The 131,711-nt window shown below is 44.9% G+C and overlaps 1 protein-coding gene across 3 annotated transcripts; it reads left to right on the top strand.

The window, feature by feature from the left end:
• The first annotated feature begins 53,881 nt into the window (after positions 1 to 53,881).
• Positions 53,882 to 121,584, top strand: fat1a (FAT atypical cadherin 1a). 3 transcript variants are annotated; one of them, XM_061244577.1, is made up of 29 exons: positions 53,882 to 54,013; positions 55,972 to 59,269; positions 68,976 to 69,290; positions 79,807 to 79,868; positions 84,912 to 85,241; positions 85,602 to 85,812; positions 86,756 to 86,895; positions 92,027 to 92,302; positions 92,670 to 92,880; positions 93,991 to 98,064; positions 98,787 to 98,983; positions 99,844 to 99,997; positions 101,782 to 102,015; positions 104,388 to 104,777; positions 105,304 to 105,518; positions 106,208 to 106,345; positions 106,962 to 107,105; positions 107,406 to 107,603; positions 108,554 to 109,358; positions 109,761 to 109,886; positions 110,436 to 110,593; positions 112,075 to 112,543; positions 112,850 to 113,003; positions 114,472 to 114,582; positions 115,344 to 115,981; positions 116,407 to 116,544; positions 118,234 to 118,293; positions 118,910 to 118,945; positions 120,011 to 121,584. In XM_061244577.1, exons 2-29 carry the CDS (start codon positions 56,002 to 56,004, stop codon positions 120,631 to 120,633), a joined length of 13,875 nt encoding a protein of 4,624 aa, XP_061100561.1. In that variant the 5' UTR covers positions 53,882 to 54,013; positions 55,972 to 56,001; the 3' UTR covers positions 120,634 to 121,584. The 3 variants fall into 3 exon arrangements, with proteins under 3 accessions (XP_061100561.1, XP_061100562.1, XP_061100563.1); XM_061244578.1 differs by lacking the exon at positions 118,234 to 118,293; XM_061244579.1 differs by lacking the exons at positions 118,234 to 118,293; positions 118,910 to 118,945.
• Positions 121,585 to 131,711: the final 10,127 nt, after the last annotated feature.

A 131,711-nucleotide genomic window follows, 5' to 3' on the forward strand; every position in this document is an offset into this window, starting at 1 on the left:
ATCTGTGGCCTAGGTAACTCCAATAACATCAAAGGCTATACTAGGTGTGCCCATACGTAGCAGTTGAGCAGACATAGCACAGACCAAGCACTAGCTCTCCTCTCCGGGGTTCTAGTAATATGTGAAAGCCAACCATAGAGATGAGATCTATCAGCAACCATGTAATGGGCTAGAGCTGCTATTCTCTTGATAAGTTCACATCACAGCCAGGACAGCTACACCAGTTCTAGGGTTCAGGAAGTCCATCACTATATGTCCCCTCTGCCCCCAATCTTTAAAAAAACTGAAATTAAATAAAACATGTCACACAAACCAGAAGTACAGAAATGATTTCACTAGATAGTGCGATAGTGGCGGCTGTGGTAAATCTTCTCTCCCCTTCCCCTGTCTGAGAGATAAGAAGTGTTAGCATGGGGGAAGATCACCCTCACGTGTCAGTCACTTGGGGGAGGGGGGGAGTAGCAGCAAAAACAGATAAAAGAAAGAGCGTCTAGATAAAAGTAGGCAGAAAAACTCACAGCCAACAACATGTGTAGATGGAACAGATTGTAAAATGTAAGATTTAGCACAGATTCACTAACTTTTTTCCGGGAAAATCTGGGGGAAATAAAAAGTAAGGGTCCCTTTTTGTTGTTGCTGTTGTTTTTGTTTCTTACCTGAAACCTGAAATTTGATGGAAAAGCTTAGCCTGCAGATATAAAGAAAAAAAAACAAAAAAAACATTGAGGACAAAGTGCGTTCTGGTTGTCACAAAGAAGCTTTAGTGGTGCATTTTTTTGAGGAGTGCACAGTTGGTAGTCTAACCTGTCCAGCAATGATCAAGTCTATTTTACAGTTGTGTGCATAGCAGTAAGGGCTCTAGCAAACCATTTTATGAAAATATGAATTTCTAAAACAGAACATATTCAGTAGATACCGCAACTGAACTTGTATTCAGTTTATCCTTCTCATATGACAGGTCCATCTGTCTGTCTTCCATTAATAATTAGCTTACTTCTCACTTAGCATTCCATTTTTAAACAATAGGCCTTTTCAAGCACTTTATGGGCCAAATAAAAACTTCTCTCAGGAGTATCACTGATCAGTGACCTTGGTGTTTATTATCCTTATTTTCTTTCTTTCAAAGCTTCCTCATCCTCCTTTAACATTGATTCAAAACAAAAGTACCTGCATAGGTCCATATGTACAATGCAGTCATTGAGCATTGAGCACACCTACTTATTCATGCGATTATCTAATCAGCCAATCATGTGGCAGCAGTGCAATGCATACAATCATGTAGATACGGGTCAGGAGCTTCATTTAATGTTCACATCAACCATCAGAATGGGGAAAAAAATGTGATCTAAGTGACTTTGACTGTGGAATGATTGTTGGTGCCAGACAGAATGATGTAAGTATCTGCTGATCTCCTGGGACAACAGTTTCTAGACCTTACAAAGACTGGTGCGAAAAACAAAAAAAACATCCAGTGAGCAGCAGTTCTGCGGGCAGAAATGCCTTATTAATGAGAGAGGTCAGAGGAGAAGGGCAAGACTGGTCAAAGCTGACAGGAAGGTGACAGTAACATATAACAACGCATGCAGAAGAGCATCTCTGAACACACAATGCGTCAAACTTCTAAGTAGATAGGCTACAGCAGCAGAAGAATTAAGTATAAAAAATCTGTCTAATAAATACCTAATAAAGTGCTCACTGTGTGTATGTCTGTTTCATACAAGTTTCATTCAGTGCTTTTTACATTTAGCATGTAGGACTTGCCTATCATGAAGGCCATATTTACTTAAACAATCTATTGTCCCTTGAAAATCACACAAACACCTGCTTTGTACTAAAACTTCACCATATTTGTTCACTGTTAGTTGTTATTTGTTACTCTGTGTGTCTAGCGTATCTATGCTTTTTAAAGTTCATTCGATTCAAGAGTGCATTATTGACATAAAAGCGGTCATGTCAACTTTTAGCATAATAGGACGGTTAAAGCTTCAGAAAGCATATAAAAACAATACTTATATTCATACAGTATAGAGTGCTCAGGCATCTTTTGTTCTTGATTGAATAAAACCCCTGTAGGTCTGTGGAATGTGTCAAGTGGTAACATCCTTTCATGCAGTTATCTTTCATCAATGTTTAATGCATTTAAAAATACTGATATATTTATAATAAAAGGAAAAATGCCAGCCCGCTGTTTGATTTTATTCATTCACACTGCTGTTTTGCTCTTCTCATGGTGAATACACACACTGCCTCTCAGAGTGCAGCTCAGTCTCTCTTAGGTAACCAAAATCATCCCAGTAGTGGGATGAAACAGGAGTTCCACTGGGGGGGCGGGGGGGGGGGCGTGTAAGGAAAAAGTCCAATCACTGTATGATGGGGGGTGAGTTGTCAAACCAATTAAAAAGCTTCTTTCGTTCAATAATAGGTTAGATTTTTTGCTACCAAATCCCCTTCTGTAAAAGTTTGCCCATTCGGGAACACTTTTTGGAAAAGAAACCTGAAAATATGGAGCATGACAAAATCCACTGAGAGTAAATGGCTAAACTATGTTCTCTCCTGATATACAAGCCTAACTGTAGAGAAAGCCATTCATCAAGAAAACAAATGAAATGTCGGTTTGTGATTCATATTGATTCCGTGGTGTCATCAAAACAGTTCGGGAAACTAGACAATTACCCACCACAGGTCAGGCGCATTGATGGAGATCCACCCCCGCCCCCCCCCCTCCCGCCCCTCCACTGCAAGTCCTCACCTCTCACAGTTCATTAAATCATGTCCCCTTTTGTGTGAAGCAAATTGCTGTCCTATCCATGGGGCTGAGCTTTGATTGCGGGAGATACTGGCAAATGTAATTTCATTTTTCAATGTTGTAATAACCTATTATGCTGCTAAGCGAAATCCTCACAAAATGGGTTACTTCTTGTATGGTGCGAGCACTCATGCTGTTATTAAAGGTGTTATCACCAAACGTGGTGACGCATACAGTTCTCCGCCCACGGTAGGGGAGCAAAGATGCCCATACATAACTGTGATTGACTGCTTCAGGACACTGACAGGTAAACAAGCTGAACAATGCTACAGATTTAATAATGATTTAGGGCATCTGGTCATGTGATATTGCATGGAGCCTATACAATGTGAGTGCTGACAGCATACCCAGAACAAAATGGCTCTCTGATGCCTTTGGCAGGCAGTGTAGGGAGGCTATTGTGCACGACAATTGTGAAATCAGAATAGGTGTCTCTTTATTATGCATTTATGGCTGGTAATCTCTGTCCATACAATGTTATCTGACAGACCCCTAGAGCAAATTCTATGTGGAATACACGTGTAGCTATCTTTAATCTCCCATATAAAATGTGAAAATGACTGTGTATTCTCATAAATACAAGACAAATAAATATAGAGACTGATGTGTACCCAAGGCAGATATATCTGTATTTTCCCTCTGAAATAGCTAGTCAGATGTAAACTGAAAGAGCTAAGGTTTTCACAGCCCAAAATAAGAACGACAGAGTATTCAGCTGAGAAAAAAACAAGGGGAATGGCAGCCAGAGAGAACTGTTCACTTTCTTCTACGAAAATCACATCAGCATTCTGCCAAAATAGCTAAACGGGTCTTTGTACAATTGCCTCTAAATCGATTGAAACGTTACACTACCCCTTAACAAAAAAAAGGAAAGAAAAGAGAATGCCAGCATTCTTTCTTTAAAAATGGACAACTGCCAGATTCTGTCTGTTTCCAGAACCAAAGGAACACCCAAAATGCCATTTTAGTGTGTGGGCTATTTAAATTAAATTCCCAAAATAGGATTTTGTGTTCCCCCTAGTTGATAATAGTCCCAGGGTTGGTTGACATTAATTAGCACAGTCTGTTTTTTCTGAGTGTGCTGGCAGTATAACTCTCTAGTTTTATTACTTTGGTGCTTGAGAGGGAAGGGTGCTGTAGGGTAATGCAAATAGTCTGAATTTTGGGCAGTTATGACAATATAGTGCATCGATCACAGGGCTGAGCATGGAGCTGGCCAGCAGGGTATTTGTGAAGTCTGTGACAGTGTAGAAAATAATTGAATGTGCGTTTCACACCTCTCTTCTGCCCGCAGTGCTTATCTAAGCGTGGGACTGTTCTTTATTTACAAACACCAAGGTCGCTCTCCCCCTTTGATGTCGTTTGGCAAATGATAGCTCTCGCCAGCACAGGGAAAATATTCTCCTGACAGCTCGGAACACTTCAAATCTTCACCCCCGGTAAACCGCTTACGACAAAAAAAAAAAAGAAAAAAGAAAAAAAACACTTGTGTAATGGGCCTGTCCTCCTAATATCTCAACCGTCAGCTCTTATCTGTCCGTTCCTTTTGATGAGAAAAACAGGGGGCGATAACGTCTGAAGGTCACCTCTCTAAATGTTACAGGTCCTGATAAGGAAGCCGAAGCCTCAAAATCGCTGCGGAGTGGAATGGAGCCCCATCGCCACGCCTACAGCTCGCCCCCCTCGCACTGGAAAAAACGCCCCAGCATTATCAGTGCTAAAAAGGGATAAATTCTCAAATATAACCTGGACAGAAAACGGACCCTCCACTTGGTTAGCTGCTGCGGCCGTCGCTCCTCATACCGAGAGGCAATTAGAGTGAGTGGAGCAGAACGTCCATTATTTTATGCTTCCTCGCACTCTAAGGGCCTCAATCAAGAGCCTGTGGATATCGTGGTGCCAATGACTGGATCAGCTACCCCACACTCCACTGCCGTTGCTAACCCTCCACCCGCCCTCCGACACCTTTCCCCTCCCTAGGGCCTTCTGAGTTAGAATGAGTTTTCATGTTACAGCAGGGCAGCCCGTGTCGCAGGGAACTGAGAGCGGGCCCCACAGAGACCGACGGGCATACCGCAAGGCCAGACTCAGCTGTAGGCCCATATCTTCAGTGCAGCGCCCTCCAAGGTTTGGGAGTGCTCTCCTCAGAAGCCAAAACCCACCACTTACACTCACGCCTCCGCCTGCCTGTTGAGTTGCGCGTACATGCTCAGAGGAATGAACTTTGTGTGCAGTTGCAGCTGGTGCAGCCAAATTACAAAGTTGCACTAGTGGGACTAGAGGAGGACAGCCCACCCAGACAGCTGTGTCCCACCCAGTAGAACTGCTGTCTATCCGGTAGGCATGTCCACACACTGGAATGTAGAAGCCAGCCAGCAGTCATCGTTATTCTGATTTTTCATTGGTGTTGTAAATGACATAAAACTTTCATGTGGTTGACCACAGCACCGTGTATGATCTAAGCCACAATATAACCACATGACTATTTCAGAGCTAATCATCACGGTCACTGGATCTTTGCAAGGAAAGAACCCTATCTTAAGATTTGCAAAGTTGTACTTAAAGTATTTTATCTAATTATTTATTCATTCGTTTTCAAAAGGGAGGCTTTGACACAATCCAATCTGATTTGAGATCAGTAACAGGGTCCAGTAGTGGCCACAACCTGATTGAGTGAAAATTCCACAAAGCCTTGAGAAAAGATGCACACTATCTAATCTGAAATGAAGTTAACAGTCATTTCAGTTTGTTGTATCAGAACTGACACGCGGGCCCAATCGACAAACTTTTCATCTTTTTGGCGGAGGATGCTTTTGTGTTTCTTTCCCAGCCCTGTTATCGAGATGTTTCATATCGGATCACTGAGTCTGCTGACGATACAAAACCACATTTAGCAGATCCCTCAGAACTGCAAGTCTATTGCTGAAAGAAAAACAATAATATCAAACACATAACACTCAGATCATTTTGTCCTTGGATGCCACAAACCAGTTTTGGTTTTTCTATACACTATATAAAACCACCACTCCTTCTCCTCTCTGAAGAAAGATTTTTTTTTTTAATTAGCATCTTATTTCCAAAATCTCCATATTTTCTTAATTCCTGAATAATAAAAATAACACCTATAAAAACCTGTTTTCTTTTCAAGCATGAAGCATGGTGTAAGGAACAGGGCTGGTAGTCTGGTGGAGCTGGTTTGATTCTCAGCTGGGGCAGTTCTGGTGCACCCACAGTATCCAACTTACCTATGCTCAGCTCAATAGAGGTGGTGGTCATTAAGTGGCTGATATGTAAATCTACGTGCACTGCTTCAGCAGGATACAGGTGCTTGACTACCAAATGAGCCTGGTGTCATCCAAATATTTTCCACAAATGTGTTATTGGAATAAACATGCCCTTTCTTTAGAATATGTTTGAAAATAATTGACCCAATTAAAATGTGAGTAATTTTCCTAGGGTGGTTTATGTTATTTGTCTTCTGGTGGCTGACTCTCTGTGGCAAAGGTCTAATTTGTGCTGCTCGACTCCCTCATTAGTATTGGAAAAAAGTTGGAAATGCTCTTTTGCTCCTGTTGCAATCTGCCCTCTTTTTGAAAGCACGAAGGCCAAACTCCCTTTGTATTCACAGCGCCAAGGACATCAAGGTTAGACTCTTCCCCTTTGGCTAATCAGCAACAGATTGTTTCTTAAGGCTCACGTTACTTTGGGCTGTCTCAGTCGTTTTGATCTGTGACACACTGTGCACTTTTAGATAAGTGCAACATGAATTCTGTCTCAATTATTTCTCATACGTCATATCCTGTAATGATCCAATGATGATTTGAGCTGAAGCGGCTTTGTCAGACACTTATTGTTATATTACCGGCATGATAAGATACTCATAACAGTTCATTCCTTATCTTTATTTTCTTTTTGTGTGTCATTATTGTACTGTAAACAAAGGAGCTAGTGTTTTGTGTTAGTATTCTGCAAAATGGCACTATTTCCATATCAATGTGTCCTCACGTTGTCCTCCCAAGTTTACTATTTTAATAGGCAAGATAAGGTACTATTCAAACTCAGTAACAAATTTCAAATAAGTAATTTACGCTTGGTCAGTGTCTGTGATACAGCCACCAAACAGAAAGAAGTGATTTTCATTTTTTTCTTCTCTCTGATGCTAATGTGTCAGTTTCAGCCATAAAACTGAATAACACAAGACTTGCTTACACTCCTCAAATAATTGGAAAAGTTACCCATGGTTTAATATTCATTTTTAGCTGCACTGAAAGATATTTTTTAAACAGCTGTACAATGCAGATAAGAAATAATGTAATATTTGGGAAGAGGCTGGCGCAATTGTAATTTTACTTATCTGGCTTGAAATGCACAATTGGAAAAATTGCCTATTGTAATTTGAAGGTCTACAAAGTCAGTCATTCACACAGTGCTGTTTCTGCCAGCCCTGGCTATCAGCTGGAATGGTTTTGTTGCCACATTGAAATTCAGCTGCAATGCCGTCTCCATTCCCAGTTACAACGATGTGCCTTTTCTGCATCCTGTCATTTGTTATGCCCCAGATAATGCCAGAAAAGAAAAACGCTGTGCTGTTGACTATGGTCATGGGGGGTCTTGCATGTGGGTATGGGTTTAGACCTACCCTTAATAGTCATGTACTGATTTAAATTTAGGACTGAATAGGAATTATTCAATCTTTTCTCTGACAATTATTTTTCATTGAATAGCATACTTATAAGCATGCTTATATATTCACATGTACATACACACGCACACATACTCTTCAATAGGGCCTAAGATGTTTAGTCTTTTTCCAAAATACTGAAAGGGAAATGTCTGTAGTATCATTTAGCAATAATGCAAACATTTATGGCTGTGTGACACTGGAAACTTACTCTGGCCCTGACATTCTTACCAAATAAGGAAGGAATTTTGACAAAAAACAAGAAAAACATTTAGGAGGAATTTTCTTTTTATAGAAAATTCTTTTTATATTCTTTTTATTATGGTTTCTGATTCTTGAACTGATCCAATTTAGAATCAATTACTTAAATGTCATTTCGCATTTTCAACCAGCATTCCTTGGTGCTGAAAACTATTTCAGTCAGGTTGACTAATTGTATTTTTGTGCTTTATTTTTAAAATATTTATATTTGAATAATTGGGGATCCGGGGACAAGAATGCTGTTAAAATTAGAAGACACTTTTTTAACCAGAACTTTTTAAGGAAGCACTTTTTTTATTTAAAAAAGCTGCACACAACCTCTCTCAAATTCCCTTTCAACCGTGTGAACTGAGCAACAGCAAACATTTTTGTCTGTCGGCATATCAGTGGATCGAAGGTCAGCAAAGTGTATCATATTGCAAAGAAATACAACTGTGTCCAAAATGATGATGTTGTCTCCTGTTTGTGAAGGCTGAAGCTTAGTGTGGGCTCTATGGATTCTATTTGGTCTTACAGATACTTACAGGATTATTAAATCAGGGATGAGACATACTGGCACCGATTGACTTATTAGTGTTAAACTGGAAATAAAACCTTAAATCATTCAATTTATAAAGAGCTTTAACCTTAATAATTAAATGCAAGCAGTAGTGTTTTTCTCTTCACAAGAACAGTTGAGTTCAGCTTTGAGAAAACTATGTTGCAGATGAAAAAACTTTTATTCAACATTAAGGCCAAATGTTAATTGAATCTAAGTCTAAGCACAGAAATTTGACATTACTTGAAACAACTTCAGCTCCAATAACTGGATATAGGATTGTTTATACCGGCTACAATTGATTTAAAGGAGGAACATAATTAACAGTTATGTTTCGAACATTCCATTATGTGTTCAGAAGTGTTTCTATAATCACCACAGACAGACATCAATAGTAGTCAGGACTACTTTTCATTTTCAAGAGAATTTTCTCAGTTTTATGAGTTTGAAAAAGTGGATATGCCAGAATAATAATTTTTAAAAAAACTTTGACTGAACTTTTAACTTGAACTGAAGTGTACAGGCTACTGCGAGTCTACTGAACTGAAGAAGGTTGCATCACAGGTACTGATGATTTAGGTATAATCAGCTGTATGTATAACATTGGAACTGTCATAATGTGAAATAACCCCAGATGTGCCAGTGAAAAAAATGAATAATCTGTGAAAGACACAGCCAGTGCATATCCTGTACGTTTGCGTTTTTGTGGCATATGTGACCAGTTTGGCTAGCAGATCAGATCCCACCCACTATTTCAGATCCTTCAGAGTCTACAGAGAAAGACAAAATCTTAGAGGCCATTCTCTATGTCGAGCACAGAGGCTTGCTATGGGATTGTACATTACGCTGGAAAAAAGCTTTGAAACTAAATTATAGTCTGTGCTTTTGAAAGGCCTTTTGAAATTTCTAGTCACCAACTTTGATTGTTTGTCCTTAGAACACTAAGTGTATGCATTAAGTACTAAGAACACAAAAATGCATACAGTACATAAGTAAAAACTGTGGAATGACGGGGAGATGGGTTGATGTGCCTGCCATTTTGCCTGCCATTTTAATAACAGAGGTATTTCAACATTAATGCCAAAACTGGTTTTCTGCACATGAACGGTGTAATCATTGGTTATATTATATGTATAATTGTACAGACTGTAATAATTTAAACATCTCATAATACATCTTGATTTTTTTACTGAAAGAGTTTCAGGTGTAATTATATTGATCACAGTCGCAGATCGCAGTCTCATACAGGATGCAGGTTTAAGCCCATGGTGTGGTACACTGGTGTAACTTTCTCAAGCTTGAGTTGAATTGCTTGACTTGAATGGTAAATGGCTGGCATTTATATAGCACCTTTATCCAAAGCGCTGCACAATTGATGCTTCTCATTCACCCATTCATACACACACCACTGTCAGGAGCATTTGTGGGCTAAGTGTCTTGCAGGGACACTTCAACACACCCAGGGCAGGACCGAAACGGCAACCCTCTGACTGCCAGACATCTGCTCTTACCGCCTGAGCCAGTATCGCCCCATTACCTTGACTCATCCTATAACACTGCAAGCTGGATAATGTAGTGTATGACACTGCTTCTATATTCTCTCTTTTATTCTCTCTTATTCTTATTGTTTATCAAAACTTTTTTTTCATTATTTCTTAATGATAATATAAAAGCAGCAGTCTACAGGTGAGGAGATGCTTCCGTTTGATTCTCACCTTTAATTATAATTATCTCTCTTTAATTCACACAGTCCAGGAGGACAGCCTGTGGTTCTCATTCCGCACTGTGCTATGCACCACATTCACTAAGTAGAGGGAAGATGGATTATTCATTTAAACTCAGTTTGTGTCTCATGATGTGTTTCATTTTCAGCCCCCCTCCCCATGAGGGTTTTGGTGTGGGGATGGGGGGAAAGAAGGGGAGGGAGGCACATATTTCCGTTTCTTGTTTTCAGTGAGTGTGAAGGCTTGCAGAGAGGGTGTCGAGGATGTTTTCACAGCCTGAAAGGGAAACCAGGGAGTAGTATTCCTTGATTGAATTATCAAGGTAATATAGCAGCAGTGGCGAAAGGTGTTTAAAAGTGTGTAAGCAGAACATATGCCGTACATTCAGTTGAGTAAGGATCGTCACAGCAGGCAAAGCCTGTAATATAAAACTAACCTAAAACATGTGATGAAAACCTAAATGGAACTAAGGTCAGTGCTCCGATGTGCAAATGTATCTACTACAGAATGCACCAGAAGGCCCTCTAATTGTGCCTGGTAAGCAGCTATTATGTATGTATTTCAAGAGGACTAGGGAGGATTTCAGGTAGCTGGCCATTTTGTAGGCATTGATCAGAACATTCCCCAAATAGTCTTAGAACAGAACAAACATATTCATTGTGCAAAACAAAAAGAAACATTCCACACAGGTCACATGTGTACTTTACAGCTAATTTCCTTTTCTGGTTTTCAGTTAGCGTAGTAATTACATCATGGATGGCATGCGTGAAGTTATCTAGGATGTTCTGAAGGTTACTGATGAAATTATTATGAACAACTATGTGCAATTCAAATTCCTTTTTTAACTTGAATACAAAAACAAAATAACAGTCTTATACATTCCTACAATGTTAATTGTAACTAAAAAATAATCTTATGAAGGGAAAGACAACTTCACTACTGTGAGGCATGCTTGTGTGCAGCTGGGCTATAGAATTTGATTACAATAGCACAGCAATACTCATACCTTTCAGCTCAGTTCTTTTTTCTTTGTGGGAGTAAGTCTTGTGGTCCTCTATAAACAATACTGGTAGCTTGCTTTACAAGCATCATTTAAAATGTCATTGCAATGATAGGCTGAAATTATGTATAATGTTTTGGAGGAAATAAATGTGAATGTCAAAGAGAGTTTTTAGCTGAGCATTCCTCACCAGCTCTCATTGATGTATGAGGAATGCTTGTCCAAACTGATTCTCAGCATGTATTTTCACATTGTTGAAGGGTCATATCACCAAAGCGAAAAGTTATTTGTTCAGCTAAAATCCCCCCCATCCATACTGACTAATGAACAACATCAATTGTGTATGAAATGTAATTAATCAGAATAAATAATCTCCCCCTCACGATGAGACACTGAGGACAAAGACTATTTAAAATACTGCCCAGAGCAGAATGGCCCACCTCCACTCCCATCACAGACTCTCTGCTTTGTGATTTTCGTAGGGGGTTTGTCAATATTCACTGCAGATAGCTCCCCGCATCTAATTATTCATCACAATGCGCAGTATTTCCTACGTGTCATTGTAGGCTGTAAAACCTGTCTTAAATCAAAGAGAGCTGAGAAGAAGCACCACGGGATGAGGAAGCTAAAGCGAACAGCCGAGTTGATGCTGTAATGATGTTAGCCGCACGCTAACACATACTATGAGCTGAGGGTCACTTGTACATGCTACAAAGGGAAGACCAGCAGCTGTATGGCATGTAGATGCCTCCTTTAACAATCTTACCATAAATTTCATCCTGACCTGAAGAGGAAGTTGAGTTTTCAGTCATAAATATGACATAGTATCATCACTGATAGATGGGCAATTTGTCTGCCCTTGTGTGTTGGTGACCACACCGCCACTGTATTGTATTATAAATATATCATATTATATATTATAGGCACAGTCTCACGATAGTTTCAGGAAATAACAAAAAGGGTTTACAAGACACACAGACATGGACACAAACACACACAAACACACACATATACACACACACACAAATTTCCAAATATAGATGTGTCAGCTCAAAAAAAATGTGTAAAGTCACATGTCGCATGCACTGGAGGTTTCACAGTATTAAGCAGTGCAGTATACTGTGAAGCCCTGTTAGTTCTCTATGCTGACACAAGATCAAGCCAATACAATAAAGCAAACAAGACATATTTTATCTTAATAACAATATTGATTCTAACATGGAATCTATATAAATAACACTGTGAAAGTTTAATTGCTAGCTGAGAAATCTAACCAAATCAATACCATAGATAGGAAAATATGGATATCCTTTCATTCATTTTCACATTCTCAAATGAGAACATTTATCGAACATCATCTTCCATAGGAATCATCTTGCAGAATAGTAGAATGCTTCTAAACCCAAATAGCTTGATATTTCATCCCTAGCTTACATTTCCATGGAAATGTTTCTCAGTGGTACCAAATCTTGTTTCAACAAAATTCTGAACATGAATCTCTGACGGAGCTTTCACACAGGATGAGTAAATACAGGCAGGCCCGTGAAGCATTTTACTTTTTGCATGAAGCTTTCAGCAAAGCCTTTAGCAAATGCACGATCAGAAATATTTTATCATTCACTAGACAGTGGGCATTCCCTGCTTGTATACCGAGAGACTTGTGTACCATGACAAGAATCAAACGCTACATTCAACGCCAAGTAAGGCAGTGACTACACATGGGAACAATCGAGCGGCACCAGTAGTTGACATTTGTCGTCATCCATCCATAAAGCCGTTGGTTTGTTAAACTGTAACAAGCTGCAACAATATGTGATAGTAGTAGATTGTCTGCGATTATAAAAGGCTAAATTGAGTACTTACTTTGTGAAACCATAAATTTTGGGTTTATTCTAAAACATCAAGAAACAAACTAGGCTAACTCAGTTAGCCATGTAGTCTATGTGAAACAGCTCTGCGCCGCTAATAGCTGTAGGCTACATCTGCCTGCATCATACAAAGCTGTGATGTGATTGGACACACTAGGAAAGGTCAGCTTCAAACAAGGTCAAAGTTTAAATGATTTGAAGATCTCAACTTGACTTTATTTTGAGCGGTGCTCTGCGGCAGAATTAGCAGTGCTGCCAAGGCGGGATTTCAATGCTTCCTCCATAGGAATTTAATGGCTTAACACCATGTTGAGCATTTTGACGCTGATTATGTGAAAGCTGCTTGAGTCAACAATAAGGAAAGCTTTAAATAATTTTAATACTGGTGGGCTGCATGAATGTAGCCATAGCTCTTACACGTATATGCGTGTGTGTATGAATGGGTGAATGAGAAGCATCAATTGTACAGCGCTTTGGATGAAGGCGCTATATAAATGCCAGCCATTTAATAACGTGCTTTATTTAGTTATTTATTTATTTTCAGAACACCCATTCTCGTTCTCATTCTCCTTCCAGCTCAAAGCAACAGCTCATAAGAGGAACTGAAAGGGCACAGTTATGGGGTCTTCACTTCAGGGGCCGCCGTTTGTCTTGTCCTGCCGAGACGCTGCGCTTTGTGGGACCGGATCCTGGTCCAGCCGGGCTGACTGCGCTGTGACCCACACGGGGTGGTGCAGAGCTGGCCGCAGTGTCTCAGGGAGGGGGGTTCCCAATCAGCACCGCCTGATCACAACTCTTCTGCTAAATGAAACATTTTCTGTCTGCCTGTGCTAACTGTTCAGAAGTGTTCTTCTCCAGCGTGATGAAACTGAGCTCAAGTGGTGGAGGGCAGACTGAATACGAAGCAGCAGCTGGCAGCATAAGCACTTGAGAGACGGTATCGGCAGAGAATGTCGCCACAACGAGAAAGGATTAGCAGTACAACCGGGCTTTTCTAATTGTGAGAGTCTCAAATTTGAATGACGAAGGCGAATGCTTTTTCATTGATTTTCACGATCAGGAAACAGGAACGATCTTAAAACGGTAGTACAAGCAGGTACTATAATCTCTCGGCCTAAGTGCTTACCGCTTCTGGTCAACTGGGTTAAACGAGACATGAATTGTGGCTTGGAAAAAGATCTTTGAGGTTATACATGATTTGTTCACAGTACGAGGAGTCAGTGACTGTCAATTGAATACCATTAGCATTTCACAGAACACGTATTTCTCTTGAGAAAGATATCATACTCGGACACACATGCAGCCACCGGCTTCAGAGAGAGAGAGAGAGAGGGAGAGGGATGGGGGGAGACATACAGTTACGTAGGGTCTTTACCTGGCTGGGTGGACTCTCCCTGGAGCCTCATTACATGGCCGTCAGACAGCGACGGTTTTAAATGACTCAGACTCATGAGGGTTGGAGGAGGATCAAAGAGACCTTATTGATTTTCCCCACTGGAGTGGTCGAAATGTTAGCATCTTGTGACAAAATTAAATTATTGTTGATTGAAGGTAACATGAGAGAGGGAGTAAACCCATCCCGGGTGTGCTCAAGAGCCCTGGTCTAAATCTGGTTCTGTAAGCGAATGCGTGGCACTGAGAGAGCCAGGACACTGGGCAATGCTTTATTTTAAAAATATATTTAGCCTTTGTTTAACCCTTGTGTAATCTTAACATTGTGTATACTCCGCTTGTCCTAATGGTAAAAAAAAAGACCCACCTTCACTAAACCCCTAAAATAAAGCAGCTTAATTGAATTTCTATTTTTTTAAACTATTTTGCATGAAGAAATAACCTGTCACTCATCACAAACTTTGACATCAAATTTCAAGTTGAAAAATGATAATTTGGGGAGCTTTCTCTGCTGTTAGACATAGTGGCATGAGACAACACAAGGGTTAATAAGAAGCATTCAAATAAGAGCTCAAATGAGCTTTTGCAGTGAAAACCTCAGGAATCAAGGTGGAGAGGAATTACATCATCAAACAACTTTGGGGTTGGACGGGGGCAGGGTAACAGAGTGAGTGCAGTCTGGCATCAGACATTCAGCCTAGCACATACTCTCAGAAATAAAGTGACAGTGGAGGTACATTTTTTCTCTTCAAGGATCAAATTTCCAAAATGTACCCTGCATGTACAGTAAGGTTCTCTTTGGGTACAAATGAGTATGTTCACCGTGAAAAAAAGGTACAAATTAATGATATATTGCTGGCTCGAGGTACAATTTTATGTAACAACCTTCCATAGATTTATTTCTGAGAGTAACAGTGTTCAAGGCTGACAATAGGCTATTCTGTGTGGTTAGAGGCGACTGGTCTGGTTCCTGGGCTTAGTGCTGGTGTTCTGTCTTGGGGGCGACATGGCTCAGGCAGTACGAGCTGTCGTCTGGCAGTCGGAGGGTTGCCGGTTCGATCCCCCGCCTGGGCGGTGTCGAAGTGTCCCTGAGCAAGACACCAAACCCCCAAATGCTCCTGACAAGCAGGTCGGGGCCTTGCATGGCAGCCTATTGCCGTCGGTGTGTGAGTGTGTGTATGAATGGGTGAATGGAGAAGCATCAATTGCACAGCGCTTTGGATGAAGGCACTATATACATGCTTGCCATTTACCATTTATTGGTTGCATGATTTTGAGTAGGTGCAGTTGGCTACAGGTTTTAGGTGTGGCTACAAGCTGTGCTGTTTCCAAGTAAAGACCTTTAGCAAGTGCAAAACCTGTTTTGCACCAATCAGTGGGTGAGTTATTAGTTTTACATGCTAAGAGGTCTTAGTAAACATGCTAATGGTCTTGGTAAACCAGGCCCCAGGTTGACATATCTGGCTACAGGGTTGCCATTCTTGGCTGCCTTCCTCCTTCGCCAGAAAATTGGGGCTGTCAGGATTTGGCATAGAGTGATGCTGGTTGATTAACACATTTCTGGGTACTGTCCAAGCTTTTCTCCAGCATGTCACTCTGGCATAGGCCAGTGGGGTGGCAACAGTCTAACAGTCTATTTTCACCCTCACAAGTAAATGGGCTTCCTGTCAGCTCCCCCTCCTCTCCTCCATTGTGACCACCCTTAGCTGTGTCTGTTGTTTGGCATGTACCACTGGTGGTAATTAATTTTCTATTTTTGTGAAAGCTGAACACAGCACTGTTTTTTTTTCTTCCCAGATAAGGACCCAGTGGGTTTTCATTATGTAAAAAGATGAGACTTGATGTTGTGCCAGAAATGTTACAATATATTTGCTCAGGAATCTTTAATTCAAGCACTCATCAAGCACTTTTCAGTCTTAATCAAAATTAAATGTACCCAATTGATTGCAGAGTAAGACTGAGTGTTGACTGGATGCTGATTTTTAGACGCATTTCATAAAAACAAATATCATCGCATGCAAAGTTTGTGTGTTGAATAACAATTGTAAATTTCACCAGAAGACAGGAAATGTTTGTTTTGTTCCACCAGGGATCATGAAATCACTGTCCTCGATGTCCAATAACTGTTGATCTTCCTTTACCTGGGTGTGAAAGTGTGAAGACAATATGGCCAATCAGTAGCATTAATTGTTCAACTAATTGCCTGGGAGAAAAGAAAACCAGGGCTGGGTTTGGATTTGAGGTCCAGATTTGATGATGACTGTTATAGACTATGAATTATTGTGTGCCATGGTGATTACATTCTCTTTTTATTTATTTATTTATTTATTACTGCATTGTTGTTTTCTTGATGTGGAATCCAGAGCTTGACAAAGAGTCATTGTATATATGTTTGTCTGAACAGTTTTGTTTCCATGGGCAGTCATAATTGCAGACCCCTTGCATCATTGAAATTTCCTTCGGAGAGTCACACACGAGCACCCACACACACTAGCACACAAAATTCTTGCATCAAGCTCCTGCAACTTTTTCACTATGCAGTCCACCAGTTAAATTGACTACAATTTCCACCATTTTGAGGCATCAGAGAACTGTAAGGTACTCCAAGGTACCACCAACACACCTTACAAATGAATGTCATTTTATAGAGAAGTGCAAATGAATAAAAACTGCTCCTGATACGGTCCACCAGAGGAACAATATACCTGTAAACATGCCGCTGTCTCTCACAGTGTCAGGAGGGCAGTCAGATAGAAATAGGGCTGAGAAACAATTGTTGTGAGTGTGTGTGTGTGTGTGTGTGTGTCTTTGAGCATAATTTTTTTTTTTGGTGTTGTTGTTGTTGTTGTTATCTGAGGACACATCTTTTAAATCATAAGGTCAATGTGCCATCTACAGACCGTGGAGTACTTTTAAGTCACTCACCAGAGTGTGTGCTCTGGACACACCTCATTACAGTATCATGGAGGGGTGGGGGGAGGTGGGGGGTGGCAGTGGAGGAAATGGAATGACTGCAGTTTCTTTCTTTTCATTAAGGCCTGCCCTCCTGGGAAAACCAGTGGGATCGACGGGGTTGTTACTGCCCGAGACAGACCCTACTCACAACAGAGAGGCTCCAGGCACCCTGCACTAACGAACAGTTCATCATGAAGTATTGGTGTGCAGAGAACTAACGGTACTCTCCAACAACTTAACATCAAATCAACCATTCTTTCTTCTTTATAGGCATCCTTACATGCTGGCTATATCTCTCCATTCTGCTGCCAAGCGGGGATTAAACACACTAAAACACACATGCACCTACACACATGCGTGCACACACACACATACACACATGTACAAACACACATTGTTCATTTTCGGCTGTTTTAGGCTTTCATCTTAATTTTGTACAACAATATCTTGTCTTAAATAAGCTGCATGCCTTAATGCCAAATTCAGAGTAAAGATATTGTTTTTAAGCTTTTAAATGCAAGATGTCAAAGTGTCGGTACACAATATGCAATGGGACACAACTCCCTTGATATCTGGAGTAGAGAGATGACTTCATTAGAAAGCTTACATTCTCCTCTTTTGAATAGTTTCTAAAATGTTTGGGGTCAATACGACTGATTTTAATAGAGCAGGACACATATATAATACATTTCATAGAAACTTTTGCTGCATTGGCTGATAGAACCCCCTTTTTTTAGAATGGCAGTCCAAAAGGGGGAGTCACTCTATCATAACAGTCTTGTGAAGCGGCAGATGAAAGCACACTAAACATGCAGAAAAGAGAAAATGGTTAATGCACAAGACTCCTGCCAGTCTGCTGTGCCCGCCTGGAAGACAGCCCGTGATGTCCATCCCACACTGATACTGCTTTGATGTGAATTTTTCTCTGCATTTCAAACAGCCATAAGGGAAGCTTTGTGGCCCTGTGGTTTTAGAATATTACATAGCAGGAAATGGATAATCCTGGAAAAAAACATTTCCAGGACTAATTAAAAAAGAACTATGATGGATTAAACCCTCGGCTGAACTTGGTTTGATCATTGTATGTCTTCATGCACTGTTAGACAGAACTCTCCTGGGCTGTCTCCTGAATTAAGGGTATCCATGGGAACACAACGGTAGTGCTTCTTACACAAAGCATGTTTTCAATTTTTAAAAATATAATAAAATGTTGTGCTTTGTCAGGCTATCATTCATTTCATCAAACTGTATGGTTTTAACACCATGTTTGTTTTAGATTGTATCTTATATATGGGGTGGGGGTTACAGGTTTGCAAGGTTTTGAGGGACAACTGAGGGACTACTACTGGGAGAATGTCTCCCTCATTTGAACCAAAGTTATTTTCTTATTGGTGCAGCTTTTTTATACCCCCTGATCCAAGAAAAAATGGCCCATACCCCGTAATGATTTCTCAAGCCATTCTCTGTTCCAAGACACAGTAAAGATAGGCTGGCACTTCTACACTGAATCATACATTCCGCTCCCTCTCGTCAGTGTCCCCACGTCACTGGAGTAGTTTGTTTTGGACCTGTGTCCTTGCTGAATCTCTCAATTCTGGGAGCTGTCTATGTTTAGTTTATTTTCTTTATAAAGCTTGATTATTTTTAGCTACTATGTGATGTGACATTTAAGAAACAGCATTCTTTCAATGTGAACTTAAATTGGGAAATCATTTGGGAAAATATTTCTTTATCCTCTAAACATTTGTTAATCAACTAAGGGATTACACAGTTGTAAGCAGAGGCCTCTTTGTACATAATTACCTCCTTATTATTCCTTTGAAATTAACATTTCACATTCTACATACAGAAGGATCCTTATCCAGAGAACTTTGCAGGGACTAACCTGCACTGCTCTCTGGATAATTAATTGACAATTTTACGATTCCAGTTCAAACGCAATCCACTTAATCAGTTCTGATTCCATTCATTGCTAAAATGTTCGTTCTAATTTGTAATCTACCCCCCACTCCATGAATAACAATTTGAGCGTTTTCCCTTTTTTTGTTGTCGTATGTGAGTAGAAATGTACTTTTATTAAGGGATAACTATTTTTCCAGCATAGTCCCACTGAGATATGAAATCACTTTTTTTACAGGGGTCCTGGCCTTGAAAGCAGCATCGGATAAACCATATTCCACTGAGGTTTTTGACAGACACTAAATTAAAATACAATGACAACAGCCAGTGTGTACTTACATAGCATTCATGATTCCAATAGTTACATTTCTTAGTCACAGGGGAATGTATTCAGTTGTTAAATTCAGCTAGTATAACAAGTGCATCCATTTAAACTGTTTTTGCTACATGTTCCAAAGCCAGAGTGCATTGTAATTACGAGCAGTCTTTCCAAATTGAGAGTGTGGTTGGGATATATAAATAAAAGGACAGAAAGAAAGAAACTCCTTTAGGAAAAGACAACCAAATTCTCCATCTGTGTTCTTGGAATTCTTTTTTATATAAATGTACTTTGACTGACCAATGTCTTGTGTGTATAAGAAGGTCTCATAAGGATATATTTACAGGCACTGTACTATATTTCCCTGAACCTCTGACTCATCACCAAGCTAATTAACACCTTACAGAGAACACTGACAGCTGCACTGCCTCTCCATTGGCAAGACAAGCAGCTGATGTCAGTCAAACCTTGCCAGGAAAACCAATGGCTATCCGGCATGATGCTCCATGCACAGTCAGCCTACTCAATTTAAAATACAAGGAGAATCCTCATCATTATCAACATCCCTCACAATTAAAGAGCACAAGCATTTAGTGTTTATCAGGCAGGAAATTCATTTGCTGTTTAATTGCGCGTAATGCTACCGCATCTGTCAGAATGGAGAAAGAGACGTGCATTCATGGGGGACACGTCCCGTGTGCAGCGCTAAGCTCACAACAATGAGCTCCTTGTAGAAATCAGATTGTGCTGAACAAAAATGATTATTATAAAGAGACAGGAGAGCTTTGCGGGGGCTTACTTTTCTCCTATGATTGAAAAGCGATGGAGAGAAAAAAAAGCATTTCAGGTAAAGAGATCTGTCTGTGCTTTTGGCTTATAATGGCATGTCAATGGCCAAGGAGAAGCTGACAGAGAGCTAAATCCTATCCTGTGTGATTTGGGGGAAGGTTTAAGATTTGGAGAGGAAGTAAACTTGCCCTTTGTTTGTCCCTGTTATTAGGGGCGAATGAAGTGTGAAGGCAGTGGTGAAATTGGAGAAAGTGCAAACGCCCCTTTCCTGCCTCCATATGTCTTATGCCAATCCTTCTTACATAACACTACCGCTTCACAAAACCAAAGAACAAAAATAAAAAAGATCTCTCCCTCTGAGGAAATCCATTATCTTTTGACGGTAGAAAAGGTTCCTTTGTGATAAATTAAAAAAATGAAAAATAAAATACACAGAGCCCTGTTTTTTTTTTTTCTGCTTTTCTAGCCAGCCGGACTCTGAGCTGAGCTGATTGCGTTACAAAAAGGGTCTTACTGAGGTAACCAGCTTGAACCAATGAACAACATTACAACCTTCACGCTCCCCAAGCGCTATCCACAGGGTTGTGGCATGATATACCATCCACACTTTACAACCAAGTTAATTTACAGCAACAAAAGATAAATAGATAAATGCAAGCAGGCAGTCATTATGGCTATAAAACTAGAAGCCCAGTTTGGTACTCACCATGACACACACATACCAGAGAGGGCATCCGATTTACTCTGCATTCATCAATCCTCTGTGCCCTGAATGACTGTGTCATCATGTCCTGCCAGTAGCATGGACTGAATATGTGGCAGGAATGAATAATGCATGATTACGCCACCATTGCAAGGTGCAGAGCATGAAGTAACAGTCTGCAAAATCGCTGCTGGAATACATGCTTTGCACCTGCATTCTGCTGGTTTAATAGTAATATTACTCTTTTTAAAAAACGTGTTTCTGAAAAATGGGAGTTTTTCTAACATATCTATAGTGGTGAAGCCAGAATTTTAGTGTGGGTACTCATTAGTGTCTATCACACATAAACATTTTATTTGTGAAAAATGGTATGATACCAGCTAGACATTTCCCAATAAAACCATGCTATGTGGGTAGCAACAGCAAATCTGCGCTTAAAAAATAATCATAAAAAAATGAACTGCTAAATAACGTGTGACCACATATTGGGCCTGGATCACTACCTAGAGTCCTGCTGCAAGTCCAAAGTTCACTTATTGTATCCTCAGCTGCTGTTCATTTTAACATTATCATTCATTTGCTTTGCTTTACACAGCCCCGACAGTTTACTTATCTTATGTTTGCTTGACCACTGGAACAGCTTTTCCTTACGATTCTGCTCAGGGTGTGAACCTGCATCCTCCATTGGATATCTGTTTTAATGCAGGTCCATTCTTATACACACTACTGTGAGTTTGTGCCTGTCTCTGCACATAATGTATGAATATGTGTGAGTGTATGTGTGTAAGTATGTGTAGGTCTAAATATGTACTTGTAAGTGTCTAAGTGTGTGTGTGTGTGTGTAGAATTGTGTGTTTTCCTGTATGCGTATGTGCATGAGTGTGTGTGAGAGAAAGAGAGAATGTGAATGTGTGTGTGTGTGATTCTCTCTCCCACGTCTGGCAGCAGTGCTGATAGTGTTTGGCGATGGGCACTGCCAGGCTGGTCTGGGATGACGTTCAGGTGTTATTAGCTGCAAATCTGTCCTCTAGGGTGGAAAAAAACAGTGTGGAAATAGATTCTGCCTGTAGTCTTGGCTGACAGGGCTGAACCCTCGGGCACAATTCCCACCGAAATCCACCCTCCCTCGTGGACACTTGCTGTTTCTCCTGCAACCTACAGTACCTCTAGGGTGTGATGGGTCTGGTGATTAACTGGCAACCCAGGGTAGAATGAGTGTGGTCTGGGCCACTACATTAAAATGTTCTGTATATCCAGTGCAGTTTATGTGAATTATTATTATTATTATTATTATGATACATTAACTGTAGTCATACATGATCAGATGTCTTTAGAGGGGAAAGAAACACTCCATTGGTCAATGGAGCTGAAGCATCATCCATAACTTTAATTACACAAAGCAATCAATTCTAACTCCCCAAGCCGGCCGTTCCAGAGTTTCAAACTCAGAACATTGAACTCTATTCCTGCTCAGTCAAAATGGCAAAATGGCATTCCAAATGGTCCTTTCGTGCAATGAATGCTGATTTCAGTCTTCGTCTTCCTGAACATCGATGGCCATCTGATGCAGGAACAGCCAAAGAGCAGGGGCCTGTTCCCGAAGCACGGTTTCTGAGTTAGCTGGATGCACTGAGTAAAACCCAGAACCCTCCAAAATCTGGAATATGGCCTGAAGTAAAAATAATTTTATCCAGCTGACTCTGCAATTTTGCTTGGTGATACTGGCCCCCAGGTCTTTTAAGAAGCGCTGTCACAGGGCCGTGAGAACTGAACGAGGAGGCAGCAGGAGTGTGGGAGGAGCGCAATCTCCGGGCCAAACGGAGTTTGTTTTTGTTTCTCCAGGAGAGCGGAGCTGTGTGGATTTCCCTTGGGCTGGAGGGAGGCCGTGGAATGGCCTCTGCTTTGCTCTGGCATGCAGACTTGACGGCCTACTCTGACATGGCCCCCTTTCTCACAGACAACAGACAGCCAGTCTCCTCACCCGACCACCACGGGGGGTCCAGGGCCACAGGCTTGTTCAGTTGTCAGGCATCGTCTTGTGCTATTTAAACCCATCAGATATGTCTGGATCAGTGCTGAGTCTAAAACTGGCTCCCAGCTCTTTTTATTCACCACTCAATAGTGGACATGGGCCCTAATGCTGCTGCTGGAATTTCCCACAGCCCAGCGAGCAAAGCAATCATATCAGGATAGTTAATGATAATTTCACCACAGTGCTGAGGAGGGTCAAGGGGAACATTGTTCAATTCCATAAAGTTAAACACACATTTACTATCGTTTACTCCATTATTTATTGATGCGTGTCATTTTGCATTAAGGACAGCACAATAAATTCAGTGCTGAGAAGAAATCCTGAATTGGCTATCAGCGATGCGGAAAGCAAAGCCTCTTCTTTAGTCTATTGTTGCTACACTGAACCGGCAGAACGAGCTAGCAGTATAATGAAGGATTGATGCATTACCCTTTTATGTGGTATATTTCAAGCACGCAGAACAAACTCTTCAGCAGGACAAAAGCAGTCCCCTGCCTCCCCACACACCCCCTGCTTCCCCCTACACTTTTCACACTCGGCCTCACGGACCCCAGAGGGGCGTTTCCACACTTTTTTTCAGGCCTCTGCTGCACTCTCACGTCATCCATTTAGCTTTTTTTCTGTTGGTTATTTTTTCCTTGCTTCTGTTTCAGTCACAGATCTCTTTTCACTGTAACAGGGATGTCAGGAAAGCAGGCGACCTCTGACCCAGCTTTGGAGTGACACCTGATTCTGACTTTGAACAGTACCTGACGAATGACCCAAAAAAATGTCTGACACTGAAGGGGAGAGACTGAAGCATTCGATCCCCTGGGTGTGAGAGACCTGATATCCTGAGCGACACCAGTGCATGTCCTGATAAAAGCGCCATACAACACCCTTAATATTACAATTTGTGTGTGTGTGCGTGAGTGTGTGTGCGTGTGTGTGCTTGTGCTTGTGTGTGTGTGTGTGTGTGTGCTGTTTGAGCTAAAAGCAGTTAGTCGGTGGGGAAAATACAAGCAAAACAAAAGATTTCAGTTGGACTTCAAACCTTTTTTGCTGTCGTGGTTTTCAGCCTGGCATTGCTGTTAACCTGAATTGACCATAGTGAGAACTCGACTGCAAATATGGTGTATCCTGACTTATTATACTGTACCTGTGAACAAAATAAATTTGTGAGAATGTACTTCATACTTTAGGTGGCATTTATTTCAATTTATATTTTTCAGTTTCAATACAAAGCCATTCCTCTTGTTTCTAAGGTCCGGCACATTCCGGAAAAGAGTGGGGAGGGGAGCGGGCTTATGATATAAAGTCCAATTTCAAACATGCTCACAGTCACACTAAATCTGCATTACCCAGAGGACCTTGTGTCACAGGGCTATTAATCAGTGACTTATTGCTGCTATAAAAATGACCAGGGGAATAAAGAGGTAATAGCATATGCATCAATGGGTCACAGTGGGGTTTTTGAACTGTGAGGGAATTGATACAACCGGTCACACCAGCGACAGTTGGTGGCCGGACTGCCAAAACAGGGTGTGGCACCTTCCGGGTAACCTCAGGAGAGAGATTGATGTGGGTGCTTGCTTGTGATTGGCTGGTTGGTGCCACCCACACCAGCAAATCAGAGGGAGGGAATGAGCATTGTGTAAAACATTGTATCAGCGCGGATGTGTGGCTGTGGGCCTCCAATCCCCTGAGGATGATGCGCAACTGGTCCCCCGTTAAAAAAAAAAATCATAATAAATTTACAAAATGCCACTGATTGGTTTTTGCATGCAGCCTCCAGTGATTTGCAGCCTATGCAGCTGGGGAATCTGATTTATGATAATCCTTTTTGCAATAGCAAGCACTTTCGCATGACATCAATTACACTTGTTTATTGACAGTAACTTTCCCAGATTCAATGGGGCGGCTTCGTCTCGACACGAGTCTGGATGTCAGTTGATAAAGAAAATCAAAGCCTAAGTGGCACGCTTTTCTTTCCCAGACAGACAATTTGACAGTGAAATTGATGCATGCTTTTTGAAATGAAAGCCAAGCAAAATTGTTTCTGGTATCCAGGTAGTCAGTGTCCTACATCTTTCTTGATACAACAATCAATGATCTTAATTAATCAATAAACGAGTGAACAAACTATCCAGCAAAGAAAACCAGTTAAATTCAGGAAACATGGGGATTTAGGCAATGAAGGCATATTATTACCGATATAAGGCTTTTTCTTTGAGATTTAGGCAATCGGTTTCCGAGTCTGCAGCAGACATGAAATTCGACGTTTTGTCTCTGCAGTACCATTGAGGGGAAAAAACAGAAGCAAAAAAAAAGCAAATCTTAAAACACACAGCCATGGAAAGTGATAAATAAGTGGGGAGAGGATCTTAAAAGCACTTTGTGATGTTCCGTTTGACGTGCTGTCAGAGTCATGTGAAGCTCTGCTCAGAGCTGAAGGCAGAGAGAGGGGCTTGAATCTCGGTCGGAAAGCGCTGCAGTGAACCTCGCGTCTTCAGGGCCCCCGAGTGACTCACACAGTAAATACACTCACTAGGAGCACAGGTTGGGCCCCAGGGTCACAGGTTTGAGTGTCAGCCTATGTCATCAGTCAGCTATGGCCAAGAGTGTTACCATCCCACCGTGTTCCTTGCTCCAGCTGACTGGTTGAAGCTAAGCAGATGTGAGCTTGGTTAGTACTTGGATGACAGACCTCCTGGGAAAAAATAAGTTGCTCCTGGAAGTGGTGTTGGTGGGCCAGTAGTGGGCGATCTTCCTTCTGATCAAATAGACCCCAGTGCAGTGATGGGGACACTGCGCTGCCGGAGACGCTGTCTTTCAGGTGAGACGTTAATCCACGGTCCTGACACCTGATCATCCCCTGATGATTTAATTGGCTAAAATGCTTCTCCACCTCAGTTGATTTGTGTAAATGCAAGCCATTCATTATTGTCATGATTTCCTCCAAAGCAATGTCTCTGGTTGGAGCTGGATTTAGTTCTGCATTTGGAACAGTTCAGGGGCAGCCTATGTCCTAGTGGCTAAGGTGTTTGACTGGAACCAGGAAGGCTGATGGTTCAAGGCCCTTAACTCCACATAGATCCAGGAGGGATTGGCCCCTGCTTAATCCAATCAATTATAAGCTGCATGGATAAAATGATCAACTAAATAACTGTAAAGTAACAGTTGCTGGCTTAAAGGTGAATGCTTTGGAAGACTGTTCAGATTCAGACCATATGGCGGTGTTTGGCACAAGAAAACTGTCAAAAAAATCTCGTTTCCTTTCATTTTATTTATCTGCCTGGCAAGTGGCCTTATTCAGTGGAGTTCAAATGCCTCACATTCTCAATAGTCAGAGTCCATTCATTGAGCTCAGCATTCACTGAAGCAAATGTTTTTGGCGTGAGGCCAAGATGACTATATCAAAGGGAAATTATATCATTGGTGCAGGGCTTGTATTTAAAGAAGGCTAAACTACAAATTACACAACCAACTGCATTGTGTTGCACATATAGTATTTGAAGGTCCTGGATAGCGCAATGCTTCTGCACTAATGGTGAAGCCAAGATTACTGGAAATCTTATTAATACATGTGAATGCCTCACCACACAGAAGTATTCAATTTGTCAAGATTACACTTTTTTATTTTATTAAATGCGCAGCTCAGCTTCTGTAGCATCTAACATTGGTGTGAGGTGGCGTCCTTGTGATTTTTTGGAGTGTTTTGAACGTAAAAACATGACATTGTGGGCTGCCCTAAAGGTCGAGACCATGAAGGTCACGCAAGGTTATTCTCTCCACTACAACTGAAAGGGAAAGTCTGGTTGTCCTCATAACAGCATAATGGGAGGCCTGTTAAGCATATTTCAATGTGTTTTATTGCATTCATTCCTTTCTTTTTTTCACCTTTTTGAAGTAATGCATTTGGACAAGTCTTGAACATGTCTCAGCGGCAGAGTTCAGCCTGTGCTCACGCTGAGTGATGTTACCGACAGACCCAATCAGGACGTCTCTTTGAGATTGATGCATCCGTGATAATGATACGTGCGTAAGAACGATATACTATCAGAGTGAAAAAGCACTCAGACCGGAGCTACTGTAAGGGCATGTCCCACCAGAGTGAGGTCACACTCCCATAACAACATACAAATATGTAGCCCCCACATCCCCTCCCAATCCTCTGAGCCTCTGTCTGTTCCGCTTGCTGAGCGACGGACGCTGATGCAGCTACTTTTTCCACTTGGCGTGGTCGGCATCATGCAGGTTCATTCATGCAGAGGCCGTGTGTTTGTACAGACAGGATTACTAACATGTGCCCGGGGGCCCTGCTGACCGCCACAGGCCCCGCTCATAGCCTGCCGGTTCCGTGATTGGAGGGTGGATTTTTCTTTGGTTTTTTTGGGGGGGGGGGGGGGTAATACACGTGACGTTCCGCGCACATTTCTTCAATCTCACTCCACTGGGTGATTCTCTTAGAGCTCTGTCTTTAGCACCCTACCATTTCCATTCATTTCCATCATTGTCATCCAAATGTTAGCATCCATTTTCTTTTGCAGGGGTGGAGTGTAAGTGATGCTTGAGCGATATTTCACAAACAGTAAAAATGGTACAGCCATTACAGGCTGTGAGTGAGCCACTGATTCGAACCAATCAAACCTTCCATGCAAAGTTCCCTGACTGCCTAAAACAAGACAACTGATAGTATATCATAGCCCCAACCATTACGGAGTTCATGGTGCTGCACTCTCCAATCACAACAGAGCACCAAGCAGAACTAATTCCCACCCTCACACACCTGCTGATACTGTCACCTTAACAGGAGGGACAAACTTATTTGCAAAATTGCCCCAAGGGTAAAGCCCAGCCCTTGGTGTGTTGTGCTAACGCCTGAGTTGTAACAGATGCAAAAACACACTCTTGTGCAATTTGCATCAAAAAGCACTCCCTTAAATTTCCGTCTGAACGGAGTATCATTTCTTTTTTTTTCTTTTTTTTTAAAGTGAACTCTCTCCGGATGAGGATGTGTACTTCCATGCAGTTGAGGACAGCATGCAATTGCGGATGAACTGAAATGTGAATCGCGCTGTTCTAATAGGTTGTGTGGTGATTTGGGTAATAAAATACAAATGTTACTGCCTATATTACTCTACTATATTCAGTTCAGGCAAATGTATTTTTCTTTTATTTATTATTGTTATTTCTTGCAAAACAAGATTTTATTTAACCATATCAGTTCTCAGAGCATATTGTTACCAGGTTCTCTGCTGACCTGTCTATACACTATGAAGCCATGGCATGTCCTATTGACATGGCTGTATGGTGTGCTTACCCCATACCACCTATTCTTGTAATGTAAGATGATATACCAGAACTGGCAAGTCTGATTTTGTCATATCCAGGCCTATGCTTGACATGTGATGAGGACAATTCTTTAAAAAAAATGATGGGTTGCATGTGGGGTTATGTATTTGATAAACCTGTTTAATCTATAGAAACCAAGGATAGCGGGAAACAAAAAAGTCGAAATCAACATAGGCCTCTAAGGGTTAATATCTTTTAAGATATTATCTTTCATTGTCTTACCTGTGCGACATGAGTTAGATTAGGTTAGATGACTTGGATCTGAATGAGAGAAGACTTTGTCTCCGTCACCATCTGATTGGCAGAGAGCGAACCATAGCACTTCCCCCAGTCGCACTGATTGAGGTGTGATGGATGATTTTGTGGGTGTACTTTCTGTCAAAAGATAGTCTTTGTGGGGTCACAGATCCTCCCGCATCCCCTTCAAACTGACAATAGCACTCCTGTTTTAGTGGGATATGGTCTGATTCATCTGCATTACATTTATCATGAACAGCAAATCCATTTTCATCAGCCTCTTTGTTGGGCTCCTTTCTTCTTCTTCCCCTCAGAAGCCTGTCCAGGGACTGGTGACTGGCTAACCCAAGGCAAGAGTGTCGTAAAAAAACCCTAGTGCTAGACAAATGGTGATGATGACCGCCATGGGGATGTTTCCGCGTTATTGCTAAAAGGTAAATCTGTCATTTTCAGCTGTTTGCTGTTGTCCTTTTTTTGCCAGGGACTTTGTCTTCCTACTACACAAACACTCATTTTCCTCTTGGGCCCAAACACATGAGCAGCTGCCAGGGTCATGACCTCTAGGGTCTGACAACACGTGATGGGCATGAACAGCTTAACTGAAATATTTCACTTCTGAAGTAACTTCAGCCTGTTTGACTGCACACTGTCAGTCACATGGACATTAACTTTGCAGGCTTGAGACTTTTTAATACATTTAGTGTAATTGATTAATTACATAAGTTTTATATGCAGTAAATTCTTGACAACATCTGGGTGATATAACCAAGGTGTCTGCATCTCCACTCTGTAAAGAAAATGAAAGTACTCTCTCTTTATGCAAAATATTTGGTAAATTCACAAACTGCACTTGCTAAGAGAAGAATAGCACTTGCATTTTTATGTAAGATAATGTTAGGAACAAATGCTAATATTAATTACCAATCATTATTAATGAATCACCTATTCTTTTTGTTCTCCTGATTACTAACTTCATTCTTCTATCTTTCTATGTTCATTAAATCCAGGGCTACTATTCTAAGCTGTTTGTACGGCTGGGCATTAATCCCATTGGCTGCAGCCGTGAGGACATTGTACAGAGCCCTGGGAACAAAGCTTGGGCAAGGAGGTGTCAAAGGTCATAGCCTTCATTGTTTAGTCAGTCTGCTCATCAGCCTGTGAGTGGGCGTGGTTGTCTGTAACATCGCCGCCGTCATCTCTGTAGTAGATACCACTGCTCTGACCCCCGCAGGTCCTGGGGCAAACCTAGCTGTTCGGGGCAGGCTGCCACAGTGTCCTGTGTAAACTCTGAATTCTCTCCCTCTGCCTCAAGAGCGATCCACTTTCTGTGGCACCCCTGAAAAGCTACAGTGTTGAGGAGCACCCCTCTGTGCCTAGTGAGATGGGGTCTAACACCTGATCTGAGATCAGCTTGAAAACCCATCATCATAAGCATGGCCATTATAAGAGAAGAGTAAAAACCAATCTGGGCTCAGCTGCCGCCATTGCAGAATTGCATGGGGCAAAGCTGCAGTAACTATTTTCTTCATGAGGGCCCTGGCGAGGTCACAGGTAAGGATTAAATTGATCAATTTTAAGTCAGAGGAAAGGATTACTCCCCGACGTAAGCCCAGAATCGATTCATAGGATAAGATCTTCCCATTCGTCTCATTTACGCACCTCGCCATTTTATCTGCATTCCTATCTTTCTTTTAACTAGAAACTAAACAAGCAATCACAGGGAAATAAAGAAGAGGGAGACCAAAGACTCACACAGGGGAAATGAAAAATGAGAATGAGTTCATTAATCTTATATCCTCCTATTCTCTCACATTAAAGGGAAAAGCAATGCATATGTTCACTTGACAGAGTAATTGCCCGGATGGTATATATCTGTCTGGGGTAACTTCATTTTTGGAGAACAGAGAAATCTAATCTCCTTTTTTTTCCACCAGTATAAATTGTTAGGGTTTGATTTCCCTCTCATGAGTCTAATTTAAGATATCTATCTTCGGGCGAGCTGTTCCATTGCTAACACTAATAGCCTAATCTTTCCAGCATAAAATAAAGAGCAGGCAGGGTTTAGGTGAAGCAGGCTTGATAAACTTTGCTCTCGCGAGTCACTCCTAAAAAAAAAAAATCAAACAAATCCCCATAAACCTTCTAATGCGGGTTTACTCCATTTACTCTAAGATACCCATCCATGAGAGAGAGGGGGGCAGAGAGGGAGAGATCGGGCAACCAACAAACACTGTACTGTAGCAATTTGTTTTGTTGTCAAAATGGTAATCCTTCTCTCGATAAGATATTGGATCAGCCTAGCATTAAAGCCACTCATTGTAGTTGCAGATAGCTTTTGTGGCTGTATTATTAATGAGGTAAGGAAGGAGATAGATGACTTAGACAAAAGGAGGCCATAAAACAAGTCTTGCTGGAACACTGCAGTCAACAGGTTCATCTCTGTTTTGAATATCCCTCTACCAGGGATACAATATATGTTTAAATACAGTGTCAAACATAGGCTCTTCTAAGTATTTTTTAATATCAAGTGTCACACTTTTAGGTAATTGTTGGGTTAATGTGTGGTCATTTATGTGATTGATTGGCTCTGTAAATCACTGTTTCTGTCTTTTTACAAAGCATATTAATATACTTTTTTCATGAGGGCCAGGGTTTAAACATTGTCTTTTCTCATTTTGCTTTCTTTTTAAGCATCCACACAATGTGTCAACAAAAATGAAATCTTGGACAGTTATGTTGTCAGAACAGGAGTCAGTTCATGTCAGGGACTTGAGAAGGTTTTGACAGTGAAAGTCATTTCTATTCAAGCAAAAAAACTTTTGCCATTGCTTTTGTAATTTTGTTTACAATCACAGAATGATTTCAAGCAGCATTGTAAATGGCTTGCAACCTAATATTTTGATATTAAGAATCAATCGCAAGTCACTTATAATCACCATGCTATTTTTTTTTTTTTTTTGCTGTAGTTTCTCAGTGATGAACACAATTCTCAAATTCTTGTTTAATAAATGATGGAATACAGCAGTATTGCTACGCAGACACTGGTTACTGAAAGCAGATGACCAAAGGTACACCATTCAGACTGAATATTCAGGCTTGGCCATTTAATAATTTATCACATTTGTGAAGTGAAGCTCAGAATCTGGAAATATCTCAGGCACTCCAGGCCCAGGGTTGCCAACACAAGCTACAGATTTTTTTGTTATTGTCCCACACCCCTTAATGTGGACTGAGCTCCGGGTCTCATCACTGAACTTCCTTCAGTCTGCATTTCTCTGCTTTAGTCTGCCTAAAGAACAGACATAGCCCTGTGAGTCATTGTTTTCCACTTTATTAAATAATAGTATTTGTAAATGACTCATTTGGATGTTTGTGTAAAAATGGAATACACATAATTAAATGCCGGATACTGCAATGCATAAAATGTGTTTGAACATGAACATCCTTCTATTTCATATTTCTGTGTATTGATGCGTATTTTGAGCAATTCTGGCTTTGTTTGATAAATGAGTAACATCTCTCAGATTCATCAGATTCTTTAGTGTACTTCAATTTGCCAGCCACTTGTGGAAACTTGACTGAAGATTTGACTTGACTTAACTTGACTCTGTGATTGCGTGGAAATAATTTGATGAATCATTGAGCTTTTGTTCTTCATCTATCATGGATTGATTAAAAGTCTGATTTATGCTGAATCCTACTCCAAAATGCATTTTTCTAGTCCTGTCTGTGCATGTTTCTATTCTGCCATGTATAACCCTCAGGGATAGTCACTTTCAGCATTTCACCCAAAAGGTATTTTACATTTTACAGGACATTTCAGTGAATTTAGTTGATTCAGGCTTCTTTGTATTTTGCATGTACAAATTATAAAAGGAATAGAATAAGCTTTTGAATATAAGGATTTTTTACATAGAATAGATTCTGGGTTTAAAAACATGTTGGAGGGGGGAAACTGAATATATGGCTGAATCATAACTAAGTACTGCCTGTTATTCCTGTGCTTCCAGCAATAAAAGAGATGGATTGTGGGTAATGGCCCTAGTAATAGTAAATGTCATCCTAAGTGGTTTTGAAAACAACCATCTCGCAAAATAGAAAAGGGAACAGGCTGTAGATCTCTGAGACCTCTGTTCCTTACTTACAGCATGCAATATCAGGGCCAGTCCATCCACTAATTAGGGCCAGGGTCCATTTAGATACAAGAGGAAGGACAAGCAACTCCAGTGACCATAAACAGAGAAAAAAGGGATAATGGTGACCTGGGCCCATGTAAAGGTATAACCACTAATCCATTGCACTTGTGCTCTCTTGAATAACTCCACTAGCCCTCAATAGCTGTTGGTCCCCTACAGATAAGTTCAGAACAGTATTGATGAATCTTAGAGATATATTTACCCTTGTATTGGATTTTACACCATTGGGAGCTCCATCCTTATACAGCCAGGATTACAACAGTATGATAAATTAATTCTGCCATAGTACTGGCTCAATGGGTTGCTGAATGCATTTTTTCCATTCTTTTCTTTGAATAGATAGTATAAAATAGGGAAGTGTGCATTCTTATTCTTTATGATGAAAAAACAATGACTTTTTTTTATGTTCTGTAGAATAATTTTTTTTTCTGTCTGCCAATTATTTATGAAATTTTTGAAGAATAATAAATGTTGTTCAATTAAAATATACAAGACTACAAAGCCTTTTCACAAAGTGAGGGCCAGCTGTTTTAATGCCTTAACATATACAGCACACCACAAATTATTCATCCTTTAAATAAATGTCAGTACAATGACAACAACACGTTATTTATTCTCATGGGAACCATCAACCTTAAAAACCCAGCTGACTTACCCTGTGCAATCCAAATATTATTATACCGCTACAGGAGTCATATTGTTGGTTGACTGTTCTATTCTTAGGCCATGAAAGCCAGCTATGAGCTAGGAGCTTCTCCGGGATGTACACGTGGTTGTGATGCCACAGGCCTTCCAACAAACTCTTTAAATGTGCCAAGTATGGAGCATCTGCAGTATAGATCTAAAGTTTCATGAAGTTAAATGTGTGAGCCTTGGGAATTGGGGGTGGGGGGGGTGGGGGGGGGGGGGGTTATGTTGTTGCTGAACAAAAGGCTGAACAAGAGGCTGCTAATGAGAGAGCTGGGTGAGGCGGCTACTAAATCCTGATCCTACTCAATTTTGCTGATTTGTGCTAAACTCGTCTGATGTGCCAGACTTAAGTTCTAAAACCTCAGCTTTATTCACCGAGAAGCTGTGATACTAAATGATACATCTCTTGTGACATCTGGATGTGTTTTTGCATTCGCTGCTAACTGGAGGTGGTTCTGGAGCTCGGAAAGCAATCTCAAAACAAAGCAGCCCCAGGATGAATCTCACTTTCCTGACTGGAGGTGTAAAATCCAGCGATCGATCAGAACTATTGTTACAATAACAATGGCACTGTGGGAAAACGCATCACATCTAATTAAGTGGAAGCAAGTAAGCAAATTCAGTTGTAATCAGGAGCCAGTCCCTCAGACAGCAGAACAGGATGAAGAAATATGGAGAGAGACTGAAGAAGGATAAGATGATGACAGAACGAGAGAGCAGTGAAATGTTTTTTTTTTTTCTAAGCAGTCCTTACAGCCAGGGATGAAGATTCTCGCTGAATGCATTTTTCATTAGCCGTCCATTCATTTCTGGGCTTTCTGTGGTAATGTACAGTTTGACTCCAGGGGAATTATGCGCATGCAGGCAGCCGAGGCCCTGTGGAGAAAAGCTCTTTTGTGGCAAGTTGTGATCTGAGGGGAGCGATGAGCAGAGTGTGTGGAATGATGCAGGATAATTCCATAAGAACCGAGCCATCCTGTAAAAACACACGTTCAAATGTATATCTATGTGCCACACACCACCACTCCGCATTCCCCCACACACACAAACACACACATACATCACACATACATCACCCACTCCCACCCTCTCCCCTGCCTGAAAATCTACACACACACAAATGTGCACCCACACGTGCACACATACGCGCACACACACACGCATATGCACTCACACAAACACACACACACTCATACACAAACACACACAAACATCACCCACACCCACCCACTCCCCTGCATGAAAACCTACACACACACAAACGCGCACACACCCATCTATTTGCCATGTTCTTGTCAAGGTCACCTAACCTTTGTTTACATGTTTAAGGGTCATTTTAAGTGAAAGTACTTAAGTTCAGAGGGTAGCCCCAGGATACCGTGCTGTGTTCTGTAGCTCTGTGATCCGAGGCGTCGCTCAGCCAGCCTCCATGTTCTGACAGGTCTTCACAATGAACATCCTCAGGCCTCACATTTATTTACATCACATTTACCTGCGTCACGTTAAAACAGAGACAGCCCAACACTGAGCTACAGAGCCTAACCCCCAACACTCCCACAACAAACCATTTGTAAAATCAGAACAGCCACTCTGTAACAGCCAGCATACTATCTATAATTCATCCTTATATGCATTTACAGAAATGCAAGCAGCGCTGATGGACTGCAGATGGAAAATATTAGCATAAACCGTATATTAAGACATAAGATAATGGCAACCCATCCCTATGAATCACAGCACCTTGAAGCCTGAAGTTATTGTGAGCTCTGAATTACTGGAGCACTGCTGACAAATGTCATTCATTAGTGATCAGATCAATATTTACAGAGTGACATTCATACAGAGAAAATACTACACATATTTCCCATGGAATCAAAGTTTCTTTCATGCAGAGAAGTATGCAGAAGAAGTATACCATGCCTCTGCCCTTGTAACCTTGGCAGCACATCTTAAAAACGTGACTTTTGAAGAGCAATCTGCCACATTCCGACTCCTACTACAGTGAGTCTGCATGGGCCGTGTGTCTAGTGTGAGCATGTCTTCTCTGGTTTCAAAGGCAGTGTCTTGGAAGCTGATTAAGCCATTGCCCCTGCTTGCTCCCGTTTGCCCAGCTGCTAACAGTGTTTTAAGGGTCATTGCCAGACTTCACAATCTCTTTGGTATGATGTGCTGCACAATACAGCATGTTGTTCTTAAGGATTCTTATAGCATATACACTCAGTGACCACTTGTACACCAGCTTCAGCTTGTGAATGCAAATGTTTAATCAATCATTTGGCAGCAACCAGACCAGATGTGGTCAAGAGGTTCAGTTGTTTTTCAGACCAAATGTCAGAATAGGGAAGAAATGTGATCTGAGTGACTTTGACCTTGGAATAATTGTTGGTGCCAGAAAAGGTGTTTTGAGTATCTCAGAAATTCCTGATCTCTGGGATTTTCATGCATAAGAGATCTCTAGATTTTGTAGAGAATTGTGCAAAAAAAACGTAACAAATCCAGTGAGCAGTAATTCTGCAAGCAAAGACACATTGTTAATGCAAGAGGTCAGAGGAGAAGGGCCAGACTGGTCGAAGCTGACAAGAAGGTGACAGTAATGCAAATAACCACACATTACAACAGTGGTATGCAGAAGAGTATCTCTGAACACACAACACATCAAACCTCTAAGTGGATAGGCTACAACAGCCGAAGACCAATAAGTATTATAGTATTTTAATGGCATGAGACATGATTCTGAAAGTTGTCTGTCAATCTGAGATGCTGATGGGATGAGGGTGGGAGGTCAGGGGTCACTGCCATTTGCACCCCCCCACCAAACTAATAGACCTATCTCAAAGCACCATCAGTCATCCATTCATTAGCATGTAAAAGGTTACCAATGGAACACTGTCAAAGGCTTTCACACCTGCATAATGCGCCAAATATTCAGAAACACTAAATAATTCCCTCCCCTCACTCCACCCCCTGACACACACACAAACACAAGCACGCACATGCGCGCACATACATACACACACATACACTTTATTCTTTAACTCCAAGCAGATAGTCAAACTGGGGATTATTAGGCTGGCTTGTTTACTCTTCAGATCCCCTTATGCTAGGTACCATTTACAGAGCACATGGGTTTTTTTTTACATGCTCATTTGCGAAAGCTTGGCTTTTAAAGTCATTCAGGTTAAGTACCTTTCTCGCAATCTCCAGGGACTATCTGGTAATTACACAAGCGAACCTCAGCAAGAAAAAAAGGAAATTGCCATGTTCTGGCAATTAAAGGCAGCATTTCGGACTCTCCCCCCTCTCCGCCTCCTGTACCCAAGTGAAGTATATCACTCTCTTTATTAAGATAGCTTTGGGCTACTCCCATCTCACTGAGAATGAGATACTGGCCGCCTGTGTCTCTGTACCATCCTCGCTCAACGGTATCAAATTGAACCCGATATGGTGGCATATCCCATTCCTGTTTTCAAGCCTGACAGAATAACATCTTATTTTTCCATAATGAAAAGAAAACAGGCAAAACAGCAGTGCCCACACCAAGTGAGAAGCATCTCAGAGGCAAGAGAAAGGAAGAGGAGAAAGAGAGAGAGGGAGTATGAGAGGGGAGAAGCAGGAGGCCGTCTCATCACGATAGACGTTAATTAGATACAATATGTCTTGTCGTGCACGTAATCGTGACAGAGTGAGAATGAGGTACTCGCTAGGTCCGCTTGAATGCCCTCTCAGCCTGTGGAGGGTGTGTGGCTTTACCGCTGGCTGGCACTGCCTGTGGCTGGTCGTGGGACACATTCAGAGTAAGTCACGTGTCTGGTCAATAACAGCATCAATCTGACTGAAACCCAATCCCAGGCCTCCGGGACATGGTTAGATGTCTCGTGTTTTCCTCTCTTCATCGATCGTCAAAAAAATAATACAATATACGAATATCACAATATAAAATAATACATCTAAATTTGCATTCGTTTGCCTCTGTCAACACTGAGAAAAAAAGGACTTCATAAAAATGGGCCAGTAACACATTGTAGGACCTATGGAGGAGCATTAAAAAAACACTTTTTTTTTTTTTTTTACTTTTTGTCAGACTGCTCATGAATATTATCCATACAAACAGAGCACTAATTATTAATGTGTGCATGATTTTCTTAAAATGTTAAATGGGAGTAAATGAGGACAGGTGGCATTATCATTGCACTTGTATGGGCTGTTTTATTAGCCTGCTAAGAAGCCAGCCTCCTTCTCCACAGCCACTTAAAGTACATGTACAGTACTTGTAATCCACTTGCAGACCTGGATATCTGCTGGAGAAATTCAGCCACCAAGCTCAAGAATACTGCTGCAGTGTCCTTCCCAGGTTTTGAACCAATAACTGAATGGCCTGACAACCTGCTGTCTAGCTGCTGCACAACTTCCGGGTACAGCGGTACCCATTGTTCTATGAGTTATTAGCGAGCTTTAAGCTCTATGGGAATTGGATTTTATCCAATCTCGAGACTGAAAAACGATCTACACAACGCCATCTTGATGGCCAATCAGGGCAAAGATGCGCTTTCGTGACCGAATTTGCATACAGTGGCTATATAAGCGACATCGCAGGCCGTCGTTCTTTCTTCAAGATAAATTTTCAGCGAAGGAAAGAGACAGGGCCTGTGAAGCTTAAAGCTCGCTAATAACTCATAGAACAATGGGTACCGCTGTACCCGGAAATTCTATTTCCTTATTAGCTTCACTTTAAGCTCTATGGGAACCCTATAGCCCACGCCCTGTCATCAACATCAGCCCCCCTGATGCAGAACAACAAGCGATGGCAGTGATAGCCAATCAAGAGGGGGCTCCCCTCCATAGCCAGCCCTTTTTCATGTATGAAAAAAGGGGGGACTGTATAAACCAAGGAGCCACAACCATCCCCAGAGCTCGGTTCATGTAAACCAGCTACCGAATACCCAAGCAGGGAGATGGTCAGTATAAACATGCACGCTTCTAGCCACCACAGAGAGGCGTCACACATAATGTGTTTGAGCAGCAGCTACGTCCGATTGGACGCTGAGCTCAGGACTGCCTATGCAACCGACGGTGTCGATGCATCCAGCAGATAGAAACGTACAAAGGCACATGGCGGACTCCATGACGCCGCTGTACAAATGTCTTGCACACTGACCCCTTGAAAAAGTGCCTGCCTTGCCTCAAGTAGAGTGGGTGCGAACCCCCGACAGAGGGGGTAAGTCCATACGCTCATACGCCCAGTTGATTGCGTCAGTAAGCCAATGGGAAAATCTCTGTGCCGTAACAGGTTTTCCTCTAGCAGCAGCACCATAACAGACAAACAGCTGATCTGATTGTCGAATAGGCTGCGGACGTCGTACGTATATCGACAGAGCATGCACTGGGCAAAGTTTATGAAGCATAGCATCCTCCTCATCGTCATGAGGAGGGGGCTTGAAAGCCACCAGGTCCAATACCCATGAGCGGAAGGACGTGGTGATAACCTTCGGGGTAAACGCAGGGTTCGGTCTCAGCACAACTGTCAGAACCTGAAAAGGAGAGACAGTTCGGGTGCACAGACAAGGCGCATAAATCGCTTACTCGCTTTGCAGAAACTAGCGCAGTAAGCAGTGCCACCTTAAGGGGCAAAGCTCTCCACTCAACGCTCTCCAGTGGTTCGAAAAGAGGGCTACACAAGGCTGTTAGTACTACCGTTAAGTCCCACTGTGGAACATGGGGTGGGGCCACGGGTTTCAGACGCCGGACGCCCTGGATAAAACGCTTTACCAGGGGGTGGGCAGCCACCGTAGAGCCACCATAGCCAGTATGGCACGCAGAAATTGCGAAGACATACCCCTTTAACGTGGACAAAGATAACCCCTTAACAAGTAGGCTCTGCATAAAGTTGAGCACTATGGATACAGGGCACACTAGGGGGTCCTGAGAGCCTCCCATCTGCCTTTATAAGCCATTGTAGTTGAGATAGCGCAAGCATGCAGTACAGTATTTACAGCTGCCTCGCTCAATCCCATGTTCACTCCTAACAGGGGCCAGGCCGTGAGGCGCAGCCTGCTTGGGTGGGGATGAAAAATGGTCCCCGCCCCCTGTGACAGGAGGTCCCAGCGCTGGGGAAGTCGCCACGGGACGCCGGTCAGCAGCAGGGCTATATCGGCCATCCACTGTTTGTGCGGCCAATCTGGCGCGATCAAAATCAGGGGTTTCTTCTCCTCTCTCGCTTTGGCTAGTACCTGTGGTATCAGACCAAAGGGAGGGAAGGCATAGAGGAGAGCCTTGGGCCAGCAATGGGCTAGCGCGTCCACTCCCAGTGGGGGCGAGCCGGTTGCTGTCAGCGCAAACCATAATGGGCAATGCGCATTCTGTCGGGAGGCGAATAAATCCACTCTCGCTTTCCCAAAGCGTGACCACACCTCCGCTACCACGAGTGGGTGAAGACACCACTCTAGGGGGGAGGGACTGCCCCGAGACAAGAGATCTGCGCCGCAGTTCAGCTGCCCCGGGATGTATGACGCCCGTAAGGAGTGAACTCGCGGGTATGCCCAAGTCCAGATCCTCACCGCCAGCCGGTGTAGATGTGGACATTAGGTGCAGCCCTGTCGGTTTAGGTCAGCGACTGTCGCTTTGTTGTCACTTCTGATTAGAATGTGTCTGCCCCGAAGAAGGGGTTTGAAACATGGTAATGCAAGCCATACTGCTGTGATCTCCAGCACATTGATATGAGGCAGAGGAGGGTTCCACAACCCGCTCGCCATCATTCCATTGCAGACCGCACCCCACCCCTTGGTGGACATGTCCCTGTGTTGGAGATAGCGCCCATTGGCACACCGACACTCAGCATTCACCCATTTCGGCAGTGCGAGAGTGCACTCACAACCGACTGCGGAATGCGAAACAGCTTTGCGCGGTCTCTCATTGGGTCGAAATGCATTCGCTTGAGCCAGAATTGCACCGGTCTCATACGTAGCCATCCCAACGGAATGACGGTGATTGCTGCCGCCATTAAACCCAACAGGCGCATAATCGTGATTCCACTGATGCAGCGACCGGGAGAAATCGGCAAGCGTAGTCTCTCAGGGAAGCAATTCTCTCCTGAGAGAGGCGCGGCATCGTTGACGATGAGTTCAGCCGGAGCCCTAGGTACTGAACACACTGGCTCGGGGTGAAAACACTGTTGTCGCGATTGATGGTGAAACCCAATCCTTCGATGTGGGTTATCAGCATCTCGGTGTGTTTTGCAGCCAACTCCCTGGAAGGGGCTAACACAAGCCAGTCGTCCAGATACGTTAAAACACGTATGCCCTGTTGTCGCAACGGGGCGATAGCAGCCCGCACCACCATTTGGAAGGTGTGGGGTGCTAGGGACAGACCGAATTGGAGTTTGGTAAATTTGTACGCTCTTCCCAGAAAAGCGAAATGAAGGTACTGCCAATGGCGCTGTACAATGTTCACATGGAAGTAAGCGTCTTTTAAATCTACGAGCGTGAACCAGTCCCCTTGGCTGATTGAGCTCATTACACGCTTGTGTGTTAGCATCCGGAAACTTTGTTTCACCAAATGATGGTTCAGTGCTCTCAGGTCCAATACTGGTCTTGCACTTCCGAGTCCAAGCACAAAGGTTGAACACGGACCTGGTTGAAAGCAGTGCAGACTGTACCGCAGGCTTCTGAATTTGCAGAAGCTCGGCTCTTAGGTGGGGGCGGGGTCGAATTCGAGCCAGTGACCTGGTGTTTATCTGGGATAGGCTGGCCGGCTTCGATTCTGAGCTGGCGAGGACTCCAATGCCGCCTGAATGTCAGGGAAAAAGGCCCCTTTTGACTGGGAAATCACCAAGCGCTGATGCCAGCTTTGAGGCAGAGGGCAAGGGTAATGTTTGTGTAACAATAGGAGGAACCGCAGATAAACGAACGTTCAGACAAGGCAGCTGATATCTGCCCAGACCAAGTGGGAAGGTTAGGCTTCCTTGCGCTCCACCTTGCTGTGGGGGCGAGGAGATGAGTAGCCAAAGAGTCTTCGAGTCGCGGAACCCCTTCCGTCTGCAGCTTTCGTTGGCCTGACACCACCGTGAAAGGCGAAAAAGACACTACCGGGGCTTTCGTAGAGAAAGGCTTATCCCAGGTAAGCTGCACGTAGTGCTGTACAGACGGGCAGACGGGGGTCGGTTGCACACCGTGCTTCGATGTGTCGCGCCTGTACACTGGAGCCACCAGCTGGTTTACAGGCACTGCAGGAGGAGGGGGTCAGGGGAGCTGCAAGAGGAGGGGGCCAGGGGAGCTGCAGGAGGAGGGGCCAGGGGAGCTGCAGGAGGAGGGGGTCAGGGGAGCTGCAGGAGGAGGGGGTCAGGGGAGCTGCAGGAGGAGGGGGTCAGGGGAGCTGTAAGAGGAGGGGCTCAGGGGAGCTGCAGGAGGAGGGGCCAAGGGAGCTCCAAATTGTCTCCTGGAAGGATCTCCTGATCGCTAGAGTAGAGAAGGAGGTCGTCGTCCTCGTCCCCAGAGCTGTTCACGAGGGTTAGGAGCGCCTCTTCCAGATGGGCCGTGTCAGATGGAACCCTGCCATCGCGCAGGTTCGGTCTGTCCTCCTGGGAGTGCATGGCAAAAGGCTCCGGGAAGTCAGCCCAACTTGCCTGGCTCAGTAACTCTTGCGCCCCGAGAGCAGCGCAGGCGGTGCAGGTGACCTTAGTTAAGGCCGCGACAGCATGGGTCTCGCCGAGACATGTAACGTAAGGAGTGTGAGGGTCCGTACCCTCTACGGCTGCATCGCACCCTTGGCACTGCTTCATGGCAAAATCTTCAAGCTCGACGTCGTCTAGCGAGGGCCTTCAAGTCGGGAAAAAAAGCTCCTTCCTCACAGCGGCCCATTTCTGCTCGCAGACGAAGAACTTTGGCGTGGTAGAAAGGTAAGTCTCCAGCTAGGTTGCTAACCTTGCACTGAAAATTTGAGAAGAAAGAAGGCCTGCGATGTCGCTTATATAGCCACCGTATGCAAATTTGGTCGCTAAAGCACATCTTTGCCCTGATTGGCCATCAAGATGGCGTTGCGTAGATCGATTTTCAGTCTCGAGATTGGATAAAATCCAATTCCCATAGAGCTTAAAGTGAAGCTAATAAGGAAATAGAACACTGTCAAGTGTTCAAATTATAGTTACTTTACAGAAAGGCATGGAAAAAGGCCAGTAACCAAGGGGAGTAGAAGTGGAATATACCCAGAATGCAAACCTATACCCTTCTGCTTTCCGAAGACACCTTCTTCGCAACTGAGTGCTGATCTATGGGGAAACAAAAAACTCTTTATTGTCTCTAAGTAACATGGATAGCAGCTAATATAATCTTATAGCTGCATAGTACAACCGTATATAAATTTTCAAGAAAGAAATAAGGCGAGAATTAGACAGTCAGTATTCATTTCATATGTGTGTAGTGCACTGTGGAAGTCTTTTGATGCAAGCAACATGCTGCCATTGTGAATGTGATGAGAACAGCATGCAATTATCCTGTCGAGTTAATGTAAGTACATGAATGAGCATGTGTGCACGAGCTAGCATGCGCACGTGCGCCAGAATGCGTGGGCATGTGTTTGCGAGTGTGTGTGTGTGTGTGTGTTAAGCTGTTACTGTTCAGGTTTTCTCTGGTTTCTGTTCAAGTTATTTAGAGTACTGAACATAGCAGCCTATCATGGCACAGGCTGGGGAGCATGCACTGTGGAAATCACTCAGAACTGGACGAAGCTCCTAAAATAATAATAATAATGATATTAAAACTTCCAGTCCCAGCATCCTTCAGGAGAGGACAGGTAACCTTTTGCTATATTTAGAGAAGAACTGATGTCTTTCTTTGGGAGAATGCTAAACACATGCTAGTGAATGGCATCCACTTGTGAAATAATGAGAACCCTCAGTTTGGTGGTCCTAGGAGAACGCTGTATTTATCATTTGCGATATCAGGGCCCAAAAAACCATCGGTCTTGATGTAATCGCCACTGATTCTTGCTACTGTCCAAGCTGACTTGTGCTTCACTTTTCAACAGGTGGACAATTCGATTTTCAGTTTTGTCATTAATACCCCTTTCACACAGAGGCAAAAACCTGGGAATGTCCTGTGTTTGCTGTTGGTGTAAAAGGGTCAATCCGGGATATCTGTCCCGGGACCGCGACCCTGCTCACAAGCCGTGAATTATGCAGGATGGATACGGCTCGGCTTGGGTAGGAAAGAGGTGAAGGGCTACTCAACCCAGGATTCAATCAAGGAATCTCATTGGTTAACGACTGGAGATAAGCTAGTATGTTGGCACGGTGCTCATTAACATTTCGTTTTAAAGGTGTTTTAATTTTAAATCAGTGTCATTCTTTATTTCAAGAAAAGGGTTTTGCAACATAAGGTTTCTCTACTTTTAGGCAGCTTGTATTTTTTATATCGGCATAAATTCAAGAACAGTCCATTAACAGCTAACCATCTAAAAAAATACAGTAAACTATAATTATTCATAACTTTGTTCTGTGCAATAACTGTCATTTCACAAATGATGTAAAACTAATGCTTAGAAAAATGCTAGATTCCTCTTTAGCAAACAATGACAACAGAAAGACTCTTCTCTCTCAGCCATGCACTCTGAACTTCTTGATTACGTGACTGCATAAAATAAAAAAATCATATAAATGTTATTGTCTGAGAAAAATGCCAGATCATGCACATTGCCCGCTTTGATTATTTTATGCATTTATTTATTTTTACAAATAAATACAAAGCCTACAGATCAATTAACAGGAACATAATGTCCACATTTAATGATTTTGACAGCCCTGTTCAGCTAAACTTGCATGAGACGGGTGCGTGGGGGGTTGGCCCCAAAATGCACGACTCAGAAACAGGGGTGTAATAAAGTCCCGTCTGGGCTTTATTCAGGGAATGTCCAGTGAGCGTAGTCAAAAAACAAGCAATGTTCATACACGTAAAATCCAGCCAAAAACCAAAGTACAGTACCGAGGGAGAAGGCAGTCTCGTAATCGGTAGACAATGCAAAAAGTCAAACAGGAGGCACACTGACAAACAGGAGGCACACTGACAAACAGGAGGCAACCATATCACAAAGACAAGACATGAAACTGAGCTTTTATGCAGGTGCAGACAGGTGTAGACAATTAGCTTGAGAGCAGCATGAGAACGGAAATCAGGTGTGGAGGATTGACAAGTTAACGAGGTAATTAGTAATCGTTAGTAATAAACCTATCCTGCCCTAGCGTTAGTAAATTAGTGAATGACATGCACAAGAAACGTAAGGTAACATGAACACATGGTTAGAATGTTTTTGGTTAGTATTACCCAATCCTGATCTAAAGTTAGTAGATTAGTAAGTAGACAAGGGAAATTGAAACAATTAGGGAAGTGTGAGTGACAGAAAGGGAGAGAGAGAAAAAGCATGAATGCAAGGTTTGCAGAAAGACATGAAAAAGTGTATGCTAAACAATGAACAGAACCACATAACATGAAACAAACATAAATCATGACATAACAGGTTTGCAACTGTGACATGAATAAACTACATAATGTGACATGACAAGACTAACAATAAAACCATAACAACAACTAAACATGAAACATAACATCACATGAAAATTAAATGTAACATGAAATAAAGCATAACACCATGGCGAGACTAGACTAACATAATACGTGACATGACAAAAACGTAACTAAGACAATAACTAAACATGAAACATGACGTGACAAACATGAAACGTGACATTGCAGACCAAGTGTGAATGGCAAGGATCCGGACATTCCTTGGACCATCGTGTGGTGTGAATGGGTGAAACGCTGGTGCATCCCGGGTTCAATAACCCATGTATATCCTAGGTTTTCTGTGAGAAAGGGGCATTAGTATTAGTAATTAGTCCCCTCTGACTTTAAATGCTAGCGCACACACTGTGTGCTTTATCATGTTGAAAGGATTACTTTTTTAACATCAGCTTTTAGCTTTTTAGACATATACACAGTTACACTTGCTCTGAGCAGTTTTCCTGCTGACACTGTACAATTACTCCTGTCTAATCATCAATTTCACATCATATCAGTCATATCTCAGTCATAAGTTGTCTCTATTAGTTATGTGCTATTACGAGAACTCCTCTGTAAGAGCTCTTCACTGAGCAATATTTGACTGACTGATTGATGTTGATCATTTCTAATGGTGAATGTGGCTGGGGTGGGCGAGGGTGGGGGGGTTAGATTGTTTTTTCAGTTGCTACAGTATTATTTATAATATACCCACATAAAGTTTGGTTGCACAGCTCCATAGCATAAAACAGCCCCTGGGGCAGGAGATTTGTCAGCCACAGAGACGCCTGATACTGACAAGCTATAGGTAAAGCCTTGACAAGTTGAACGGAGGTCCAGGAAGTGATTCACTTCTTTGTGGCTCTCCAGCAGATGGGATGGTCTGTGTGCCCTCTCCGCAACTGATTAATGGATAACTTCAGTGAGTCACCCTTGGCGCACACACAAACACAACAGTGATATAGCCATGTATCCACAGGAATGGCTCCTTTTGAACTCCATATCCCATGCTCCAAAATGATTGCCTTTTTGTACCTTAATATATTTCTGTTCAGCTCGTACAAATAAAGTATTGTGAAAGGCTTTAGAATATTTGCGCTATTAGAAAAAGGAGGGGGGGGGGGGGTAGTATGTCTGTTTTATAGTTTCTAAACGCCGTTCTAAACATTGGCTTTTGCCGACGCCACAGGAATTCCACAAGTGCTTTGAAAAACGGAACGCTCTCCCACTCAAAAGAGAGAAGCACTTGGAGCCGATTTATGTGCTCTTGCAGGAAAAACATGTCATCATCCAGATCCAGAACGATAAGAGTCATGCGTGGCCCTGGGCAATCCTGAGCACTCCCTAAGTATGAGGGGAACCGCGTTCTCCGGTTAGATACGAATGTATCCCGAAACATAAAATACATAGAATTTAGAGATGAAGAAGTGGTAAAGAGAAGAGCGTGCTACTTGAGTTTGCGAAGAATGCTGGATGCACCCCCTCCACACACACACACACACACACACACACAACCTCTCCCTCATTCCTCTCAGTGGCGAGATGCAAATAAGATTGATTATTGTATGTTGCTCCGAATGGATTGTTCGAGCACGACGCCGCACTGTAGCTACACTGATATCACAGACTTCACGGAGTCTGTTTCTTCCAGATAGAACTGGAATGAATTTATGAACGGTATGATTTTAGCCGACAGATTACTATGTCTATATCTGAAAGACGAATCGTTCTCATTTTACGGGCATCCAGAGAAGGAGGCCCCTTTATGTGAGCATTCAGCTCTGTTACATGGCTCTGCTCATCCAAACATGGAAATCCCTGTGGAAAATACTCCTTTTGTGCGTAATCCTAACAGTTTCCATGGAATTCAGATAAACGGAAAAGGGGCCGTTGGAAAAGAGAACATTACCTAACTACTGCCAAGAAAACATCATCGTATTGCCACGGGTACAGAAATTAAATGCTTCATTTTATTTATCCATTATCAAAAATATTGTTTTACTACGTGGTGAAATACGCCATCCAGAAGTCTAAGAAATGTATTTATTTTTATGTTAAAACCTAGGAGAAGCCTACCGAGATCACAAATGATATTCCCATACAAGTCCCACACTTGCAACAGTAGCTAAATATAACCTCTAGCCTACCCATAATTAAATGCGTAAAGTAAGTGACACGTAGGGCTATGCATTGTATTGGCGGATTTTACATGAACTAAAAATACAATCCCTTTGGGAGAATTAGCCTGGACTATTCATATAACCCTGTTGTTTTACGGACTTGAAATAATAAAACGCTCCGTAAGTGTGATTTGGCTTACACGTTAATCGAAGCTGCTGCAGAATAGGCTACCCCATTGTGTCCTGTTGAATAGAATGTATTCTCAATCTTTACATAATCCTATATGATAATGACCCGCGTGTTTGACGTTGATACCGCGATTACTGCGAAGCACCCTCCAGACAACTCCCCTGAATATCAAAGAGTGATCATTATAGGTCTTAGATAAGATTACTCTGCCTGGATCTTTGCAGGAAACTCCATAATCTAAATAAACACCACACAGCTTGTACAAATCTGAATTTGTAGGTTGAATGAAATGTCTTGCAGTTCTTCGAAGTTTAACGAACTGCATGCTTGATATTTGGTGTTATGGTGCAACCACCAAACCACCATGGCTCAGACACGATTTTCGTGCGCAGATAAATTAATAAATATTCTAAATTAGATCTTAACCCATGAGTCATGTACAGGCTTTACAAGTACTGATCACACCCACACAAGTATAACAGACACAGGCAAACACTGCATGTAAAATTCTGTTGAATAAATATTCAGAGCTAAATCCAATTCTGTATTTGAAAATGACTGGGCTTTACAGGTCGAGAGGGCGCATGAGTTTTGTTGTCAAGGGAGGGGATTGTGTGTGTGTGTGTGTGTGTGTGTGTGTGTGTGTGTGTGTGTATTGGGGGTTTTTTTGTTGTTGGGGGTGTCCGTGCCAAAGTGCCTATTTATATGCAGTGCATCTCTATCATGCCCCAGTTCCAGACTGCATTAACTTTTTCTGAACCTATTATTGCATTATTTGCATTGTTTCAGTGCAAGGAGAGTAATGGATGCACAGGAAAGCAGATCAGACCAAGTATGAGATCCGCAGACTGATATACATACAGGTTACCTACTTTTAACTGAATGCAGGCGTAGAACTGCTTCCCTGGAAGTGAATTAAAATTAGTGTCACCTACTGGATGTGGTCATCAGTTCGTTTTTCACTTTTGTACTTCCTACTTTTGAGAATCCACATCAGAATGAAGTTGGCGGATGGTTGACTGTTTAACCATATTTCAACACGGGATTAAATGATTTATTATTTTTATTTTTTAGAGGGAACCATATAGGTGACACATGAAAACCTTCATGATGAGAATTTCCTGTCCATACATTTTGCAGACAGTCTCAGGTATGACTGGCCGACAGCTGAGGCAGGTCAGGGAAAGTGCAGCTTTGTGCAGTAGGAGGTCATGGCAATGCAGCAGTTTCTCTTTCTTACACAGTGCAACCTTCCATTTGTTGTTATGAGAAACTGAGTTATGTACCCGTTTCACCTCCTGTACACAAATGCACAAACGCACACCTACGTACCTATTCTTGTTTGTCAATTTGTTTTCTCTCTTTTTCCCCCTCTATAATCTGCAGAGATCACTGTCCTCACTTCTGGGTGGGAATACCATTTTTATTTCCTAGAGATGCAGGCTGAAGTAAAACCTTGACCATTATGGTAATAATGCCTACAGGTAGCGATTTAAGATGTAATTGGTTTGAATATAGATAGTGAACTGTGATTACCAGAAGAAGAGCCATTTACTGTTTTGTGTTTGCTTATAGGTCTGTTTGGCCTGATCACTCCAATCATGGAAAGCTGTTGACTCATACCTCATGTGGTTTTGATTTTGTAGAATGCTGGCAAACATTTTTTTAAGTGAAAGGAAAAAAAGTGACATGCGCAGTTGACACAGTGGTTCAACTGACTTCTACATTGAAATTGAGTCTCTGATGGAACACAAATACAAATGACCCGAAGATGTTTTCTGGAATTCATTAAATGAATAATGCATTTCTGGTCAGTACATTCATTATGAATTGTGGAGCCACTGCCATTCTCCATGTCCATACCATCCTGCTTTTGACCTCATAATAGAAATTGCCTCTGCAAGGATTTACTTAGATAATCCTCTGCTTCACTCAGGAGAGTTCAAACATTGAATGTCTTAAAACAGCAGCTGTTGCAAGCTGCAAGACCACAGTTTGTCGCGTTTGCTCAATGTGTTACTAGATGATAATTGATGTTTAAACACACATACACACACAAAAGGGCACTACTATCACTTTGTGTCAGAGCTCACATGGATGCATTTGCTTAGCTGGACACCACTGGCATGGGACAGTAGCCTATCGATTTGGTGTGGTTAAGGGTTTAGATTACTTCACATAAAGGGGGTGGTGTGGCAGGGTCCCCAAATACTCTCTTCCGGTGAAAGCCAGAACAACGCTATCCAATTTGTTGCTGCTTTGTCAACTGAAAAGGTGTCTGAATGTATGTCTCGATCATCCGGTTTTCCTCTCCTGCACAAAAACAACAGCCCCGGAGGTTTGAATTCCGAGGCGGCTGGGAGTACTCGGTTTTCTGTGACATGAATCGCCTGGTATCTGACGCCGCAGGCGTTTTGAGCTTTCCTTTTCATCTAACAGTATCAGGTGGCATGCTGGAAGGTATGCAGTACAACTCAAGAACATCAAAAACAAAAAAACAACAACGTAGAAATGCAATGGCAGTCTCTTACTCTTGTGTTGAGCGAAATACAAGCATGAATGGCTAACTTTGGCAAAACATGCCCTCCTGATATTTCAGTGTTTGCCCCGACCATATTGGGTCTTACAACTGAAAGCCTCCAGCACATCAAGCCAATAACTGGATCCTTCACAGACTGCTTATGGCAGTTTATTGGCATTCAGGACTAATATATTACTTCTACCCATGCGGTCCCAATCGGTCTTCCCGCTTCCGTCTGCCAGAAGAACAAAAATAACTGGCACAAAAGGGTTTATTTTTAAAATAAGGTCAAGGTTATCCTCTCATTCTTGATTAGTCAGTATTGGAAAATCTAATTACTGCTAATTGTCCCTAGCTAGACACAGATCTTCATGCTTCTGTTCAAATATATTTTATTTTCCAATGTTTTAGGACTTGGATTTTCTTTCTCGCTAGTTTGTCTTTTTTCCATTAATCAACAATAGCGAAATTCAGAGTATAATTAAGCTAACTAATGCACTGTAGTGAGCTCTCAGTGTGGAAATTGTAATCTACACATTATTGGTGCCATGGGTGCCTTGTATCACTGATTGGCTCAGGAGTATCTGGCAGGTTGTCAGGATTCTAAATGTAGACTCAACAAGATGGGGTCCAGCTGCCCTATTATTTTGGGCTAGTTAGGGTCAGTCATGCAGTCAACTTGATGCATATGAGCCAGTAGCATTTACAGTACAACAAATCTTATAAGACTGTAGATGCAGACAATTTATGCTGGGCATGCAGACCCAATCAAGAACAAAAACTGAAATCTCATTCATCCATAAAACTTCCATAACCTCTAAAAGAACTAAGAACTCTGATGATTTTCTGCTAAATATTTTGACTATATGGAACTGTGTGATATTTTACAATGACTAAAACATTGCATTTTGCCTAATGGCTGATACCATTTCAGATGTTAGACATATTTATATACCATTTATTCAATAAATAATGTGTAGTGGACTGTAAAAAAATATATAAACAGTATATATGGGCAAAGTGACGGTGCATGTTGCCCGACTTTCCATGGATTGCAAAAAGCATTTTGAAGCCACAGAACTGTTTTTGGTGCCAGAGACAGTGCAGTAGGGAGAAGGGAGGCCCTCATATGGTCATGAAGTACATGTCTGGGTTGTCCACTAAGCGTGTGGAATACTACTTTGTACAACTAGAAAACAACATCTCTCAATAAGACCAGGAATACATACACAGAACTTCAACCAGGGGGTGGGGGTGGGGAAACCACAAATCCTGCACAAGTAAAAGTAAAATGCTGCCTGTGAGCTTGACAGACAGGGTCCAACATGTAGTGATCGATATGATGCTCACATATCACAGTATCACATCATTCTTCCATTCTTCCTCAGTTTTCCTATTGCCCAGGGAAATATGTCAGAAATAACAATAGTTATTAAGTAATTGGCGTATTTGTGTGAGCGTGAGCATGTGTGTATGGGTATTTGTGTGTTGGGGGAGGATCGAGCAAAATGTTTCAGGAGGTAACCTTAATATTAAAATGTTATTAAAAGGAAACAGAAACTAGTACATATTTTTGAATTGCAATCACATGGCACCACTCTAAAAACACATTCCCTATTATGTTGGGTTCGCTGAGGATGCTTTATTTTAGCACAAGGAAAAGGTTCAAGTTCAAGGAGTTGAGTGGAACTGAAGAGCAGTCATGAAAGAGGCTGTCAGGCCAAACAGTAAACAAAAAGGACAAAAAAAAGCAATTGTGACCACACAACCATCGGGGCTGTTGCTTTTAAAGACTGTAGTAAAGCTAAAGCTCCCTGCCAACCCAACTATTGAATATCTAAACACTGGCAGTATCAAAGCCAAGAGGATCACCTGACCGGAATCCAATTAAACGTTTATGGGTAAAATCAGGGGACAGACAGTGCTTTGGAGAAAAGCCTTCTGCGGATACGCTCTCTGTCGGTGTCAGGGAACCAAGCCCGCGAGATGTGCTTCTCATTTAAGTAGCCTCCGGGTGAATATGGCTTAAATGAGTGTTATCTAAAGGCGCATTAGGCACCAGATTTTCCATCGCATTAATATTTCTGGGTATGCATAATGCCGTCCATGCATAATGCACATATGCACATGAATATACATATTCTCTTTCAGTAAAATTGGTATGCATGCAGTGCTGTAGCTATTGCTTAGTATCCTGCACCAAAGTTAAGACTATAGGCTACAGGATTTGAGAACATTGTTTAGCTTTGATTTATTGATAGGCTTTTCCTCTTTAAATTGTAATTAAAGTGTTTAATGGTATGTAGCGAATATTATAGCGCATTCTTATCTAGAACGATTTCGGATAATATTATCTTTAACGAAATGTTAGGCTAATTCTTTCAGAAAACCAAAGTTTGCCGAAAGCCATACATTTATAGCTGCAAAAAAACGTTTCACAAGTCTACATCATTTGTATAGGCTGTTCACAGACTATCAAAACCAGCTCAACAGCAATGACATCACAGCGCTCGTAGCTCCGGCATCCCAGAGCGACTTACTGATTCCGTTCTTGTGTAGCCTACGGAGTTGACGGAGCACACGGCCGAGCGAGCGGATTTAAATGTACCAGACTCAATTGGTAAAATGTGGGTTCTGTGGATGTCGAAGGTGGCTGAAATGTGACTAATGTGGAATTCCCGGTGCTGGATTTATTTTATCATGCGACTTCATTTCTGCGCGAAATGCCCGCCTGCGAAATTCGCCAACATTTCTTTGGCTTCATCGGAACTATTCTAACTTAAGAAGGCAGCATTCACCCAGCTGGTCTGGTAAGTAGGCTATGGAGTGAAAATGCATGCGTTGCCTGTTGGGAATGCAAACTGTTAGTCGACTCTGTCCTGTTGCAATATGGTAGCAATAGCCTATAGGCTACTAAAAACAGTTAGGAACAAAACAAGAACAGTAACAACAAAAACAATAGCAATGCTGCTACTACTAATACTACTACTATTATTATTCATTATAATATTTACAGATAATATGAAAGTTACCCAAATTAAAACTATAATCCTTAATTCGCTGTAAAGTCCACAGTTTATCGATTGTTTTTTTATTTACTCAAGGAAATTTTAATAGCATGTATTCTCAAATTTTCATAGCTGTGTTCTAATTCAGACAAAAACCATGCATAACCTATAACTAAAGTAAGGAGAGCGCACAGATCCATTGAAATTCTAGTGAGAGAGCGCCATCTGCATCGGCATACCTGCAGTGTATGACACGGCTGCGATATATCCCCTGGTTTAAAAAATTGTTTCACGCTATATGTCGTACATTTAATCTTGTAAATAGGGTATATAACATAGCTTACTGTGTACTTGTTTAAATATCCGCGTGGACATGTCGTCCATTAAAGTAGCATACACACATAGGCTTAGTTTACATGAATCTGGACCTCTGATATTTTTGAGTCAATGCGAGGGAACTGCGCATACCATCTCACAATTTTAAAAAGTGTTTTTAAAAGAGGTTTTATGAGCAGCGAATAGGCGAACAACAGTAGACTGAAGCACATTTCCACTGGTCAATAGCCGACAACTCGGCTTAGAACAGTGCAAGGTCTAAAAAAAAAATAGTGGAAAGTCTATAGCCTAAAATGAACCACTTCCCTGACCAGACTTCATTTAAGTGCCTTGACACTATCGATATGTAGTCGAGCATAACGCCCTGTGCTTTAGTTTAGTTAATTGTAACTTTTAAACCACACAATGACTTGGCTCTAACATTCAAATGCAGGGCTGCATGAATAATAAAAAAAACTATCAGTTTTAAAAACTCAAGAACACTCAGGTAGGCCTATGGATTACCCAATATTGCAGAGAACAAATATATATAACGTTTTTCTTTCACGTTGATAATGGCACGTTCAGAAAAACTGCGCAAAAGTCACTTGGAAAACGATGCGCACTCTAAACTGAAATCTGCAAAGTAAAAGAGAGCAAGGGTTCTTTTATCTTCGTGCCAGCAGAAAGTAGATCCGGCCAATCCCAATGCGCATTGAGATACCAGGCGCATTGGGAAGGGGGGAGAAAGAGTGAGAAAGCGAGAGCTAGGACAAGAAGGAAGAAAAGAGGAGTGTGTGTACGGGATCTCAAAGCTGTGATCATGCTGAATGTGGGATCAAATAAAACACATGAAAACAATCCAAATCGAAGATATTAATGCGGGTAAACGGTAAGAAAACTTGAACGAACGTGTGTGTGCAGATTTTTCAGTCTTATTCGTATTTTGCGGTTCTTGCTTGCGTAGAGAAAAAGTTGAGTCGTGGCTGGACTGACTCGCTGAGGGTTATGCTAAGTGCATAGCTACCCACACAGTTAGCTAGCCGATGCTTTGTAGTAATCGAGCGAGCTAGTTCTTCAACCGGTTTCCTTTATTACATTGGCAAGATAACGTTACCTAAAGTTTTAGTGAAGACAATGTTATTGTCCGATTAGCGTCCGATTGTGCATGGTCATAATTCATAAACATATTTATTGGCAATGTTACGATATGTGCATTTGTCTGAAAGTCTTGACTTCTTTAAACAATATCCAAAGCTTTAGCTAGCGACATCTGGCTTATTTTCGGCAGTAAGGTTGCGTGGATTGAATAGAAATGGTTGGTGGGGGATGGGGCTCGCTAAAATGAAATGGAAAGCACTGATTTGCATGAATCGTTTAAATGTAATTTTTTGAATGCATTTGGGTTGAATGATTCGGTTAAAACGACGAGAGAAACTTCCAGGAATGAAACGTGTTATATTACGTTTTATGAACACGTTTATTACGTGTCTTGTAATTTACGTTAACTTTTAGACTGCCAACCATCTTTTTAGCCACAATTCTAGATATAAATATGTCTTAATTTTTGTTATTTTCCAAGTGGCTGTAGCCTACAATATTACATAGCCTACAGTTGGATTTCGCCCCTGAAAGTAACGTTACAGTAGATATGCCCTAAAGGCACGAATATTTGACACGGGAATGTCCGCTTCTTTTGTGGGAAATATACGTTAGTTGGTTAAATCTACAAGGTGGACAAAAATGAACCGATTAACTGGTGCGCACAGTTTAGCTAAATATCTAGGTTGTTAGCCCTGGGCAGTTTTTTTTTTCTAGCTTAACTTACTTGCAAGGAAGCTAGCGACGCACTTCAGTCTTCTCAGCTGAAACTTGAGTAGTTACAGCTCAGGCAGTAATTTCATTGTTTTTTTTATTTTCAAATACTCATTTCCAGACCCCGATAGACTCCGGTATTATGTACAGAGAACGCTGGGTTACTGTTTACTTTGCTGGTTATGTAGAGTAAACTAGACGGAACAAAAACGTAGCCGCCACTCAAACACAGAGCTCTCTTATCTCGTACAGAGACTGCTTTTAATTACTGTGCTAAATTACTATATTGGTGTATGATTTTAAGAGCTATGGTATGCGTTTAACACGCGTAATGAATATACTGCAGCCTAAACCAGTGTTCAGTCTTTTGAACAGTAAACAAATATTTTAATAAATAGGCACAAAGCATTTTCTTTCGTTAAAAATGATTAACCCGTCACTGATGTATTGCTATTTCCGAGGTTATATGCGTAATGAAGCAAAAGTGGAAAGATCTCGGATAGATAATGTAGTTGACGAAATAAAGCAATGTCAGATTCTACCCCCCCCCCCCTTTTTAAATATCTTTTAAGTATGACTTTTTTGAATCGCCGTGCATTAAAAATGTAAAATTAGTAGGCTATTAAGGCTATATAGAAAGCTATACAGAAATAGAAATGTATTTTCTTCTTTTTTTCTTATTCTTGGCGATTTCGTCGCTACACAGCAGTGCAACTGCAGGTTAATCAGCTTCTCTGAAACTTATTATGAAAAGAAATTAATTGACTCCAGCTTGGACTAATTCATAATTTACCCCCCCCCCCCTCCATTAAATCTGCTTTCTCTTTTGATAACTTTACTTGTTTAAATAAGTTGTGAAAACAGCCATTCCTACTGTCTTCTCCAATAACACAGGCTTGCCTTATCTCAGTCTGTTAGCTGAAAAAAATCTTGCTTATTTATTTGCTCTTTAAAAAGTCTGATATCCTTTTGGAGTACAAGTGTGCAAATGATTAAATATACATTTCTAACCCCCCCCCCCCCTTCCCTTTCTAGGTGGTTTGGTGAAGAGTGCACCGCGGCATCATGGTTAAACGCTGGACCTCGCTACTTCTAATGGTCTTGCAGCTCCTCTGCAGTTGTGGAGGGAGCCAAAGGATGGAGCAGCAGCAACCATTGTCCATGCAGTTTACACACCCACTGTACAATGCCACCATATACGAGAACTCCGCTGCTAAGACTTACTTAGAAAGCCCCATCAAAATGGGCATTTACATTTCAGACCCAGCATGGGAGATAAAGTACAAGATTGTGTCAGGAGACAGTGAAAACCTCTTCAAAGCCGAGGAGTATGTCCTGGGAGACTTCAGTTTCCTGCGGATAAGGACCAAAGGTGGCAGCACTGCCATTCTCAATCGGGAAGTGAAAGACCACTACTTGCTCTCAGTTAAGGCCGCAGAGAGGAGCACTAATGCTGAGGCCCGTGCCAGGATCAGGGTCCAGGTCCTGGACACCAACGACCTCAGGCCCCTGTTCTCACCAACCTCATACAGCATCTCCTTGCCAGAGAACACGGCCATCAGAACCAGTGTTGCCCAGGTCACTGCCACGGATGCTGACATCGGGACAAATGGCGAGTACTACTACAGTTTCCGGGAGTGGACGGACACCTTCTCCGTCCATCCGACCAGTGGCGTAGTGACGCTGACCGGTCGGCTGGACTACACTGAGAAGAAGCTGTATGAACTAGAGATCCTGGCGGTGGACCGTGGCATGAAACTGTATGGGAGCAGTGGTTTCAGCAGCATGGCAAAGCTTACGGTGAGGGTGGAGCAGGCCAATGAGCATGCACCTGTCATCACGGCTGTTGCTCTGTCCCCATCGGATGCTGACAGAGACCCCACCTACGCTGTGGTAATGGTAGAGGATGGAGACCAGGGGCCGAATGGGGAGATAGCGTCACTGAGTATCGTGGCGGGAGACCCCCTACAGCAATTCAAAGCTATGAGAACCAGCCCTGGGAGCAAGGAGTACAAGATAAAAGCAGTCAGAGAGGTGGACTGGGACACTCAGCCCTTTGGATACAACCTTACTTTGCAAGCTAAGGATAAAGGGAGTCCACATAGGTTTTCCTCTGTTAAAGTGGTCCATGTGACTTCACCTCAGTTCAAAGTGGGGCCCCCTAAATTTGAAAAGAATGTTTACAGGGTCAACCTCAGTGAATTTGCCCCTCTCCACACACCTGTTGCTATGGTGTCAGCTGTACCAAAGTATCCCCATTTGAAGTATATGTTCAGGTATAAGATGGAAAAAAATCGCTTTGATCTAAATCCTGACACAGGCTTAATTACAACAGCTGGACCGATCCATGCAGACTATGCTAGGAGATACGAGTTGGAGGTCATTACTAGCGATAGGAAAACCTCTACTAAAGTTGTTATCGATGTGATTGATGTGAATAACAATGTCCCTGAGTTTAGGCAGACCTCTTACAAAGCCAGTGTTGACGAACATATGCCAGTAGGGACCAGTGTTCTTACAGTCAGTGCTAGTGATCTGGACAGTGGAGAAGATGGCTATGTCACCTACAGCATCACTAATGTGAGCCCACAGCCTTTTTCCATTGACTATTTCACTGGTGTTATCAGCACTGCCGAGGATTTAGATTATGAACTCATGCCAAGGATTTACAATCTTAGGGTCCGTGCTTCAGACTGGGGCGCCCCTTTTCGCAGGGAAGTAGAGGCACGTGTGACCATCACACTGAATAACTTGAATGACAACAAGCCCATGTTTGAGAGTGTGGACTGTGAGGCAACCGTGCCAAGGGATCATGGCATCGGTGAACAAATTGCCACCGTATCTGCCATCGATGCTGATGAGCTGCAGTTGGTCCGGTATGAAATCAAGGCTGGCAATGAGCACAACCTTTTTGACTTGAACCCAAACTCTGGTGTGCTTTCCCTGAAACAGTCATTGAGTGAGGGAGAGGGTGCGAAAGGGTCCTTTCACAACTTGCAAATAACTGCCAGCGATGGTGAAAATCTGACCCCGCCAATGACTATGAACATCAGTGTCATTACCGCTCGGAAACCAGTGCAGTTAAAATGCATTGACACTGGGGTCGCTGCGATGCTGGCAGAAAAGCTGCTTCAGGGTAGTAGGATCCACAGCCATGTGGAACCTGAGGACAACTTCTTAGACACGCATTCCGTCAATCGCTTTGCACCACAGTTTGCCGAGTCATTTCCCAGTGTTATTGAAGTCAAAGAGGACCTTCCTGTTGGGGCCAGAGTCATTCTGATCGGTGCCTCAGATGCTGATAGTGGATTCAATGGAAAGTTAGTTTATGTGATTTCTGGCGGAGACACAGAGAGTCGGTTTGTCGTCGAAATGGACACCGGTTGGCTTCAGGTTTACTCGCCACTCGATAGAGAACGGACCAATCACTATACGCTGAACATCACTGTTTATGATCTGGGAATACCTCAGAAGTCTACTTCACGTCTCCTGGACGTCACTATTCTAGACGCAAATGACAACTGCCCGGAGTTTCTGCAAGACAGCTACTCTGTTGAAATAAGTGAAAGTGCAGAGGTGGGGACAGAGATCATTCAGGTGCAGGCCACAGACAAAGACTTGGGTGCCAATGGGGAGGTCAGATATTCGCTTGTTGCTGACACGGATCAATTTTCAATCAACCAGCAGACTGGCGTTGTGAAGGTGAAAAAGTCACTCGATCGTGAACTGCATCCCGTTTACGTGTTGAAGATCGCGGCGCGGGATCAGGCCGTGGACGAACCCCAGCTGATATCCACCACTTTGCTGAAAGTCAGTCTGGAGGACGTCAACGACAATCCGCCCAAGTTCGTTCCTCCCAACTACCGGGTGAGGATACGAGAGGACCTCCCCGTCGGCACGGTGATCATGTGGCTGGAAGCTCACGACGCCGACGTCGGTCAGTCTGGCCAGGTGCGCTACAGCCTGGTTGACAACGGGGACGGAAGCTTTGACGTGGACAAGCTGAGCGGGGCGGTGCGGATTGTGCAGAATCTGGATTATGAAAAAAGGCAGGTGTACAATCTCACAGCAAGGGCCAAGGACAAAGGGAAGCCACTCTCCCTGTCTTCAACCTGTCGTATTGAGGTGGACGTGGTGGATGTGAATGAGAACCTCTATCGTCCGTGGTTCCCCTCCTTCGTGGATAAGGGATTTGTCAAAGAGGATGCGCCCATTGGCACCTCGGTCATGAAGGTCACCGCAAAGGACGAGGACAAAGCTCGAGATGGGGAAATCAGATACTCCATAAGGGACGGCTCTGGCCTCGGAATATTCACTATTGATGAAGAAACCGGTAAGTTTCAACCGCATCCATCCTTGAAAAATGTATACAGTATAATATACAACCCTGAATAATTCAAGATGAAATATACCCATATAGCTTCTGTAGCTGTAGTGGACAAAGTGTAGCCCATGGATGCATAAAAGGCTCAAGAGTGGTTTGTCAGGGAAAAACCCCAAGACTGGACTATGTATGTTCCTAATTAACATGCAGTAGTAAGGCATTTATTATGTCTGTGGTATATGAGCTGCACTGATAAGCTCTAGCAGATTGGGCAGCTGTCTCGAAGGCCTGTTACAGACACAGGGAAATTAGTTGCCTTTAATGTATAGAATTGCTTCATGATATTTTTATTTGACTGGAATTCAGTCTTGCATGAATAATTTAGACACATGAGTAATCTAATTGATTTTCTTTTTAATGATTCTTTTTTTATTCCTCAAATAATTTTTTTTACAATCTAGAGGAACTGTCTCTTTTTAATATATGTTTGGTGTTCAGCCAATGTCATGGCCTTCCATCTTATATTAGTACAGAACAAACTTTAACACTACTTTCAGCTGTTCTGAAGCATGTTCAAGCACCTGTGACAACGGCTTAAAATAAATGGAATTCAAATGGTTTTGCCGCAGAAAGCTTCTGCCAGTGGTATGCCATCCAAAGTGAGGACCCCTCAATTGCAGCTATTAAATATGTTTTGTTCTCTGTGACATATGGCTAAGTGTCAGACTTTCACTTTTTTACACTTTTTCAGTTTGGCAGTATGCGTATTCAATTTCCGAGTGGACCAGTTATACTTTATGCATTAAACATGAGACTGAACATATGAAATTTGCTGGAAACCTTTGGTTCCTAAGCAGTAACTTAAAACTGGATTAAAAGTTTCCCTGCATAGTACACGTTGCCATGTGTTTGTGTGCATTTTTGCTGAGCAAATTAGTTGATGGCAGACCTAAATTAGGGGGGTCTGTTTTTGATTTCTTTCTGTGGTGGTAAATTTAGCATGACAAGATGAGCCAGCATGGTGCCCTCTCTGTTCAAACCATCTGTCAACCATTGTATGTATCTGTCCCCTATGGTGATTGTGTTTGGTGGTTTATTAGGTAGATTGTAGGGTATTGATCCACCCCAATCCCTCCCTTTTTTGTTCCAAGATGTTACAAAAATGTAACTTTCAGAAAGGTTTGCTGTAGATTTTCCATTTGTGTGGCTCGAAACGGGTCTGTTTGTGTGTTTATGGTTGTTTGTGTTCCGGAAATCAAATGGATTTAGAATATTTTAAGTGTTGCAACTGACTGAGAACAGTAAAAAAGTTAATGTCCCAAATAAACCAAAGATGGCATTACTGGTTGAAAATCATAATTATATTAGCCTATAAAATGTAAAAACGAACTCAAAGTTGCCATTTTGTACAATTTGTTTGGATTGTGTATGAGCACAGCCTCTGTGTGAATGTTTGTGAATGAGGCCTAAATGCGAATTCTTTAGAACGGATGCCATTAAACCTGCTTTCTCTGCGCACCCGCACGTGATCTATCTGGACAGGCAATGATAGGATTGTCTTGCATTGTGCTCTGTTGTGCAGGGCACAGCCAGAGCTGGTAGCAAACCAAACATGCCCCAGGAGGTGGCTCTCTTGGGAATTTGGGGGGCGGGGGATGGTTTGGATGGGAATGGGAAAGGATGCCATATGTGGTCAGAAGATTATGTTGCAAAAAAAAAGAAAAGAAATGAATCTCAGAATGAGGGTGCACACCCAAAAGCCCCTTTCTTCCGATGCGACTGCAGTTAAATTCCCCGGCTGGGGAGGGAGGAAGAATAAATAAGTGTTGGGAACGGCAGAAGCCACACACCTCCAGGCTCTTGCAGTTTTATGGGGAGGGAGGAGGTAATTAAGGAGGACCTGACACATCTGTGGACGTTTTACATTGCTGCATTTTGCTCCTTTATGTTTTCCATGTGCAGCCTTTATTTCAGCCCTTACCTTTTATTTTCTTGTTTGCTTGCCCCATATGTTTATGATACCCACGAGGAATGTGGAAATGAAAATATACGGCTCACTTTGAAGGTTCTCCTACCCCCCACTTCTGTGTGCGTGCGTACATTCGCACGTGCATTGCACTAGGCTGTTAGTCCTCCATTTTATTTTGTTTAACTTGAGGAAAAAAACTCAGACTCAAATATAATGAGGAATATTCAAATTGGAATAAGCTTTAACTCGTTTTTAGGCTTTGACAAAACGAGCAACAACACGTTTAGATATTTCGCAGATATTGCCGTTTGGAGAGTTTGTTGGTGGTTTGTCACCGGGCTCTCGCTCACATTCCTCACTCCAGGACTTGCATTTCTGTCCGAGTCACACAAACGTGTTCAGGATCGGAGACAGAATGTGGAGCCTTGGTGTGATTTTGAGTGTGAGCTGAGCTAATTCTGTCCCCGATGAGTGTGAGACCGTGTGGTTGAGGTAATTTAGTTAATGGGGGCGACAGTGGCTCAGGAGGTAAGGGCAGTCTTCCGGTAGTCAAATGGTTGCCGGTTCGATCCCACCCTGAGTGTGTTAAAGTGTCCCTGAGCAAGAAACCTGACCCCAATTGCTCCTGACGAGCTGGTTGGTGCCTTGCATGGCATGGCTGCCAATTGCTGTTGGTGTGTGAGTGTTTGTGTGAATGGGTGAATGAGAAGCATCAATTGTACAGTGCTTTGGGTAGACGGGATATATAAATGCAGACTATTTACCATTTAATGGTTACACAGTAGAGGCAACCAGGTATACGTCTAAGGCAACTGATTGATGTATGGAGTCTTTGTAGCCTTATTTAATAATTCGCTGTTGGAAAGGAAGCAAACCGATGCAATGTATTACATGTGGATAGAATATTTCAGATATATTAAACCTATATTATATATATATTATATGATACCTTATATTATATTAAACCTCCAGAAGATTGATTTGGGTGGCTGAGCTGATAAACAAGTATTCAGGGAAGGAATTGAGGTTGAAGGTTTGCTCTAGTGGGGCAGTTATTATATTTGAAATATTGGTATGTTGATACATTGGAGCATGAAATAATCCCTACCTAGTTTATTACCAAGAATGGAAATGGTGGGGGATGGATTCATTAGGCTTACATTTGCTTAAGATTCCCTGCTTCCTGGGTCAGGGCATTGTGTGTTATCCTGCACTACGCATTGCTTTAATCAGAACTCTTGCTGCTTTTTTGTGGAATTCTTTCATGAGAAGAATTAATTCAGCATGGGCCAGTGTCTTATGTGTCCGTCTGTTTGGACCGATTGGAAACTTCAGACGTTCGGCTCAGTTTCTTTGAAGTCGGCATTTTAAGTGTCCCCGTTCCTTCCCCCGGCTCACATTTTTTAGACCAATTTGCACTCATCTGTAGCGCAGGCCGAGCTATGCGGTCGCAGTAAAGAAGTGAATCCTTTGTCACACAGGCAAGTGGTGGATCACAGAGGTTTGTAGATCTGAACACACTGCTGCTTAACGGAGACACCAAGGGGCCTGTGATTTAGAGCAGCGCGCGAGGACGCAATAACGGGCGATAAAATCATGACCTCTGGTCCCGTGGCCCGTTTGTTCCATCCAAACGCTCGGCGGATTATGCATTCAGTGCCCTCTTCGCTCCGAGTTGTTCGCAGACCGCTTCGTGAAAGAGGCCTTTGTTGAAGGCTGGCGAAATAGTTTGACATGTAACAACAAAGTTCCACCCGTTTCTTTTTCTCCCCCTCCCCCCACCTTCCAAAAAAGCCCCCCTAACTCGCCCCCACCTGCCCTCCCAGCGCCCTTCCTGTTGTGAGTGAGTGATTCCGCCGCGATGCCAGATAAGGAAGGTATGTGCCAAGCGGCTTTGCGGTCTGGTGTTTCCAGTCCTGGCTGATCCAGACGGGGCATCTCGAGAGAGGGCGGAACGTGCCGGGCGTCCTGCCCCCCGGTCACACATTCGCTCTGCCGGCTGGGGTGCCCTCTCCGAGGGCGGGGGGCGGGAAGCAGAAACGCACGCCTAATAAGTAGCCGTTGTTTGAGTGCCGTCGCCCCAGCAACCCGGCCATGGAATGCACGGTGAGCTATAGTTGATTGCAGGGCGCTAGATGAAAAGCGCACCCGTTCCCTGTGTGAAGATTTGTTGCTCTCTCTTGACTGCCTTTTACGATGGAAGGGGGAGGGCACGTGCAGCCTGCATTGCTTGATTGAAAGCTAGGCCCTGTGGCGCTGGTGTTTTTGAGGTTTTTGAGGTCTCTGGATTTGCTGTTGATGGGGACTTGGGGGTGACTTTGTGGGCAGTTCCCTCTGAATCACCAGCAGTAGCAGGGATATGGATGCGGACTCATGAGGCCTGAGGGATGAAAGGTCATGGTTGCTTTCTCATCACAGACTGCCGATGATCAGCTGGAGACCCCCTGTTGGCTTTGGAGGAAAAACATTCTGATTAGTCATGTTTTTATGCCTTTTTGTGTTCTACGCACACAACTAGCCTGTTAGTTATTGCACAGTCATAAACCTTTGCTCAGGATAGAGCCAAGGTAAGCAAGTCTCGTCTGCTCGTTTTTTTAATTGGTTCCAAAAGATGGCACTTTTGAACTTTAAAAAAAATCTTTGTTCCGAGTTAAGCAGGGGTCGCTTTCACCTATTCCTTAGGAAATCATGAAATCATTCTCTTCTACTACAAGGCCACTTTCTCTGAACCCCTCTTATAGTGAGGTCAATACCAGAGCTTGGCATGATGTAAAATTCTAGTGATCGCAAAGGACAATAGCAAAGAAATCACCCCAGCCACTTCCTCCTTCCTTATCAAAATACACCCCCCTTATCCCTGCCAACGGCCGTGAGATAGCAGGTTTAAATAATGCTGCATTAAAACAGAAGCCCTGTCAACAGACATGTTCAGAAGCTTTTGAAATAACATCCAGCAGTATGACAATGGAGGCTGTCTGGGCATGTCCCAATAGGCTTCCTGGACTGGAATTAATGGGCTAAATTCTGCAGGAATTCCATCAGGCATATTCTAATTACACCACCCCCGCCTTACTGTCATGAATACCGCTATTCATTTTTTTATTTATTAATTTATTTTGTAATCCGACTCAAAAGTTCACATTTGTTTTCAGTATCTTTGTAAGGAATTTCTAGGATTGTGGTATATCGTTCTTGGATCTTGGTATCTGACAATATAGTTTTAGGGTTAAAAGTTGTGTTTTTTTAAGATTACGCTGATGGAATGATGCTGTGGATGATACTAATCTGCTAAAATGGTGCCTCAGATGAGCTGAATTGTGCCAGCTTGCTGAGTGCTGTTAGCCTGTGCGGCAGCTGTGTACAGAACAAACAGGGATGCATGAAGCGGAAGTGGTTGTGGGTTGAATCGGCGGCTGAAACAGCACTTTGTCATAATTGCTTTGCCCAGCATACGGGGCAGATAAGAGAAAGAATGAGCTATTGTACAAGATCCTGTTTGTTAAATCGTTGTGTGGTAATTGGGGGAAATTGCTTCCAGGATCTGTGTTTGCTGTTCTGATAACCTTGGTGATACCTAGCCCAGACTTTGAGTGTGACGTGTTTTTTGGAGTAAACTTTACGACTTTATTTGAAGATGGAAATTATTAATTTGGCTTGAGGCCCCAAACAATTTATCTGAAATCATTTATTTATTCTGCGCGCGCAACGCCTTATTTTTTAAACATGGTTTTCTCTGTAGGGGACTGTCCACAGCAAAACTGAAAAGTGTTTATTTTAGGCTTTTCGATAAAAAAGTCCGACCTTCCTGTGGTTTAATTTATTATATTAAGTATAAGTTACAGGATATTGTATTAAATACATGTCATATAGGTCCCTAATGGGCTATATGATATCTGTTGTAGATGTGATTCCTTTCCTGCTTTATTGATGTGCTCCAGCATTTTAGCCTGTAGTGGCCGTTCGATAAGCGCGTGAAACAGTAACCTTGTCGTTTAGGCCAGGGTGAGGCTGGTCGTGTTAGGGGGTCTTGAAATGGAGAGCTTGTGGGAGTCCCTGTTTAAGAGGACATTATCCCCATGGCTGTATCAGATCAGTAATAATTAGGCTGAGGGAACATGAGGAATGATACGATTTGAGGTGCGGCACTTTGGGAAAAGCAGCTCAGGACTTTGTTATGTGGTGGGGCTTTTCTGTGGCTCTGGAATCTGAAGCATTTTGCTGCCGCTGGAAAGAGAAAAAAAAGCTGATGAGAAAGTTTATGTAAGCTCGGAGCAGGAGACTGAAGAAGGCTGAGGAATGTGGAGGCTGTTGGAAAAAGGGGAACAGCGCGAGTTCAAAGCAAACTCTCGTCTGGAAACTGTGTAATGCCTGGGAATACATGGATGAGCTAGCAAGATTATTTTTTCGATTCAGATGACTTGGGAGCTGGGCATACATTATTTGATGCTCCTCGGTCCCTAAGTATTGGGACATCTGAAAGTGCTGCTGTAATCTCGGTTGTCTGGCAGGAACAGACTCCTGGCCTTTGACTTTAAAGGGCCTTTGCAGTTATCAGGGAGAGGATTTTTACTGACTGCCCTGTCTGTACTGGAACAGACCCACTCATATGATAATGAGCCGCAGAGGGTTTTACTAATCATAATCCCTCTTGCCCGCAGCTAATCTTTTTGGGTCTAATTTATTTACGTTTCCAGATGAAATGTTCCAAACTGGAACGATTTCTCTCCTGATGAACGTGTACTCTGGAATAAGTGTCCTGTGCCTTGGTATCATAGTCTGAAATGTTAACGCTGCTGTCGGCTCGTTTCGAATGCAAGACCTGTTGGGGGGGAAAAAAGGGTTCCAGACAAGTTGGGGACTGGTGGCTGATTTTATTCACGTCAGGGCAATGTCTGTAATTTCACATCACGCATGACCCCTCAGCCCTCCATAAAAATGGATTTCCCTGTTATTTCAGATTATAAAATACATTTAAAATTAGAATGATTTCTTTCCCAAAAGAAATCTACTTCCGCGTTCTTTCAATTAGCATAGTGATCGGTACATCCGCATTGGAAAATTCAATTAAGTTAGCATTGTATAAAATGTCAATGCACAACTCAATCAGGAGGCATTTTCACGTACACCATTTTGATGGTGCATTTGGTTGCATAAAACTGATGATCCAGAGTCTTGCAAGAGAACTCAACAAGCAGAATTTTGTTTATCCTGGAGGCAAGTTCCAGGCAACTATCCGTAAATTGTAATGTAACCGGCAACAATGACAACTGCAGATGTTCTGACGCAAATCTTTTTTTTTTTTAAATAAAAATAAAAAGGCAAAGTTAATTGTATAAATTATTCAGTTTAGCCTGGGATGCTGCATCAGTATCCTTTAGTGGGAAATGGCTTATGATGCTGTCTGAAGTATTGGCTAAATTTAGAATATTCAATCAAGGTGAAAAGCCTTTTATCCGCCATTTACCTCTGTCCATTTGCTCGAGAGCCATAATTCACATGTGTGAACTGGCTATTAATCTACCAGACATAAATGTCAAGACCCTTTACAAGAGTGTGTAATTTCATATATAATTTATATTTCATATATAATTTCCTATTGTGGAGGGGTCAGCTGCTAAATTGATGCATGTGCTTTAGGTATGATTTTTTATTATTTATCATTGAATGTTAATGCGTTTCCTTTGTGTTAGGAATGCCCTGTTAACCACAGGGACTTGGCGCAGTCTACAAGACCTGTCAATCAAACGTGCTCTGCGTCCTGTATATAATGGGTCTGCAGTGGAGTACAGAGCGCTCGGGCCAGGCCTGTGTAACACTGAAACCAGCGGCTTTGTAACGTGTGAAAGCACAGAGCGCTCGGGCCAGGCCTGTGTAACACTGAAACCAGCGGCTTTGTAACGCGTGAAAGCACAGAGCGCTCGGGCCAGGCCTGTGTAACACTGAAACCAGCGGCTTTGTAACGTGTGAAAACACAGAGCTCACTCTGGTCAGGCCTGTGTAACACTGAAACCAGCGGCTTTGTAACGTGTGAAAGCACAGAGCGCTCGGGCCAGGCCTGTGTAACACTGAAACCAGCGGCTTTGTAACGCGTGAAAGCACAGAGCGCTCGGGCCAGGCCTGTGTAACACTGAAACCAGCGGCTTTGTAACGCGTGAAAGCACAGAGCGCTCGGGCCAGGCCTGTGTAACACTGAAACCAGCGGCTTTGTAACGCGTGAAAGCACAGAGCGCTCGGGCCAGGCCTGTGTAACACTGAAACCAGCGGCTTTGTAACGCGTGAAAGCACAGAGCGCTCGGGCCAGGCCTGTGTAACACTGAAACCAGCAGCTTTGTAACGTGTGAAAGCGGAGAGGACGCCGTTACGCTGCACAGCGCCGGACATTGTTCAGGAGCACGCTCCTGCAGCCCTCTGGCCGGTGCTGTGAGAGCGGCCCTGTTTTCGGGGAGGGAGAGTCGAGCCCGGCCGATCGCTCAGGCGTGGGGCCGCTCCTGACAGGTGTGCGTGGCCTCTGCTCTCCCCCCAGAACACCGGCAGTCAGATTTTGAGCTCGCATTTTTTATTGATGCGCAACATTCACAATTCCCCACACAACTGTTACGCTCGACAGCTCAAATCTGTAGTCAGCGCTTCCACGAGCATCCCCTCACTCTCTCTCTTTGTTTTTCCTTGTTTCTTCTTCCTTTCTTTGATTAACTCCGATGTTCAGAAACAGGACTTTAGTCAGTGTCTCGTTGTTGTTTTATCTTAGCAAAAATAACATGGCCTAGTTTTGCACGTATGTGTTCTTCCCACAGAGCGTTTTCGAAACTATGTAGGCTATCCTGGATCCCACGCCTGCAGGGCATGTAACTGAGCCGCTGTGTGCACGCCCGTTTCCCCCTTCCTGTCATTGAATCCTTCTGACGTTTCTGTGAGAGGAGAGGAGAGGAACTGTGAGAAAGGGGGAGCAACAGACAGGAAAAAATAAACAGGAACCTGGAAAAGGGAGGGGTTCAAAAAGAGCATCTATGGAATTATGTCCTGGAGGTTTGGGGAAACCTCTCATTTAAACTCTGTAGCAGTGTCGGCAGTCGGTGAGTCACAGACAGGGATCGACCCCAGAGGATGCTGGGTAAAATGGCATGTAGTCTTATCTGAGGGCTGCGCCCCCGGACGCAAACGACCGCCTGGCCTTGCCCAGGTGGAGCCGACCTTTGGTCAGGCACCGCGGGGGCCGCATAAAGGCGCATAAAGGCGCCACACCTTCCTGCTTCAAACATGCGCCCACGCGTGAGTCATTATTCCTGCGATACAGCTCCTGTCTAGAGTCCACCTCTGTTCTCTTTTAAGCTGAGTCAGTTTGGGGTCTGTGCAGAGGAGGAAGTATTTGGAGACACTGCACACTTTTGTTTAATATAGCTATTATCATAAAGACAGATTGCAGAATGAGTTGCAGATAGAGGTTGCTGATTGTGCGATGGCAGGGAATTAATCAGGGAATCAATTTATATGCGTATGGGTTGAGAGTCACAACAGTCTTACCAACCATCAATTTATTTAATAATAATAATAGTAATATTGCTAGCGATAACAGGAACTGACTAGGCCCACATTATTTTGGTCAGTAGGGCATAAGACTTGCATCTGAAACACTTGCCAAAGTTTTGGTGTTGCGCTTAATAGTGTCACCTTTTACCCCTGTCTACTTAGCACTCTCTTGTCCAACCTTGAACACTCAGACCAGTGTTTTCCTCCCTTGCCCCACAGGCGTCATCAGGACTCAGGAGCTTCTAGACCATGAGACCACGCCCCACTACTGGCTGACGGTTTACGCCACCGACCGGGGCGTGGTGCCACTCTCGGCGTTGGTGGAGGTCTACGTGGAGGTGCAGGACGTCAACGACAACGCGCCACAGACCTCCGAGCCCGTCTACTACCCCTCCGTCATGGAGAACTCGCCCAAGGACGTGTCCATCATCCAAATCGAGGCCTTCGACCCGGATGTTAGGTCCGGCGAGAAGCTGAGCTACAGGATCTCCAGCGGGAACCCACAGGGGTTCTTCACCGTCAACTCCAAGACCGGTGAGTACCTCTCTGCGCATCCGAGGCCTTTTCTTCCAGATGCTCTCTGCTCCCCACGCTGTGGCACAGGAAGGAGAGTAGGGTTTAATGCACTGCCATTACAGCATATGAATTTAACATGCCAAACTACATGTAAGAGGGATGTTTGTGGTCCATGTTGTGGCTTTTTGCTACCGCACCCCCAAATATAATGTTCTTGAAAATGGACGGGCTGTTGAATATTTCATGCGTCTCAGAGTCAAAGGCATCTTCCTCAGAGAACGCTGCACTAATGGTTACAGAATGTACATGCAAATGCGGAAAAAAGAAAATTGTTCAGTGAAGAAATTTTAACATGGTTGGCATTTAAGGATTGCATGTTTAACATTGCCTTTTTAAGTCTTTGTTGTTGTACGTAATGTAAGAGGAGTACGGCAGTTTGGGAAACGCATCAGCCTGCATTGTACTAGATGGAGGTCTGTCACCGACGTTAACACAGAAAGAAATGCAGCAGTCTCGAGAGAAGGGGCTTTGTAAGGGTTATGGGGGGGGGGGGGAGTCTAGGTCTGTGCTTTGAACATTACTTAGCATTCTGGCTAAAATCCATGCTTAGTTTTAATCCTCTCTACAGTTATCAAAGATCAGAAGGATGAACCTCACATCCACTGATATGGAAGAAACTGTTGATTAGAGGGAAAAACAAGGGGTTTATCTTCCTCCATTCCAGCCTCACATGTGCATTCTCCTCTGGGCTTCTTCCCCCAGCCTTTCCTCCACCTTCGTCAACAAATCCCCCCCTCCCCCCCTCGCTTTCGTCTCAACTTGTGTGGTCATGATTTGAAGGCAGCCTCATCATCAGCGAGCCTGGCTATTTTTGCCTTTGCGATGGCTGTTGTGAATTTTCAGGCCAAATAAGGGTGCTTCGTGGAGCTGGTCAGGCTCTCGCTGGGCTTTGGAAGGGTTCCAGCCCAACGCCGCATTGACGGGAGGCCACGCTGGTCTTCTGTTGGTGGGTGCGCAGCTTATGAGCTCCATAATGACGGGGGGAGTCCTCCTCTTTGGGAGGTGCTGTGGAGAGAGCGAGAAATGTATTATTTATTTTCTCGTGCTCTGGAGATACTCATCTTGCACAGTGTGTGACTGGAGAGAGAGAGAGGGCAGGAAGTTCGGTCATGGTTTATGCAGGAAAGTAGCGGAGTGCTGACATTCCCTGGATAGCTGTGCCGGGCTTGTCTAAACCAGAGATCTCAAACTCACTGTCTGGAGGTTTATGCAGCTTCCTCGCAGTCCACAGCCAATGTAGCCCTTGGTGTGCAAACTTTTCAGCTATCAATGGGTCACGGTAAGCATTTAAGTGCTGTGACACACCAAAGACTGGCAAAAATGTGTCCCTTTTGGATTTGAATTTGAGGTCCCTGGCTGCAATGGAGAACATGTTCCTGCAGGCACTCTGCCTGGATACTGAAGAATTGTCAAGAAGACGTCCAGGCTCTCTGGCTGTGATTTAAAGGCTGTGAGTCCAGCCTGGGCCCAGTACGCTGGGCCATATAGCAGAGCGGGTTTGAGCCATCCGACCATACCCAGGAGACTGCAGTGATTGGACAAGGCTGGTATTTTATCCCCTGTGTTTAGATGGGTCAGCCATGCTTCCTTGGGTTACCACTATATTGGCTCCTCGCAGTGAAATGGTGGGCTTTAATGGGGCACTTGTTATCATCTGTAGGTAGATTGATGGATGGTGCTAGCCCTCCTGTAGTGCGGTGTGGTCTAAAGAACACACCTGCTCATGGGTCAGTGCATCAGAGGAGTGCCCCTGCTTCAGCTGCAGTTCTCCTTGGGGGCAAATTCAGGTGGCCCATTTGGTGGGGGTTAATGAGGTTTAGTGAGGTATCAAGTCACACAAGGTGCATTTTTTTTTAATTCAAGTTGTGCCTATAGGGTTGCTTCTTTCAAAAAATTGATCCCACCCAGAAATAAACCTGTGAAGAGAGCTTGAGCTAGTATTTCACTTTGATGTTCAGATGTTCCGTTTGCTTTAGTCTTGGGACTGATTTGTTGCAGCTCTACACCAGAAATGAAAAGAAGTGTGGAAAAGGTTAGGGGGAGGTCACCGTGTAGAGGTCTGTTCATGCGAGCCTGTATTAGAGCCTGTTTAAACATTTATCCAAAGGACTTTAAAGGTGCTCGCTTCACAATGGAACTCTATGGAGAAGATGAGCGAAATCATGCCTCCCACATTTCCCTGTTTTGGGTGGTGGGGGTTGCCTGTTTTGTGTTTGTGCTTGAAGAAAAATGCTGTTTGTATTGGTTAGCTCATGCTTGTTAGGCTGAGGATTTCACGTTGTATCCTGTTTTGACATTGCCACCCTGAAACCATAATAAAATGGACTTGCACACCCTGCCGTCATACTTCTAAAACCATTTAAAGGTGGGGAAATGTGGCTCGCGCTTCGACCGCTTCACAACTCAAAGGCCACTGGCTTCATAATTTAAATTTCCATAGTTTTGCGATGGCACTTTTTCAGTGGAATCTCGTTTCAAAAAAATGCTTTTTTTCTGAGATTTTGCTATCAAATCGTTCGGAACAGACCTGACCTGAGCATTCTTTTCTCTGCACCATGGCAACCACATTCTGGGATGTCCCCCCATTTGCTGAGAACTGTGCAGCGCTTGAATTGAGTTAAGTGGCACCTCCCAAAACCCATCTGTACTCTCACTCAGGTTCCATTACTTTGTCAGATGATGTCAGGCTGCGTTAGAGTTTGGCAATGTTGCTTTTGGCACCAGCGTGCTGTCCCCTATGGTTTCAGCCCGTCTGTTGTGTGTGTGTGTGTGTGTGTGTGTGTGTGTGTGTGTGTGTGTGCGTGTGCGTGTGTGCGTGCAGCTAGCATTAACGGCCATGCCAGCAATGCTTTCGCCCACTGGCAAGGGCGGGACATGTATGGATAGTGAAAGGCCACATATTTTAGGATTCTTGGCTCCGGTCTCTGAACCTTGTAAGGAGCGAACTGGAAAAGTGTAATTTAAAACTAAAAAAATCTTTCCTTCATTATGTGGTTTCTCTGTTCGAGGTTTCTGCCCAACAGGCTTAGCAAGAATGGGAGAGCTACACGCTTGACCAAAAAACCCAACGAAAAGCTTCTTTAGGAGAATGTCTGCATTTCTTTCTCTGATAGTGTTTCTGACTAAAGTTACTGTTCTGCTGGCAGTTGGGCATGATTGCATGGATTGGGTGTCAGGGCTCCAAACTAACTTTTTAATCTGATGGTGCATGTGCCACTAACTTTTTCAACTGACGGCACATTCAGAAAAATTGTGGACCACATTTCACTAATTGTGCAAAGTCATGTTTTTGCTACATTTTGCAGTGATCTATATAATTTGTCATTACGGAGTAGATAAAGGTTTAAAAATTGGCAATTTAGTCACAGTTTGGAGCCTTGGGTGTTTTAGGCATTACATGGAACTACACCTATGGACAGGAAGCATGTCTATGTAGGAACAGGAGTACCTCAGCCAATCATGAACTCTCAGGGAAGGATGGTGTGACCTTTTATGTGGCAGGGGAGAGGCAGATCTCACTTGATGCTTATTGATGATATTTAATATTTGCATTACACAGGGGAGAGAGGATTATGTGTTTGGATTAATAAGCAAACAACCATGGTAATGTTAGTAGTAATAGTGTTCCCCAGCTCTTTTCATTTCTTCAGAATTGGCTGCGCCTAAAATCAATTCCCCCTCCTCGCTGCTTCGTGCTTATGGTGAGAACTCGAGGTTGTATGTAACTCCACTCTTAATAGACTCCAGGCTAAAACACTCAGTGGACCTGCTTTTCTGCACCGCTGATTAAACTTGATGCATTGGATGTGGTGGGTGGTGGGTCAGGTAAATAGCTTACTTTTTTTCCATTGACATTTCTTTTTCTGCACATCAGGAAAAAAGTCAGTCCCACGTGGAAACGACTGATTTTCCATCATTTTGAGCTCTTGAGCTCGGCTGTGTGCACTTGCGCTTCTTAATCAGTACAGAGATGGATGACTCAAGTATAAAATGTCTGGGGTCTTAATGAAGCTTTTAAAGGCAAATTTGTGGATGGGGGAGATGCTAGACTTTCTAATAGCCACTCTATCCGGAAGGCTGCTTTCAGGGAAATGGCTTCGGTGTTACGGACCGTCTGACTTCTATTTAGATGGAGGAGATGGCACAGGTATTCACTACACTAACCAAAAAAATGATAATATAAGTCACTCTGAAGAAGCATTTTAGTCTTTATATTTTGACTTTTAAAAATGCTGCTAATGTTACTAATGCTAAGTGCAACCTGTTGACCAAAAGAAAAGATTTTGAGTCTGGGCTAAATACTAAATACTTTTTAAAACATTTTTTGCACTTTTTTTGTAGTACTGAAAAGACAGTGCTCTGCACGGTATTCTATGGTGTGTGCCTGTACGTGTGCATACTGCCCACTAGCACTAGAGGTTAATATGTGCTGTGCTCCAAAGAGCCAGTGGAGATGTGCCGGCTTTTCTTTGTTTATTCTCTCGTGGTTTTAAGCGTCACAATCTCCGTCTCCAGTGCTTAAATTTAGAGAGCAGCGGTTGTGCGGTTTTGGACAGACCAAAGGTTCTAAAGTAAGGCCAAAAATGCTGCCACACCCGGAGTGTGAAATAAGATGCTTGGAAGGAAGTCCTTTCTGGGCTCTGAATTTCACACCAATTTTACTCAAGTTGGTGTTCCTAATTTTTATTTATTTTTTCCCTGATGAGAGCTGGTCAACCCCCATCTCTTTACATAGTAGCATTTTACACTTGGTAGAATTTGGCAGAAAATGGTGGCCTTGCCAAATTCTGTTAGAATTCTGTCAGACAAGTCCCTTGTCTCATGGTCCGTGATTGGGCATTATACTAAATACGAAGAGGCTTAGCATGTGCTGTAAAAAGTCTCTAGTCTGCCAGGTTGCTCACACAAACAATAATGCCCATATAGCCAGGCTGTTTGAGGTGTCGTCAGGCCTAATGGTCACATCACTGTTGGATGTGCTGCTCTTCACAAAAGAACAAAGGAAAACGCAAACCTTTTGTGTCCTATTTTCATGCCGGCAGCTCTCGGGATGTGTAGCCCAGCTTTGAAAGAAGAGGTGAACCCAGGTGATTTTATTTTCTATAACCTTCAAGCTGAGGCCTGAACGCCACCATGGCTAGCTAGCCATTGTAGCAGATCGCTAAGGAATATCTGGGTGATCCGGGGCTAGCATTGGATACGGCCGTCAGCTTTCTCTACGCATTGCTAATCCCCAGAGATGCATGAAAAGCCATAAAATGCTTGTAGCCGGTGGGGCTTAGCAGCAAATCATGCAGCCCACATCCTCGTATCAGTTTTCAACAAGGCCCGCTCTGTTCAGAAACAAAGTCAGCGGGGCTTTTTCAAAGGCTCACTCCAAAGCAGGGGGGGAAGCCAGACAGGAAATGGATCCAACTGCCAACAGCTTCCTCTGCTTCCTGCCATTTCCCCTCTACGGCTGCTGCTGTAGACCCTAAAAAAAGAAATAAAGGAAAAGAATTCCTGGAATCCGGTGCTCTTTTGTGGCGAGATCAAACGCGTCTGGAAAGTTAAGGGGGGGGGAGAGTCCATGCTGTTTCCCCCAGATTTCACAAATTCCGTTCTGAGTGCACCTGTTAATTTTTGTACTCGTAATCTGCTGGGGATTAAGTAAAACCTGCGGGGGAAGGTTTTGTTAGTGTTTGAGCTGAGGGCTAGAGATCTTTCTCTCTGTTGGCAGAGACTGAAGCGGATGAGCTACAACATAATATTAATGGAAGCACAATAAACCTGCGCTGATAAAAGCCAACCGTCTGTGCTTTTATTTTCTGTACGGACCTCTTAATACCCTTAGAAGCAGCATACAACCTGGACCTAGAACGAGGCGGTCTAGTAATCTGTTGCATGCTCGGCTTTGGTACGCTTATTATTGTTTATACCATCTGTAGGCCTTTTCCACAACGAACAGCATAAATTATTATTGTTTTCATCTGGCTATTTATGGGGCAGTTTCTGTGTTCAACTTTTATGATGTGCCTGGATGTCTGTGGGTTTTCTTTTCTTTAAAACAGCTCTTTTTGACAGATTTTCCAAATAATTTTCCATATACAATATATGTAGCCTATATGTATTTATACATGCATATTAGTGAAATAATGTCTTGATCAGATATTTGTATATGAACCAGCTGCAGACTGCAAGTGTGTCTAAGATTTGACTGTGCTCAAGTACACGAGTGAACCAGCATCATATCTAGAGCTGTTAATTAATACATTAAGGTAACTGGTCGGAACAAAAACCAGCTCGCAGACCGGCCCTCCAGGTCCGGAGATGTGCACCCCTGTGTTAAAGTACGCATTTTCCCCCGGGTGTGACAGCTCACACCTGCCTGCTCTGCTAACCTGCAGTAATACCTTTTAGTGCAGGGAAATGATTGCTTCCTCTCTGCAGTATTGAAGCCCTGTTCAGCTTTATCTGTTGGCCAAGTGCACGGTGAATTTCACCGGTAATGATGCATTCTGCAAGTGAGCCAAGGGCAACGTGAAACCTCTTGATTTGCCAGGTTTCCCAAAAATACATCTTCACCATTTTATTCTCATTCCAAAGAAGGTGCATCGTTAATTCTTCGTTTGAATACGTATTTTGACCGGTATCAAAGTCTCATAAATTGTATTTAATTATTAATGATGAGCAGGTTTGGAACATCCACCTTGAAACTAATTTAGGGAGCCTGAGGTTTTTATTTGTGTAATCTAATTTAGAGTCTTCATTTGAGAAAAAATATATATTTTTCCCCCAATTTATACGGAATGTGTAGCCTGTTAGTGTAGTGCTAGTATCCTTCCATTTGTCAATAGATCACTTTGAACAGTGTATAGGGATGCAGATGACTGGTGGGTTTGTTTTGACCTCATTAATATCCCTCTGTCTCACTCTGCTGAATGGGAACTCTGGGGTCTGTTAGGTCTAGACTCCACTTCCTGTTTTCCTGTTGGTAACATTCAGCTGTGGAGGAGATGGGCCAGTGCCACCAATTAAATTGGTAGAAGGATTCTACCGGTCCCATGCATTAAAATCCACTCCCATAATGCTCAGCGGTCCTGACCAAACTGACTCTGATTGGAAAGTGGATTGGAGGGAAGGTTTTGGTCCCATATATAGGCTAGCCTGACTTGGCACAGTCTGTTTTGAACATGCTTTTTAAAGGCTCTCTGGAGCAGAGCATCTGCTGGAGTACTGAGCTCAGTGTTATGTAGCAGACTGAGTGTCTGTAGAGCAGAGGCTGTAGGCACCCGTGCCCTGCCTGGCATGTCTTCCTTCTGAATGACTGTTTTAAAGGTGCTTCCCAGTCACTGGCTGTCATCTGTACCCAGCTACAACTAAAATGTTAAGGGCAGAATTGTTTCGGGTTTTTTTGGTACGTAGAATTGCAGACATACAGCCCGGATGATGATTATAGGAGGCAAATGTGTTAAAAAAAAAAACTTAAAAAAACTTTTGACTTTTGTTTTTTGTTTTGTTTTTGGGCCCCAAGGAGAATATGTGTTGGTTGGGAGCTGACGGTCGAGTGCTGTAATTTTGGCATTTGGGAGTACTGCAGGGTCTGCTGTCTCGTCATTAACAAATGCCTGACCCTTTAGGCTGCCTTTTCTGGGAAGAAACAACGCTGGCCGCCAGGGAGGAGACCCAAGTAATGAAATTCTGAAGGCCCAAGATTTAATTTTCCTCACCCCTCTCTCAGATGAACACAGTAAACAGGCCTCACCACCAAACCAATTAACCCTCTGCAGCCCCCCCCCGGCACGTGCTCGCTCCACTCTCCACAGTGTCACTCACCAGAGGAGTGTGGCGCATTTTTTAAATCGACCGTGTGTCACGAAGACAGTCAGCTTCCAGCAGCTTCTCTGTTGTAGCACTGAGGGAGGGGGTGGGGGGCGCACGGTTATGTGCTGTTATCTGGAGGCGTTATGTTTACGTTCCATTACTTGCTGAAGAGACACCTTTGGCTCTTTAAGGTCATTGCAAGTCTCATTTTATGTGTTATTCGTTTATACGGCAGGATATCGACTGAAGCAGCACCTAATGTTTCCTTCCTCGGGGGTACGGCGTTCATTTAGTGCCTGTAACCTTAGCGTCGTACATAAGCCCGGTTCTACCGTATTGGCACACGGCCGCCCCATTAAACCATCTCGGCCCATTGAGATGAATATGCAGGAAGCCGCTTCTAAGAGCCTCTCTTCCCTGTTTCTCAGTGCACCACTGAGGCCTTCGGATGTGGGGGTGCAGGGGTTAATGCGTGAAAGTGTCTCTCCAGGGATCCTGCAGTGCTGTTGGAGTTTTTTTCCTCCCTTAAGGTTTGTTGAAAGCATCCAGATCAGATGGCAACATTTTTATGAGCTCTTGTCAGTTAATTTTAGATGTTGCTTGAATGCAGAAGAGGGCTGTGGATGGGAACCCATCCTGCAGGAGGAGTGCGGATGAACTATCGCTGAGGTTCACACCTGGACCGCTCGCGAGCCCTAACCCCCCGGCCCCTAACCCCCGGGCCCCTGTGCGTCCTCATCCCGGTTCCACCAGAAGCGTCTCGTTATGTGGCCTTCAAACGATTCCTCTCACACCGTGACACTCGTGAAAAACCTTTGAAGATTGAAATCGATGGCTTCACTTTCATAGCCAACTCACTTATTTCACACAAGTTCTGCCAATATTGGTTTACTGTCAGCGCGTTTCCTGTTGTGTATTGTGTATGTATTCAAACAGATGACAATATACATGGGACCGGATGCTAAACCCTTTCAGTTCCATGCCCGATATGAAATAGCTCCACTCAAATCCCAAGGGGGATAGTATAGCTGTTATTTTGATTGGTTGAAACGGTCAAGAGGATTAACAGGGATTTTACGGTAGGTACGCTTGAGTGCCATATGGCAGTCTTGGGACTGAAATGAAAGGGTTAACATTTGGGGTTTTAAAAAAAAAAAAGTCTGCTCCTGATTCTATTGTATTTTATTAATTTTGCTGGGACTTGACCAGTGATTTAATGTACAATTAAAATTGGTGCTTGAATTAAATTGCGGTTGTTTTTAATTGATCTTTTTTGTTTAAAAAGGAGATGGGTATTGGAACTGTGGTGGGGAGACACAGACCCTGGGGCAAACATGCAAAGCTCAGAGCGAGTCAGTGGATTTCAGGAGTCTGATCATCCAGCTATTCAGCCTCCCTCAGAAGTAATGCAGTGTGTCTGTTAAAGCCTGTTAAGGCTGTCTTCAGTTTGAGGGATGAAGGTTTTCAACACTTTCAGATGCATCAAAGTGACCCATGTCCTCAATTTTATTTTTCAGCTTAAATCCCTTCCAGTATTTCAAATAAAAGCCATATTTTATGGTGTTGGCTGCCATTACAAAAGAGTGTATGAAAAGCGAGAGATCCAGGTCCTTCATTTGCTGAAATATGGACTGCGGCACTATTTTTAAGATGTTTCAAATTGTGGCCTGCTATTCTTGTCCTGGCGCATGTGTCATTGATGGTTTTGGGTTACGGGGTTTTTTTTCTTTTTTTCTCTCCATGCTAATCAGATGTGACATGGTTGTAAAGCAGCTCTCATGCGGTTTCCATTGGCAGGTCCCCTCTGCATTCAACGGCAACAAGGCCTGCAGTTAAAACAACCGGCCGACAACTGCTTTCTTCTCCTCTCTTTTACATTTTTTATTCTTCCTGTCTCAAAACTAATTAAAATGCTGTTTATAGTGTTTATTTTCATCTTCCTTTTTTGGCTTTATTAAATTTGACTATTCGGAATGAGATTTCATCATATTTACCTATCATTTGACACTGTCGTACTGGTAGTGTTAGGGGGGGCATCAGAGAATGCAAACAATGCCCAATGCGTTCATCATGTTCTCAAATCAGAAGCAGAATTCTTGGTTAAATTTCATAGCGATAACTCTGATGGCCTTTGCGGTAACTCTTAACCCCCGTGGTGTTTGTTCAGCTTGTGGGAGGGCTACAGAGGTTCAGGCCTTTCATTCGCGGTACGGTTCGCGGGTTCCTGTGGTATTTGACGTCTGGTGACAAGGGTCTGTCTCGGTGCCTGAAAGAACAGGGGCATTAAGGAAGTCTGGAACACTTGTTGCCTTTTTCACACAGTTGTGTTAAGAGGAAAACTTGACAGTATGTGAAAGATGAAAATGCAGGTCTGTGCACTTGTGTGTAAATTAGGCAGCTTTGACAGTTATGCTTTTAACCCACCACCCGTACTTTATAATTTATACACTTTATGCTGAGCCCTGTGTAGTTAGGCTATATTTAGGAAATGGCTCTGTGACACACTGTTTACTTGACAGTTATTTTTATACCTTTTTAAACTGCATGTGTTCCTTTAGAGAAACATTGCTCTTTTTTCAGTTGGTAATTTACATTAGAATGTAAAGCTACTCTTGTTGAAGAAAAGTTTGCACAACACTATTCCTTCATTTCTTTTCTTTATATCTCACAGGCTTGGTTACGACAACTTCAAGAAGATTGGACCGAGAACAACAAGGCGAACATATTCTGGAGGTAAATGGGTGCACTGGGTGCCTGTCTAAAATGTCCCTGATTTTGTGATTAGTTTGTCTCTGAAAACCTTTGAAAAGGTTTTTCAGTCTAGACACTGCAGTGTAATGCTTTTAAGCGAGCAGTTTTTGTTTTTATTCTGGTGCCATTTTTTATTTAAAGCTGGTGAACTTGTGATCATGTGAAGAATCTGAAAAATGTGAAGAAGGATAAAGAACCTAGATTAAGATGTTCAAACTTTGAAGGGATTGCAACCCCCTCTTTGAATTTTTTGAGTCAAAACGCGCTTGTTACTGGCAGGCACTGATTTGCAGTTGGTAGGATTATTTTATTGACAGGATAGGAAAGCATTGGAAGAACCTGCCACTTGGGGGGGTGGTCGTGTTTCCTCAGTTTGATGCTGGGACATGTCTGGGCAAAGCCCACAGCCCTCTAAATGACTACCTAAAGAGCTCCCAGCATTGGAGATGTTGGGGATTTCCTTTGCGGATTCCACAATTTCCTTCAGACAATCTACTCCTGTCCTATTTATTTTATAACACTCATTTGCTCGCCTAAATGCATTCTGGATTGCAACATATACATAGATAGATGGCAATCTGTCTTGATCGTTGATAAAAAATGCACAAGATCCGTCAACGCCCTGTTCCTGTGTGTTACTCATCTGTCTGCATCACTCTGCGTGCGTGCGTGCGTGCGTGCGTGCGTGCGTGCGTGCGTGCGTGCGTGCGTGCGTGCCTGCGTGCGCTCACTAGATCTGATCTGGTTTTATTTTCAGCACCAACACTGGCCCTTTTAAGATGCGTTCATTTTATAGTCACAGTAATATCTTTCAGTTCTGTTCAGTTCAGTTCTGAGTATAGAAGTGATGTGTTTTCTGAAATGTTCTGCGCTGCAGCAGGGCATAATTATTTCACAACAGTCTGGAAATCACGAAGTCTCCAGCAGCGCAAACCTTGCAGATACGACTTCTTTAGATTACCTTCAGTCGGGGCTGAAAAGTGGGTTTGAAGGACTGTCAAAGGAGTCTGCACGCAAACGCATATGCAAAAGGAATCATAACCGCACACACGTTCACAGAGTCCCAATTTAATTCACACTCAAAATTCTGAACACATCCTGACAAGTTTCACCCTGCTGTGGGAAGTGGAAACACTGAGGGCCCCATACAGCTAGTTTGTGGATTAAATAATCATTTTGGATTCAAGGCATCATTTGGTTTAATGTACAATTACGGGGGCCATCCGTTCATCAAGAAAAGGGCTGCTGGCAAGCCTTGTTGTTTGTACAGTTTTGCTGGATTGGGAAAAATAAATGAACTGCCTGGGCAGACACTGCAGGGCATCATAAAATCACCGCTGATACTGATCAGGGCCCTAATCGCTCCATTATGTGGCCAGGACTGAACTCACTGCTCCAAGCGGCGAAGGGGATGGTTGTTGCGATGGAGTGTGGTCGCTGTGTGTTCCAAGCTCATCCTTGGACTGGAGCACAGCTGAAGTATTCAGGGCTGCAGTTAAAAAAGAATGCACAGGGTGCTCAACTGAGCTCATTGCAGAATAATAATAATATTAATAATAATAATAATAATAATAATAATAATAATAATAGTAATAGTAATACACAGGGGTGGTGGAGGGGGTCATGACTTTGTTAAAATAATAATAATAGTAATACACAGGGGTGGTGGAGGGGGTCATGGCTTTGTTAAAGTTTGAGAGCAGGCGTAAGAAAAGAGGTGGGGGTATGACGGCCTTTAAAACCTTGTTGAATGAAATACTTCATCATAGTTGCTTATATAAACCTTAAATAAATAAAATGCAAAAATGGACAAAACAAAAATTAAATTGCTTCACTCCTGTTGGATATATTACGGCTGTCAGTTAGTTTGCCGTTCCACTTCAGACAAGTGTGCGATACAAGTTTTGAGCCAAATTCCTCTAATGGCAGTAAGTGGGAACAGAGACAACCCCCCACCCCTCGCTCTGCTGGTATCCATGGAAACTTTAGAACTGCAGAGCACTGGTCACCATTGGACAGGGTCCAGCAGGAAGCTCTTTGTTGACCCTCCCTTGGGGTAACGGCCCTCCTGTGGGCCGCTGTACTTCACAGCGGCAGCGAGGCCTGCACAGAGAGCCCTGTCAGGCAGGGAGGGGCGGGCTGGGGGTGGAGGGGCGCTACTCTGGGCTCATTTTCACCAGATGCTGGAGAGGGGGAGGGGAGTTGGTGACGGAGGTGTGAAGGGGGGAGGGTGGACCGGCCGCCCACATGGGGGGTCTGGCTTCCACTTGCTCACCGTCTCTTGCCTCTGTGTTAGTTTCCTCAGCGGGGTGAAATCACACATTTTTTAGGATGTGTTTGTAAGCACTGAAGGTCAGGCCACAATGAACTTTCATACATGCAGACACACGTGCACACTCGGTCTGATAAGTAGTTCTGATGGCTGAGATTTTAGCATTGCCTGTTCGTGATAAACGTGTAACACACGCTGTCTGTCTAAATTGATTTTATAGTAGTAGGTTGCGTATTGTATCAGAGTATGATTATGCAAATTGAAAATGTGTAAAATTTTAATGCTGTTAATCAGGTAACGCATATAGGGCGTGATTTACTAAAAATTCTCCCTTTAAAGTGTTGATCAGCAAAATGTGATTACAGTGTCCTTAACTTAACGTAGTGTTGATGTAACGACGACTGGTATTTGAAAGCAATTGAGTTCTAGAACACTGATTTAGAATTTTGAGAAACATTCCAACACACCTGCTCTTCAAAGGGTTAAAACTGGAAGCAGGTAGGGCAATTTCCTATGTTATTTGCAGGAGGAAAACAAATCTCCCTTTAGAATGCAACCCTCATTAATTCAGTTCTCCCAAATAAATTATTTCTTCCTTTCATTGAATGATTTCTTCATTAAAACTGAGCAGAATAATGGTTTAATTAAGTTGTTTCCGACCAACATCTGAATTGTTTGCACAGCTATTCCTGAGTCATTAAATTGAGTCATTTAATTATGGAGTCATATGAATCGTGAGGATGTTCTTTTGTACTTTGGCTAGGAGCAAGCGGCAAGAGCAACTTGTTTATTTCGGTTTGGTGCTTCTTGCCCCGGTCTTATATTTGCTGCTTTATTGTTGGTTATTGCCTCTCTGTGTGTTCTTTGAACAATGTCATTACTTTGTAGGAGGTACTGAGCTTTAACCTTCTTACAGATTAATGACTTTGAACACGTGCAGTTCTTGCAATCAAAAATTGCCCAGCCCCAGTGCTGCATCGTCCGATCACAAATGGAGTAATAGTGCAGAATTGAAGTGCTCCACAGAAATCTGTTGTCCTCTTTGGATTTCATTTTGTTGAATCTGCTCGTTGAATGAATTCTGTGCAGGCAAACAGCTGGAGTGATATTAGGCAGCTCAGGTAATTGTAATCTGAGTCGGGCCCTCAATGGAGTACGGCTCTGCGCTGGTGAGTCCTGCAGCAGTGAACAGACTGCGCGGGTCTATCTAGATTTATCTTGGCTGCTTCAGCATTTCTTACTTTTCATACTTTAAAGTGAAGCTCTTTTCATCTCCATTAAAAAAAACTCAAACGGGTGTGATGATACTGCAAAGTAAACGGCAGTTTCGGAAGCACGCAATTAAGGGACAGATCTTTTCAGACGGCTTCTCCGAATGTAATGGCATCTGAATGAAATGGAAGTTTTGAAATGGTGGAAGGGGAATAGCAGGCAGTCGAGGCCTGTTTGCCAAAGAACACAGCCGAGGAAATCGCTCTCCGGGCTAGGTCTGCGATTGTAATCCTCGCCCCAAATCTCACCAGCCCCCCACAGCCATCCCCACACCCCTGGATCAGCCCTACGTGCTCGCAGGTGAAACCCCAGTCTGTGATTGAAACATGACATCATGGGTAGGGGAGGGGGGGGTGTGTTTCCCAAGTGCACAAGTCATAAGAGTCATGCTTCATCTCGTGAGCATTTCAGAATTTGCAGAAAGAGATCTTGAGTATTTCAAAGTGAGTTAAAAAGTTATTAAAGAACATTTTGTTGGCTTTATCTCTGCGTCTCTGGTTTCCCAGAAGCGCAGTCCCCGAGGTCACATGACATCTGCGCGGAAGGGGTATTTTAGCCTCCGCTCGACATGCTGAGAAACTCCTGTGAGAAAGAAAATGACCTAGTTGAAAAGAAGCAGCGGCTATTTTTGACCCGAAACCTCTGCCGCCGGACACGGAAACGTCGCAGACGCAATGAAATGGCTAAGTTTCCAAACCCTGCGGCCTGGAGCGCCAGTTTCCGCTCATAATGGCCCCCGTCCCTTTTTTGGTGCCGTTTAATGCTTTCTCACTAGATTTTCCAAGGAAGCCAAATGTATGCCATAATGATCAATCCAGTCAAACAGTAGGCATGTTTCCATGCACAATGTTTCTTCATTACGAATAATCTGTCCTGATTGAACACTCCAAATGAACCGTTTGCATGCACGCTGAATACATTTGATCCCATTAAGGTGTGTGTATACATGCCAAGCATTCAATCAGTATAAAACATTTTGACATGCGCAGAATGATCTACACAATACACCAAATATGCGTTGTGTATTATGTACAGTATTTGCATTTCTGCTGCCACTTTTCAGGCAGCAGTGTCAGCTGAATAAACTGTAATTATCTTGACACTATTAAACGAGAGAAGGTGAGCGCAAGAGCAGCTTTATCGCAATGCCCCAAGTTCATCCGTAAGTTTGTGAAATTGGAAATTGGCTGGGTCGGAACCACTTTTTTATTTATATTTTTTCAATGCTCTTAAGAGCAAGCAGGTAATGCATATAAGGCCTGATTTACTACGACCATCATCATGTGCAAAACCTTAAAATAATAACACGACCAATGATTGGTGCAAAACTGATACCATGACCAGTCCTTGTTCATGTATTTGGTTTGTGTGTGCTAAAAGGTCTTCCACGTGCTAAAGCTCCTAGTAAATTAGGGCCATATTGTACATGCAATGTGTACATGTGCACTTCACCCGGGTGCTCTGTGTAACCCCCACAACAGATCACAGTCACCGACCAAGGCTTCCCGCCGAAGTCCACCTCCGTCCGGGTGATCGTGAAGGTGCTGGATGAGAACGACAGCCGGCCACAGTTCCTGGAAAAGCTCTACAAGATCAAGCTCCCTGAGCGGGAGAAGCCCGAGAAGGAGAGGCTGGTCAAGAGGGACCCCGTCTACAGGGTCATCGCCTCAGACCGCGACCAGGGCCCCAATGCCGAGATATCCTACAGCATCGAGGAGGGTGACGAGCACGGGAGGTTCTTCATCGAGCCCAAAACCGGGCTGGTGTCCTCCAAGAAGTTCTCCTCAGCCGGGGAATATGACATTCTGACTGTAAGCAGCTCCGGCGTCTGTTGCCTTTTCTGCAGTTAGTCTAATGTGTGCTGCCTTCAGGCTGCTGCCGCATAGACATCATAAATGTGGGAGTGTATTATCATTATAGCTAGCTAGGTTATGTGCTCACTGTTAAGTTGAATGCCATCTGGCAGTGACTTTTCCCTCTGTGTGTCTAATCTGCCAACGTTGTCTCATAGAGAACAAAGACATCTGGTTGAGTCTTGCATTGGTCTGTCTGTGTTTTTATAAAGAGATCAGCTTTTTTTTGGCCGGCTCTTGTGATGTTGCAGGCTGGATGTCGCCGAGTGGGGTCTTTTTTTTCTTCTCTTTTTTTTACCGCTTCTCTGGTTGTCGCAGATCAAAGCCGTGGACAACGGGAGGCCCCAGAAGTCGTCCACCTGCCGGCTGCACGTGGAGTGGATCCCAAAGCCCCAGCCGTCTGCCCGGCCACTGGCCTTCGACGAGGACTCCTTCTCCTTCTCCGTCATGGAGGGCGACCCTGTGGCCCACATGGTGGGGGTCATCACCACCGAGCCCACCGACTCGCCCGTCTGGTTCGAGATCACGGGTAAGCCTGAGCCCTCCTGGATGAGGGGCCGCATGATCCGTAGACGTGTGTGTGGTGTGTGTGGTGTGTGTGTGTGTTTATGGAGGGAAAAGCTTCATCCAACCAAGGTTTCCCTCCAACAGCGTTTGGCCTGCTTTCCGAGCGTGTAAACGGCAGATAAAATGCTCAACAGCTCCTAGTTGGAAACCTCTTGTAGTGATTTCTTTGCATGGTGTAGTAACCGTTCCTGGTCTGACAGACTCGTTTCCTTTCCCCTCCTCCTAACATCCTAACTTCCCTTTTGACTGACAACTCTTTCTCTCTCTTGTCTGTTTTCTGCTTTTCCTGCTGCTTTCTTTCGGAATGTTTTTGTTGGTTTTGTTCCTCTGGATTTACAAGGAGACGAACAAGCTAAGGAAGTTTTTCACGTCGTTCAGACTGCTTGTGACCTGAACTGTACAGCAGAAGGTACTATCTGCTGAGATCTCCTAATCTGCTGGTCTGGTACATTATGAGATCTGTGGTGACGTCCCGTGGCTCTTTGTGGTGTTCATTAATCGGTGTGTTCATTGTTTGTAGCTCATAGCTGTGCAATGGTTTAGTTGTGACGTGGTGTATTAACAAATATGCATTCATGGCTAAACGTACACAGGTCTATGTAATGCCAATCTCATGTTAACATTTCATGTTATATACTTGATTGTTCTTCGTAAAGATATATGCCTAAACCTTCCTTTTAATATAAGGTTTCACTGTGCTTGTTATTGTGTGCTATTCTTTTATTTTCTTTGATTTATTTTGGATAGTTTGATGTCTGTTCTATTGACGTGGCACAGCTGAAGTAGGATGCAGAAGGCATGTAGTCGGCCAGGGTTGTGCGTAGGTGTGAGACTCACCTTCTCTGTGGCTGACTCGATGATGATGTTCCTTTTAATCTCCTGTCAATTTTCATTGTGTAAACCAGGTGGCAACCATGACAGCCGCTTTGACGTGGGCAAGGGCAGCGGCACCATCATCGTCGCCAGACCCCTCGACGCCGAGCAGAAATCAAATTACAACCTGACAGTGGAGGCAACAGATGGAACCAAATCTATCAGCACCCAGGTAATTGAATTGCTAATGAAATGTTTATAGAAAGTGGAATTTGTCGCAGAATCCCTCTGTGGACATTTGGGGGCCGTGTAGTGAGGACGGACTCATTATGCGGAGCGAAGGGGTGGCATAAAAACTGAACAAAACTGGGGAGGAAATAGAAAATGGCAGTATTGTGCTGTTTATGAAATGATCAGGCAGCTCGTGAAACGCCAGCTTTTCCAATGCAAATCCTTCTGCCGTTTTGATGGTTGCATTCCAGTCTTTTCTCTCATTCAGGTTTATATGAAATGATTATTCATGCAGAAAGTAAATTCGGGCTGAAATTCCCCTTGTTTCTTTTTCTCAGTGGGTATATGAACCATTGTCAACTCATTTATCTCCCAGAAATGAGTTGGGTGAGGATGGCGTTCCTTGACTTTGCCGTTCCCCTTTGTTTTCTGACTCCTGTGTTTCATGTGTGGGATGTGGTGTCTGCCAGTGCCCTGGTTCTTCAGCCTTGTGGGCTGGATTTGATGGGCTGAGTCTGGCTGTGTTTGTCAGGCTATTAAAATCGTTCAGTCCTCTGCAAAGCTGGCTTTCGGTGCTGCGCTGAATTAGAAACAGAAAATAAAATCAAGGAACCTGGGGGTCCCACTTAAGAACAATTATAGCCATGTTCAGCATAACCACATCTGAGACGTGTCTTTTAAATTAATTAGAAACTTAATTTGTGCAGGTGTTTTGTTCAGCCTGAATACTCAACTGAATTTCTGTTGTTTTGCTGGGATGCCTCCATCTGTACCTTTTCCTCAAGGATATATGGGCAGTGTTCCCCATCTGTGGCAGTTCCTGACCCAAACACAGGCCAACATTGTATTTGCATTATAATTATGCAAATGTGTGGGGTACGGTGTAACATTAAAAATGGATTAAGTGCTTCACTTAGAAACCTGAAAGTGCCTGTATTTGATTGTCATTATTTTGTGCAATTTCTGGTGAATAAAGGTTTCTGTCCAAATGCATGTCCCTCTGTAATTACTTTTGGATAATAACGCATTGCTCTCCTGGCTGGGAAAGGACAGTCTAATGCAGGTGTTATTCACAGCTGTGGCATTAGGAATGGATTGTGAATGTGGATTTGGGTTGTCCTTTAAGCAGGCTTGTCTCTCCGTGTGAATCAAGAGGAGCTTTCTGTTTGCCAGCTTCCCTCCAAGGAAAAAGCGCTACGATGACCTTTTCCATAAAGCATGTCGATGAAAGTGTGACCACTTGTCCAATTCGAGCACCCTCGACTTGCATATCAGTCATTCCTTTCTCCGAAAGGAACGAAACGGAATGATAAGAGGCAGTTGCATTTCTGGCTGGGAAACGATGTTATGCCTTTTTAACAGGTGCCGGATCACTTGTAGCATTTTGCAGGGCCCCGAAGCCGTCAGACCAGATCAGCCCCAGCCACAGAGCCCAGACAGAGAACGTTTATTTCAGTTTGTCTGGACGGAGTCCTTTCCGTCATTCGCTGGCTCTCGCGTTTATGAAATGCGTGGTCCCCCTTCGGCAGCCCCTGCGTGTTTATATTAATAACCGCGCTGTTTACAGACCAGACGCCCTCATACAGGTCTGCCTGCAGCTCCCCAGCCTTCCAGCACACGCACCGCTGCTGTTCTCCGAGCAAAACGTCAAAACCAGGCACCAAGTCTGTTTGTGCTCAAAAGACCCTGCGGCCTCTTACTTGGGGCATTAACCCCTGTGACCAGTCACGTTTAAATATGTGTGGATTTTATAATGTGTAATGAGTAGCTTACATGCTACTCTCTTTTCCTGCCTGCCTCCTAGCCAAGCCTTCAGGACCAGAATGGAAATATGTAAGTCTGTTGCTATATCCTGATACATACAATATGCATATCTGTGTATTGTATTCAAATTTATTGCATGAACTGGGTCAGTCGGCCTGGCTCTCGACACCTCCCTGCATAGTTCATGGGTCCATACGCTCTGCGGCTGTCCGGGTCATCGGTGAGAAATGAGGATCGTGTTTTCGTATGACCCACCTGTGTATATAATGGTAAAATGATGTACCGCTGACTGTATGGGCCTACCCTGTGGCTTTTGCTCCTGGGCACACCCGCAGTGTCCCCAGCCTGCTTTGGCTGAAAGCCATCTTTGCTAAAATCCTGTTATGACCAAACGGTGAAGCGACAGACCAAATGGAAAATGAACAGAGACCGTATGGGAAAAGGAACAGGAAAGGGAAAAGCCATACAGTCTCCAGAACAGGCCTTATCTTTTTTCCAGACCGCAGTGCAGCTGCTTATGGTTTTGGAGTTCATCATTGCCCTGGGCTTCTCGTCCATTTCTTGAGAATGTCGAGGGTTTTCTGTTTGTTTGTACGTGTGTTTGTAAGAGTGCAGGAGGTTTATGGGGCCTACCGCACTACATCCGGACCCAGCTGTATTTCAGGAGTGCTGCAGGTTTTGTAGATACAGTTTGTTCCTCTCATCACCTTCATATTAACATAGGCTGTAAAGGAAACCGGCTCAAATATTTGCCCTTCATTACACAAAAAAGCTGCTTTTGATGTGGTCTTGATTAGTCTTTTTATCATCGTTTGTTTTCTATATCATCACCTTAGTTATTATCTGGTCTTTTTTATAATTGAACATAGGGATCATTAAACACAATTAAATACAGCAGTACATAATTGTGTCTTACCATTTTAATATTCTTGCCATGACTAAGTGATATCCAAATATTTCTGTATCTTCCATGTGCCTTTTCATTTCATTTTGATTTAATTTGTAAACCTGTGTTCATCTCTGCACTGTTCCAAAGCACAGGCTTTTCATATTATATTCAGAAACTCACTCGTTCGTTGAATATCTGTCCCCACTTCCACCTCCATTTAGAATGAATCAGTTTTTCATCTTTTCAGAAAATCTGCAATTGGGATTACAGCGAATTTCTGAACGTCTGTGCGCTCAGAAGCGTATATGCATATAGATACACATATATGAAAAAGATTTTTCCATCACAACCAAATGGCACTCTGTACGGGAACAGCCAGCGTGTTGCCAAACAGACATAAACCCCAAAGCAGATTAGAGCCGAGATACAAACTTATTTTTGTAATAACATGCTGTTTGCTTCTGCGCTCGGAAAGCGGGGAAGTTTAATCAAATTCCGTGCTATGCCGCATTAGATCTGTCCGTTACGGAGAGAACCTTGTGGAACACTTCCAATTCTTATCGGTTTAAAAATGGGTCTTATGTGCCATCTGCACTCTGACTGGCAGGCTCATTCTCTCCCTCCATCTCTCCCTCCCTCCTCCTCTCTATCGCTCCCTCCCGCCTCATGTTACAGGTGCCAAGCCACATTTTCTTTCTCCTCCATCAAAAGAACCACATTTGACAGATATTGAATTCATGGACGTTCATGAATAGACTTCACTACAACAGAAAATGGGTAGCTGGCTGGCCTGGCCAGTCGCACAAAATCAAGATTAGCCACCTTCATTTTCAACGGGAATCCTGTCTGCAATTTCTGTTTCGTTTATTTTTGGCTCATGCCTGCCACCTGGCAAATGGCACTGCTCACGGCGTGTTGAACTTGCAGGGGCGGCGATGTGACACATTTCATATTGAGTTCTTGGATGTGGTTAACACAGTAGGGTTGGGGGTGGTGGTGGTGGTGGTGGAAATGCGTGGAGCCACATGCACACAACAATATTTCTGCTCAATACAATATGTCAGTGTCTCGATTTCAGGTCAGTATCTTTAGGTTTCTTTTAGTTTGCAAATGAAGTTCTGTGATTGCGGTGACGTTGACAGGCTTTTGGCGAGAAGCCTGCTTATTGGGTTACATTCCACAAAGACAAAATGGCCCCCAGCTCCAGGATGGCGTTCATTCTGGGTCAGCCGATACCGCTCCGCATTCCACTGTGGGCACCTCACCATCAGGCCCTGTGCCAGGCGGCCAGGACCCCATACAGTCCCCCACACAACTGCCTTAAAGCAGGAGGGAGCCTTCTCAATCTCTCTCTCTCCTGCATTCTCTTTGCTCTTCTGTTTTGTTCTGATCACGCTCTCCTCTTTCTCTTGCTATTCCAGTCCCCTCCCTCCCTCTCACTGCTTTCTTTTTTCTTCCTCTTGCTCTCCCTCTCTCTCTTCCCACCCCTGCAAAACCCTTAGGTTCTGTCCCTTGCCCTTCACCACCACTCATAATGGACATGAATCTCCTGTGTACATATCTCTCCACAGTCTAAAAATGGGTCCGTTAAGCCTTTTCATCGTGCGGTATGGCTGCGCCTGTCTCTGAGTGGTGATGTGTATGACATGCTCGTTCAGTCCCTTAGAGACCCCCGCAGAAGGGAGCCTTCTGGGAACGGGGGAATATAGACGGGTGTGGGGAAAAAATTGCACTTGGGGGCACTCAAAACCCTGTGGAGCCACAGCGTTGAACATGTTCAACGCAACTGGGGGAGATCCCCTCCTACCATCTCTTCTTTCGTCCCTCGCTTTGATTTCGTTTTTCTGTTTGAAAGGCACTTGCAGATGATGGTATGTGGGTGGAGTTGAGGGCTTCGTCACAAAGTTGTTGGACTCAGGCAGTGTTTCTGTGTTCCACATTAATTTTCTTTATTTGAAGATTAGAAAAACGTTTTCCTTCTGAAATGCTCTCAGTAAGGGAGTATTGAAAACAAATGTGATTTGGGAAAGTGAGATCTTATTTTTGCATGCATCACACTGAATATTTTCTCATTTTTTAAAATGGTTTGTTGGATGTAATATCAGTGCCAAATGTGTCTTGAGAAGTGTGTTTCACTCTTACTGATATACCTTATGAAATTTGAGTAAATTTTGGTCCATATTTCTCTAAAAAGAGTAGCTTATATAAGTGGCCTATATATAGTGGCATGTGGAGTGTGGGGAGGAGGAATTTTGATTGTGTGAAGTGAAACATTTTACTTACTAAAATTTTATATGAAAATTACTCAGTCAGATTTTTGCTTTAAGCATTTTTTTCGAATGAATTAACTGTTGAATTAATGTCACATAAATGCCTCTGCTAGTGACTTAAACTGCACAAATGTGGGCAAGATCAACTAAGCAAGCAAGAGATGTGTTTTTATTAAATTTTTACCTCCCCCCCCCCCCCCCCCCAACAGGTGCTTATCCGGGTGATCGATACCAACAACCATCGGCCGCAGTTCTCCCAGCCCAAGTACGAGATCAGCATTCCCGAGGACACGCCCCCGGAGACGGAGGTGCTGCGGATCAGCGCCACGGACCAGGACGAGAAGAACAAGCTGACCTTCACCCTCCTGAGCAGCACCGACCCCTTCAGCCTGCGCAAGTTCCGTCTGGACCCGGGGACGGGCCTGCTCTACACGGCCGAGCGACTGGACCACGAGGCCATGCGCAGGCACACCCTCACTGTCATGGTACGGTCGCGTTCCGGTCATGCTGCGGTCATGCTGCGGTCATGCTGCGGTCACGCTCCGGTCACATTCCGGTCACAATATAGTCTTGCTCCAGCTTGACTCTTCTCCACGCAGAGCCCCTGTTGCCGACGAGCACCTGACAGTGTGGGTCAAAGGCCAGAGAGGATATTAGCTGATAACTTCATCTCATTTTTTAATTAAACGACCTTCACAGTTTCCCAATCCCTCCCCCCCCACCTTCTCCCCCTTCCTATGCTTCATTAACTTTAATTGAAATGTTTTGCATACAAATTAAATAAACTCCACTTGTTTTCTTCTTTGCTTTTAATCCATTCATTCACTCATCTGAGTCTGGTGCCGTTTTCAGGTTCGCGACCAAGACATCCCAGTGAAACGCAACCTGGTGAGGGTCATTGTGGATGTGGAGGACACCAATGACAATGCGCCCTGGTTCATCGGCGCCCCCTACGTGGGCCGGGTGTTTGAGTCCGCCTCCCTGGGCTCTGCGGTGCTGCAGGTCACTGCCCTGGACAAAGACAAGGGCTCCAACGCTGAGATTCTGTACAGCATAGAGTCAGGTACGCACGCACACACACACACGTGTCCGCCCTCACACGCATACAAACACGCGCACTCACACACACTCGTGTGCTCACCCTCACACACACAAACACGCTGGCTCACTGACTGGAATGCCCATGCTCACACACACTATGCTGGCACATAGACAAACACACATACTTGCATGCCTGCCCTCATACACACAAACTTGCTGGCAAGCCTGCCTGCATGCATGCATGCATACACACACACACGCACACACACACACACACACGAAAATGAAAATGAGTTTACCCACACCACTTACACAGAAAGGAATGCGCTGTGCCACATTGTCATCCATTCCCAGAATTCCATCCCCATTGACCCCCGCAAGCCTCATAATACAGTGCGTTGTTGACCACTACATTTGGGTTGGTGAGTGGACAGCTACAGATGATGCATTCGTGCCATCCAGAGGCCGCCATAGCTCTCTGCCAACGCACGGGGGCCTGCCATGAATGGCGGGTTTAGTGTTGGTGAGAAGAGTCAAGGGGGGTTCCTGGGTCCGTGGGAGGCCCACAGGAAGCGGCCCTGCTCTTTCCCACCATTGTCAAATAGATAAACAATGCTGTCAGGGTGGGGGTGTAGGGTGGCTGCCGGCCATTTTGGTGGAAAGATTCTGTCTGGGACGCGCATTGCTGAGATGTTTGGGATGACTGAAGATAATTGGAGCTGAGACGCGCAGGAAGAATCTGTTTGAATCCAAGCAGGCCGCAACAATTATGGAGAGGACAAGCCACATTTCCAACTATCATTGATTAGTTTCAAGCCTTTGCTGTGAACAAATAAATAAAAAGGAATTTAATAAAAAGCTTCTAATTGCTTTTATGTTTATGGTATGAAAAGAGACGTTGATGTGCAATTACATGATCATTTAAAAATGTTAATCTGCTGCTATTTCCATATTTAGAAAATAAAGAAATATGTTGCTACTGGGAGTTGTTAGTTATGACTTTGCTTCTGATGTTTTCATGGTTTTAATTTAATTTGCAAGCATTATGAAGACTTTAATATTGAGATGCAGGCATATTCTTTTGGTGTATTTTCTTATGTTTTTTTAATATAATGTACTTTTTTCCCTATAGGAAATGTTGCCAATTCATTTGCCATCGATCCAGTCCTGGGAACCATAACTGTGTCAAAGGAGCTTGATCGCCGCAGCAGGAGCCAGTTTGAGCTGTCTGTGAAAGCATCAGATAAAGGAACCCCTCCATTGAGTACCACAGCTACTGTCCACATTGAAGTCACAATCTCTGACAATGCCGCCCCCAGGTTCGCCGAGAGGGAGTTCTCGGCAGAAGTCGGCGAAAGCGTGCCGGTTGGCAGCTTCGTAAGCCTGGTCATGGCGTCCAGCCAGTCTTCAGTCTTCTACCAGATCAAGGATGGGAACATTGATGGTGCATTCGACATCAACCCCAACTCTGGCGTGGTGGTTACCCAGAAGGCGCTGGACTACGAGGTTCGACCCTCCTATAAACTTAGTGTGCAGGGCACCAACATGGCAGGACTGTCGAGCAACGCCACGCTCCTGGTTCACCTGAGAGACGAGAATGATAACGCTCCCACCTTCGCCCAGGCTGTGTTCACTGGGGTAGTCAGCGAGACTGCTCCTGTCAACAGTGTGGTTTTGACAGAGGACAACACGCCACTGGTGATCCGTGCCACAGATGCTGACCGGGATGCTAATGCCATGCTAGTTTACCACATCGTTGAGCCCTTTGCCCATAACTACTTTGCCATTGACTCCAGCACAGGGGCCATCCGAACCACCACTAGTCTGGACTATGAGCAGAGGACTGATTTCCATTTCACTGTGCAAGTTCATGATATGGGGATGCCTCGCCTCTTTGCCGACATCGCAGCCAATGTGACGATCCGAGTCATTGACGTCAATGACTGCGCTCCACGGTTCAACCAAGACCTTTATGAGACTTCCCTCATCGTACCCACTTACAGAGGGGTGCAGGTGATTGCTGTGAACGCCACCGATGCAGACTCCGGCCCCAACACCAAGCTCATCTTCTCCATCTCAGAGGGCAACATTGGGGACAAGTTTAAGATGGACCTGAGTTCAGGTGTCATTTCCATGCAGAACGTCACCCAGCTGAGGAGCAGGTATGAGCTGAGGGTGAGGGTGTCTGACGGGAGATTTGCTAGCACTGCCACGGTGAAAATCAACATCCGGGAGAACAAGGAGAGCAGCCTGATGTTCACCCAGAGCTCATATACTGCCTCTGTCATTGAAAACTCTCCCATAAAGAAAACGCTTGCAGTCATAGCCACAGTGGGAAACCAGGTGAACGAGCCTCTGTTCTACACCATCTTAAACCCAGATGAAAGGTTCCAAATTGGCCGCACATCTGGCGTGCTGTCAACCACGGGCGTGCCCTTTGACCGAGAAGAACGGGATTCATACGATGTGGTCGTGGAGGTGACAAGGGAAAAGAGATCCTCTGGTCTTGCTCATGTGGTCATAACGGTGACTATCGAGGATGACAATGATAACCCACCCATGTTTGTCAATCTGCCCTATCATGCACTGGTGCAGGTGGATGCCGAGGTAGGCCAGGCCATCAGACAAGTAACCGCTGTAGACGGAGACATTGGCAGAAATGCCGAGATCCACTACTACCTAAGGGAGCATCATGACTACTTCAAGATAAGCCCTGTGGGTGAAATCTCCCTGAAGAAGCCATTTGAGCGGGAGACCCTGAAAACAGAGTTTGTGGTCCACATTGTAGCCGAAGATGGCGGAGAACCTGCCCTTTCGGCAGAAGTGGAGGTGCCGATTACAGTTGTGAACAAGGCTGTGCCGGTCTTTGAAAGGCCCTTCTACAGCATTGAGATCCCAGAGAGCATCCAGCTGCTCACTCCTGTGGTGCATGTTCAGGCTAACAACTCAGAGGGCCCCCGCATTGTGTACACCATCTCCGAGGGGGATCCACTCAGCCAGTTCACAATCAACTTCAACACGGGGGTTGTGCATGTGGTGCGGCCTTTAGATTTTGAGACCCATCCCGCTTACAAGCTGAGCGTCAGGGCCACAGACTCCCTGACAGGGGCTCACTCCGATGTCTTTGTTGATATCATCCTTGAGGACGTCAATGACAACACCCCGGAATTCTTAGCTAAGGCCTACAGCGGCAATGTGTCGGAGGCCTCCGTCATTGGCACCTCTGTGCTGCAGGTGGCGGCCAGGGACGCAGACACAGGCAACAATAAGGCACTTTTCTACCAGCTGCTGGAAGACGGGGATGGAAGCTCCGACTACTTCAGCATCGACCGCGACAGCGGGATCATCTGGACAGCCCGTGTGCTAGACCATGAGGAGCAGCCAAGACACCGGCTGACCGTGAGAGCTGTGGATGGAGGGGTTCCCGCTCTCTCCAGTGAGGTTGAGGTATTTGTTGACGTTACCGACCTGAACGACAACCCGCCAGCCTTCACACAGCGTCTTTACGAAGCCACCGTTGGTGAGCTAGCTCCCCGTGGCCACTTCATCTCGCTCGTGCAGGCCTCTGATGCTGACAGCTCAGATGCTGGCAAGCTGGAATTTGTAATCCTGTCCGGGAATGAGGACCAGAACTTTGCCATCGACCACAAGACGGGAGCGATTTCTGTCTCCAATCATCGCAAGCCCACCATGGAGCCACTGTATAACCTCAACATGTCAGTTTCCGACGGTGTGTTCAGGAGCTCAGCCATGGTCAGAGTAACTGTCATTGGTGCCAACTTCCACAGCCCTGCCTTTTCTCAGCTCGATTCAGTGGTGGAGCTTGTGGAGAACTCTCCAATTGGCACACTGGTGGTGGAAGCCAAAGCAACCGATGAGGATTCTGGCACCTATGGTAAAGTGACATACTATATTGTGAATGATTTAGCCAAGGACAAGTTTTCTGTCAATGAAGAAGGGGTGATCTTCACCCAGGAGAGCCTCGACCGGGAGAATGCAGAAGAGAAGGTGATCCCCATAAGCTTGATGGCAAAAGATGGTGGAGGAAAAGTCAGCTTCTGTACTATCAATGTAATCTTGACCGACGTCAATGACAACACACCACAGTTCAGGGCGGCAGAGTACAGAGTCAACGTGGCCTCAGATGTACCGAGGGGAACCACGGTGGTACGTGTTGGGGCATCAGATGTGGACGAGGGGAGCAACGCCGACATCGCCTACTCCATCGAAGCAGAGTTGGAAAATGTGGTGGAGAACTTTGAGATACACCCCTTCAGTGGTGCTATAGTGACCAAGGAGAGCCTCATTGGGTTGGAGAATGACCTCTACTCTTTCTTTGTGCGAGCTAAGGATGCTGGGAGCCCATCCAGGCAGTCCGTGGTTCCAGTCTACATTCGCATCCTGGCCCCAGAGGTGCCGGTGCCAAAATTTGTGGAGACACACTACAGGTACTCCATCGCTGAGGACCTTCCTGTGGGCTCTGAGATAGATGTGGTGCAAGCCGAGAATGACCAAGAGGTCTTCTACAGTCTGGTGAAGGGGAACACTCCAGAGAGCAACCAGGATGAGGTGTTTGTGGTGGATCGGGACACAGGGAGGCTGAAACTGGAGAAGAGCCTGGACCATGAGACGACCAAGTGGTACCAACTCACGCTGTTGGCACAAAGTGGGCTTGAGGGTAGCCAGGTTGTGACAGCGGCTGAAGTCAACATTCAGGTGAAGGACGTCAATGACAACCGACCAGCCTTTGAGTCGGACCCTTACCGGGCTGTAGTGGTGGAGAACCTGCCAGCAGGCACCTCAGTGATCCAGGTGAAGGCGACAGACCTTGACTCTGGCACCAATGGCCAGGTGGTGTACAGCTTGGACCAGAACCAAGAGTCGGAGGGTATCCTGGAGTTATTCGCCGTCAACAGTGAGACGGGCTGGGTCACCACGTTGAAGGAGTTGGACCGGGAGCAGCAGAGCCAACACACAGTGGCGGTGGTGGCGTCCGACCGAGGAGAGAAGATCCAGCTGGTGGCCCGCGCCAAGGTGGTGGTGACTGTAGCGGACGTGAATGACAACGCGCCGCGCTTCACTGCTGAGATCTACAAAGGGACGGTGAGCGAGGATGACCCGCCGCCCAGTGGGGTCATTGCCATCCTCAGCACTACCGACGCAGACTCGGAAGAGATCAACAAGCAGGTCACCTACTTTATAACAGGTCAGTGAACACTGGGGATAAATGTCTGCTTGGGGACAGCTTGGCAAGCATTTCTTATCAGATATTATGATTAAACCCGGTTTATCAGAAGACATTATCTACAATGCGGAATATTTACATTAATTAAGGAAAACATCTCTGAAATGTACTTTTAAATTGGTAAACAGTCTTTCAATTAAAGGCTAAATTGAAAGCTTGTGTCAACTATTTGGGTCACTGCAGGGAAAAAAAGAACTGTAATTATCTCAGTAACTGAACTGTTGAACTGACTAGGGAAATGCACAACCTCTGGTATTAATTAACATGTGAATAATAATAGCAAATTTAACATCTAGAGAAATGCTCATTATTTGGCTGTGGTGTGAACTTGCTTCCTGCAGCAATTCTCACGCAAATGGCTTCCTTTTTGTTTGACACATTATGATAATATATATTTATATTTTTTTATTTTTTATTTTATTGTAAGTACAGTCTTAACCTAAGCTTATTCAGGATTGTTTTCGGGCAATGCATTTTTATGGGAATAAAACAGGAGCTGTGAATTGCTTGCAATCCTTCAAGGTGTAAGATCACAAATATGTGATTAAAATGTTCTTAACTCAACATTCTAATGCTGATGTAACGATCACTACTGTCAGTTGAAAGCAATGGAGTTCTATACTCTTCAAAGGGTTAACAGTGGAGCAATTACAAGCAGTCTGATGATTGTGGGTTCTTCTCAGGGGGAGATCCGCTGGGCCAGTTCGCCATCGAGCACACTCAGAATGAGTGGAAAGTCTCTGTGCGGAAGTCCCTGGATCGTGAGGAGAGGGATAACTACCTGCTAAACATCACCGCCACTGATGGCACATTCCTGGCCAGGGCGGTGGTGGAGGTCAAGGTCTTGGATGCTAACGACAACAGCCCAGTTTGTGAAAAGGTGCGTTCAAATAATAAAGCAATAAACATAATCGATATACACTCAGTGAACATTTTATTAGGTATTTATTAGACTTATTTTCTACTGCTGTAGCCTATCCACTTAGAGTTGTGTATTCAGAGCTACTCTTCTGCATACCACTGTTGTAATGTGTGGTTATTTGCGTTACTGTCACCTTCCTGTCAGCTTTGACCAGTCTAACCATTCTCCTCTGACGTCTCATTAACGAGGCGTTTCAGAACTGCTGCTCACTGCATTTAGTGTGCGTGAAAATCCCAGGAGATCAGCAGTTACTGAGATACTCAAACCACCCTGTCTGCCACCAACAATCAAAGAACACTTAGAACAGTCAAAGTCACTTTGATCACATTTTCCCCCATTCTGATGGTTGACGTCAATGTTAACTGAAGCTCCTGACCCGTAGCTACATGATTGTTTGCATTGCACTGCTGCCACACAATTGGCTGATTAGATAATCTTATGAATAAGTAGGTGTAATAAAGTAAAAATGGTCCTAATAAAGTGCTCGGTGAACGTATATTGGCATGTAGTGGTATTTCGTAAAGCAATTCAACATATCTGCTGTTCAGGAGAGTACTGTGAAAGAACAACATCGTTTCAGGGGTGCTTTTATCATAATTGAGCCCACACTATAATGTCGTCCATCCCAACCACTCACCCTGAAGAATGAAATTCAGCTTTTCACTGCTTTTACTGCAGTTTGTCTGAGTTTTTGGTGTGAATATTTTTGTTTTGGTTTCGCGGTTTAAAATGCATTTTGTGTCTTTTTTAGCATTTGAGACTGAACTCTGTTCTTTGTCTCGTCTCCTCTGTTCCCTCTATTTTCTCTTTCGATGCAGGCTTTCTATGCAGAGTCTGTTCCTGAAGACGCACCTGAAGGTAGACTCATCCTGCAGGTGTTGGCTACTGATGCTGACATTCGCTCCAATGGCCACATTTCATACCACCTTCTGGGACCAGGGTCTGAGCACTTCAGCATAGACTCCGAGACAGGTAGGATTCACAGAAATGAGCCAGTCATGCTGTGTTTGTGTGAGCATGTGTGTCTGTGCGCGTGTGTATGTGTGTGCCGCAATGGCCTGTATACGCAATGGTGTGTTCAAAGCCTGTGAAGAGTTAGTTTTTTCAGTATTTTCTTGCCCCACCACACATCATGTACTTCTTTATACAAACATGCCTCACTGAACCACACAAATTAATGAAAACAATTCCAAAGAATAAGCCTTCTCTGATGCCTGGTACATTGGTTTTACCTCTTACATTTCTGCCGTACCCCTTCCCACCCCTGCAAGTTCCTCCCCATGCATTAATAATGTACAGTACATATGATGCCACATGGCACACACACCTCTCTGAGGCAGTCATCTATTCTGCTCCACCTTTTTATGATTCTCTGGTCACACCCCCACCCTTCAATGGTCTCTCTCTCCCCCTCTCCCTCTCCCTCTCTCTCATTGAAAATGTCAGTACTATGAATTTGCATTTTTTCTTTTTTCTTTCTTTACTTCTTTGGTATTAACTAGTGATCATGTGGAGACTGAGCACCATTGTCATGGCTAGACAGTTCGATTACATTTAAAAGGTGAATTGGTAGTGTCTTATTTAGCATGCCCTGGTCCCTCTCCCTCTCTGTGATGCGGTGAATCTCTGCAGAACCACAGCAGAGTTTTCACAGCATTGTATCCTCACCTAAACGAAAGTCAATTTGTGCCCTTCCCTTTGATATTGGATTTAGGATAACTGGGGCATTGAATGTGTGCTGCAGTTTTTGAAGTGGGATGTATCAGGAGAATTGTGGGCAGGGTTGTAAATGTATAAAGGAAGGATTGTACAGTAGGATGGCAGGATTTTCTACTTATTGGAAGTTTTTGCAAAGCTGGCCGCTCCATTTCCCTTGACGTGTCTCTTTTTCTCTTAGAGATGCTTATAGCTGCCAGAAATATTGCTCTGCTCCGTTTTTTTATTTTATTTGTGAAAACCGTTGCTTTCAGGAATTAATTTTGCTCCTCAGCCACATTGGGGAAAATGCTGTAGGCGCTCAGCCACACCAATAACCTATGAGGTTGGTGGAAACATTATTTTGGTTCATTAGGTTTCCAGTTTGAGGTTTTCTTTGCTGTTATCTTTCTTCTGACTTATCTCACTGGACACCCTCTGAGAACAGGGCTGGAGTAGCCAGGCCCATCATTTTACCCTGACTGGAAACTTTTAAAACATTTTTTTTTTTTGTTGTTGTTGTTTTTGTTTGTTTGTTTTGCTGAGTAAAAGACCAAATGAACAGGAGTAAAGATTACGGTGGGGTGTGAGTTGGTGGTTTTTAAAAGGCCGTTATTGTGCCCCAGTCTCCGAGAATGAGAAATGAGTACAGCCAGCCAAAAATGGCCATTGTAACAGAATGCTTTTTTACACGGTCAGGGTTTGAAATGTACCACAGGGAACAGAGCCAGGCACAGCCAGGCAGAGTTGGCTTTATTCAGAACCAGCTGATGAGTTTCATCTGCGTTTGGAGCAACATTGGCAGCGCTATTAAAGAAATCGGTCTCCGTGTGGCCACTAAGCAAGGCAAGATATGATGCTAATGAAGAGGGAAAACTGCTTTTGACTTCAGAGAGAAACACAGTCTGAATAGCATTATTTGAAAGAATAATAGAACACCCGAAGAAAGAAGTAAAAGGAGGGGGGGGGGGGGGGGACATGAAAGCATCGCACAAGATTATAACTCTAGTGTCCCTCTCTTCTGTACATTGTGGTAATTTGCGGTCTTCCTTCGTGTGCAGGTGAGGTGAAGACGCTGCAGCCCCTGGACCGCGAGGAGCAGGAAACGTACGCTCTGACCGTGCAGGCGCTGGACGGGGGAGGCCGCCACTGCGAGGCCGCCGTGCGCATCACGGTGGAGGACGTGAACGACAACCCGCCCGTCTTCACGTCCGACCCCTACGCCATCACCGTCTTCGAGAGCACCGAGCCCGGGACGTTCGTGGCACGCCTTCAGGCCACGGACCTGGACCTGGGTAAGCGGGGCCCGTCTCTGCGGTCCGTTTCTGACGCGGCACGCCTTGCCTCAAAGCGCCGAGTCCATTGTGCAGCCGTTTGAACTTATCTGCGGCAGTAGCGGCGGTTTTCAGTTCATGTTAAAAGCACCTTTTGTGAGTGGCTTCGGCTACAAGTGGCTGCAAAATGCACAATGCATTCCTTCGCAGAATTGGGTAATCCTGCTTTAGAGAGCCAGATGGTTGCAATGTACAAATGGCGTGAGTAATTTTCCATTACTAAAAGGAAAAACGCAGAGTCCCTGCCATGTGTCCACAGCGGATGGACAGCGTTCAGAGAAAATTGATTTGAATGCTTCTCTGTTGCCCTGGGAAACATATGATGTCATTAGTCTGCTGATTGCTGTGCTTGATATGTGTGGACAATGCTGTGCGTGGTGTTTTGACGGGACCACGGCACAGATCTAACCTCGGGCCCTCACTGTTCCGAACACTCGGAACGGTAGAGGGTACAGTCGGGTTTTTTGAGGAGGGGGGCACCATCTGAAAAGACATTCCACAACGACAGAAGCCCATTTTGGTAATGGCGCTCTCAGTGTGCCGACTTCCTCTGGCGGATGGGAAAGGGCACAAGCACTCAGCCTGTCAGTCCTGCACACCTGAACCCCCTGCCAGTCCCCAAATCAAGCAGAACGGCGGTATCTGCCAGAAAGATTGGCAGTAACAGAACGGGGGTGGGGGTGAAATGGGAATTTCACGCAGGAATCGGCGTCTGACACGCTGCTCCCCCGGAATAACAGCGAGGTTGTTTCTGTCCAGCCCGGTGTGACGAGTTTTGAGTGCAGGCCGGTTTTGGCCCTGTTAGGAACTGATACTTTGGGCTCGTTCCCCATCCCGCCCCTCTGTATGGCGGCTCGGCTGACGGAGACGCTCAGCGTGACTGATGGGGCCCTGATTGTGGCTGCAGGGCCATTCGGCCTCACGCCCATTTGGAAAATGACATTTTGATAGCCTAGCTGGAGAGCAGATTCACCTCTGTCACTGAGGGAGGGAGATGGCTAAAGAGAGAGTGTGTATGGGTGTGTGTGTGTGTGTGTGTGTGTGTCTGTGTCTGTGTGTGTGTGTGTGTGTGTGTGTGGTTCTGGAGCGTACAAAGCAGTTCACATTTGGCCGTCAGTGTTTGCTAATCCTGTGTACTAATCCTGGGAGAATTCATTCCTTATCTATTCTAAAGGGGGGGGGGGGTCAGCTGGCAGTTGACTGCAGAATGACCCAGTTGTTTGTAGTTGGCTGTAAGCATATAATCACTGTATTAAGCTCAGAGGCAAAACTGGCACTGAGTCCATCATTCTTTCCATCTCGGCTATGTGCGTAATCAACTTCATTTGACATAAAATGTGTTTATACACACGTTCACACACACACACACACACACACACACACACACACACACACACACACACACACACACAGCAGGCCAGACTGAGCTGTGCTGTGTATCGATTGGCGACAGAGTGGCCCTTGGTGTGTCGTAGAGATGGATTTTGTTGCGTCGTCCCCATTCTGTTGCTGTCCACTGTTCAATGTGGCTCCCCTCCACCCTGGCCTGTCTCTCTCACTCTCTCCACACTGCCAGGATAAGTGAGCTAATCCTCCTCCTGCCCCGCTGTGTAACAGACAAGAAGCCATTATAACCCAGCAAAGTTTCTCTGCTCAGGTTTACCCAATCCTTCCAGTGTGTCAGGCCAGTAAACCCACCCCCCACCTGTCTTGGAATGTGATCCCAGTGCCTGATTGGGCCACCAAAACTTCAGTGTTTACAGTTTGCCCCCTCCCTGGGGCAATCTGGGCTATTTCCTGGTGCCACCACTGACATATGTGGGGCAGTGAAGCCTAGTATACACACACACACACACACACACGCTCATACCCGTGCGCACGCACGCACACACACACACACACACGCACGCAGTTTCCCATATGTGAAGCGGTGCTTCCATCTCGCCTCGCTAATCAGTCCAGTGTTCAGCCCCCTGCAGTGCATCGCTGAAACCCCCAGTCTGGGAGCTCACTGATGAAGCAGAAAAGGTCCCAGAGTGGGGCTCTAACAGGCGCTTTCAAACGCGAGTGTGCGAGGATCGGTACGTGCCGGACTCCGCCGTGGCTGGGCGGTGGAGAGGCAGGGGGAAAATTTGCTAAAGCTTTTATTTTATGCATTTTCTTTAAACAGCATCCCGGATCTGACACATTTGCAAATGCCATTTACCGCTAAGAGACATGAGCATTATTATCGCGATCCATCTCTGTCTAGTTTCGGGATACGGTACCGAGCTGGCGGGCACGGAGCGCGATGTATGATATCCGCCATCTTTCTCCGCCCTTCCCCGGAACAGGTGCCAGCGGCGAGGTGCTGTACTCCCTGGTGGACTCGGCAGACGGGCACTTCTCCGTGGACGAGCGCAGCGGGGTGGTGAGCCTGGAGAAGCCTCTGGACCGCGAGGTGCGGGCGGTGTACGCTCTGCAGGCCCGGGCCACGGACCGCGGCGCCCCCCAGAGGCTGTCGGCGGCCTGCGCCGTGGTGGTGTCGGTGCTGGACATCAACGACAACCCGCCCGTGTTCGAGCGGCGCGAGTACGTGGCGGCCGTGCCCGAGGACGTGGCCGCCGGCTCCCTGGTGCTGCGCGTCTTCGCCGCCAGCCGCGACATCGAGGCCAACGCCGAGATCTCCTACGCCATCGTCAGCGGCAACGAGCGCGGCATGTTCAGCGTCAACCCCCAGACAGGTGCGCGCCGCCGCGGCCCGGCTCCGTCCCACGCTCCTCTGCGTTAAACCCATTTCTGGACATTCGTTTAGCTGGACGCACCATGTACACGCCCAAGACATATGTCCAACGAAACACATTCCCTGAGTTTTAATCTGTCATACAGTGAATGGCCATATTTAGCCCTTTCAGTCCCAAGAGTGCCATATAGGACTCAAGCGTAACTGCTGTAAAATCCCAAGAGTGCCATATGGCACGCTCAACCTTATATCTTTTCAACAATCAAAATGACTGCTATACTATTGTACTGAGTTCCCATTAAAACCCTACAACCCCCTTCTCAACTGTTTCAATTTTCTCAACAAAAGCCTAAATCCCTTGGGATTTGGATGGATCCACTTCATATTGGGGCTGGGACTGTAAGGATTTCCCAACTATCAGTCTGTCTTTCCCCCTCTTTTCCCCATGTTCAGTCAAACAATCTTATTGGCCTGATGCGTTCAAACAATTGAAAGTTGCTAATCAACAGTGGACTCCCTCCCTGTAGGTGACATCTTCGTGGTAGAGAGGCTGGACTACGAGACCTCCCACGAGTTCTACCTGACGCTGGAGGCCACGGACGGAGGCACGCCCTCGCTCAGTGACATGGCCACGGTCAACATCAACCTGACCGACGTCAACGACAACAGCCCGGTGTTCAGCCAGGACGTGTACGCTGCCGTGGTCAGCGAGGACGCTGAGCTGGGCAGGACCGTGGTGTCTGTGAGTCCCCCCGCCCCCTCCCTCTCTCTGACCCCCCTGCCCTGCCTCCTCTCTCCCGTTTGACCCCTGCCCTGCCCCCTCTCTCCTGTCTGAGCCCCTTATCCTCCCCGCCTTCCTCCGTCTGTGATGTCACGCAGAGGGAGGACCAGGGACATAACATCACATTTGTTGTTGTACCGGGGTCAAAGCATCTCTGCTTGGTAATGATCCAGCCAATAACTCAATTACAAATCTCATTCCGGCTATAACCTTAGAGGTTGTTCTTCCTCATCTCTCTCTCCCTCCCTCTCTTGTTTTTCAGCTTGCTTTCACAAATCTCTTCTCTCTCTTGCTTTCTCTCACGCTCTCTCTCCCCCCCTCTTGCTCTTCAGCGTGTTTTCGCGAATCTCTCTCACACGCGCTGTACCTTTCTCTACCCTTAATGCCCATTAATCAGAGGTGTGCTTGTAATCATCCGCAATATAAGTTGGCTGTGCGGAAATGAGGTTTTAATGCGTGTTGGTGTGCCGCTGTCCCGGCTGTGGGCCTCTCCCTGATTTCCCCTGGGACTCGGGGCTGGATTTATCTGGGAGGCCGGAGCGTCCATGTCTGCCGCAGCCCAGCCTCTGATTAAAGCAGGTGTTCTCTGTCCCTCTGGGCCCCCCCCCCGCGTTTCTAAAGATCAACCTCCACCTTTGTCTGGTCCTAAGGTGGTAGCTGACGATGCTGACGGGCCTTCCTACAACCACGTCCGCTACTCCATCACCGACGGCAACCAGGGCAGCCCTTTCACCATCGACCCGGTCAAGGGCGAGGTCAAAGTCGCCCGGCAGCTGGACCGAGAGCGGGTGAGACCCATTACATTACATTACATTACATTACTGGCATTTGGCAGATGCTCTTATCCAGAGCGGCGTACAGTTGATTAGACTAAGCAGGAGACGATCGTCCCCTGGAGCAATGCAGGGTTGAGGGCATTGCTCAAGGGCCCAACGGCTGTGCGGATCTTACTGTAGCTACACCGGGATTAGAACCACCGACCTTGCATGTCCCAGTCATGTACCTTAACCACTACGCTACAGGTCACCTGACGGAGAACAGAGGGGGGTTCCCTCAGTTACACGTATACGTCATGAGTATATTTAGGGATGGTTTTTCAGACAGTTTAAGCATAGTCCTGGATTAAACTGAGTTTTGTATGGCGAGTCTATGACTAAACTTAATCTGTGTCTTAGTTTATTTCACAAATGACACAGATTTTGTGATGTGCATCCTTGGTAATATTCTCATGGCTGTGATGATTTTATTTTGTACTGAAACGCTTCAGAACTCTGAGGCAGCATTGTGTTTTCTACCAGCTGTACATGTAATGGCAGCATGGACACATGCACAGAACTCTCAATCCACTTGTCCAGTGGTGCGGTTACTCTTCAGAAGGCTTCATAATATCTCTCTCTGATTTAGGTATCGGGGTACACTCTGACCGTGCTGGCATCCGACAACGGCAGCCCCCCCAAATCCAGCAACGCCACCGTCAACATCGACGTGTCCGACGTCAACGATAACCCCCCAGTCTTCTCCCAGGGCAACTACAGCCTCATCCTGCAGGTGAGGGTCCTGATGTGCCGCAGAGCTGTCCTTCCCTCTGCCCGTCTAAAAAGGCAGAAAATGTATGGCTGCCATATCTCCTGCAGTCAAAACCCTGTTTAATTGGGGAGAGAAAAAAAAAACAAGCTCTGATTTCATGTATAAATATAGCTTTTTGGCACACAATTTACCTTCCACAGACCTACATTTGTTCTGTTAAACTTCAAATCAGTCTGTGCAGAAGCCTGAATTAGGGCCCACTTCTGAAAACATAAATAAAAAAAGTTCTCATATCGCGACTGTATCTGACCCTACCCCCAGGAGAACAGGCCCGCCGGAGCGAGTGTCCTGCAGCTGGCCGTGACGGATCGGGACGCCTCCCACAACGGCCCGCCGTTCTCCTTTGCCATCGTCCGTGGCAACGAGGGCGGCGCCTTCCAGATGAGCCAGCAGGGGGCGCTGCTCACAGCCGCCCCACTGAGGCGGGCGCTGAAGGACCAATACCTCCTGCAGGTCCAGGTGGGCACCCCCCCCCCCCACACGTCCCATGTCACACCAACCAATCAATAGCTCCAAGCCAATCAGATGGCAACCACCAGGGTTGGATATTGGGAGTTTAGTTTCCTCTGGGACACACTTTAGTGGTGCTTTCTCTGAGTCAGTGACTAAGGCAGTTTTCCCGGTGTCTGTGGTTCACGTACAGCTACGTAATTGTACCTAATGCTGTGTGTGGTTAGCATTGAACCAAACAACCACTACACAGTTGCGCTGTCGTTAGCATCTACGCGCGGGAGGTAGAACTGTATCTGAAAGGCAAATTTGAGCTGTAAATACCCTGTAGTGATTTTTTATTAATCATCTGACTCATTAAATCAAGCTGTGTCTTCACCACTCCTTACCGCCTGCACATCCCACAGGATAGACCTCTACGTTAACGCCTGTTTTTCAAGTTAATAAAATAAGTTAATAAGCATTTGGAGAGCAGGAACGAGTGTGCATGCGCTAAAGAGATGGACAGGTTCACCATCAATCACTGGAACATTCCAGAAAGGCACAGGTAATGGTGGTGCCTCGATTGTGTAGAGGGATAGGCATTATAAAGCATGCTTCATATGCAAATGTGTGTAAATTCATGTGAATATTTATCAAACGAGCTGCCTCCGTTTTTAAAATCACGTCCGTGCAAGGAGCAGCATCCTCAAAATGGCATCGATGTAGGGAGTTAGCAGAAAAATGAAAGGTCCCTAGCGCCCTCTACTGCTGGGAATTTGTAACAGTTGCTTTTTAACTTTCCTCTTGGTGCCGTGTGTTGATGTTGATTTTAGTAACTCTGAACACCAGTGGGGATGGGGTTGGCAGGTTGTGGCTGAAACGGTTGTGCATGTTTGGTTGATTTTAGTGACTCTGAACAGCAGTGGGGATGGGGTTGCCAGGTTGTGGCTGAAACGGTTGTGCGTGTTGGTTCATAGGTGGTGGACAGCGGGAAGCCGCAGCTGGTCTCGACTACGTTCATCAGCGTCCGCGTGATCGAGGAGAGCGTCCACCCGCCATCCATCTTACCTCTCGATATCTTCATCGCCACCCACGGGGACGAGTACCCGGGCGGGGTCCTGGGCAAAATCCACGCCACGGACCAGGACGTCTACGACACCCTCACCTACAGCCTGGCCACGCCCGACGACGGGCTCTTCACCGTCTCCGCCGGCGACGGCAAGGTCATCGCCCGCAAGGGCCTGGACGCGGGGCACTACCCGCTGAACGTGACGGTGACGGACGGGCGCTTCACGGCGGCCGCGGGCGTGAGCGTGCACGTGAGGGAGGTCACCCCCCAGGCGCTGGAGCACTCCGTGGCCGTGCGCTTCGCCTCCATCGCGCCCGAGGAGTTTGTGGGCGACTACTGGCGCAACTTCCTGCGCGCCCTGCGGAACATCGCCGGCGTGCGGCGCAGCGACGTGCAGCTGGTCAGCCTGCAGCCGGCCGAGCCGCCGGGCGGGGACCTGGACGTGCTGCTGGCGCTGGAGAAGTCCGGCAGCCCCTACCAGACCCACGAGCTGCTCTTCCGCAAGCTCAACGCCTCGGCCGCCGTCATCGAGGTGATGACGGGCCTGCGCATCGTGCGTGTGGTCAGGAAGCTCTGCGCCGGCCTGGACTGCCCGCTGCACTTCTGCGACGAGGCCGTCACCCTGGAGACCGGCTCGCTGGCCACCTACAGCACGGCCCGGCTCAGCTTCGTCACGCCCCGACACCAGCGCACCGCCGTCTGCCTCTGCAAAGGTACGCTCGCCTCCCCCACACCTGCCAACCGCTGTCAGTCTCTGCAAAGGTACCGCCCACTGCCCCTGTTTTACCTGGAATCGAAGTTCCCTACTGCTGACTGAAGTCAGAACTAGTTCCACATTTCTCCCCATCTATATCCTGACCTGATCCATTATCCATTATGACAGGGATCAAAAAAAATTATTTTCTCTCCTATAGTTATCTGAACGATTAGTGCTGCTAATTGGCCCAGGTAATGGGTGGGTGGAAAAGCAGCAGTTATCCCTGGAGGGCTATGAGTGGATGGTCCCTGTATTCTGAGCTTAAAAGCAGACCCTGGTGGCATTATGGCCCGATTTGGACACGTGTGGTAGAGCCCCCTGCTGTCGGCTCTGTGTAAACGCGCTCTCTCTGTTGCAGACGGTAAATGCCCCACCCTGCACCAGCCGTGTGAGGGGAACCCCTGTCCCGAGGGCACAGAGTGCGTGGCCGACCCCAAAGAGCCCAAGTACAGCTGCGTGTGTCCCGAGGGCAAACGCTGTTCCGGTAAGACCTGGCCCGCCCCCAGCCCGTCCGTGTCAACACCTCTCCTCTGTGTGAACGCAGTTACAGCTCGTTACCGTTTTAATCCTATTAACTGTCACAGCAGACACCTTTAAGCTAGGAAAGGTACCTCAAATAAAGGTGCCTTCTGTTGCGCTTTTTACAAGTCTGTCATAAAGACACTTTAAAGCGTAACCAATGGACAAAGACCAGGCCTGAATCCCCAGATAGCACATGAGGTAAAGAACACCCCAGTGGGGAGAGAAATCCTCGGACTGTGGTGAGAAAAAACACCCAGAGGTGGGGAGAGCATACTCTGCTGGTCAGCCAGGGGTACAGACCTGTGCAGGAGCTGTGGTCTTGTACAATGCGTGGTGTACATGGTGTTATGCACACTGCTCCTTTGGACTGTGCTTTAGGACTTCCCTTGTGGTGTGTGGGGTGGGGTGACGTTGTGGGCAGGCTTGGGTTTAGGGTGGAGACGGCACCACAGAACTGTTATTCTGGGCCTCGTTTCCGTTTTGGCCCCTCTGACCTGTCTGTCTCCCGCAGAGGGCCCCTCCCTGACGTTGGGCGGGAGCGGCTACATCAAGTACCGGCTGACGGAGAACGAGAACAAGGAGGAGATGAAGCTGTCGCTGCGGCTCAGGACCTTCTCCAGCCACGCCACCGTCATGTACGCCAAGGGAACGGACTACAGCATTCTGGAGGTAGGCAGGGCCGGGCCAGGCCGGGTCAGAACTAACACAGGCGCTCCTCACAGCCAGAGACCTCTGAGCTGCTAATGAGTAGAGTCACACCACATTAGTGTTGGAGTGAGAACGTACCGGATGGTAGATCTCCTGAAGCCAGGGTTGGGAAGCACTGCTATACGGGGTTAGATCAAACAGACGCGGAATTGCAGCCACGTACTTCTCCTCCTCCTCCTCCCCCCGCCCCTCATCCCGGGAGGTGCTCCGTGTTGGAGCCCGGAGAGCCAGACTTGAGCAGCAGGCGGAAACATCCGGACGGGGTGTCGCACTGCAGTATTTACGAGCTCAGCGGATGCGGCCATCCATCTTAAAGTTTTACATCCTGCCCGCGCTGCCAGACGTTTATATCGCGTTCGGATTCGGAGGCTGCTGGGATTCCGTCAGAGGCCTCCAGAGTCAAGCTTCTACGTCTGGTGCTCTGCCCACATCTCTGCACGCGCTAGCTAATGAGCCTCATTCAGGGCCACACATTAATTGCACCTTTTTGGCATGTAATGTGTCTGAGCCTCATGAAGGGGAATTGAAGGTTTTCTCGTAAGCTAGCACTGAATACAGAATGTAGCTTCTTGAGATATAAATAACTTGTATGTTTGCCTCTGCAGTTTCTGTACTTATTCAGCTCTGATCACAAAAAACCGCTCCAGATTCAGCTCCTGCTCTAATGTGAAGGTGTTGAGGACTTCTGACAGCCATGTCTGCCGGCTTCACCTCCCCCCTGTAATTACCACGCGGGTCTTTCGTGATTCTCCCTTAATTGGATGGCTGTGACCCGTTTACACACCACGCCTCTTGTTTTCAGTGAAAGCAATGCAGGCTCTTTGAGTTTACGTCCCTAAGACGTGCCCTGTAAACACCGAGCCCGGGCTCTCTCTTAATTTATTTTTCGCTCTTTCCACTGGAACGAGCGATTGAATAATCTGTCACCACGCTGTCACTAAAGCGCTTGGGCGAGCAGCCCCCTCTGCGTTCATCTAAACGGATCAATTCCGAGTTCGTCAGAGCCTTTAAGGGCGAGAGATCGTTTCAAAAACAAACGCCATTCGGCTGCAGAAGAGCCGCTGTCGTGGGAAACCGCTCTATTAATCAAGCTGGGATTGTACCGGAGCAGTGCCTGGGCACCGCGTGTCATCGACCGGGGCCTTCCTGTCCCACACTTCCCGCACGAGTGTGTGTGACTCACTCACTCTCTCTGAATCTCTCTCTCCCTCTCTCTCTCTCTCTCTCTCTCTGACTCTCTCACTCTTTCACTCTTTCTCTTTCTCACTCTCTCTCACTCTTTATCTCTCTCACTCATTCACTCTGACTCTTTCTCTCACTCTCTCTCTCTGACTCTCACTCTTTCTCAAATTTAATTTGCCATATTGGCAGTACAAATAGTCATACTGGCCAGTCTCCATCTTGAGCACACAGTAGTGTGTAACCCCCTCTCCTCCCGGCAGATCGTGAACGGCCGGCTGCAGTATAAGTTTGACTGCGGCAGTGGGCCGGGCATCGTCTCGGTGCACAGCACCCAGGTGAACGACGGCGAGTGGCACTCGGTCTCGCTGGAGGTGGACGGGAACTACGCCAAGCTGGTGCTGGACCGGGTGCACACGGCGTCGGGCACGGCCCCGGGCACGCTGCGGACCCTGAACCTGGACAACAGCGTGTTCTTCGGGGGCCACGCGCGCCTGCACGGCTCCCGGCACGGCCGCAGCCTGCCTGTCAGCTCCGGGCTGCGCGGCTGCGTGGCCGCCATCGTGCTCAACGGCCTGGAGCTCCCGCTGGCCGCCCAGGACCCCGCCCGCGGCCACGCCCTGCTGGACGACCTGGTGGACACCGCCCCCGGCTGCTCCCTGCCCCCCCGCGAAGGCTGCTCCAGCAACCCCTGCACCAACGGAGGGACCTGCTCCTCGCTGCCCAACGGAGGTACGGCCGGCCGGGGAGCCGCTAAAGCATCGTGTGCTCTGTGTTACTCTACAAACGGAGAGGTGTCAAGGAAACCTGGGTTTAATCCTTTCAGTCCAGTATGAAGTGGCTGCACTCAAATCCCAAGGGAATTGAGAAAGTTAAGAGTTAAGAATTTTGTAGGGTTTTAATAGCAGTTCAAAACAATAGTAGTGCAGTCATTTTGATTGGTGCCATATGGCACTCTTGAGACTGAAAAGGATGCTTTTCAGAATTTAATTTACATATATTTTTGTAAGTGAGCTTGATTGGTTGATGTCTCTGCAGGCTACTTCTGTAAGTGCAGCGCCTCGTTCATGGGAACGCACTGTGAAATCGGCGTCAGCCCCTGCACCTCCAACCCCTGCCTCTACGGTGGGACCTGCGTCCCGCGTGGAGACGACTTCTACTGCCAGTGCAGGGGACAGTACTCTGGCCAGAGGTACATCACCCCGTCTACCCCCTCCACCCCCACCCTCCCCAAACCCCATCCAGGCTGCTGGATATTACTTAAAACGGCCGTAACTCCTTACACTCATTTAGTTACAGAACAAGGAAACAACCCTAACCTCTAATAATGCCTCATAAAAGCAAACGCTTTGAATGGGTCCATTAAATATAATAAACCTATAAAAGTGGCTTCAGCTGCAGTGGCCCAGCTGTGTGCCTGTGTGGATGGCATAGCAGTGACCTTGAGAAGCACAACTGCTGTTTATAAAATCTGTCTGATCTGTCATCTGGTAGCATACCTTCCTTGTATATGCTTAAACCAATCCACTGTATAACTGAGATGGCTGTCTTATAATCACTTTCAAAGCTGGTTGCAATAGTCTTTGTAGTTTGAGTGGATGTTGTGGCAGCAGACTGTCTAGCAAGCTTTAATGGTGTACAGTAATTGTTGTTATTAAAGTGAGTATAGGCGCATACGGTGTGTTTGAAGGAGCAGATGTTGTCTGCCTTTTGTTTTAATACGTAAGGTGGCTGTATTGGTGATCTAACATCTTTCACAAATGTGCCTGATAGTCTATTAGGAGTGATGAGTGGAATTGTTTGCTTTGATTAGCCTACAGTGCTGAATTGCAGGCATAAAAGGGATCAAATACCCTTATTTATCCCCAGGGGGAACGTAGGCATAGCACAGTATGTATAAAATAAAAAAATAAAACATGTCAATATGTACGCAACACAAGGTAAAAATGCTGTATGATCATTCACTGATTAGGAATAATTGAAGAAGACTGGGTAGATTAGGTTAAGAATAAAAAATATGAGGAGATGGCGAGTGCTGGCCCACTGTGTTTGCGAGCGAGTGAAGTAGAGAGGTGTTCACAGAGCCAGGTGTTCACAGAGCAAGGTTTCCACTGAGCCAGGTGTTCACAGAGCAAGGTTTCCACTGAGCCAGGTGTTCACAGAGCAAGGTTTCCACTGAGCCAGGTGTTCACAGAGCCAGGTGTTCACAGAGCCAGGTGTTCACAGAGCCAGGTGTTCGCAGAGCCAGGTGTTCGCAGAGCCAGGTGTTCACAGAGCGAGGTTTCCACTGAGCCAGGTGTTCACAGAGCGAGGTTTCCACTGAGCCAGGTGTTCACAGAGCAAGGTTTCCACTGAGCCAGGTGTTCACAGAGCAAGGTTTCCACTGAGCCAGGTGTTCACAGAGTGAGGTTTCCACAGGGCCAGGTGTTCGCAGAGCCAGGTGTTCGCAGAGCCAGGTTTCCACTGAGCCAGGTGTTCGCAGAGCCAGGACAGGTGTTCACAGAGCCAGGACAGGTGTTCACAGAGCCAGGTGTTCACAGAGCCAGGACAGGTGTTCACAGAGCGCAGTATTCACAGAGCCAGGACAGGTGTTCACTGAGCCAGTTGTTCACAGAGCCAGGGCAGGTGTTCACAGAGTGACGCTCGCCCTCCTTCCCCAGGTGTCAGCTGGGCCCGTACTGCAGAGACAACCCCTGTAAGAACAGCGGCCGCTGCATCGACAGCCTGGACGGGCCCGTGTGCGAGTGCGAGCCGGGTTTCCAAGGAGACAGGTACCAATCCCGAGGCGGTGCTCGTTTGACCTTAACAAACGTGGTTAAATGGTCTGATCGCGGGGCTCATGGTGCTTTGAAAAGTGTCCAGATGTGACATGTAAACCTGTAAAATTATAATCTATTTGCAAACTTTCTAAACAAAAGCACAAAGTCAAAAGTAAGACCAAGTTTTGAAATATAGTGTGATGACAAATATATTTTTAAAATGGTATTCTATTAAATAATTGTAAAATGAAAGCCTTCGTGATATAGCCACAGTCGAATGCACCCATAGTCTCTCACTGTGTTTCTCTTATAAGCCTCCAGATAAAACCATCTCCTAAATTAATTTAATAAGGCTTTCCAGCAGTGAATTCAAAAGTTTACAAGGCAGCCCATAGACCATTTTGTAAATGGAAACAAGAATGTTTCTGTGAGAAACGGGCCATTCGGCTGGGCCAGGGGAGGTTAAAGGACCACCTGGATGAGTTTTTCTTTTTTATTGATTTTGAGTTGGAACAAGGCTAAATGGAACACACAGAGGGGAAATGTTACACATTTAGCATCACAGCAGATAATTCAGTAAGATGGAGTAATAATGTATACATTACAGACCTGGGTCACATGCTCAGTTGTTTTGGATTCAAATACTTTTCTGTGGTCAGTTGTTTTGCCTGGAGCAGTTGAGTCAACGATGAGGACCAGAAGGTATATGAATCCAGAGCAATAACGTATTTGACCCAGGTATGATAGTTTTTAACGTGAGCGACCCCGCCCAGGTGCCTGGTGGACGTGGACGAGTGCGTGCAGAACCCGTGCTCCAACGGCGGGCAGTGTGAGAACAGCTACGGCTCCTTCCACTGCAACTGCTCCCTGGGCTTCACCGGGGGCCACTGCGAGCTGAGGGCGGACGTGCACACCGACCTGGTGTCCACCTCCTGGAACATCAGCCTGGAGGAGGTGGTGGGCATCGTGGTGTTCGTGGCCAGCATCTTCCTCCTGACCCTCCTCTTCGTCCTGCTGCGCAAACGCGCGTGCCGGCGGGGGAAGGCCCGGCCCCGGGACGACGACAAGCACGCGGGCGCCGGCCACGCCTTCCTGCAGCGGCCCTACTTCGACGCCAAGCTCAGCAAGAACATCTACTCCGACGTGCCGCCCCAGGTGCCCGTGCGGCCCATCTCCTACACCCCCAGCATCCCCAGCGACTCGCGCAACAACCTGGACCGCAACTCCTTCGAGGGCTCGGCCATCCCCGAGCACCCCGAGTTCAGCACCTTCAACCCGGACGCCGTGCACGGACACCGCAAGACCGTGGCCGTGTGCAGCGTGGCCCCCAACCTGCCCCCGCCGCCGCCCTCCAACTCCGTCTCCGACAGCGACTCCATCCAGAAGCCCAGCTGGGACTACGACTACGACGGTGAGCCGGCCTCCGTCACTCCCCGCTGCGTGCGACTGCGATCCCGCAAGGATGATGCATTATTAGTAATAACATAGTTACTGTTCACATTGAATAGATGTTGATGATAGCGGCTGTAATTATTCTCGTTGATGATAATAATGCTAGTAGTAATTAGGGGAGTGCTCGAGGACTCGAATGCTCTGTTGAAATCTCCCCTGGGTACTTGAGCACTGAAAATGCCCATCCTTTGTAGTAAGTAATTTTACAGTTATGAAAATAATAATAATAAAAATGACAATGACCAGATGAAGCAGAATTTATTTTTTATTTTTTTAAATTATTTGATTCCGCAATGAGAAATTTTGAGAATAGAATATCTTTGCCATGCAATCTTTACTAAAGTAGAATGCTTTGTCTGTGTGTGCGTGCCTGCGTGTGCGTAGCTAAAGTAGTGGATTTGGACCCCTGCTTGGCAAAGAAAGGGATGGATGATATCGGCTGCCACGCCTACAACACCCGTGGGAGCATGTCGGAGGTGCAGTCTCTCAGCTCCTTCCAGTCCGAGTCATGTGACGATAACGGTAAGCTGCCAGCCGCTAACATGCACCTCGGACATGTTAGGATTTAATGTAACATGCCATCAATAGCTCACCGAATGTTTAGCATTGAACGTGTTTTTATGTGATCGAAGTCTTGAAGTTAAATGCCTGAAGTTAACGAGTTGAAGTTAAATGCATTTTAGTCAGATGCGGACAGAGTAATACTAGAACCGAACAGTCATTTCTAGCCCAGTCTGTACAAATCCAATTCTCCTTGGGTTTTGTTTCCAATAACAGCCCCCTAAGTGCTTTTCTTTTTTTTTTTTTTAAACGAATGAAACGATTACCGGTGCTCCAAGATGACCTGTCCACAGTGAAGTATAGAGTCTCTTAACGTGAAATCATCCTCTCTCTTCAGCGGCGTGTTTGAGCCGGGCCAGCTGGCGTGATAATATCTCCCACACCCGCGTGTGGCCGGGTGCTCAGAGAAAGTGTTATTGTGTGAAAGGTGGCTGTGGGTGATTTCTTCTCTTCTCTCCCCTCCCGCCCCCGGCCCACAATGCTGTGCCACAGCCCCCATATGGATCAAATCAGGGTTTAACTAGGGCCAGCCCGTAAGTCTGACTCCATCATCGGTACAGAAGAGAGTGGATACACCGGGCACCAAGATTCTCCAGGCATAAAAAAAGAAGTTTTCATTTTTCTGTTCATTGCTTTCCGCCCCCACACGTCTCCTTTGGATGGGGGGCGGGAGGAACAATGAAATTAAGCGTTGAGCTTTCTCACGCAATTTAAAATTTTATGCATTTGGTCATTAAACGAAATCTCTGTTATGTAAAGGTGGTGGGGAGGATAGATAAAACAAGTTTGACCTCATTTTTTAGAATTCTTGATTTATTAGTTTAATTTTTTTTTTTTTTTTTTTTTTTTTTCTCTTGTGTTCTTTTCTGCTCCAATTTTCAAACTGACTCAAGCAAAGGCGGGATGTTTGAAGACGACCACGTGGAACATTAAAAATGGGTACAAAGTGCATATGATGGTCTTCCCATACCCGCTGCTCATTCGCCATCTGACATCCCGGCTCATTCGGGCAGTGACTGCCCTTATTTACGTATTGATTCACTTTGATTTTCATCCATCACTTTTTACCTTCATCTGTGCTTACCCAAATCCCGTGTCATAAGTGCAGTATCGCACCTCCCTGTCTGTTTCAGAAGCTTAAAACGTATTATTTGGTTATACCGCTACTAACATTTTTGCACAAACCGGTCTCCCCTCCTCCCACCCTCAAAACCCTGTCACAGAGTGTCCCGATTACACCACAGGTGGAATCATCCACGTTGGTTTTTTGGACCTGGAAAACTCTTTTTTTATCCTGGATAATTTTGCCCGATCCTTCCTTCCACACTGTCAGTGCTGCCATCTCAAGCATCTCCAGTGGCTGTGACCCCGTGTTGCCTCGCACAACCACCCCCTCCATGTGCCGTTCTTGCCCTAGTCCTGTGTTGTGTGGTCGACCGAGATACCCAAGTACCGACTTAGTACGGCGCTCAGCCCCTCCACCCCGGCCTCACCCAATCGGCGACCACAAACATGTGGCAAGCACAGATTGTGTAAAAGAATACCGCCCTCTAAATTTCAGTTGTTCATGCATATATTATATTGTCTCTGAGACTTCCTGTACTAATGGTAGATTTCTCTCATCTGCTCCTCCCCCCCGCTGTTTGCAAGCCTCCATAGTGACTGTTATACACCTTGTCAATTCTGTTGTTGACTCGGTGGAAAAAGAAGGTATTCTTTTTTTTCCTAATACCAGTAGTAAAGCTGTCTGTGGTCTGTGTGTAGTGTCGTCGCCTGTAGAGTTGAAGCGGTTGAGTAAGCCATAGAAAATGCCATTTACTTTTCTGATTTTCTACAAGAGAGCTTTGCCTTATATGGCATATTTGATTGAAATTGCACTCAAAAAAAATTTCACACTGAGGAGTACAGAAAAAATTGGCAGAAACGCACAAGTAAAAGTATGTATCAGACGTGATTTTTCTGTATTCTCTGTTTAAGTAAATGGCAAATCTGTTGTCCCTAGTGCACTGATGGGAGAGTGAGGCCATGCAAAAATCCATAAAGTGAAAGGCTACACAAGGTCAATAACTGACCAACTGAACCAATCAAATGTGTCTGTCCCTAACAAAATGAGATGATTCTAATCAGTGAATCATTGGTAGCCGAATTGGATCCACCCATTTTGGGGTCCTTGAAGCCTCATGTTGCCATCACTGCTTTAGTGCAGTACTGTACGTCACTAGTCTTAGGTAGAGGATCGTCTCGCCTTCTTTTACACTTGCTCGTTTTCTGACTCTAAACTTGAAATGTTTTCTTCCTCTCCTCCTTGCCTCTTTGCTGTCTAAAGAGTCTTTCTCCGCTCATGAGCCCAAGAACTCCAGAGGTGACTTTTGCATGAGTTTGTGGTGTTTTGTTTTGGTTTGCTTTTTTTGTCATTGTTCGGTTTTCATCCCGTTTCCTTGACGTGTTGATGTATTCCTCTTCCCTCCTGACATACATGGCAAGCTTATGGTTGCCTTGATGTTCTGACTACAGAAAGCATGCATAACAAAATAAGCCTTAAAAAGTAGTTCAGGCACAGCAAAGGAACTGCTGTGGCTGCACACTGAAGTGTTCTGTCACCAGGAGAGGAAGTACATCCACTAACACCTTGCTTGGTGTGGAGTCTAACCCAACCCGTTGGGTTGCTCAGTTCTAGTGTGCCCGTGGGGCCCAGTGGCCTCAGATCTAAGCTGTGCCGTTTGTGGCTGGCCGACTGTCAGGTAGGAAAGGATTTGAGTCAGTGAGACGTCCATGTCTCACTGCCATACAGAGACCTCCCCTGTCATTCAAACACCAGTGTGTTCTCCTCCAGCTCAGTGACTGCGCAAGCTTAACTGCTTAACTGCTGAACTGCGGAGTGAAAAGAAGCATGGTTTGATACGACTTGTTTCAGAGGAGACTGACAGATGGGCGGCAGTCATGAGCTCAGCTCAGCTCAGTTACAATTGGGCGCTCCACATTTGTTGGAAAATAGAGAAGAAATAAAGAGGACAATAAATGAGAGTAGAAGTCACTGGTCATGCTCACAGCAGCTTCGCATGCCGCTGTTTGATGGTGCATGCGGGGAGGATGTCTTTGCCAAGAAGTTCTGAAAAACCTTTTCTCCACCAGATAGGATCCTCAAATCTGCTCTACAATGTAGTCTCAGGGCAGTTTTCACTAGATCTGGCACTATTTTTGAGCCTCACATCTCCTAATCCGTGTGTGTTGTGAAGTGTGCATTTATGAACCAATGTATTGTGCTTTAATTATATTAATACAACTGTGTGTCAGTGTGACAATTACCTTGCATGTTTTTTGGTTTTTTAAAACAACCAGTTATTCATAAACCTGTTGGCTTCTTTAAGAAGTGGGAAAAACAGGAGTACATTCAGGGTGTGTAATAGTTTGATTTGCCTTTGGACAGGTTATCATTGGGACACCTCAGATTGGATGCCAAGTGTTCAGCTTCCTGGCATCCAGGAGTATCCGCAGTACGAAGTGGTGGAAGCCCCCAGCACTCTGTACAATGACCCCAGTGTCCTAGACACCGACTACTACCCGGGGGGCTACGACATCGAGAGCGACTTCCCCCCACCCCCCGACGACTTCCCCACCCACGACGAGCTCCCCCCGCTGCCCGACTACGGCGAGCGCTACGACACGCTGCAGCCCCCCAGGAGCACGCCCCCGCCCGCTAGCCCCTCCTCCGGGCGCGGCCGCCCGTCGCCACAGCAACAGCGCCCCGGCCAGTACTCGCCGGCGCACCCCCGGCGCTATGCGCCGGACTCCGCAGAGCCCCAGGACGCGGCCGGCTACCTCCGGGGGGGCTACTCGGGGTACGGGCGGGAGTTCGTAGAGCCGCCCGCCGTGGACAACATGTCCCTGTCCCTGTACACGTCCACGGCCTCCTGCTCCGACATGTCGGCCTGCTGCGAGGAATCCGAGGTCACCATGAGCGACTACGACAGCGGGGACGAGGGCCAGCGCTTCCCCCGGCTGGACCTCGCCATCCCGGCGCTGGACGCCCAGCAGCACACGGAAGTCTGACACTGTATCCCAAACGAAAGTGCCTGTACCCTTTACCTGCCGAGCTAGCGCGCGCGGTACACTAGCGGTGACCGTCAGCCAGGCTATCGATGGCCCGAGAGACTGGGGTTTTCTGTGAAGGCTGGGGCTTTTATTTTCTTCCTTTATTTTTCTGCTCACCGATTTCTCTGCGGATGCCGACTGCTTTGTTCGCCCGATCCACCCCAGTGCTTGGGAAAATCTGGTCTCTCCCATCGACTGCTCCATTGTTTGAAGTAGCTGTGAGTTGACTGTCACCGTGCACAAAAACTCTGAAGGTACTGCTAAAAACAAAGTGTACAATTATGGGAAAAGATGACATCAAAAACAAAACATTTCAAGGTTGTTTCTGTACTTGTGTAGGTCTAACAAGACAGACTAATTTAAAAAAAATAATAATAATGACATAAAAGATCCTCATTCATTTTTTTCTAAATGTAAATTTTAATGTACAGTTTTGATTTGGAGGTTTACTAGGTTTTTTTGTAGATAATTTTATGCTTTTTATTTTCAAGACACAAGTTTTAATGTTTTAACCGTGTGACATCAGCCTTACTGTATCACCACCATGGCAACCAAAACCTGTTCAAGGAGTGTGACTTGTCCATGTGTGACTACATGAGATGTGTATACATACCAGTGTCCTGTCGCTCATTTCAAAGGGGGGAGGGGGGGTTCTCCAGTGAGGGACGGAGTATTCTTGTGTTGTCGTTATATTTGTTTTTTTGTAAATTGTAACGTTAAACCTTTTATTTTTCCACCACGATAATGGGACCCAATATATTTATAGTGCGAACTGATTCGTGGACACGTGATTTATTATTTTTTTCCAAGTGTCTGTATGTGTGGGAGACGGAGTGGTCTTGTTAAGGTTTTTATTGAATACTGCCATTAGCTCACGCTTTCCTATTGGCAATAAATTATTCATAAAAAGCGGTGTTGTATTATTCATTTTTAAGCAGTGCTGCAGGTAAAATGAGGATGCAGATGTTCTGCATGTCACTGCAGTTAATGCCTTTAATTTGTGGGTGGTGGTGGAGTGTGCTTTGGGCCGTAGGTGCTATCTACAGTAGCACTTTTAAGGGAGTGTACCTGTGTTTTGGGGTGGGATGATGGGGTGGTGGTGAGTAGCACTTTAAAGCATAACTTCAGAGGTCCAAGGTGGTGGGGAAGTTATCTTTTAAGGGGATGATTGCGTGAGGGAGGGTTGTGACAGTAGTAGTGGAGAGTTCTGGGTGGGTGGGGTTGTGGCTGTAGCATAGTGATTCATTCTGTGAAAATGACAGCTTTGCCAAAGACATTTGCCACGTTTGAATTCTGAATGAATATTCAAAGAGGAAGTTGATGCTTTAATGAGCCTGTAAAAATGCTCTCTTTACTGCTGCGGTGAAAGCTGTGATTTACACATCGCTGTGAAGCGTGGCAGGCTGGGTCAGGGGAAAAGGAACATGAAAAACAAAGCCCTGCCGTAGAGGCTGCGGGGCTCCGTGCGGTCTGAAATGTGTTCGCAGGCTGCTGCTCTGTGCACTGATGCGGTAGGCACCATGCGCTCAGCCGAGCTGTGCTGTAGCCTTCCATATGTCCACCAGTGACCTCCCAGAGAGCACTCATTTACCGAAAGCCTGACCAGCGCGCGCGCGTGCGGTCTCCATACTTGGATAAACCCATATGCTAGTCTACTTTTAAGATCACGGAGTCTTATATTACAAGGCTCAAACAGACAGGAATTCAGAGGGAATTGGTTTGAAGATCACATTTTTCATCTTTCACTGGCTCTGCGGTCTAAAACTGCTAGAAAAATACAAAAATGAACCTCAGAACATGCCAAAACACTTGAATAAATCTTAGCCCCCATCTAAATTAAATTATTTTATCACCTCACTTAATTTTTTTCTTCTTTTACCTGAGGGGTGGCTCGTCAGGCGTCAACGGAATGGTACCTGACGTTAATATCGAGTGCTCAAGGCAAACCGAATCACACTGTAACCGAGTAAAAAAGTTTATGTGCTCTTAAAATCCACATGCCACCACGTCAGCCTGTGATACTTAATACGGAGTTTTAAATGTGACTGACTGAATATCGGGCGGCTGCAGACATGTATTGATATGATATGCTGACATTTATTTTACACGTCACTACATTCTGCCCATTGTACATTAACCTCCGGTTAGACCTGTTAGAGTGAGACTAGCTTTAGACTATGCTGTTCTTCCACAGCCAAGCAAATCTGCGATAAATGAATGCCTTATCCGCAGCTCGTTTGAATTGTCGAGCTCCTCCTATCCGAGCCGTTATGGCGTTTGAATCTGAGAGCGTATAGAGTTCAGTCGTTTGAATGCACTGCACGTTTCACGCGGGGACCTGTTTGAAGTGAGCTCCGCCCCCGCTCCGCTTTCGTTCCCCTCATCACTCCATTTTCTGAGCGAATCATCACTAATTCTGTGTACTTTTAAACTTTGCTGACGTCGAACTCTTTACTTTGGCACCGGGTCAGGAATTTTCATTAGAGCAATTTAACCTTGAAGAGCAGATCCTCACTTCAAAGGGGGTTTCTGTTTACATAAGATTGCAGCTTGTCAGTATAGAGGGTCGTGGCGGTGCTCCATATGTTCGTGTTCATGAGAAACATGTTTATAGAGGAGGGGAAAAGATAACAGTTGGAGAGATAACAGTTGGTATGAATCTCTCGTTAAAGTAATTAATTTAAGGTTAATCCCAAGCATCTTTACTTTTCTTTTTCTTTCTTTTTTTTTGGGGGGGGGGGGGGGCTTACAGATGTTCAACCATAACCTCTTTAACAATCAAATTATGCACATTCATTAAAAGCCAATCTGCACTGTTCCAATGCAGCATGCAGTGTCAATAATAATCAATAAATCATTTCAAGGCCATGCCTTTATAATAATCAAAGCCAAATTGTATCCTTTTAAACGAATACATACTTTTGAGTTCAAACATTGTACAAGCTTGAATAAAACCTTATGGTTTGAGAACTGATTTGGCAATCAGTAGTGCAAACCTAATGAGCGTCTGTGCATGGGCATGCTTGCTTATTGAGCTGGAGGAGGGAGGGGGGGCGGTGTGTGTGCCGGTCACACCGGATGATGGCAGACCTCACTGCCCTTGCTTTTGGGAAAAGGTTGGGAGATGTCATGTGCATCCGGTCATCAAGAGCAGGTGGGTTTTATTAGGAGAGTCCCACTGACATCTCGTTTTCAAAGGAGCTGTTGCCAGGAGGTTGCAGCACACGTGACGTTATGGGTGCCGAACCCTCCACTACCACCAGTGTTGTACAGAGGTGTGTAGCTAAAGGACTGGGTTGTGGAGTGTACATGGTGATCAGGGTTTGGTATGGGTGCCAAGAGAGACAATGTGACACCTTTTAATGCTTAAGCCCATCTCATGTTCTGAATCTTTCACACAGAGCCCAGTGTGATATGTAACAACAGCACTGTGGCTAGGGAGCTTGACTTACAGCTCAGACGTGACACGTTTGATTTCCAGGTGGAGCACAGACCCTTGAAAACTACCATTGAGTCCAGTTTTCTTCAGCAAATACCCAGTTGTATGACTGATAATAAGCTGAGAAAGTAATTCACAATGGCTCAATATTAAGTGACTCCTTTGCCATCCTAAGTTTTTGATGGCACACCGCCTGAACTTCCCAGGTTAGTGGTCCCGTTTTGCGATCAATTTATTTTGAGGTAGCTACTGCCCTTAGCTAGAATTGAGGATGGATTTGATAGATTTGAAAAACAAGTATGGTCTTATGGCTTTTACCTTTAACGACTGCAACAGATTACTAAATCAAGCATAGTTTAAATGCTAAATGAACCTGATATTTTCTGGTAATCAACAGCAACGTCTCTTTATAAATATAATTCACAGTTACTCGCATCAACAGAGCTCAAACGTTCATTTTAATCGAGAGCTATTTCTTCTACTGTGTGAACTCCGCAACCTTGGCATTTGAAAGAGAATACTGGTATGCTTCGGCGGAAATTTCTGCTTGCGCGGACACCGTTGCCGAATTCCCTTAGTAGAAGAAACCATTGTCGATTAAAATGTTCGCGATTAGCCTAACTGTGGTATTTTGAAAGAAACATGAGTTGCCTGAGTTGAGTTTTCCGAATGTAAATTGTCAGCGCATTCAGTACCAGAAAAGATAGTCCACTTTATGAGGGCGGGCTGTGTCTAAAAAAATCTTGAAGATTATCAACGAAACTAGGCTATCTGGATTAATAGTCCGTACTCTGGAGTACTGTCTATTAAACCAGACAGTATCGCTGATGAAACATACTTTCATTTTTGGTTGAACTGCCCCTTTAAAGAGTTTTGTTGCTTTTAGCGCCTTCCAATTGCTTTTAATTTCTTGGTCCATTTCACAAATCCACGACTCCCAAAAGGCCTAGATTTCCGTGAATAGAATCGGAATCTAAATACTTTATTGCATAGTGTTAATCCGGCATGGTTGAAAATAATGGTTTTAAAAGAAAGCTTTGGAGTGGGGTGAGGAGGCGTATCACTCCGCAATTTGACCCCTCAACTTTTCTCTCGTCGTTCAAGCAAGAAAGAGTAATTTACTGAGGACAGTACTTCATCCGTGACACAAAATGGGATACGCGTATTAAAAAGGAGGCATGGCTTAATGTTGCAATCACTTTTCCCTCCGTAATATCATGCTTCATGGATCCAATTACTCTCCAAAAGGACAGTAACCCGTTTTATATATAATTACGCCAAGGTTGCGTTGGTAAACATTAAGAAATGGCTGCTCAAATAAAGGAGTGACCATGTGTTTATTGTCGCCTGTTTGGAATAAAACCTGTTGGTTATGATCGGGAAAACCGTTGCTCTTTTCCAATATCTTTCCTCCGGTTTTGAGGTATTATGGGCAGCTGATGGCAAACGAAAAAAAAGTATACCCCACAATTACCACAAGATGGCAATGCAGCCCCAGAGGATATTATGGAAAAGTGTTTTGTTAAATGTGAATCAGATGGGTAAAATTGTATGTATTGTTCACAGAATCTAGAAATAGGGTCAAATGAAACATAATATGAAACTGGACGTCCCTATAACCTTGCAATGAGATATATATCAGATTAAGCTCTGAATAATGAATTTAACATCTGATGAATGCATGATCGGTGCAGTGCCAAGCCACTGTGGAGCTTGTCCAATTTGACAGGATTAAATGTCACATTTATTTATTTAATTTTGGTGGCAGCAGCATGTTCTGCAAAAGGAACACAGATCTGGCTTGCAACTCTACTGTATCTTTTTTTCTGGTATGTTTTTTGAAGGGCAATGTGTATTTGCATGGATACATACTGCAACATACTATGAACTCCAGTGACCATAACCACAGATCATTTCATATTTCCAGACATCTGATTTCCATCATAAACTGTGATATGTATTATGTGAGTCCCATTCATAGTCAGCTGCTGGCCTACTCTAACTGGCAGACTGTGACAATAGGGCCCAACCTGCACTCATGATTAGCCATACACTATACCGAGTCACTATATTTTATCATTGTACAGTAAACACATCAGTGCAATGCAACTGTCTGTTAACCCTAAATAAATAAATAAATAAATAAATAAATAAATAAATAAATAAATAAATAAATAAATAAATAAATAAATAATGAAATCGAAATGCCAAGTCGGGGGCTTTAAAAACACAGTACCAGCCAGTGCACCAAATCAGGGTGTTTTAAAACATTACAGGTTGCACAAGTCAGTGGGTTTAAAAACACAATACCAGCCTGTGCTCCAAGCCAGTGTGTTTAAAAACTCAATACCAGCCTGTGCTCCAAGTCAGTGTGTTTAAAAACTCAATACCAGCCTGTGCTCCAAGTCAGTGTGTTTAAAAACTCAATTCCAGTCTGAGCTCCATCTCAGGGCCATTAAATCTTCACCCAGCCTCAGCTCACAAAACAGACTGAGTGTTGTCACGAGGAGATAAGAATCCCCCCCCCCCCCCCAACCTTGATCTGACAAATCTTAAATACTCTGACCTGTTGTGACAGGATCCTGAGGGTAACGGGGGTGGGACTGATTTGTGAACACAGCTCGTCCTGCGGAGTCACGTGATGGATCTGCATCTGGCAGCGGTAGGGTGACCTGACTCGCCTCAAACCACAGGAAACAAACAGGCAGCCATCTGTGCACACGCTGGTCACTCAATATGCATGACCTTATCGTGAGGTTTTTTTCCCTGTAATTTCTACATCATGTTACGTAATAAAGCTTATACCCTACTTACCTTTTCCAATCAAACTGTTATGTCCTTGTGTGTCCTTGACTTAATCAAACAACGTATTACATTAAGGAGTTACAAAGTAATGGTATGGTAGCAAAAGCTAAAAATACTGCATGTATTTCAACCTTTGCTTGTATCCTATTAGCATGAATGGCATCCTTTCAGTGGATTGGTACAGAAGTCTGTCTTATGTAATGTAGCACAAACAGCAGGCCTCTGTATGGTTTTGGCTGTACCAGATTGCTCAGGCCAAAAAAAGATTCTTTTTTTTTTGCAATCACGCTGGCTTGCATTCACTGGACCTCATAATAGTATGTGCTTAACCAATCAGCAGCTTCAAAACAAAATAAAATCCTCTCAAGACTCTTGACGGCAATTGGCTGATGCCCTGGGATTATGGTGTAAGCAGTGTTTTGTTGCATGATAAAACATTTCTATGTGAGATTAGAATGTGAGGTTGGTACCATGTGTGGCACAGTACTAATGTATCAGGTACCATCACCTTTCATAAATCTTGATTTGCCTATAGACAACAAAGATTATTTGAATGAAACAGACTCAAATGGCACTTCACCAACTACCAGGTACTTTCTCATTTGCCTAGAAATCACACAGACATGCACACATGCTATATTGTACATGCACATACAGTAGACAAGCACACACACCCAGTCTGTTTCACAAACAAAATCCTCTCTCTCTCTCGCACACACACACACACACACACACAGTCTGTTCCACAAACAAAATGCTCTCTCTCTCTTTCTCTCTCTCTCTCTCTCTCTCTCTCTCTCTCTCTCTCTTTCTCTCTCACACACACACACACACACACACACACTACACACTGCTGGATGGCCGAGAGATGGAGGCTGGAGCAGACTGTCCGTCTCTAGTCCCTGGGTGAACCCTGACAGGCCACAGGAATTGTAAGAGCGCTGCGGCCAGCAGTAGTGTCCAAGCCCAACACGCAGCCTCACAGGGCCCCCAGTGGGCCCCCAGTGGGCTGTTTCAGGAGTCGGACAGGGGACGCATTCAAAACCCACCTCATCCGCGGCCGTGGCCCTTGCATGAGCTTAGCACGCTAACCTTTCAAATACACCCACACTTTACCACAATAATGATTCATATTAATGCGTTTCTACCATCAGGGCATTATATCAGTGGTTCTCAATGCCTAAAACCCTAATCCTTGGAGAGTATTATATGGGCTAGCTTTCTGTCAAGCTGTGCTTTCAATTAATTTGGCTTGATTTAGCTATTAGTTGAATGCTGATCTGGTTTTTCCCTTCTCTGCATTTAATCAGACATTAATTCTCTCCGGGAAACAGTGCACTGCTGTGTACGGGTTTGTGCAGACGTGAAGAATTTGTCCTTTTCTTTAACAAATCTCAGTTTGAAATAAATGGTAAGCTTTCAAAATGAACTTACCATCAACTGAGGTAACATTAACGCTCATTCCAAATATTTACTGTCTGCTATTTAAAATGGCTAAAGAATTAGGACTATTGTGCTGATATAGTATTTATATCATCTTTGAAGTCCGGTGGCCTTTACGCTCTCATTCTTTGTTGAGATGTGCATCTCTATCCTGGGATCTGCATCCTGATGCAGTGTCTCTGCTGTCACAACGCTCCCCTGCCCTTTTCTCCCCAGCCCTGAGATAAGGATTCCTCCACATTAAACAAACTGGCCCTGTTTATTCTGAATGAGTGATATTTATCTACTCTAATTCCCTGTTGCCATTTTGCCAATGATAAAAATAGTGATAGAGTTAAAAAGTAAACACTGGTATGTTTACCTCTTTGCTCTTGCTATGTTAATTTTAAGCCTTTAAAGTCTTATCTTCTCCAGTGAATAATAGCAAATGCAATTTACACTAATCTCTCTCTCACTCTCTCTCTCGCTCTCTCTGTCACTCTCTATCTCACTCTCTCTCTCTCTCTCAATAATTGTAATGCCTCCTAAGAATAATCATAAACCAATTTATCAAATGTATGACAGGTATCATAAAACCTAAACATTATTGCCAATTTCATTTAAACAAATCTATGAACAAAATATACATTTTCAACCCTTGAAATGTAAGAATTTAGTATTTCATTATGTGGGCACAGATTAAAGTAAATCTTCATGCTGCAAATAACGACACAAGTGTTTATTTTCAGGATGGAGGCATTCCACCTGGAATCAGTCCCCTCTGAGGCAGGAAAATAAAAATAAATTCTAATACGTCCAGTAGAGACAGACTGCTGAGTATTGACAAGATAAACCACACCAAGTACCATTTTCTAGATTTACTAGCCTATTTGTTTATTATGGTGGTAATTATAGGCAATACTGATGTGTAAAATCCTGATATTTCGTTAAACCCCTTTAATGGATTTTTGCATCCAGTAACTGTCAGCCAGCTGTCATCTTATAGAAGAGAAACCATAACAAAAAATATACTTTTCAATGTTTTAAAATCACCATTTCTCCGTCATTCGGTGAGTCATACACCTGTAAGCCATCACATGCCGTGCAGTGCTCTATGAAACCTGTAGGGGGCGCCTCTCACTGAGGCATTGGCAGTAACTTGCACAAATGTGGACGGACCAAACACAGCAGTAACCTGAGGAGTCTGGTCGCATTAAACTCACCCTAACCCCCCCCTGAGCCCATGTTGTTCCACCGCTGTGTTGCCCCAATCGCAGTTAGCAGATTCACAGCCAAACTTTGAACCAAGACCACAGGGCACAGGCTATATTTACACCTACAACCATCCATGACACTTTGTTTAGAATCCCTAAAACCACATTCTTTCATCTCCCGTGCCTAACCTTGTCCGCTTCTCTCGGCTGCTTTTTTATGCTGTTATTTTTGGTGTTTTCTCACATTGAGGCTGGCAATGAGTTTGAACGCAAAGCTCTCTGCTCAGTGTCTCCAGGCTTGGCTGCTACATGGGCTGCATTTTAAGCCCTCTGTAAGAGGAAGGCGTCCAGGTCTCCAGGGCACTCGGCAGATCCACAGGAAAAGCAGCAGTGTGTAAATTCCCTTTTCACAGGCCTGGAGTAAAGGGGGGTAGAGAGACTGAGAGTGAGGGAGGGGGGATGAGAGAGGGAGGGGGAAAGGGGGTAGGGAGAGAGAGGTTAGAGAGAGAGGGATGGAGAGAGAAAGAGATGGGAGAGAGAGTAAGAGAGGGAGAAAGGCAGAGAGAGCGAAAGACAGACTTTTTCAATTAACTGCAATCACCGCGGAGAGTTCATTAGCGGAATGGCTTTCCATTAAAATTGGATGAAATGGCAAATTGTGTTTGTCTGATTCCCCTTGAAGACTCTTTTAGTCAGTGTCAGTATGCAGGAAGAGGGGGTAGGGGATTTGGGGGGGTGGGGATGCTTGCATATACCTGCCGCACATGTTTCTGAAGGCTTAAAAAAAGCTGCTGCCTCAGGCTATGGCGATACAACAGCTCCAGCCTTTGCTGGATCAGGCCATTTCTTTCACTCCTCGGAAGGCTCAGAGGGAAAAATGGGATGACAAGCAGAACCCAGGAGAGGTAAAGGAAAAGTGGCACAGATGCATTTGAATCCAGGGAGAGGCGTAAATTCAAATTGAAATAGCCCGAGCCTGAGCCCCCAGTCTTTTTCAGACGGGCAGGTGTGTGGAGATGGGCAGGTGAAGCACCCTCATGCAGCCACAGTGTGCAGGGCTTAGCACCAGCTGCTCAATGTGTTCTGCATTCTGCTGACTACCACTGCTTTGCACGGTCAGTTATGTAGGCCAGATGCTTTCCCCAGTGACCTCACCTCTGCTGGAGCGAGATGTGAGTCATACATCTGAACAGGGCGCCTGGAGCCTCTCTCCGGGGAGACGATTAGCACTCCGCCATTGTCACTCGGCGCCACGGATATAATTGGGGGGCAGGAAATTATTTTTTGGTGCACCAGGAAAATCCGCCACATTGGAAAACCAGAACCCCAGGGGTAGTACCAAGATGTGGAGCGTGGAGCAAATCGCCCTCGTCCCGTCCTCTTATTTAAACGGCCGGTATGTTTGAGTGCCTGTGGCAGAGCTCTGGTTTACCACCGAACAATGAAATGCCTTTCAGAGGATCTGATGCCAAGAAAAGCCTGCATTTCACACTGTATTCATGATTTTCTTATTTTGAGGGTGATGATACCGCAGCTGCATATTCTGGGAAAAGCACACCACAATGATGTTTATTCATTCATGATGCCCATGGGAGAGGGCTTATCCTCTCCTCCACTTGTAGGCATGGAGTTGTCTTCTGAGACCTGATTTACTGCCATCTTGATGAATGTAATATTATCCAGCTTGCCACTCAGACACGGGACAGAACAGGTTGCCAGACAGGACCCCATTGATGCAGACCCTGACACCGTGACAATGGGGGGACCGGATAAAAATTATGTTATTTTAACATCAGTGAAAATCTCCCTAAGTCACAATGAAATATTTCAGTACCAAGTTACCTGGTCCTCCTGCTTACTGACTGGCTCTTTGAAACTGGGAGAATTTGTATTAAGAGTTCCTAGAAGGAAACCCAGAACTTTACAGTTCCTGGGTTTTCAGACAGAACTTTTCACACTTGGCAAAACTGCACCAGATATAATGATTTCCAGCAGTACAGACTGCAGCAGACATGAGCGCAAGGGAGCTGCTTTGGTAAGAGATGAAATAGTTCAGCTTTTACTGTACTTCTACACAACCAACCCCAGAGATAAATGGGCTTTCTCTATGGAACAACATGAGTACACACTAATAAGCTACCTTTTCCCAACTCTCT

Source organism: Conger conger, chromosome 6 (assembly GCF_963514075.1).
Source record: "Conger conger chromosome 6, fConCon1.1, whole genome shotgun sequence".
Classification (NCBI taxonomy): Eukaryota; Metazoa; Chordata; class Actinopteri; order Anguilliformes; family Congridae; genus Conger; species Conger conger.

What these genes read in the sequence shown, in the direction of transcription:
- fat1a (XM_061244577.1), top strand. Translation starts at nt 56,002, where the DNA reads ATGGTTAAACGCTGGACCTCGCTACTTCTAATGGTCTTGCAGCTCCTC. An exon ending in GGGAATATGACATTCTGACT is followed by an intron (nt 85,242 to 85,601) that starts GTAAGCAGCTCC and finishes TGGTTGTCGCAG; the next exon opens with ATCAAAGCCGTGGACAACGG. An exon ending in GGACAGTACTCTGGCCAGAG is followed by an intron (nt 113,004 to 114,471) that starts GTACATCACCCC and finishes CTCCTTCCCCAG; the next exon opens with GTGTCAGCTGGGCCCGTACT.